At 39.5% G+C, this 125,000-nt stretch overlaps 6 protein-coding genes across 7 annotated transcripts in view; 1 reads left to right on the forward strand and 5 right to left on the reverse strand.

Annotated features, from left to right (window-relative positions):
* ch25hl3 (cholesterol 25-hydroxylase like 3) overlaps positions 1-2,222 on the forward strand; it is a 2,523-nt gene extending 301 nt beyond the window's left edge. Inside the window, 3 exon segments of the mRNA XM_046841804.1 lie at positions 1-288; positions 1,135-1,259; positions 1,262-2,222. The exon segment at positions 1-288 is cut by the window's left edge and continues 301 nt beyond it. Of these exon segments, the coding sequence (XP_046697760.1) occupies positions 1-288; positions 1,135-1,259; positions 1,262-1,488 (640 nt within the window). The 3' untranslated portion in view covers positions 1,489-2,222.
* A 29,994-nt stretch (positions 2,223-32,216) lies between these two features.
* On the reverse strand, positions 32,217-36,665 carry bmp10 (bone morphogenetic protein 10). The gene is made up of 2 exons (XM_046841214.1): positions 35,830-36,665; positions 32,217-35,528 (listed from the first exon to the last, which is right to left on the reverse strand). Exons 1-2 carry the CDS (start codon positions 36,212-36,214, stop codon positions 34,513-34,515), a joined length of 1,401 nt encoding a protein of 466 aa, XP_046697170.1. The 5' UTR covers positions 36,215-36,665; the 3' UTR covers positions 32,217-34,512.
* Positions 36,666-38,621: 1,956 nt separating this feature from the next.
* Positions 38,622-59,696, reverse strand: arhgap25 (Rho GTPase activating protein 25). Of its 2 annotated transcripts, none has more exons than XM_046841162.1 (11): positions 59,206-59,696; positions 54,018-54,217; positions 51,047-51,128; positions 49,263-49,376; positions 46,426-46,630; positions 43,948-44,080; positions 43,028-43,101; positions 42,736-42,857; positions 42,483-42,643; positions 40,028-40,590; positions 38,622-39,383 (listed from the first exon to the last, which is right to left on the reverse strand). In XM_046841162.1, exons 1-11 carry the CDS (start codon positions 59,264-59,266, stop codon positions 39,188-39,190), a joined length of 1,911 nt encoding a protein of 636 aa, XP_046697118.1. In that variant the 5' UTR covers positions 59,267-59,696; the 3' UTR covers positions 38,622-39,187. The 2 variants fall into 2 exon arrangements, with proteins under 2 accessions (XP_046697118.1, XP_046697117.1); XM_046841161.1 differs by having other exon boundaries at positions 40,028-40,593; positions 59,206-59,695.
* Positions 59,697-64,750: 5,054 nt separating this feature from the next.
* cds2 (CDP-diacylglycerol synthase (phosphatidate cytidylyltransferase) 2) lies at positions 64,751-84,954 on the reverse strand. The gene is made up of 13 exons (XM_046841163.1): positions 84,773-84,954; positions 77,118-77,263; positions 76,850-76,946; positions 76,494-76,591; positions 75,758-75,897; positions 72,358-72,416; positions 72,146-72,228; positions 71,508-71,595; positions 71,341-71,409; positions 70,901-71,053; positions 69,990-70,109; positions 69,783-69,886; positions 64,751-69,398 (listed from the first exon to the last, which is right to left on the reverse strand). Exons 1-13 carry the CDS (start codon positions 84,833-84,835, stop codon positions 69,266-69,268), a joined length of 1,353 nt encoding a protein of 450 aa, XP_046697119.1. The 5' UTR covers positions 84,836-84,954; the 3' UTR covers positions 64,751-69,265.
* Positions 84,955-89,325: 4,371 nt separating this feature from the next.
* zgc:65851 (uncharacterized protein LOC321113 homolog) lies at positions 89,326-98,059 on the reverse strand. Its single transcript, XM_046841164.1, has 7 exons — positions 97,242-98,059; positions 94,440-94,757; positions 93,309-93,433; positions 92,934-93,144; positions 92,764-92,835; positions 92,677-92,706; positions 89,326-92,390 (listed from the first exon to the last, which is right to left on the reverse strand). The coding sequence occupies exons 1-7, from the start codon at positions 97,932-97,934 to the stop codon at positions 92,187-92,189; spliced, it is 1,653 nt and encodes a 550-aa protein (XP_046697120.1). The 5' UTR covers positions 97,935-98,059; the 3' UTR covers positions 89,326-92,186.
* Positions 98,060-118,842: 20,783 nt separating this feature from the next.
* mxd1 (MAX dimerization protein 1) overlaps positions 118,843-125,000 on the reverse strand; it is a 28,631-nt gene continuing 22,473 nt past the window's right edge. The window contains exons 4-6 of the mRNA XM_046841764.1: positions 122,506-122,620; positions 121,105-121,270; positions 118,843-120,499 (exon numbers count right to left, since the gene is read on the reverse strand). Of these exons, the coding sequence (XP_046697720.1) occupies positions 120,309-120,499; positions 121,105-121,270; positions 122,506-122,620 (472 nt within the window). The 3' untranslated portion in view covers positions 118,843-120,308. The remainder of the gene's footprint in view (positions 120,500-121,104; positions 121,271-122,505; positions 122,621-125,000) is intronic.

Consider the following 125,000-nt stretch of genomic DNA (forward strand, 5'->3'; position numbering starts at 1 on the left):
GCTCGACGTGCTCGGCCCGCGCGTGCCGTGGATCAGCCGGTACCGGATGCACGGCAGACCCGTGATCCTGCGCGCCTGGTTCCGCTGCCTGTGGCGGATCTCGTGGAAGTACGTGCTGTGCGTCCTGCCGGCGAGCGCGTGCATCTGGTGCGCGCGGGTGCGCTTTGGCCTCACGGGGCACGAGCGCGTGGACGCTGCGCCGTCGTTGGTCATCGCGTGCGCCGAGTGCTTCTCGTGCCTGCTCGTGTTCGACACGCTTTTCTTCGTGACGCATTACACGGTGCACAGGTGAGACTCCCACTTCCACACACACTCAGACTCTAATCTCAGACTCAGACTCTACACACACACTCAGACTCTAATCCTAAACTTAATTCTGTTTGATTTGGGGGGAAAATAAAAAAGGGCTGCGTGTTGTTTCAGTTCAGATATAAACTAAATTATTATATTTATTACTTTTTATCATATGCATATTCGAAAGAAGAAGAAGACTTTTTATCATGTGCATTTTTTTGATCATTATTTTTTCTGCATGCTGAATATTTTTCATTTCTATAAATCCTGGGAAAAAAATATAATTTTTCAAAAATAGCATTTTCTTCACATCTTCATTTCCAACAGAAATTAATTTGCACAATTTTTACTTTCTTTAATTGCATTACAAAAAATGCAATACAGAGAATTTAATAAAGGCTTTTCATATTTAATACTTTATTATTGTGTATAATGAGATTATCTGATTCTCCAGATGGAATGATTAATGTAAAAAACAAATCCTTTATAAAAAATAATATTGAGGTTTGAGATACTGAGTATTGATGAGATGTAAAGATGCACTCCTAGAAGCTTTCCTTCAGACTCCTTCAGACTACAGGAGACTACAGGAGACTATAGGAGACTACAGGAGACTATAGTGGACTTCTAGAATTAATATAGACTTCTCTAAAGTTTCTGTTTAGCATAGACTACTTTATATTGCTATAATCACTATAGACTGTTATAATCACTATAGACTGTTACTCTACACTACTTTATGCAGTGATATTACGGACTGTCAGAACTGTTATTCTGTGACATTCACCAGCGCTGTGGTATAAACCTTTTTTAACCACCACTCCTGCTGTTGTTCCTCAGAAACTCCTGGTTCTTTAAGATCTTCCATCAGTCTCATCACATGAACAAGTACACTTTTGCACTCGCGGCTCAGGACTCCGGCATCGCGGAGCTCGTCTCTCAGCAGGTCTTGGCCATGTGTAGCACCATTTGGTGGGCTGCCACCCAATCAGCGAGATCCTCTTCTACCTGATGAACATCTGGCTGGCAGTGGAGGACCACTGCGGTTACAACTTCCCCTGGGGTCTACACAGGATCCTGCCCTTTTTTGGAGGAGCTCCTTTCCACCAGGCCCATCATCAGCACTTTACAGGGAACTACGCCCCGTATTTCACACACTGGGATCTCATATTTGGGACGGCAATAAACACGTGAACGGACTGTTTTGGGTTTGTACTGGAGAACTCTTAATAATAACTCAATAATCATATCTGTGTCCAGGTCACATTGTTTGGTCACTGACTGTATGGAAACTGATGTGAGCTCGTCGTACCTACAGCAGTAACATCATGCTGTTTGCCTGAAGAACAGATCAGTAAAAATCCTACGCTGTGGAATATAATCTGCTTTTGATATTTATGCTGATGTATAAATTAAAGCACCGTATTATCAGACTGCACATCTGGATGGATCTGAAAACAATATTTTGGTTTCGAAACGCTTTCTGTCTACACTGGAGTTAAAAATAAATGCTCTTCCTCACATAACATCACACCAAAATATAAAGATGACTTTGGTTAAAAACACTTCTTCAGTCTTCACATCTTCAGTCCACATTACATTGAAATGATGGTTTTCAAATGGATCCATTTGGGAGAGTGTATTTTATTTTCAGACCAAAACGCAGAGAAAATGTTGCGATTTTGGATGAAACCTCGAAGCTTCTTGTTTTTTTCCCACATTTCACTTCATCCTATCATTCATTCTAACGCCACCTAGTGTTTCTACATGATTTCTCAAAAAAATATATTCACCTGCATGTTTTACAGAAAAGGCTTTTATGTATATATTATTTGTATACACGCGATCGAGCCTCATTTTAACACCAGGATCATGTTCATAATCTGAACAATGTTCATGTCTTTGCAATAAAAACAGTTCACAATCCAGCAACTTTGTTTAATTTTCTTTTTCCCCCCCTCTGGTGATGATGCTTGCAAATTTTCAGAATTTGCCATGAAAAATGGAGATGATTTTTGATTGCTGCATGATGTGGTGGATTTTCCAGAATACTTCCTGCTGAATAGGTCTTTATAAATGAGGTGGAGCGTCTATGGATTGGACTTGTTTGTCCAACAGGCACTCTGTAAGATTGAGCTCTGAAGAATTAACACCTTTAGGTAGATGTTGCAGAACATCAAAGTAACATCCACATAAATGCACAGAACCCAAATAGAACATCACCTAGAGAGTCACACTGCCTCCACCAGCTTGCATTTCTCTCATACTGAGCAGGTGCTCCAGATGTTCCCCAGAAAACCCGTGTCCATACACCCAGCCATCTACATAAAAAAAATAGGACTCATCAGACCAGGCCTCCTTCTTGCATCGCTCCATGGTCCAGTTTTGATGCTCACGTGTCTATTGAATGTTCTTTAGGTGGTATACAGGGGTCACACTATGCTTTCAGATCTTTTTGCAGCTTCTGATTTGTTTGAATCTGATCCAGATTTCACTTTGTGCCAGAGTAGCTTTTCTGTTGGATTGAACAAGACTTCACTTCTCCTGTGCATCAACAAGCCTCGAGTGCCCATGACCCTCTCACTGGTTCACTTTTATTCCTTGTTATGTTTTTTTTGAAGGTTTCAGTAGGTCCTGACCAATGCACTCTGGGAAAACCACACAAAAGCTGCTGTTTGGTCCTTGTTAAGTGAAGTTGGATTAAATTATCTGCAAGTGGTTTTACTTTGTTTCTACTTGAGCAATGCGCTGGACTTTCTCGCTCCTCCCACGCTTTACTCAGCGATGAGACACTGAAACAGTTCGATGATTAAACCCATCTGTGTGTACGGTGTGTGAGCTTCAGCCTGAGGCTTCATCTGTGCACCAGTGTTCTGAGAGGGACGTTGACTTTCTGCAGAAGTGCCAGATAAAAGAATTCTCTTCTGCTTTTATTACAGGCGTTCCGATCCCCGGTCTCTGGAATCACCGCATCGATGCCGTTCTTTCTCATGTAGCATTATTTATTCCACTATATTTAACAACAGGGTGTCTTAAGTATTCAAATTAAGAGACGAGAGTAATATTAGCATACACAGTAATATTTCAGCAGTGAAATGAGGTTCATTGGATTAACAGGAAATATGCAATATGCATCAACGAATGTGCATAAATTTTGGCACCCCAATAGAAAAGTCACATCAATATTTAGTCGAGTCTCCTTTAGCAGAAATAACAGCCTCTAGATGCTTCCTGTAGCCTGTAATAAGTGTCTGGATTCTGGATGAATGTATTTTGGACCATTCCTCCTCACAAAACATCTCCAGTTGAGGTATGGTTTGATGGTTGCTGAGCATGGACAGCCCGCTTCAAATCACCCCACATATGTTCAATGACATTCAGGTCTGGGGCCTGGGATGGCCATTCCAGAACATTAGACTTGTTCCTCTGCATAAATGCCTGAGTAGGTTTTGAGCAGTGTTTTTGGCTGTTGTCTTGTTGAAATATCCAGCCCTGGTGTAACTTTAACTTTGTGACTGATTCCTCAACATTATTCTCAAGAATCTGCTGATATTAAGTGGAATCCATGTGACCCTCAACTTTAACCAGATTCCCAGTACCGCCACTGGCCACACAGCCCCAAAGCATGATGGAACCTCGCCCAGATTTTACTGTGGGTGGCAAGTGTTTTTCTTGGAATGCTTTTGCTGTTGATGTTGTAGGTCTTTGGAGGTGGTTTGTGGGCTGTTTTTGACCGGTTTCACCATCCTGTTTCTCCAATATTTTATGTGGCCTGACACTTCTGGCCTTAACAAGAACTGTGCCTGTGGTCTTCCATTTCCTCACTATGTTCCTCACAGTAGACAGCTTATATCTCTGCAAACTTTTTGTAGCCTTCCCCTAAACCATAACGTTGAACAATCAATTTTCAGGTCATTTGAGAGTTGTTTTGAGACCCCAATTTGGGGGTTCGGAGTCAAACAGAACAACAACTTGCAATTGGCCACCTTAAATACCTTTTTTCATGATGGAATGCGCCTGTCTATGAAGTTCAAGGCTTAATGAGCTCACCAAACCAATTGTGTGTTCCAATTAATCAGTGCTAAATCATTGCAGGTATTCAAATCAACAAAATGACAAGGGTGCCCAAATTTATGCACCTGTCTAATTTCGTTTTGATGCACATTACGCATTTTCTGTTTCTGAAATATTATTCAGTGATTTTATACATCAAAATGAAATTGCTGATCCAAACACAGAAATATTAATAAATGAAAATCATGGACATTGTCAGGGCTTCCTAAACGTTTTCATACAACTGTATACAGTACAGTATAGAAATACATAAGAAAAAACAACAATAATAGTAATTACACCATCGAACAAACACATTGCACAGTTTAGAATGTTGTTATTGCACAAAAATTGTAATATTTGTTAAAACATAGCAGCCTGCGCTTGGTTACGCGCTGACATAATGTAACGTGAATCCGAGTAACACGTGAACTCTTCGTCTTTCACAGTAGACAGCGGCTGAAGATGAAGGCTTTGGAATTCTTTTATTTTGTCTGATAATTCTTTATGCAGAAGGATTGCTGTTTGAGTGGCGTTCGAGTTGCTGCATCGTCCCGTGCTCTCTTAGCGCCAGCCAACTTGGAAAACTGCTCATATTCCTTTACGTGACTGAACTTTAAATATCTGATAAGGTTGGTGGTGTTGAGATGTTTTAGGTGCTTTCCGGCTCGTTGAATTTTTCAGGTTCACACGTTGCAAATTGCTAATGTATTGTCCTTTTCATGCAGCTTGTAGAATTGCCAGAACGGCGAAACCATTTTCGCGGCACGTGAAAAATTTGTCTTGTGAGTTTCGCATCATCTGATCGGTCCTTCTGGATCGGCCTTTTAGAGAACCCTTAGGTTTTACCCATCAAATGCTGAGGTTTGAGATTTGTTTTAGAGGTTTTTCCACCACACAAGGCAGTTAGCTCCTTACACTGGACCACTTTTCCTGTTCTTTTTTCCTCACCCCTCACCGGTTCCTCACCCTGAGAGAGTTGTGATTTCATCCAACATTCTATTGAGTCTAGTTTGTTTCTCTGAGGGAGCCAAATGTTCTACGTAGGATCCTACAACACATGAATTTTCTTGTACATTTGTAGAAAAAAACAGATAGGTTCCAAGCAGGGTCATTTTAAGAAGCAAAGAGCTATTAACATTCCAAAGAACCACAGAGGAACCCATGAAAACGAGGAGAGAACAACCTTAAATAGTTATTAGAACATTAGGCAATGATGATAAATAATACGTTAGTTATTTTGCCCTCTCTAAGAACCCATAAATGTTCTTTCTGGAACCTAAAACTGATGATTTTCCTTTCAGATCGGGTTCTGATTAAAGGATTGAGAGCTTTAATTTTATGTCTGATTGGTGTAGATATCACGCAATTTATACCACGTTCTGCCTGAAATGTTTCAGACCAGAATATTTTGATGAGGGTAATTTTATGAACTACTGAACAAAAGTCCACAGCAGATCAGCCTTCTTTCTTCCCACACTAGAACATCCAGGTGCACCAACAAACATGCAAATCTGGAGTTATTAATAGTCCTGTAGGTGTTTTGAGTTTTCTTTCAGAAGCCCGCCCCTTCCCGACAATGTTAATTAGTAAGTAGTTACTTGATATTCCCTTTCGTAAAAGTTGAAAGATGAGGCCTTCTTACTCCCTGTTACGATAAACAGAGACTTTGAGTTAAAGCATTTTTATTTAATTTAGTAAGATAAGTGTGAAATTATCAGGAAAATTCCTCAGAGCAGGAAGAGTGCATGCAGAAATACGGGTCTTTATCAGAGCTTTGGTGAGTCACAGTGAGAGGGAGACGTACAAAAATGTGTGCGATAAAGAACCTGCTGCTTGAACTTGTGATACAGTTGTGAACTTTAGAAACTAGTTTTCATCATTAATAAAACTATCCAGAAACTTATGAGGAACCATGGTGTCTTTCATAGTGTTAAAAAAACATGTAAGTGTTTCCATCTAAGTTGAATCTTTGGACACTTGAATGATGTTTGGAGAATTCCACAAGAGATGATCTTCAAACATAATAAATAACGAATCTAGTATTTGTTTCTCTAGTTCTAGTTCACTGATCCAACTCTTCTTTTTATACTGTGAATTAAATGTTTTACCAGAAACGCAGTGATGAATAAAGTGATCCATGCAGATATCTTATCTTTCTACCTTGAAGGTTCTATGTGGAATCCTATGTAGAATCAGATGTTTTGATGGTTTCTAAACAGTAGCATTTTATGAGGCAAAGAATTTCTAACAATCGAAGAAACCACAGAGGAACCATAACAACAATCTGAAAGCCTTAGAGCATTAACCAACACTCTTTTAAACTCTTTTTTTAATTATATCAGATTCTATTGACTCTATTGTTTCTTCCTGTTGGAGAACCTGTAAATGTTCTCTGTGAGTGTGGAATGCAGTTCTGTTCTTTTTTTTTTTTTTTGGAGGTTCCCGTTGATCCAATCTCTGGAGAACATTACTGTTGATGGTTTCAAGTTCAAGTGTATTTCTATAGTGCTTTTCACAATGGACATTGACTCAAAGCAGCTTTATAGAACATAAGAATTAAAGTTAACAATATGTATTTATCCCTGATGAACAGCCATGGCGACTGTGGTGAAGGAAAAACTCCTTTAGATGTTATGAGGGAGAAATCTTGAGAGGAACCAGACTCAAGAGGGAACCTCATCCTCATCTGGGTGGCACCGAATGTCCATTTATTACAGATAAATGATGTTGAGGTGCAGTGATGGAGATCAGAGCAAACTGTAGTCCTGAGTCAGTGTAGCAGACTGTTGATATTAACTACAGTCCAAATCCAAATCCTCAAAGCTCCTGTTTTTACTCCGGAATGTCATGGTTCTCTCAGAGTCAACTCAACTTGATATAATAACTGTGGGGTTTAAAAGAAACATCTGCCCCCTGCTGGAATCTTCATTATTTGAGGTACCAACAAATAGCCTGCACCTTTTGATCTAAGTAGGCGTGGAGGATCATACTGGTACAGAAGTTCACTCAGATACTGCAGCGTGAGAGCGTTAAGTGCTTTATACGTCAGTAGTAGTATTTTATAATCAGTGTGAGATGGAATTGGGAGCAGTGTAGATGATTAAAACAGGGCTGATGTGGTCATATTTTCTAGATCTAGTGAGGACTCTTGCTGCTGCATTCTGAACTAACTGAAGCTTATTTCTGCACTTACTCCAACACCCAGACAGTAAAGCGTTACTGTAGTCTAATCTAAATGTTACAAAAGCATCTACTAGTTTTACTGCATCCTGTAACATCATATTTCCAATTTTAGCGAAATTTCTAAGGTGAAAGAAGGAGATCCTGGTGATATTATTCACGTGAGACTCAAAGGAAAGACTCGGGTCAATAATCACACCAAGGTCTTTCACTGCTGTACACACTAAAACATAAACACCATCCAGAGATGCTACAGAATCGGAAAGTTTACTTCTAGCTGCATGTGGTCCTAGTAAAAGTGCTTCCGTCTTATCTGAGTTGAGCAGAAGAAAGTTATTAAGCATCCACTGTCTAATGTCCTTTACACACTCCTCAACATTTTTAAGCTGATTTCTCTCATCTGGCTTTGCATAAATATACAGCTGTGTGTCATCAGCATAGCAATGGAAGCGAATACCATGTTTACCAAACTTTACCTCAGAGAGTGTGGAGAACTTCCACAGAACTGTGGAGCATTTACATCAACAAACTGATAGCGATCAGTCAGAATAAGACCTGAGCCAGGAGAGAGCCGTTCCTTTTATTCCAACAACGTTCTCAAGTCCAGCAAGCAGAAGATTATAATCAATGGTGTGAAAAGCTGCACTGAGGTCGAGCAACACAAGTAAAGAGACAAAACCCTGATTAGAGACCAATAACAGTCATTTACCACCTTAACTAGCGCCGTCTCTGTGCTATGATGAAGCTGAAATCCTGACTGATACATTTCATAAATATTATTCCTTAGTAGATGTGAGCAGAACTGCTGTGCTACAACCTTTTCTAGAATCTTAGAGATAAAGAGGAGGTTCGATATTGGACTGTAGTTGGACAGCTGACAGGGTGAAGGTCAGGTTTCTTAATTAAAGAGTTGATAACTGCAGATTGAAGGGTTTAGGTTCATAACCAGTGCTGATGGAAACGTTTATTATTTTTAAAAACAGGTTCAGTTACTTCTGGAATGATCTGTTGAAACTTGTTGACTTTTTCTACCATTTTTCATTTATATCCTTTTGTTTTTCTTCATAAACACTGCATTGCCAAAAGTATTCGCTCGTCTGCTTTCACGTGCAAATGAGCTTGAGTAACATCTGATTCTTACTCCATAGAGATTAATATGATGTTATAGAACAGCTTCAACTCTTCTGTAAAGGCTTTCCATAAGCTTTAGGAGTGTGTTAATGGGAATTTTGACCATTCATCCAGAATTTTGGACGAGAAGACCTGGATCTCAGTCTTCGCTCTAATTCATCCCACAGATGTTTTCGGTGCTTTGCGTCGCACTTGGTGATGTAAAGCTTGGATGCAGATGCTCGACCATAGTAACCCATTCCATTAAGCTCTACACACTGTTCTTCAGCTGATCTAAAGGCCACATGAAGTTTGGAGGTCTATAGCTTTTGACTGTGCAAAAAGTTGGACTACGTGTCTCAGTATCCACTGACCCACTCTGTGGTTTTACGTGGTCCAACACTTCGTGGCTGAGTTGCTGTCGTTCCCAATCGCTTCCACTTTGTTATAAGACCACGGTTTACTGTGGAATATTTAGTAGGGAGGAAATTTTATGACTGGACTTATTATTTGTTATTCTGGTTAATAGAGCATTAAAATCTAAAGGATGGAAACACAGTCCCTGGATAAAACCTTTTGCACAATAAATACTGTATATTGAGCTTCCAAGGAAGGGGGTCTTAAACCAATAACCCTGTAACAAGCTAGTGGTGATGTCTAGGGGTAAAAACCACCTTCTCCACCATGGTGCTCAGGGTCCCCCAGTTCACCATCTTTACATGACAGAAAAGAAAATGTAAGTCACGTGTCTGACATATATGAAAAGAGCATATTATTATTAAGCTCATCTAACAATCTGCGGTTAAAACCAGCGAATATCCTCCAGCATTTTGAAATTGTAGACGGCATAAGCAGATTCAGATGATTGATATGTCTAGACTCAATTTTGATTGATCTTATTGATCTTGGATTCTTTATACTTTTTGGATGCGCCACTGACGACTTTTCTGAGCTTCTGCCTCCAAACTCCAATACAGAATGTGCTGGAGGTCTGGCTAGAATTGATCAAAATATCACTAACTGCAGATCTATAACTTTTGATAAATATGTGAGTTTTGAGCTCTTAGTTTCTTTTATTAATGTTTCTGGGTCTGTACTTTTTGCTCTTGTTTACCTCTGATTTTATTCAGGAGTTTGCTGATTTTCTATCTAATGTTACTATAAAATATGATAAACTGCTGATCTGAGAGGATTTTAATATTCATGTGTTGTCCACATAATAACTTCTCTGTTAATTTTATTAATTTACTAAACTCATTCAATCACACTCGGTCAGTTAAAGTGCACACATGTAATGGGACACATCCTGGACCTGGTGATCTCATTAGATTCTCAGGTTTCTCAGATCACTACCCAGTTCTGTTCGATGATTTTCTCATTCTTCACCCAGCATGTCAACTCTTCCTGCTCAATATGGCCATATTATTTCATCACAAACTCCAGGTGCTTTTTCAAACGCGTTGATGGACAACTTTCTGGCTCTCTACACTGACTCGGATTTGTATCTGAATCTAGATGACTTTATCTCATCATTTTACTCTACATGCTCTAATATCCTGGACAGAATTGCACCTATTACACTAAAGACAAAGAGTTCATCACAGGACCATGGATAAACCACAACATTTGTACTCTAAGGAGAGACTGCAGGAAAGCAGAACATAAATAAACAAAGGACATTCTTCACAACTCTCTGGAAATTATTCTAAACTCTCAGGTACAGAACCAGAAGCTGTAAAAATAGCAAAATCTGAGTATGTGTCAAAATTGATCAACCTTAACTGTCTCCACCCACAAGTGCTTTTTCATGCAATAATTTCTGTAATTCACCCTGAACTTACTCACCCTGCTATCTGTTCCAAAGATTGTTGTGAAAAATGTATGAATTATTTTGACAAAATCTCATCAGTGAGACAGGGCTTATAGGACCGGTCCCTGAGAGCACCGAGGCTCCTTCATGCTCGGCTGTTTTTGAATATTTAGATCCTGTTTCTCTCTCCATTTTTCAGACATTGTTTCTTCCTAAATGTAGCACCACCAGACCACTAAAAGATGTTTTCAGTTGCACGGGTCTCTGCCTTGTAGCCTTTTTTATGATTGTCTTAGGTTGGTGTATGTGCCAGATGTTTTAAACACTCTGTCATCACTCCAGTCATAAAAACCCAATCTCGACCCTTCTGTTTTAGCTCATTTCAGACCCATTTCACACTTCCCCCTTCCTCTCTAAAATACTAGAGAAACTTGTATTTTATCAATTATAACCATTTTAAATGAAAATTCAATTCTGGATAAATTTCAGTCTGGTTTCAGAACACGTCATAGCACTGAGTCTGCCCTATTAAAGATTCACAACGATATAACGCTCACAAGAGATAGTGGCTGCCCAGTTGTGTTGATCCTTTTGGATGTTACCGCAGCCTTTGACACCATAGATCATAAGATTCTCATCTCTCGGCTAAACAACCTGGTTTGGAATTTGAGGTACAGTGTTTGATTAGTTTATGTATTACATGTCAAATAGAAGTTTTTCTGTGATATGGGGTGGTATCTCATCCTTGAGCATCCCTCAACTCTATGGTGTACCACAGGGATCGACACTTGGCCCGGTCTTGTTCTCCCTATATAATGCTACCTCTGGGTAATATCATCAGAAAACACAATATCTAATTCCACTTCTATGCTGATGACATCCAATTATATGTTTCTTTTAAAACCAGATTCACTCAGTGCGCTCCAGTCCCTGTCCGGCTGTTTAACATTAAGCATTGGCTGGCTAGTAAATTAAAGTCTTAATGACAATAAGTGTGAATGTTTACTATTTAGTATGCAGGAGCTGCCTAATTTTAGCCTTAGGGGTCTCACACCAGAATTTAAAAAAAGATTTGCAACCTAGACGTCATATTTGACAGCAATTTGAATTTTGTGAAGCAAATAACCTCAGCTGTAAAAACAAACTTCTTTCAACTCCATTTAATATTAAAAGTGAAGCCTTTCATTTCGATGAAAGATATGGAAAAAGCATGCTTTATTAGTTCTAGATTGGATTACTGGAACGCTCTTTATTTAGGCATTACTCAGTCCTCTCTTCATCACCTACAGCTGGTTCAGAACGCTGCAGCACGGCTTTTAACTGGTACCAGTAAGTGTGCACACATCACCCCGGTCCTTTCCTCTCTTCACTGGCCTCCAGTACAGTACAGGATTCAATATAAAATCCTATTATTTGTCTTGTCCTTTAATCATGTAGAACAAGATATAAATTGCGGGGAGACCGTGCTCTCAGTGGCATCTCCTAAGCTTTGGAATTCCCTCCCTCCTGATCTCACGTCTGAAAGGGAATTCTCTACTTTTAAAGCTAAACTAAAGACCCACTTATTCACCAAAGTCTTTGTTGTGTAGTGGAGGGTGTTCTTAGTCTTCCGCTTCTTAACGTTTATTTTATTTCTTTTGTTTTAATGATAATTTTATATTTTGTTTAAAGTTCTAACGATGTATTTATTTTATAATATTGTATATTTTACTACTTTAATGTTAATTTAAATTGTATTAATATTTTGCACATTGCATGTTACACTTTTGCACTTTGTTCAGCACCTTGGTTCTACCTGGTAGATGTTAGGTGCTATAGAAATAAAGACTGATTGATTGATTGATTGATTTTTAGCACGAGACATGCGTTTGATTTGTTCCATGATTGATTCAGGCAGGGGGGTTTCATCACATGGAACTGTCTTCTCAGCAGATCCAGCGAGGCTTCTTCTGCTCTGTAATAGATGTGGGTCCCATTCTCATAGTACCCTCATGGTCTTGTGGGATATGGAGTCCGGATTCGAAACTTCTACTCTTTCAGCACTTTTTCTACCCCCGAGTTTTCCTTCCTTTTCTGAGGAACTGCAAAAAGGTAATCATGATCTAAGTAGATTTTTTTGTTGGACCACAAAGATATCTTTTTTCTTCCTTGTCTTTCAAATTACTATTACTTTCATTTTGTACCTGAGGAATTTCACTGTGATTAGGTTTTGGTCCCCGCTGGGCTCAGTGTCCGGAGGAAAACCCAAAGTGTCTCTCAGCAGTTGTTCAACGTAATCAGTCATGGAATTTCTCTCTGTGTCCTCGTCCTCCTTTTTTGCATTCTCTCATATACCTTTTTTCATAAACTTTTTTCACACGATCTTCTGCAGGACCGATTCTTCGGTTTGTATCGATTAATTTGATCTCGACTGAGGGACGGCGAACTGACCCTGAAACGCTGTGGGTGTTTTAATTGCAAAAAGTGAATTAAGAAAGTATTTAAAATGAATAGGAACAATTCAGTTTTCCATAAAAACAAGTGACTCTCTTGTGTCTCTGGTCATCTGTACCTTGCAATCCTAAGCCAACTGTGTGCTGCAGCAGTTTGGAGAAGAACCACATCTGGCTGGAAAAGTCCGGAGTCCTAGTACTTGGTGTACTTTCAACAGCAGATTTGATCAGTCAAGAACAAAATGTACGAAAATAAAGAACTTCTGATCTCATCCACCACATTAGATCATAAATTGGATTTGTTTTCTTTCGTTCATTTTTCTTTTTTTCCACTCTTTCAGTTTAGTTTTATTTGTAGAGCGGTTTTAAAAATGGACGTTGTCTCAAAGGTTATAAAGTGGTATAAAAGTGTTAGTGTTCCTTATACTTGTGATTTTATCCGTAATGATTGAGTCAGTGGTGACTGTGCTGCAGGAAAAACTCCCTGAGAAAAGGTGAGGAGAGGAACTTCATGGATCTTTGATCTTTCAATGCACTGATCAACTGTGTCTGTGGATCTGCCCGACACCCCACCTCTGGATGAGGTTCTGTTCAATAAAAGATCACTCTGTGATGGTTTGACATCAGAAACCTACAGATTTATGAACTTAATGAAATTAATATTAACAGTCTGCTACAATGTGCTCACTACCCACCAGACCAATCCTGATGGGTTTCTTTTGTGAATTGTAAATTGTTCCTCATCCAACTAATCATGCTTTCCCTTTTTTCTGGTTTATAAGAAACACTTTTGAGTTACAGGTAAATGCTTTACAGCAGCTTTTAGCTTTCAGTAGCAGTGTTCCTTTAGTGAAGGATCTGTTCTGTAAGGGTGAGACAGGGGTCTGTGATAGTGTCCAGATCTTCCTAGAAATGACCAAAGGTGTGTGAAATTAAGTACTTTAGGTAAGTGTTTTCAAAAGAAATTATTAGGCTCATTATATTTCAGAAATGCTATTAATAAATTAAAATCCTATTATTTGTCTTGTCCTTTAATCATGTAGAACAAGATATAAATTGCGGGGAGACCGTGCTCTCAGTGGCATCTCCTAAGCTTTGGAATTCCCTCCCTCCTGATCTCACATCTGAAAGGGAATTCTCTACTTTTAAAGCTAAACTAAAGACCCACTTATTCACCAAAGTCTTTGTTGTGTAGTGGAGGGTGTTCTTAGTCTTCCGCTTCTTAACGTTTATTTTATTTCTTTTGTTTTAATGATAATTTTATATTTTGTTTAAAGTTCTAACGATGTATTTATTTTATAATATTTTATATTTTACTACTTTAATGTTAATTTAAATTGTTACACTTTTGCACTTTGTTCAGCACCTTGGTTCTACCTGGTAGATGTTAGATGCTATATAAATAAAGACTGATTGATTGATTGATTGATTGATTGATTCTTAGCTTTTTTTGGGCAACGGTCTCCATGCATTCGAGACGTGCGTTTGATTTGTTCCATGATTGATTCAGGCAGGGGGGTTTCATCACATGGAACTGTCTTCTCAGCAGATCCAGCGAGGCTTCTTCTGCTCTGTAATAGATGTGGGTCCCATTCTCATAGTACCCTCATGGTCTTGTGGGATATGGAGTCCGGATTCGAAACTTCTACTCTTTCAGCACTTTTTCTACCCCCGAGTTTTCCTTCCTTTTCTGAGGAACTGCAAAAAGGTAATCATGATCTAAGTAGATTTTTTTGTTGGACCACAAAGATATCTTTTTTCTTCATTTTGTACCTGAGGAATTTCACTGTGATTAGGTTTTGGTCCCCGCTGGGCTCAGTGTCCGGAGGAAAATCCAAAGTGTCTCTCAGCAGTTGTTCAACGTAATCAGTCATGGAATTTCTCTCTGTGTCCTCGTCCTCCTTTTTGCATTCTCTCATATACCTTTTTCATTAGTGATTTACTTTCTTCCACACATTTAGTTTTTCATAAAAACAAGTGACTCTCTCGTGTCTCTGGTCATCTGTACCTTGCAATCCTAAGACAATTGTGTCTCCAACTGTGTGCTGCAGCAGTTTGGAGAAGAACCACATCTGGCTGGACAAGTCAGGAGTCCTAGTACTTGGTGTACTTTCAACAGCAGGAGAGTCGATCAGTCAAGAACAAAATGTACGAAAATATGAATCATTCATTTAAAAGACCTTTCTGTGCTCAGGTCATGTTCTCGCTACGGTGCCGTAATGCTCAGTGTCGTTATCATTAACCCCGGGGGGCACATGGGGTCCATCACTCAACAACTGATCATTCAAACTGATCAACAAATTAGATGCCATGGGAATTCCACTTTCAGGCTGTAAAATTTGTTTAGTGTGTGTGTGTGTGTGTGTCGCTCTGGTTACACCACGTACAGCTGCTATTACTGAGGGTGTACTTACTTTTGTTGGCAGTTATTTAGACCAATGGTCCCCAAACCCTGGGCCGTGGACCGGCACCAGTCTGTGGGTCAGTTGGTACTGGGCCGCACAGAAAGAATACATAACTGACATTATTTCTGTTTTTTTTATTATCTGATTCTGAACAATGTTTTATTATTGAAAATTACCAGATTCTCTCTGCCACATCTGTCTATGACTCACTCTTGATGGAGGTCATGATGCCTCGGTCACATCTTACCTCCATCCACTACCTTCTTAAAGGGTCTCCGGACGCTAACACATAATACATTACCGCTAAACTCAAACCCCCAAGCGAGCAAAATGAACAAAATACAACACAGTGGTTTTAGGTTTATTATTAGATTTAGGAAATACCAGTTTTTATGGTCGTATCATTTTATTTTGTTGTATTTATCCGCCACCCCTTAAAGGCCGGCCCGTGAAAATATTTTCTCACATTAAACTGGTCTGTGGTGCAAAAAAGGTTGGGGACCTCTAATTTAGAGAATAATGGCTGTATGTTGAGTTAATTTTAGAACCCCAGAGAAACATCTGTAAAGTATAATTTGGCATAATTTTAACCGAGAACACAAGAAGCCATGTGATGATCAGACACACATGCTGCAGGTGGAGCAGGCAGTGTTTTATAGTATGATGTAAAACATAAGAGTAAACATAACGTTAATGATACACAGCATGGTCTTTTCTTTTAGTTGAAATCCTGAATCAAAGCCCTGGGGTTTATAATCACCCCACCCACACCCCCCACACCCCTACAGGACCATTCTGGTTCCGATGGATCCTTTCAAGAGGTTCGAAACTGTTTTCCTTCATTCTAGCTGGAAAAACTACAAAGATTTTGAAGAAAACACCAAACCAAGTTGAAGAGATCTACATCTGTTTCTAATCATCTTTCTCACAGATCCTGGCATGAATGTCCTCAGAGGAGAAGTTTATGAGCATCTGTTTCGAATGTGTGTTCTGTTAAAACGTTTAACTAAACCACAGTAACGATGTAGTGTAGTTTTACTATTAGTGTAGTGGTGATTCTACTGTCTTTGCGCCATCACAAGGGGGCCTCATGTGGGGGTCAGGGTCTTGTCACTTCTCAGGAATTCCAGTGGATGTCATTGTGGTATCGTTTTTCTGTCCATTGCAAAACAACATAGAGGTTTGTGAACATACGACATGACCATGCTGTTTGAGGAACTCGTCTCTGCTCTGGAAATCATCTCTGGAGTTTCCTTTTTTAGTTTTTTTACTGAAGCTACAAGTGTTTGTGATTCTTTGCTTGTTTGTGTCATTTCTGATAGTGGTGTTAGTGGTGCTTGTATTGTTGATGGTGGTGGTGGTGTTAGTGGAGGTTGTATTCATTTCGGTAGTGATGGTGGTGGTGTTAGTGGTGCTTGTATTGTTTATTGGGGGTTGGTGGTGGTGGTGGTGGTGTTAGTGGTGCTTGTATTGTTGATGGTGGTGGTGTTAGTGGTGCTTGTATTGTGGATGGTGGTGGTGGTGTTAGTGAAGGTTGTATTCATTTCGCAGTGATGGTGGTGGTGTTTGCAGTGTTGCTTGTATCGCTGATGGTGGTGGTGGTGTTAGTGAAGGTTGTATTAATTCGCAGTGATGGTGGTGGTGTTTGTAGTGGTGCTTGTATTGTTGATGGTGGTGGTGGTGGTGTTAGTGGTGCTTGTATTGTTGATGGTGGTGGTGGTGTTAGTGGTGCTTGTATCGCTGATGGTGGTGGTGGTGTTGTTAGTGAAGGTTGTATTAATTCCGCAGTGATGGTGGTGGTGTTTGCAGTGTTGCTTGTATCGCTGATGGTGGTGGTGGTGTTGTTAGTGAAGGTTGTATTCATTTCGGTAGTGATGGTGGTGGTGTTTGCAGTGTTGCTTGTATTGTTGATGGTGGTGGTGGTGGTGTAAGTGGGGGTTGTGTTCATTTCAGCAGTGATGGTGGTGGTGTTTGCAGTGTTGCTTGTATTGTTGATGGTGGTGGTGGTGTTAGTGAAGGTTGTATTAATCCGCAGTGATGGTGGTGGTGTTTGCAGTGTTGCTTGTATCGCTGATGGTGGTGGTGGTGTTAGTGAAGGTTGTATTAATCCGGTAGTGATGGTGGTGGTGTTTGTAGTGGTGCTTGTATTGTTGATGGTGGTGGTGGTGGTGGTGTTAGTGGTGCTTGTATTGTTGATGGTGGTGGTGGTGGTGGTGGTGGTGGTGGTGTTTGCAGTGTTGCTTGTATCGTTGATGGTGGTGGTGTTAGTGAAGGTTGTATTAATTCGCAGTGATGGTGGTGGTGTTTGCAGTGTTGCTTGTATCGCTGATGGTGGTGGTGGTGTTAGTGAAGGTTGTATTAATTCGCAGTGATGGTGGTGGTGTTTGCAGTGTTGCTTGTATTGTTGATGGTGGTGGTGGTGGTGTTAGTGGAGTTTGTATTAATTTCTGCATGTTTTTTTCTTCTGTACTTCAGTCGTCATCTGTTTTTAATTTTCTCTTCATTCTCGGAGCAGGATAAATTCTCCTGAATTAGCAGTCTTTCCTGTTTCTCTAGTATTTTTTTTCCTGAAACTTGGCTGTTGTTGTTCTCAGGAGTTTTACTGGTTTGGATCAGAACCAGGAATTTCCCAGATTGTGCCATGTTGCTGAGGTGTTTGCTCAACTACTGACTGTTGTGACTTTGCCTCAGAGCTACATGTCACCCCTGTGTAGTGTCATTTCCTCTCAAATTCACTGAAATGACGTTAACATGCAGATCAAACCACACAAAATATCAAAATACACCCAAAGCTAAATTAGCAAACACTTAGATAGAACAAAGAAATCCCTTTGGTAGCTATAAAGCAGTAAGTCTATCTAACTTCATATTTCTCTACAATTAGCTATGATAGCCTGTTTTCTTTGCTATTATCTGGAACTAGCATTAATTACGATAGCTAAAATAAACTGGCTAGACCGGGAATTTACAATTTTTTTATGGCAAACATATAAAGGCTGTATGATGTTTTGATATAGTTGATATAGAAACAAAATACTTCACCAGTAATAAAAGCTATTTTTCACTTCAAAACATAACATTTGTAATAGTTTTTCATACTTTGAGAATTAGCATATTTTTGACTTAATTATTTTACTTTTAACAGAGTAAGATATTGCGGATAATAGCTGATTTGACGAGCAAGTGAACCTCTTGGTGTCTTCATGTCTCAAACATTATTTATTACCACAGAGTCCATGCTGTAGAAGTTTGGAGGTTGGGTCTTGAGGTTGGAACTTGATGTAGACCTCTCATCTTACCACGCGCTCCTGACCAAATTTTCTTTGGAGGTGACTTCTGCCAAAACTACCTTCTACAAGGAAAAGCTTGAGGCCTCTGCACAAGATCCTCGTAAGCTTCACAACATCTTCTCTTCTCTACTCAGCCACCTGCTCCATCCTCCCTGACTGCTAATGACTTTGCCTACTTCTATGATGAGAATGTAAGGGGCACTTATTATAATGTAGAGTGAAGTGCTGCCTTTCTAAGGAACTTTTCCCAAGAGGAGTAGACAAATGAAAGTACCAGGATAGTTTACTCAGAACATATAGCCGGCATTTATTGAACATCAGATATCAACCAGTATGACCTTGTTTATGTTTTCTTTGTTGTGAAATCAATATTCCTCTTTTTTTTCAATTTTTTCACACAAATTGGGAAAATATAAAATAAAATGACCTCAGAGCTCTGATGAAATAACTTCAAAATAATAAACCAAAGTCCATCTACCCGGGTAGTATGTTTTTTTTTTAGTGTGGTGGGATCTCGCGCTTATCTGTACAATGCAATGAAGAATTGGTAAGTAGAAGCAGTTCGTGTTGCAGGCCAAATGATCCTTCACACCCTCTGCTCTTCTGCCTCACGTGTCCGATGGTGAATTTGTCCAATGGAACTCTCTCTCTCTAATCCTTAGAAGTAGGTTTGGTGAGAAAAACCCGTTTAACTAGCTCTTAAATGTAATATTTTACTTTTTTTTTTTTACCATTTTCACTTATTTTCTGTCTTTGGTTTGAATTCCTGGGAATTCTGTAGAAGGAGTTGGAGTTGCAGTGTGTTTCCTGTTCATGCTGTAGATTGTACTTATGACTCAAACATAAGCGTTCATTTCCATTCAAAGAATGACTGTGGCGGTTCTGAAACATTGACCCGTAAATTGTGCTTGATGCAATGATATGTAGATGCTGTATAGTTATAATAATAAATAAAGCTATGTGCAGTCTTTGATTGTATTGATCAGAGTGTGTGTTATAGTATAGAGAAAAATCTGAGCGTATAGTGATCGGACCACAGCAGACCACAGTGGGCCCAGTGCTGAGCCTTGAGAAACTGCATGCTGCTCGGTCAGCCAAGCTGTCATCTGTACTTATCTTCCTGGACCTTTCAGCAGCATTTGACACAGTCAACCACAAGACACTTTTGTCAACCCTCAAGAGCCTTGGTATCTGCGGAACAGCATGGGAATGGTTTGCTTCCTACCTGGAAGGTCGCTCATACCAGGTAACATGGAGGGGATCCACATCTGCCCCGTGTCCCACAAGGCTCTGTACTTGGTCCCCTCCATTTCTCCCTCTATACCCACTCCATTGGTGAAGTCATATCCTCACATGGGTTTTCTTATCACTGCTATGCAGATGACACTCAACTCATCTTTTCTTTCCTCCATCAGATACCACAGCTTCCGCTCGGATCTCAGCATGCTTGTCAGACATATCTTTATGGATGAGTGCTCACCAACTAAAACTCAACCCCAGCAAAACAGAACTGCTGGTCATCCCAGGTGATTCATCTCCAGGTCAAGATCTCCAAATAACACTTCATGACTCTCTGCTCTCCCCTTCAGCCACTGCTCGTAACCTTGGGGTAACTATGGACAATGAACTGTCTTTTTCCCACATGTCGCTAATGTTGCTCGTTCTTGTCGATTTCTTCTCTATAACATCTGAAGGATTCAACCATTTCTGTCCATACAGGCTGCCCAGGTGCTTGTTCAGTCTCTTGTCATTTCAAGACTTGACTACTGCAACTCTCTGCTGGCAGGTCTTCCCCTGAACGCTATTCGTCCACTGCAAATTAACCAAAACGCAGCTGCGTAACTTGTGTAATCAGTTTTCCCACACCACGCCACTGCTGCGCTCCCTTCACTGGCTTCCAGTAGCTGCACGTATCAGATTCAAAACACTGATGCTTGCCTACAAGGCCATAAATGGAACAGCACCATCTTACCTCAGTGACCTCATCACATCTCGCACTGCACCACGCTGTCTGAGATCCTCCAGCACTGCTCGACTGGTACCTCCTTCTTTCAGAATGAGAGGTAAGTACACTTCAAGGCTCTTCTCTGTTCTGGCACCGAGGTGGTGGAATGAACGTCCCCTAGATGTGCGTACAGCAGAGTCCCTGACTATCTTCAAGCCACGACTGAAGACCTTCATCTTCCTGGAACACTTACATTAGCACTTTCCAAGTTTGTAGAATTTGAGTTATATTTATATTAAGTTTGTAATCTTGCATACCAGTGTAGATTTATTCATTACTAGAGATTTAAAGCAATTTTGTACGTCGCTCTGGATAAGGGCGTCTGCTAAATGGCAAATGTAAATGTAAATGGGTCAGTGCTTAGCCTGCCAGCTGCATGCTAATAGCTGCCTAATAATCATTTGCTGGATTTAAACTTCTTATAGCATTTAATCCTCAAAATCCAAAAACCTTTATAGATAGTGAAATTGTTTCCTTTAAGATGACAGCATCTCAGTAAAGCTAAAAAAAAAAGGGGCTGTAACATTTGACAAAAATATCATAGCACAATTCTGAATTCTACAGGTATACAATACGTGCACATAATAAATAACTATAAATGTGCTAACCATAACCCAAACCCTAACATCCCATTCCCAATTTAGTCCCGATTTTTTTGTAATAATAACCGCAACTCTTCTGGGAAGATGTTCCACTAGATTATATGGAGATTTGTGGAGAGTTATTTAGCTACAAGGGTGTTAGTAAAGTCAGGTAGTGATGTAGGTGAGAAGGTGAGGAGGCCTGGGGTGCAGTCAGCATTCACATTCATCCCAAAGGTGTTCAGTAGAGATGGAGCTCTATAGCAGGAGATCTTCCACAAACTTCTAATCCATGGGAAGCAGATCTTCTTGGAGCTGGCTTTGTGTGCAGGGTCATTGTCACGCTAGAACAGGTTTGGTTTTCAGAGTTCAATGTTCCCGCATCCAAAAACATTCTATATAATTTTGTGTCTCCAACTTGGTGAGGAAGAACTTCATATGCCTGGAGAAGTCAGCCATATGAAGTTCACAAGATTTATACATACAATATGGATATGTGTTAGTCTATTTACATACTATATGGACTAATACTTATGTCCATATAATATGTATAAATATATGTGAATGAATCTTGTATGACTACCTTTTTTTTTTTTTTTACCATTTTTCACTTATTTTCTGTCTTTGGTTTGAATTCCTGGGAATTCTGTAGAAGGAGTTGGAGTTGCAGTGTGTTTCCTGTTCATGCTGTAGATTGTACTTATGACTCAAACATAAACGTTCATTTCCATTCAAAGAATGACTGTGGCGGTTCTGAAACATTGACCCGTAAATTGTGCTTGATGCAATGATATGTAGATGCTGTATAGTTATAATAATAAATAAAGCTATGTGCAGTCTTTGATTGTATTGATCAGAGTGTGTGTTATAGTATAGAGAAAAATCTGAGCGTATAGTGATCGGACCACAGCAGACCACAGTGGGCCCAGTGCTGAGCCTTGAGAAACTGCATGCTGCTCGGTCAGCCAACCTGTCATCTGTACTTATCTTCCTGGACCTTTCAGCAGCATTTGACCCAGTCAACCACAAGACACTTTTGTCACCCCTCAAGAGCCTTGGTATCTGCGGAACAGCCTGGGGATGGTTTGCTTCCTACCTGGAAGGTCGCTCATACCAGGTAACATGGAGGGGATCCACATCTGCCCCGTGTCCCACAAGGCTCTGTACTTGGTCCCCTCCATTTCTCCCTCTATACCCACTCCATTGGTGAAGTCATATCCTCACATGGGTTTTCTTATCACTGCTATGCAAATGACACTTAACTCAACTTTTCTTTCCCTCCATCAGATACCACAGCTTCCGCTCGGATCTCAGCATGCTTGTCAGACATATCTTTATGGATGAGTGCTCACCAACTAAAACTCAACCCCAGCAAAACAGAACTGCTGGTCATCCCAGGTGATTCATCTCCAGGTCAAGATCTCCAAATAACACTTCATGACTTTCTGCTCTCCCCTTCAGTCACTGCTCGTAACCTTGGGGTAACTATGGACAATGAACTGTCTTTCTTCCCACATGTCGCTAATGTTGCTGGTTCTTGTCAATTTCTTCTCTATAACATCTGAAGGATTCAACCATTTCTGTCCATACAGGCTGCCCAGGTGCTTGTTCAGTCTCTTGTCATTTCAAGACTTGACTACTGCAACTCTCTGCTGGCAGGTCTTCCCCTGAACGCTATTCGTCCACTGCAAATTAACCAAAACGCAGCTGCGTAACTTGTGTAATCAGTTTTCCCACACCACGCCACTGCTGCGCTCCCTTCACTGGCTTCCAGTAGCTGCACGTATCAGATTCAAAACACTGATGCTTGCCTACAAGGCCATAAATGGAACAGCACCATCTTACCTCAGTGACCTCATCACATCTCGCACTGCACCACGCTGTCTGAGATCCTCCAGCACTGCTCGACTGGTACCTCCTTCTTTCAGAATGAGAGGTAAGTACACTTCAAGGCTCTTCTCTGTTCTGGCACCGAGGTGGTGGAATGAACGTCCCCTAGATGTGCGTACAGCAGAGTCCCTGACTATCTTCAAGCCACGACTGAAGACCTACCTCTTCCTGAAATACCTAAATTAGCACTTTCCAAGTTTGTAGAATTTGAGTTATATTTATATTAAGTTTGTAATCTTGCATACCAGTGTAGATTTATTCATTACTAGAGATTTAAAGCAATTTTGTACGTCGCTCTGGATAAGGACGTCTGCTAAATGGCGCAAATGTAAATGTAAATGTAAATGGGTCAGTGCTTAGCCTGCCAGCTGCATGCTAATAGCTGCCTAATAATCATTTGCTGGATTTAAACTTCTTATAGCATTTAATCCTCAAAATCCAAAAACCTTTATAGATAGTGAAATTGTTTCCTTTAAGATGACAGCATCTCAGTAAAGCTAAAAAAAAAAGGGGCTGTAACATTTGACAAAAATATCATAGCACAATTCTGAATTCTACAGGTATACAATACGTGCACATAATAAATAACTATAAATGTGCTAACCATAACCCAAACCCTAACATCCCATTCACAATTTAGTCCCGATTTTTTTGTAATAATAACCGCAACTCTTCTGGGAAGATGTTCCACTAGATTATATGGAGATTTGTGGAGAGTTATTTAGCTACAAGGGTGTTAGTAAAGTCAGGTAGTGATGTAGGTGAGAAGGTGAGGAGGCCTGGGGTGCAGTCAGCATTCACATTCATCCCAAAGGTGTTCAGTAGAGATGGAGCTCTATAGCAGGAGATCTTCCACAAACTTCTAATCCATGGGAAGCAGATCTTCTTGGAGCTGGCTTTGTGTGCAGGGTCATTGTCACGCTGGAACAGGTTTGGTTTTCAGAGTTCAATGTTCCCGCATCCAAAAACATTCTATATAATTTTGTGTCTCCAACTTGGTGAGGAAGAACTTCATATGCCTGGAGAAGTCAGCCATATGAAGTTCACAAGATTTATACATACAATATGGATATAAGTGTTAGTCCATTTACATACTATATGGACTAATACTTATGTCCATATAATATGCATAAATATATGTGAATGAATCTTGTATGACTACCATTTTTTTTTTTTTTACCATTTTTCACTTATTTTCTGTCTTTGGTTTGAATTCCTGGGAATTCTGTAGAAGGAGTTGGAGTTGCAGTGTGTTTCCTGTTCATGCTGTAGATTGTACTTATGACTCAAACATAAACGTTCATTTCCATTCAAAGAATGACTGTGGCCGGTTCTGAAACATTGACCCGTAAATTGTGCTTGATGCAATGATATGTAGATGCTGTATAGTTATAATAATAAATAAAGCTATGTGCAGTCTTTGATTGTATTGATCAGAGTGTGTGTTATAGTATAGAGAAAAATCTGAGCGTATAGTGATCGGACCACAGCAGACCACAGTGGGCCCAGTGCTGAGCCTTGAGAAACTGCATCTGATGTGATTTAACTTTTATAAGAAGTGAAACCATCTTAACCAGTGCCTACTGGTTACCTTGAAAGTTCCTAAAAAATATAGTTATCTGACTTTCACTATATATAGTCTAATGCTAGCTAAGTCAAAAACACTGCCAGATTATATTTAACCTTTAAGAACTCAAGACTTTCTCAAGGAAGTGCTAGTGCAGGAAAATGGATTACTGATGTCAGATAAGAGGGAGGGGTGGTGCTTAGTTAATAGTTTATTAACTACTTAATTAATAGTTTAGAACACATTCAGCTGTCAATCATTTCAGATTTATGCAGCTATTGACTCCTCTGCTGTTTTTTTTTAAACTGTGTAAAAGAAAACCAAAACGAAAAGACAGTATAGTACTTTAAACACTTTATGTACAATATAATGCTGTTGAAAAACAACCTACAGTATGTTATTGTTTAAATGCTAGGCTTGTAGTATGCTTCTGTAACAGTGCAGTTCTTACAGTATGGCACAAAAAAATACTAAACTGATAATACTGTTACTGTTGTAGTTTTATACTCATAGTACTCTGCTGTTATAACTGAATAAATGCTATATTTATAATATAGCACTGTTTAAACACTATTCTGAGAATTGTTCTGTTAAAATGTAATTAACATTTAATTTTAATTACATTTAAAATAATATGGTTAAATAAAAATGAAATAAAATAAAATAAAATGCTATATTCATCGAGTGACTGTTAAAATTCTATATTGCTTGTAGTATAGTACTATTGAAATGCTGTACTCGTAATATAGTACTTTTTACATTATATATATTCATATTATAGTATTAATCTTAAACCTCTATACCTTTAGTATCTTATTCTTATTCCTCTTCTTCTTCTTTCAGCTTCTCCCATTAGGGGGCGCCACAGCGGTTCCTCCGTCTCCATACCCCCCTGTCCTCAACAGCAGCCTATTTCAAACCAACTGTAGTATGGTAATGTTGAAACTCAATACTGGTAGTATAGTAAAGTAAAACTCTATACTGGTAGTATAGTAAAGTTAAAACTCTATACTGGTAATATAGTAAAGTTAAAACTCTATACTGGTAATATAGTAAAGTTAAAACCTATACTGGTAATAGTAAAGTAAAACTCTATACTGGTAATATAGTAAAGTTAAAACTCTATACTGGTAATATAGTAAAGTTAAAACTCTATACTGGTAGTAATAGTAAAGTTAAAACTCTATACTGGTAATATAGTAAAGTTAAAACTCTATACTGGTAGTATAGTAAAGTTAAAACTCTATACTGGTAGTATAGTAAAGTTAAAACTCTATACTGGTAGTAATAGTAAAGTTAAAACTCTATACTGGTAGTAATAGTAAAGTTAAAACTCTATACTGGTAATATAGTAAAGTTAAAACTCTGTACTGGTAATATAGTAAAGTTAAAAAAATGATGCTCTGCTCAATGTACAGTTCTGTCAAAATTCTAATCTTTAACTATATTAGTGTTAAAACATTATTCATGTGTCGACACAGAATGATAATCTCACAATGCCGTGTTCACTGATAAAACATTCTACTCATAATACATTTCACATGATATGATTTTATTTGGACTGATTTTACTTGATGGTGATCTGCTTTTCTCTCTTTGCTTCACTTTAACTGAAGTGTTTGTTTTATTTTCTTTCCTATAAAATATCTTCTTTTGCTGAATCATTTGGGTTTTTAGGATGTAATTATGAGATTCCTTGCATGTGAATGCGTGTGAAGGTGTGTCCGAGAGGTCAGGACAGCCTTCCTGCAGTCCCACACGTAGCCCACTGTACTCTCTGGTAATGACCGCGTGCCCTCGTGACGTCTCTGCCGACCGCCGTGTCTTCTATCGCTCTCCTCATCACGCCTTCCCTTTATCTCTCAGATCAGTGCATCCCGTGATGAGCTGAATGGGGTCAAACGACCTCGACCATCAGCCAGAAATCCCTCCTGCTTCATTAAAGGCAATTACAGCATTTCCGCCATATAAATAATCACGTTGCAGCAGCGGGGTCTCCGCCTCGCTGGGTTTTACTCGGTACAGCTTTCAAAATATTTAATTATCACAGTGTGGTGAGGATGGTGTAATAGTCACCAAGGTTTCTCACTAAAATTAAATGGCCGTTGACAAAAAAAAAATGAATCTCTCTCTCTGTTGGTGTAAAAGAGAGATTGGTTTTTGCTCTAGTGTTCCGGTGTTAGAAAGTCTGAATAAAACTAAATAAATTGTTATATAAAGACTTCTGTTTAGACTTAAACTGTGTAGTGAGTGAACAGGTTTTCACGTTGTAAGTAGGAGCTTCATCTCGAGCTGTAATCAACTCTGATTAATTCCTAGATTTCATAGATTTAAAGGTTAATGTAATTATAGAACTGATATTGCAGAAACAGTTGTGGATGTGAGCAGGATTGGCCCAGAGTCAGATTTACAGCAATATAGTGCAGGGCCCAAAAATTCAGATGCAGATGAGGAATTATTTTAGAAATGACAGTGTAAGCTGTACTCAAAATGTTTTGGAGAGATACATGTAGTCCCCAACTTACATCCTAATGACCCCATTGCAACTTGAAGTCGAGACATGGCCCAAGGAGTCTTATAGAATGCTATCACTGAAATTGGTTAACAATTTAATTAGCAAAACAGAGTGAGTTATAGTGTTGAACTGTGTAATCTATACCAGGGGTCTTCACATTTTTCAGGTCAAGGACCCCTTTAGGTGATAGGGACCCCCTGATCCAAAATGTGTCAAACATAGCTAATGATATTAATAGAATCCAATCATATTACGCTGGTCATATTATGTTAAGACAATTAGAACTATGTTGTCATTGTCTGTACATGCAACATCGTTTGTATTTTATATTTATAGATTTGCAGTTTCATACAGTTTTCCATTTACTATCAGGTGGACTATTATACATTTACACAAACTTAAGCTTTAAGTAAGTTTATTAGAATTGAATGTAATAATTATATTTTTTTATTACAAATTTTTATCTTTGATGTTTTTACCCATGTTTATTTTTTAACAAATAGTTTTGATTCAACATTAATTAGTGGAGCCCCTGCAGTACTGCCACACACCCCTAGGGGTCGCAGATCCCCGGTTGAAGACGATGAACTATAAAGTATATATGTATGTGGCAGCAGGAGCGTGGACGAGCGGCGGTTAATGAGTATAGGGGGCCACGAAACAAAACATATTTTTACAATTTTGTCGAATCGCTATAGTAAGATCAAGAAATCGCAAGTCGCACCATCGTAACTCGACATCTGTATACTGATAGATATGTTATATTTGGACAAAAGCATTGGTACATGTGACTTTTCCAGTCATACTGTATGTGCTTCCCCAAACTGTTCCAACAATGTTGGAGGCACACAATCGTATCGGACATCTTTGGATGCAAACTTCAAAAACTGAAATTTTCTCTTCACTTGAGGCCCCAAACTTGTTCCCGCATGACAATGCTCCATAAAGCCAACTCCATAAACATCTGCTTTCCATGGGTTGCAGTGGAAGATCTACTGCTATTGAACTCCAACATTATTCAACACCTTTGGGATGGATTTTTCATGCTTGACCTTCTCACCTCATCTACATCAGTACCAGACTTTACTAACACCTTTAGCACAAATCTCCACACAAATCTAGTGGAACATCTTCCCAGAAAAGGGGAGGTTTTTATAAAAGCAAATGGGAACTAAATGTGGAATGGGATGTTTAAAAGATATGAACACATGAATCTTATAGTTAGGTGTCCAACTTTGGGCCATATATTCCAGATAACAATTAATCCCAGAAGAAAAATGCATGATGGATGTGAAATGCTTGTCCAGTTTATGCAGAAGGAGCAATGAGGACAAAAATCTGTTAATATTTTAAGACACGAAGAACAACCAAATCATCTCAGACATGCTGTCATAAAATATCTTCGTCACTGTTCCACTCTCGCAGTAAACCTTCACCACTCTACAGCCAGACACTTCCATACCTGCCTTTTAAATTCAATTGAAAAAAATCCACAAGTTCTGTTCTGGTTAGTTCTGCTTCTCACTATATCACCAGGCAGGCAATCAAACTCATGTTGACTCATAACCACGACTCTTCTGACCTTCATGGACGTCATTACCGCACAATTGCTCTGTGAAACATGTTCTTTGACGCTGATTTTTTTTTTTTGCTAACCATAAAAACAAGTGTGCACATGATAAAATTCTTCATGGATATTTCCGGTTAGAACCGGCAGCTCCTGTAGGGAGATCAGATCTGTGGGTGGACGTGGTGTTGGGACTGATGGGCTGATAAACTGTAATGCCAAGAAGACGCAGTGAGCTTCATAAGACTCTCACGTCTCATAGCAGGACATAACACCGAGCCATGTGGCTTAATAATGTCTTATTTTAACCCCATCCACTTTTTATAAATACACCTGAACTGATACAACGAAAATATAACAAATAAGCATAAGTTTGTGGACACCTGCCCATTAGATTGGTACGTGCTTTCTGAACATCTTGTTCCTGATATAGTTTCCATTTGCTGTTTTTTAAAAGCTACACTGCTCTGGGAAGATGTGCCACCAGATTTTTGTGGCGATTCATTCAGCTACAATGGTGTTAGTAAAATCAAGTACTGATGTAGGTGAGAAGGTGAGGAGGTTCCTGGGGTGCAGTCAGTGTTCATATTCATCCCAAAGGTGTTCAATAGGGTTGTAACTCTATAGCAGGAGATCTTCCACTCCAACTCATAGAAGCTTCATGGAGCAGTTTTGAAGTTTATAAGAGTCTCAACCTCAAGACTGCCTTGCTCAGGGGCCCAACAATGGTGGCTTGATGGAGCTGGGATTTGAATTCACAACCCTCTAAACTGAAATCCAGCACATTAACCACTGAGCTTCCACTTTCTACATCTTCAGCACCTCCTTACGGAAAACTCTTCCCTGTATCAGCAGTTACACCTATTGTGGAGCATCCATCCACCCAACACCCCCCTGTGAACGAGCTCATGCTGGTTGTTGTTAGAAACCGTTCACTTGCTCCTTCTTCTTATTTCAGCAAAGCAGCAGGGGGTTTGGTCTGGAGTTACAGTAACACTGTCCAGATGTGATTTCATTTAGTAAATAGCTCATTAATTAAAAAAAGCTCCAAAGCTCTTCAGGGAAGCTCAGAGAAGGAGTTTGAGGATTTGTTCAGGGTTCTTGAACCCCAGAATGCTTTATTTAGCTTTTCACATGATTGCATGAAAACATCCTGAGCGCCGTCTGAGGAGTTGAGTGTTATATAATCCTGTGTGTGTCTGAGAATAGACCGGAGGAAAGCGGGTGAACATTGTCCAGACGTCAACCCATAATGCAGTCCACGACCCGTCCACGACCTGTCCATGACTCATCCCAAGCATAAGAAATCCTGTGAAATAATAGACATAGGAACTTCTACATCGCCGAAGCAGAAGTGTTTCCCTGATCATGAACAAACAATGCAATAATAATATTAATGGTGCTGAAATGATCCCTTTAATTTGAAGTTATATAACATCACGTCCCAATGGGTTCTGTTTCTCTCCAAACTTACTTACAGCTTTACTTCTGACTGTCACAAAGTGCTGGAGATTCAAATCCCAACCACACCATGCTGCCTTAACCCCATAACTGCTCAGTTGTATAACTGAGATAAATGTAATGCTCTGGATAAAGACGTCTTCCAAATGCCATAAATGTAAATGTTTTATTTATTTCATATATTTTGTATGATTATGTATTGACACTGGGCACCAAATTCAAATTCAAATTCTATTCTATTCTATTCTATTCTATTCTATTCTATTCTATTCTATTCTATTCTATTCTATTCTGTGTATGAGTAACCCTGCACCACAGTCATATATAGATCTGCTATAGAGCTCTAAACTCTATTGAACACCTTTGGGATGAATGTGAACACTGATGCACCTCAGGTTTCTTCACCTCATGGCTGAATGAGCACAAATCTCCACAAAATCTAATGGAACCTCCACTCTTCCCAGAAGAGTGGAGGTTATTATAACAGCAAACAGAGACTAAGTGAGGAATGAGAAGCACATACCGATCCTATGCTTAGGTGTCCACAAACTTTTGTTTGGCTAAGGCTAAGAATGCGGCTCTGGATGATTAGTGTATAATAATCAGGAATGCTGAGTTTAGAGAAATGAGCTGTTTTATGTAGTTTGAGGACAGATTTTGGTTAATCGTGTGGATTTTATGTGGTTTATTGAGTAAATTGATGTAAACTGTGGAATGAAAATCATCACTGGTTTAGTAGTAAACATCAGCCTTCTGGGAAACCAGGTCTTTTTAATGGTTTCACAATAAGCAATAAAAGCTGTGTATTTTATTCTTTTTTATCTGAAACTCTGCTAGATGTCATCCAGATGTTAGACCACAGTCTGATTCATACAATTCATGCGTACTTGCATTTATTTTTGTATAAATATTTTAGAAAGTTCGATGAGGCATAATTAACCAGCTAAATCCCTAAAGAATTTCATTTGCAAATTTTAAACATTTTGTTAGCTCATACATTTCCTGAGTTTGTCTACAGAATTAGTTGCTCTAACTTGCTCCCTACTTTAACGAATTAGTTCACAATATTTCACTTGCTTGCATTAAGCTTGCTTTTAGATCAATTCATCTACAGAATTTAGCTAGCTCGCTAATTCATTCATGTCCAGTATTTAGCTAGCTCACTTATTTAATGAATTAAGGATAATTTCAGATGTTTGTTTTTTTGTACCAAAGGAATATTAGTTTAAATTCCAAGACAATTTTAGAAGATTTTTAAAAAGCTTGCTAATTTAACAAAATAGTTTACAGAATGTAGCTAGCTCACTGATTTAATGAATTAACTTACAGAATAAGTAACGAGCTAATTACAATCCTTTACAATTTAACAAGCTAATGCACTGAATTTACGTCATTTGTCGAAACTAAAAGTTGGCTTATTATTACATTTTCCGGCAAATCTAAAGAACAATATTTATAGAAATGTGTATTATTTCAAATATTTTGTCTGTGATTTGTATTAAATACTATTAAAAAAGTACACTTAAAATGTCCTAAAGAGAAAACCGATTTTTTTTTCTTGATAATTCTAAAGTACAGAAACAAATTATTTCACATTATTTTTTGGCCAAGAGATAATCAGATAGCACTAATAAAATGACAGCATCTGTATATTTTCAGCCGTTGCAGCTACAACACTACTGATCCAATAACCATTTTCAAAGCTCACTGGACGTCCCAGAATCCAGAAGAAAACATTTACATGCTCAGGATATAACACGGTCATTAGCATCCTAGATTCCACATGGCTTTTTTGTGTATTAGTTTGACATGTAAATTCTGGCTCTGGACCAGAAACTGCTGTTTCTCTCAATGAAAGGCTAGAACGTCCCTTTGCAATCTGTATTTAACTAAAGAGCTGTCGCCATGTCATGTCTATAAATAGCTGTTTTGTGGAGTTTAGGTGGATCTGCACAGAATCGGCTTTGGAGAGAGCTTTATAACAAATCAAAGCTGTTACTGTTGTTGAGAATCAGTCAAGCAGAAAGAGTGGTGTAAATCTGATGAGGTTTATTCGGGACAAGTTCAAACGATTTTACATATATAATGTTTTTATTTACATAAAATGCTTTACATACCTACATACATGACACAATAGAAACAATAGAAATTAAATAAATAAATTTTTCAATAAATAGGCTATTTTTTTCTTTTCATAAAGCAGCAGTATGAAAGACCATGTCTTAGGAGTTGCATGATGTGGAGATGTTTGCAGAAATGTCAGCTTTTGCGCTCTCCATAGTCAGTCCTATGTAGGGGTGATGGAAATTGCCCATGTTCCTTACAGTGGGTTTGAAGAGATGCAGAATTGTGTGAAATCATCATCAGACTGAACAATAAGCAAAACTCTGAAGGGAAAAACACATTTCCATATTCATAAAATGTCAAACAGACGACTAGCAGTGAGTGGAACTGGTATTGATGGTTAGCATGGCATGAATAAATAGACATTAATGGTTTGTGTATGTGGTTTTTCTTCCACATACTGTCTCTGGGAGATTTTTCAGAAATGTATTCCCTTCTATACTTGATGATATAGATATGGACCTGGTTTTCTATAAGGATTTTCAGGAATAATATCTAGTCATTATAATAACAATATTTTTCTCACTAGTAAAAAATGTTGCCATTGCAAAAAATACATTAATGTTAACACGGATCGGCTAGCTGTTTTCAAACAATCATGCTTACCATTTTAATATACAGTTTTTCGAATTATCACCCTGAGTTGTGAAGAAATTTGAAGGGGGTAGCATGCAGTTTTACTACTGCTTGTCACTGTGGTGAAACCCACAAGACTGCATTTCTACATGCCTAATTCAGAATATGTTCAAATCCCATTTAAGATGTGCATATGGTCCTTGGGTAAAATTACACACCTTAAATAAGTGGAAGCCATGGTTTTAGTAAGAAAAAATATGTTTTTGGTTATTTAAGAAATATCATTCCAGGCAAAAAGTGCTAAGGAAGCTCACCACCTCAGTTACGAGCAGTCATAGAGTTTAGTAATTCTTTAAACTATAAAGGATAGAATGTGAACCAATTGTTCCTTCCCATCCTAGCAAATCAGGGTCAGGGAGTTGAAATTATGTTAAAGCCCAGTGTAATCTTGAAAGCCCTAATAGCTTGAAATGGTCACTTGCATGTTTCTTAGCCCCAACACCTTCTTATCATAGACCGCTCAAGGGCTGGGAGCTTAGCTCTCACGGCATGCAAGGCAATAGAATGCAGATAACCCCATAGCCTCTACCCCTCCACCCTTGTGATGCAGTCTGCCATCCCTTGGACATTGAAAAGAACGTTCAACTTCCTCAGTGTGCTCTTCCTCTCCGTTCTTGAGCTCCATAGTTAAGACAGTGATCCGAAGTTTCTTCGCAAATTATACAGGGTTGAGGTAAGACATGAGGATGCAAACTATTAAACTTGGTCTCAAAATAGGCATTGAAACTGAAATTGCTGTGTGATACCTGGACAAGGTCCATACACTTTGCATGTCCAGAAGGTCCAGAGGGTGTCCATGCAAAACAAAAAACAAAGCTGATATTGACTGGTTCCTCACTGAGCGGCAGACCATCTCACGCTAGACCATTCTGGTTAGTTTCACACAGTTAGTTTCCGCTTCTCATAGACTTCCCAGCCAACCATATTGCTTTGCCTTGGCCCATATCAAATGCTTTCAGCTACACAGGAAGCTGTATATTGACACAGGGCAGAGAAGGATGTTGATATTATGCAGCAGAGGCTGGATGCTGGAGCTTTCCACAAGCCTCGAGTTCACAGGCCCACCAAAACCAGTGTTCTTTGGGTATTTTGAGTCCTCTGATTAAAGAAAGGACTTTGTTGACTTATAATGGTTTGCCAGTAAAAAAGACCAGGCATGTGAGTTTGGTATGAGATGTTAAGATCATCTGTAACACCCAGAAAATGTCAGAGCACAATGCAACTTCGACAGCTTACTGAGTGCGGCTGTAGTGATCCTGAGGAAGTTTGAGTGGTTTGTTATATTGGTTTTCTCTTTGTCTTGAAATTATCCTCAAGCACACACTCAATGTACAGAGGCACGAAATCTAGTTCTCTTTTTTAGACTTCTTCCTTTTCTTTTTGACAAAGCTAAATATGAAAGCATCACAATATCCTAAAGGTCTTGAAAGTCCTTGATGTTAAGAAAGAACAGCCCTGTTACTGTGAGACTTGCTTTTGTCCTGATGACCTGGAACTACAGACTTTCTTTCTCCTTCAGGACAGAAACATCTTTATTTTTCAGTGTCTTTTACCAAACCTTACTCCTTCGTCACCAAATTCTTTGAGGACTATCTGCAACCACACTCTGCCACTACCATGCCTTCATACTTGTACTGGTAGGTGACCACACCTGCATCATCCAGGTAGAGAAGTGAGATGGGGTCAAGCTTTGTGGGGACACAGCAAGCCCTGGAAATGGTATTTGGACTTTTAAGGCTGACCAGAGTCTGTACGATGGCATGCTTGGTTGGAGTGACATGCTTAGTTAGGGGGTAAGTACAGACCCCTGTGCATTCATATGCCTCATAGCCTTGAGGTTCTAAGATCCAAGAGTCCCACCCAATGTCTTTAAAATCAACATATAGGGAACTCTTCTTGCACTGGTTGCTCTTTGCATTCCTACGAATCCTTGCCGATGTGTCATAAATGAGATTGGAGCGCATTTGCAGGAGAGCTTCTTCATCTGGTTCCTCTTCTTTGCTATCACCTACCTCCCCCCAAAGATCCATAAGTTCCATCCCCAGGTTGTCATCCAGACCTGTGCCAGGCATCTCATGTTTAATCATCTCATTTAACTCCTTTTTTTCTCCTCTGTGATCTATGCTTTGGTCATTGGAGAAAACAATTATCAGAGGTTTGTGCCTTTCTTCTGGACTGGTATCAATTTCCATCTTCCCCCCTGTCACAGGACCTTCAAACTCTGAACCATTCTGTGATATTAAACTTGCAATGTGAACCTCCAGTCTGTGGGTGTTGCCATAGTTGGACCTGCCCCAGTGTTGCATGGCAGCAGTCATGTCAAATGTTTCCCAGCCATTGTCCGTGCCGTAAACTTGCCGTGAAGCCAATTCCACTAGCTGCACTGGTTCATCTTCTCCATCTTCAGACCAACTGTCATTCCTTGGAATCACCTCATATATAGTCACTGTCCGGTCAACCCCAGCATACAGGTGCCTGTCAATCTGAACAAGAGTGTAGAGGCGAAGCTCAGCAGCCATAACCCGCTCATGGTTTGGGATGGAGATGTTAAACAGGAGGGGGTGTCGTCTCACACCACTGGGACCCACATTGCTTGGGGTGGACTCTGAGAAAATCAGTAATAAAAGCTTTAATGCATGAGCAAAACCAGCTTCAAGGAGTTGGTTTATGCATTGAACAAAACCAATAAAAATAAAGAATTACTTGAATTTCCCTCAGGGATGACAAGTGATCTATCTATCTATTTATTTCCTTTTGGGTGCGGTCAACATTCAGACACTGAAGTACATAACAATATGTAGATATAGACAGTGGCTACAACATATAAACTTTACATACATTGCCATTATATGAATTATTTCTGTAAAGGAATAATACAGTCAGGCAAAACAAATAAAACTTCTTACCTTCATTTTTGAAACTCCGTACAATGTTTGCAGAAGGCATGGATGTTCGGTCATTTGCAAAACGATTGTACAATTCCAGCATGTATTCTGGAGGCTGCACTCTTGGTACCCCAGGCTGCATAGGGGGTCCATGTCCTGACAGGTTGAAGGTCCGAAGGAACTGTCCCCGCAGGGTCTCCACCACGTTTTGCATATCAACCTCACTGTCCTGCTCCAGAAGAGACGGATCCACAACCCCTCCACGACCATCATCAAACCCAGGGGCAATCCGGTGCCTCTCTGGGGAACTAATTGGACTGGCATCCCCAGGGAAAAGCCCTAAAATGAGCAGGAGGAAAGCGAGGCGACATATAGAGGTGGTTGAACAACTTTCAATACCAGCCATGGTTAGGAGTGCAAGGGCTGAAACCACTCTCCAATATGCAGAAATTTTTGTGCAAAAGGGAATCAAATTGTTAGATTTCCTTGGTAGATCCTAGAAAGAAAAACAGTGAATCCAAGATTTTAATAGCTGGTAGGTATTATCCCTCTGGTCCAGATGGTTCCAGATGAGTTGAGTCCTGGATTTCCTAGGAGTTCAGAATTCCTGTCCACACAGTCCTGATCTGGATTATGTGTATGCACCTATTACTTATTTAAGGTATTTACTTGTCAACACACTCTTCGATGTGGCTCTGATGTCTGCAGAGTTTGGTTTGAAGGACTGCTTCATTGAGTTTTGCTGTGGCATCTCTTTTCTTCTTGTGTTTGCCTCTCTCACTCCCTATCTCTTGCTTTCTCTTGGTCTCTTATCTATAAGCTAGGAAGCTCTGCATTTTCACTGCCTATAGTCCCACTGTGTGTGTGTGTGTGTGTGTGTGTGTGTGTGTGTGTGTGTGTGTGTGTGTGTGTGTGTGTTTTGTTATCTACTTTCTTTCCTTAATGAGGACTTTGTAAACATCGTTCAGATACCAGCAGAAACTTGGTTTTTTGTTGTTTGGGTGGGTGAGCCAGGGAAGAAACTTGGGCCTACTGTTTATTTACTTTTCCCATTGGTGTGGTTCCAGTGATGAAGCATGATTTCATTGACCATTTCTTTCAGACAAACTTTTTTTTTCCTTACTTGGATAGGATAGAGCTGTGTTCACAACTCATCAAAACATGGGTCATTTAAATGAAATGAGGTGTGAGAAACAGCTGCTTTGATATCATTGTAAAGTTAATAAGTGCACAAAAGTCAGATGAAAATTAGACTGAAGACGTGAAAGCACAATTGGACAACCAAAAAGGGATTTCCATGTTAGCATATGATAATTGAATCCTTTTCTCAATTCTGACATGCATTAGCATAGACGTTCAGCCATACAAATGGACAAATTCCTCCATCCATTCATCACTGCTTGTTTCTTTGACAACATTGAGAGACCGTGACTCACGATCCCTGGGCATTATTTGTTGTTGGGTTCTAGTGTTGGTTTAGTTTCTTCCCAATCCTACAGTTACTTCCAAACATTTGAATGATTCATCACATTTTACAAGGTTTTCCTATAAAGCAACTTGTGCAATATATATGTTTAATTTACTGTCTAATGTCTTTAGTTCCCTATCAGTGCTTGTTCAAGCAGTGGCTCCCGAAGTATCAGTCCTTCAGCGATGAGTGTTGTTTTGCGCTTACACGTCAAACCAACAGCACTTTCGGAAGTGCTGGGAATCTCTTATCACACCCGTCCAGGGACCGACAAGTCCTTGTAGTCGAGAGAAACCTCTGGCAATGATGAGGGGATTGTGAAAAGCAGCCCCCATCCAACCAGGATGCTTTACGTAGTTTGAATTCTCTGAGGCAAAGAAGAATGGCCCATCACTTTCTGCTGATTTGGGAGCAGCTTTGGGATCACCTAGTCTAAGCTTGAGTATGTCGGAACCTATGACCGAGACCTTCTCAGATCAGCAGCGAATGTACAGAGCAAATCAGATATGCCGATTCTGCCTCATGTGAGAATGATTAGAAATGACGCACAAGGTCAGAAGTCACAACGATAGACTTTTAAGAGGGTGTGTAGGAGAAGTTTGACCTAGTGACCAATTGTTCCAACATTCTTCTTACCTACCCCCTCGACATTCTTGCTTTTCTTTGCCTGGTGACGCAGAAGACTACAGATTGTAGCTGTGATGTCGACCGAACCTCCCAGAAAGATCTCGTTCAAGCCTCAAGGCCACCAGAACAATCCAGACTGTATCATGGACAACCCTAACACAGACTGTCAACAGAGCAGTGGATGTTTTCTTATTGATCTCAAGAGGGACATCCTCTACACCTCTGGCTCTGGAGCTGTGTCTTTTGTTTTTCGATCTTCATGACAGTCCTCCTGAATCCCACTAACGTCCTTACTTACGTCATTTTTTCCCCATGTTTTTCATTGTTTGTTTCAAGTGGTCTGATAACCTTTAATACTCACTCGCTCGCTCACATGCAATCTCCAGCCAGGCTTCAAATCTCTTGCCATTAGATGCTTGTAAAACGATGAGCAGAAATGACAATGGTGTACAGCGAATACTTTGAGTTTGTCTTCGAAATCAACCTCTCTGAAAGGCTTTTGGAATCGCTTGTAACAATTCTACCTCTGACTAATATCTTTGCCTTTTATGTAGTTTGAAGAGTGTCAACAAGGGTTTCTAACGCTTTTGTAAATCTGGTGCGAATTTGGCACTTCACCCAAAATGAGTTGATTCTAGCTAAGTGGTCTATGTAAGAACAAATTGCATTAATTCCATGCTAGTTGTGGCATATGCAAGGAAAAATGTTCAAGCGCCTGTACATTTTATTAGACATTTATTCTTTTTTGCACAAACAATCCTCTATTTTAATCTCTCAAAAATAAACAAACACTTTAGAGAACTTGTTCTCGATGCATTTTGGTTTAAAATAAAATATAAAAAAAGCTCAAAAAGTCCAGTAATATTGTTTCTCACCACCAGCAGTCTCATTACAACGTTAATTATTATTGTTCAACTTGTTGTGCCGTTGCCTAGTGGAAAAAAAACGGAAATTTCTACAAACCAAACAGTCCAGAAAATGGCTGAAAATGTGAAAACATCGTGAACGTTGATTAATGGAAATTTATCGGTACCAGCCGATCATTAATCCACTGAGCAATTCAAGATCGAATGTTGCATCTCTGTGAGGATCTGATATTTATATAACACTAATGAAAAAAATACTATTGTTTCATATATTGTTGTCCATAATCTACGTTTAAATATAAAGCGTATAAAATGGAAATAAATAGCCCAGATATTTAGTAAACTCCATTAGAAATTCCGTATCGAATGTATCCGACATGGAGGAATCCCAGGCCTGGTCGTCTGTCTGAGTGTATGTTCACATTGGCTTGGGTTTTCCGATGAACTTCTGGATCTCTTGGTCCAGCAGCTTATTGCGTCTCAGAGCTTCATCCCTGCTGCGCTCGGCGTTGCGTAGCAAAATCTCCAGAGCTGCTTTACAGCGACGCTCTGCCTCCAGGGCTGACTGGAGCTCAGCGACGGTCACATTCAGCTCGTTGTTCCTCTGCTGGAGACTGAAAAACACATGCATGCATTAAAATAATGTTAAAGAATGATGCTCACATCCTATTCTGAAGATCTGAGAAAAACAAACACACACACACACACACACACACACACACACACACACACACACACACACACACACACACACACAGGTGATAGAGCTAATCAATAGCAACAGTTGCTTTATGATGCACCTGTGCATTTACATATACTGCACTATGAACACCTACACAGTTCCTAAAAAGAGTTCCTGGATTGGTTTGGTCTTCACAATGGTTGTGGCCTTTACGAGTCAGTTAACCAACATGAGTTTATAGACTCAAATATTGAGTAAAAACTTTATTTGTAAACTATAAAAACTTCATTTGTTTCATTTCACAAAAGAAACAAACTTGTTGGCTAATGCAGGTTTTTAAATGGCACTGAAGGTCATTGCTTATGCTACGAAGATTGTGGAAGCTTCAAACTCAGCAGCAGGAAGTAAAACTTTTCCTAAAGCTACAGCAAAGGGCCTTAAATTACTCGTTTTCTCTGGTGGGATTGTGATGTTATGTTCTCTGGTTCCTGTTTGGTTCAGAAGAACTCTCATGCATTGCTTAAGTTTGGCATTAGAAAACCTCCAAACTTTACACCTAAATAATTGAGGTCGAACCTGGTAATAAGTTGCTGTTGATCGCTCGTGCTGTCTGGTTGTTTCTGAGAAACGATTTGTGGCTGTTGCTTCACGATCTCCTCCCTGCTCGGAGACGGGGAACTTTGCTTTAAGTTCTCCTTCGGCTTGGCCTGTGGTTCCACTTTCTTTAGTGGGGGTTCCGCGAATTTAACCGCACCATTGCTGCTCCTCCTCTCCTGTGTGCCGTCTTTCTCTTCATCTTTACCATTGCTGTTCTGTTTTTCCGGAAACAGTGTCACCTTTTGAAGATCTAGAATCTTAAAGATGTCCTCAGAAAACGTCTTTTCATCCTTCTCCTCCAGACTCTCGTGCAGATAGCTCCAACGGTCCAACGATGCATCTCGGGATATTCTGAAACTCGGGGGACCACCCAGGCTAGGGAGAGTCTGCGTACGTTTCCTCGGGCTCGTGCTCAGGTCATCTGACAGAGGAGGGGATGTGAAGGACGAGGAGGATGAAGTGACCTTTAATGCTGACCTCTCAGTCTCAAACGTGTCTACTTCCTCTTCTTCTGGCGACTCAGACAACGAAGACATCTCACACTGCTTAAGAAGAGTTAGACAAGAATGGGACAGGGTAAATGAAGGAAGAGGAAGTGAAGGCAATAAGAACCAACTGAAAGTTGTTTGAAATGACAACATGGAGTGAACAAGCCTGGTTTCTGTCTCTACTCTCTACTGAGGGGTTTAATCCTCTTACCTTCATACCAATGTCTGTGAGTACTGGGTTGTGATTGGCTGTAAGTTCACGTGTGAATAGTGGATTGTGATTGGCTTTAAATTCAGGTGTGAGTACTGGATTGTGATTGGCTGTACATACAGTTCAGCATCAGTTCAACATCAAGCAGAACATTTAGAGAGGAAAAATACGAATAAACCTTTAACCAAATCTGTCTGCTCTCAAATTCTGTTATTTTAATTGGTTCTAATGGAAATTGTTTAGCTTTAAGGTTTTGGGTTCATGATCATTTAAATAGATATCAATCAGTGTTTGACTTATTTAGGGCTGAAACGGTTCCTCAAGTAACAATTAATTTGAATACAAAAAACCTAATTATTTGCCTCGTTGCTTTGTTTAGACCATTTAACTACACATGGAGCACTGTGGCATTGTGTTTCCCCACGGACCATTATTACTGACGCACAACCCACTAAACTCTGGAGCGCAGAATGAAAAAAGGAGAATAAATGAATAAATTTACATATTAAAAATTAAATGCGCTACAATCAGTAGAATCGCAGGGTATTAAACTGAGATTTTGATCCCTGGAGAGAACTCTGTCTAACAATCGGCTCTGGAGGAGATGGAGCACGACAGATGAAGCAGAGGAACCTCGTTCATACGCCTACAGCTTCACACTTTAGGCCCACAACATGGTTACTGGTGGATGCACCAGAAATGTTGGATGTTTTTACGAGAAATACAGTCAGAATTGTGAGAAAAAAGTCAGAATTACAAGAAATAAACTTGGAATTGCAAAAAAACCGTTGGAATTAGGCAAACTCTTTTTGTGGCAAGAAACAGGATTCCAAAAAGTTTCCAAAGTTTGCAATCATTTCAAGCTGAAACATAAAGAAAACCTTTGTTTTGTAGATGTTTCACAGCATGAAGTCAAACTACCAGTGGAGGACGAAAGCAAAAGTAAAGATTCACTCAGTAAAATGTGACTCCAGTAAAAGTGTCCCTTTAAACTTTTACTTCAGCAAAAGTACGAACGTTTTTGCCTTCAAATGAACTTAAGTTTCCAAAGTAGTGATTTATTATAACTTTAATGTTTTATTATTATTATTTAATCAGAAGATTCTTTATTTAATCACCTCAGTTTATGTGTAAAGACTCGACTGTGACTCTCAGCACACTGATCTATTAATAGAATGATATTAATGAGTCTGGAGCTGCTGCTATTGATTATTTCAGTAATCAAATATTCTAACGATTATTCCAACGATTAATTAAATAATCAGATAAATACTTTTTTCTTTATTAAAGAGCAACACTAAATATAGAAGAGAAAATCAGATCGTCTCTTAACATGAACAGGTCATTTGGTTCCTCTTTAGAAAAATAATTTTTATTGCTGAAATTTTATAGAAGAAAAAAAAGTGAACACACTGTACGGTGTTTTCGTCTTCTCGTTTATGTTGTAAGTACTTAAAAAGAGTCATGACTCTTGATTATGATTTTCTCAAGTCGCTAACACTGAAGACTCCTTCCATTAAAGTTAAATAAACAGTTTCACCACATGATCACGTCTGTGAGTGGAACATCCCTGTGAATGAGAATGGATCAACACTATCCGACCAATCAGAATCAAGAATTTAACAACACTGATATTAGAAATGTACTGAAGTAGAATTAATGACTGATTAACTGATTTGAGTGTCTGTGTCTGTGCTGTTGATTTTACAGTGAAGAATCTGTAACAGTGCCTCACCTCTGCAGACTCCCAGCCCACGAAGTTGCGTGGATTTGTTGTTTTTTTGCTCTTCAGCTTCTTGGCCGGAGCAGGAGACGGAGCGGCGTCTTTAGCAGCAGGAAAGAGCAGCTCATGGTGCCTGATCATTACCGTCATCACCTTCTGGATCATTGGGGTCCCTGTGAGAGGGTATGGTTGTGTTCAGCTTATTCATGCATCATCACTCTTTATATCAGCTGTTTCAGTGATGATCAAGTGTCTTGTTCCTCACCCTTCATCATGCTGAAAGCATCCTCCACCTGCGGTTTGAACAGGTTCACCCCCATCACTGTTGCCAGGTTCTCCACGCTCATCTTATTCACCTTGGAGTGCTGTTGCACCTCAAACAAGAACCTGCAGAAACCAAGACGTCCATCATCTCTCTCCATTAGCTTTCCATTGCAAACCATTACAGGGTTAAAGACAGCAAATAAAACAGCAACCTGTTGATGATGCGACCATGTAACGCCCCGAGTGTCAGACTGAAACACCACGTTTCTGCAGGGGTTTGCGTGTGAACTCACCTGCATGTGTAAGACAGGAGGTTGTAGTTAGCTTTAGGAAGCAGGCTGATCTGTTTCTCCAGTTTCTCCTTCCTCTGTGGAGGAAACACCTCACTATTAATTCCATTCCATTCATTCTGATTCGTCTAGAACTTTAACAGTGGACATTACTGACTAAAAGCTGCTCAACAGAAATATATACAGTAGTTCAGAAATGTTCATTTTATTCATAATGTGCAAAGCCAGAAGAGATGATATGAGAAAAGGCCTCATGTCCTAAATGTCTTTGGAGGCACTAATACTACATTTCCTCTTCACGTAAACTTGGAGACCCAAACCTGTCCCCAGCATGACATTTACCATGTGCACAAACCAGCTCCATGAAGATCTGATTTCCATGTAAATGCTGACTGCACCCCAGGAGCCTCCTCACCTCACTTACATCAGTACCTGACTTTACTAATACCCATGTGGATGAATGAATCTCCACAAATCTTCACAAATTCCAGTGGAACATCTCCCCAGAAGACTGGAGCGCATTATAACAGTGAATGGGAACTATATGTGGAATGGAAAGTTCAAAAAGCACATAAAAAACTCGGGTGTCCAAAAGCTTTTGTCCATATGGTGTATAAATGTGTTTGAAGTTTGAAATGTCTACGTGAGAAGAACCAGCCACAGTAATCTCATACATCTTTAGGTTCTTCATTTTGGAGAACATCCTCAGCAGCAGCGAGTAGTTTCTAAAAATGTGATGAGAACTTCATGTAGCTGTAGAACATCAGGATGGAGGAGGCAGGAGTCAGGACCACTATCTCTTTATTAAATGAAATAAAATATCTGGCCCACCATGGTGACGGGTTTAACGCCAGTTAGTCCTTGATTTCTTCTCCTGCAGGTGCTTAAATAGATATGTGATCAAATCTGTGTCTGATCCTCACCGCTGCGGTCGTGGGGTCCAGCGCCACACTGCTGTCCAGAAAGTCCTGATACTGAGTCCAGGGCACTACGGGTTCAGGCAGCTCACGCAGGTACAGCTTGAGCAATGACGCCACCGTGTGGACATCTGTGTCTCTGCGGGAAGGAAGCAGAAATGAGAAGGTTTATTGTTTTTGTTTGTTTGTTTGTCACATTGTAGCTGGGATCCATTTAACATTCTGTAAATAAATAGAATCTTCTGGCAATACTTTATCTGTGGGTGTGATTCAGAGCAGCAGAATTGTGCACGTAACGAGTCGTTTATAAACTGCGCAAGAAATCTGAAGCGTGATTTCAAACCGTTCGGTTTTTAGAAGCTCTGATTTAAAAATACTGCATTCTGCCAGAAAGGAACATTACCAGGACCTGGAAATTCTAAAGTGTGAGGCTTCTAGGTTTTTGACCGTACGACTTGCAGGACAAAGAAAGAGCATGTTTGTTAACAATAACGTACTTATCCGTGGCCCCAGACTGCTCATCAGGGATAGATACACAATTCACTTTCATTCTTAAGTTCTGTAAAGCTAATTTGAGACAAGGTCTTTCGTTCCTTCATCCTTAGTACCCGCCTGGTCAGGATCATACCAGTTTAAAATTCCTAACAGAGTCTCGAACTGAGAGCAGTTATGAACTTGTATGAGGTTGAGGAACTGTCAGGGGCAGAAATCACACATGCACACCCATAAATAAAAAAAAACACCACCGCCTAAATATATACGTTGAAGGGCCAAAGGTATTATGATTTTTACAACCATATACGGTTCCTCCCAAACTGTTAGCACTTCACTGAGTAAAAAATAACTCCAGCCTTGGCCACACCCACTCGAGGTTTAAAACTGAATACAGATACAAAGAGTATTTTTGCTTTTCAATATTAATGCACATGGGTGTGTGTGTGTGTGCGTGTGTGCTATATAAAGGCAGAGGCTTCTCCTCAGGTAGGACAGGATATGGTTTAACCACAGATCTGATGTGTAGGACATTTCTCTGAAAAAATCTTGCATTTGCATCTCTGACTCTGAGTAACAGAATTGTGCACGTAACGAGTCGTTTATAAACTGCGCAAGAAATCTGAAGCGTGATTTCAAACCGTTCGGTTTTTAGAAGCTCTGATTTAAAAATACTGCATTCTGCCAGAAAGGAACATTACCAGGACCTGGAAATTCTAAAGTGTGAGGCTTCTAGGTTTTTGACCGTACGACTTGCAGGACAAAGAAAGAGCATGTTTGTTAACAATAACGTACTTATCCGTGGCCCCAGACTGCTCATCAGGGATAAATACACAATTCACTTTCATTCTTAAGTTCTGTAAAGCTGTTTTGAGACAAGGTCTTTCGTTCCTTCATCCTTAGTACCCGCCTGGTCAGGATCATACCAGTTTAAAATTCCTAACAGAGTCTCGAACTGAGAGCAGTTATGAACTTGTATGAGGTTGAGGAACTGTCAGGGGCAGAAATCACACATGCACACCCATAAATAAAAAAAAAACACCACCGCCTAAATATATACGTTGAAGGGCCAAAGGTATTATGATTTTTACAACCATATACGGTTCCTCCCAAACTGTTAGCACTTCACTGAGTAAAAAATAACTCCAGCCTTGGCCACACCCACTCGAGGTTTAAAACTGAATACAGATACAAAGAGTATTTTTGCTTTTCAATATTAATGCACATGGGTGTGTGTGTGTGTGCGTGTGTGCTATATAAAGGCAGAGGCTTCTCCTCAGGTAGGACAGGATATGGTTTAACCACAGATCTGATGTGTAGGACATTTCTCTGAAAAAAATCTTGCATTTGCATCTCTGACTCTGAGTAACAGATAGTAAACAGTCTACAGTCGATTTTAATATTTTAACGTCAACATAACCTCAGATCCAAACCCGATTCATTTAAACAATGGCTTGATAAAAAAAATATATCAGATGAAACCAGACTGAATTTGCAGTAAGAGGATTTGAAAAACACTAGCGAGTTGCTAATTTCCTGGTTTTCAAACATCAAAGCCTTTCGGTGACGAAGAGCGAAAACGACACTCTCATCTCCAAACCAGGAAATGAACTTTTTAAAACCTTCAAAAGTTTGAAGCATCACAGGAAGCCATTAAAAAATCGTCATGTAAAAATGTTAGCGTTGAGACTTCAACATTAAGAGCTTTGTATTGACGTAACCCTTAAACACAGTGCCTTCCTGTTACTTCTCCTTTCAGTGGATTCCTAAAGAATCCCTGGAGAACCTGTTTCATGAACCACAAGCTACCATAAAGAAGCTGAGAGTCAGTGACTGATAGTGTGTTAAGTTTTTAAGGGATACTTGAAAGATTAAAGGTCCTTGATATTAAAATATATATCATGTTTTAATAGGAACACAATTTGGTGTTGGAATCTACATAGAACCTTGAAAGTTCAACCAAATAAAAAACAAAAAATCTGAAGGACTCACGGAGGAAACGATGGTCTTTCTCCTGCATCGAAAGCCTCTCTGAAGTGTTTGACTTGGTTCTCCTGCCCGGGTAGGCGAAATATTCCTTCCTCATCCAGGCCATGCTCCCTGATGAAGTCTGCACACTTCTCAATCAGCATGGGCACCGAACGAGCCCCAAACTTCTTCTCATAAACCAAGATGTCCGCCAGACTCTTCCCAAACACTGAAAGCATAAAAAAACACAAGAAGATGTAGATGACAGCATTAAACCTGACATTTATTTGATTTGAATCAGTGCTGTTGAATCCTGCGTTCTGATTGGTCAGAAGGTGACAGTAGATCAGGATTATGTGCTCATTAATACATCATATACGTTTTAATACAGTAGCAACAGTTCCAGTGTACACCAGACGTTCCACGTTTACACATTGCGCATTTGTTGATATGTGAGTCTACAGTGTCAAAGGCAAATCTTCTGGATCTTCAGCTACTTTAAGGATTCTCCTCCAAGAACATACACCTGACCCTGGTGAAGGAACGAGTGTTTTTAGCTGATCTTTTTTTGTTGAGCTGCACCAGTGATCCTGTCCTCATCTGCTCTCCAGACCTGCCTAATCCATCCTGATGTCCTACCTCTGGAAAGAGTTTTCTGTAATTAGAAACCAATCACTGCAGGTGTGGATGTTCTCCACATAAACTGTTCCATAAGGTTACTGTGGAGGGTTCATGATCCATGAAGATGGATTTAGACTGCAGTTAATATAAAGTTTCCTACAAGGACTACAATCACCATGAACATTTTCTATTTCATCAGTGAACAGTTGAGAACCTCTACAGCGATGGAACACTAATTAATGGATATTGGGTGTTGAGGATGAGGATGGGTTCTGAGTCTGGTTCCTTTTGAGGTTCCTTCTTAAGAATTCTTCATTGTCATTCCAATGCCCTACGTCTGGATGGAGTTCTGTTCAGTAGTAGACACTGTGCCTCTGGGGATGGATTCACATCAGCAGCCTAAACATTCATGAAGTTACTAAGTAACTCAAGAACTTTGAGGATGGTTTTGGACTGGAATTAATATCAACAGTCTGCTCCAATGGTTCAGGACCACAGTTTGCATGAACAGTTCTTCATTTAAGTGCCATTACTGAACATCTCAACAATGATGGAACTGTAATGAATGGACATTCGGTGTTGAGGATGAGGATGGGTTCCTTTGTGAGACTGGTTCCTCTGAAGATTTCCTCCTCATGCCATCTCAGGGAGTTTTTAGTTTCACCACAGATCACTTTTATAAAGAAAAGATTCGCTCTTTCCCGCTCTTTGGATTCTATTTGTATTGCGTTCAATACGAAAGTTATGTTTGAAGGTCTGTTGTTTTACCATTTAATGAGTAAAATACGTACGGTGCTGATGATCCAATGTTTCATGAACGTCTCTGCATCAAAATAACTCTGAATAACATGATTCATAGGAAGTGGCATTGCCACAGTGTGATGATTCAACATTGTTTTTTTCGTCCCTATTTCTGTTCTAAACTGGAATAAAAAAAGGATTAAGATGATGTATGTCCTGATCTCACCCCTATTTCATCAGATTTTCAGAGGGGGTTTTTTGCCCATAGGGAAGTGGGAGTTCAGTAAATAAGATGTTGTGCTTATGATCAGAAGGTCATGGGTTTAAATCCGAGCACCACCTCAGCTGGCTATTAGAGCAGAACAAACCCAACAGTGAAACCCGACACGGGTCACTTCACTCTTGTCCAAGTCATGATGTACGGTTTCGGTTACCAAGACTTCTGCAATGATGTTTCAATGCATTACTTTCATTATGATTTTCAGAGGAAGGAGGATCTCTCATGTCCATGTGATCATCTAGTGGAGTAGAATACAGGACTGAGACGCAGGAGGGTTCTCTATACACGTTATTTCTTATTATTTACCACTAAACAAACTTCACACGCTTCACAGCTTGGCACCTCTAAGAGGGGTTTTCGCATTACAATCATTAAGGGTGTGGTCTGAAAACTCAGAAGTTTTTGCAGGAACACAAGCAGACTTTCAGGGATTTGAATGTAGACATGGACGTGATGTAGACCGTATGTGTTCACAGGAGGTTCAGCGTGAGCAGATGGTAAATGAGTCATGGAATATGTTTCTATAGCAGGACTGTTTTTATGGTTACAGCAGCGACATCACCTCTTCAGTGTTTCCCGTGAATTCCCGCTCCCTCGTATATTTTATTAAATGTATTATATTGTAGGTTTTATATGAAATGTTAAACGTACATTACCTTCACGTTCTCGGGTGTTAGATATGCTCTCGTTTATTACAGTCAGGCTGTAGAAGGGACTGAATGCTGGATTGTGTTTGTGTGGAAGTTCAGGTGTGACATCAGAGCGTTGAACACACGAGTAATTTGCGTTTGTTTGTTGAATATAAATGATTGTGCTGCTTGTAAACACTTGTAACCATAGTAACCTCTAGTTTCAGTTGTATACAGAGTCAGACAGCGTTTGTGCGCATTTCCTAATGACCTCACTGAGATCCATGGTGGAGTTTTTTGTGGGTTGTGGTTTGATGAAATGGAGAAGAAAACGTTCATTATATGGCGCAGACGCACTGTAAACATAAAGGCCAAACCTGCAGCTGGTGGATGCTGGGATTTGAACCCCAGACCTTCTCTTTATTACCTTGAGGTACACATCTAAGACAGTTAACTGAAGAGCTGTATGACACTGAGCACCTGGTGAGGTGGTGGTGTTGTATTGTGTGTGATTGTGTGTGTGTGATTGTGTGTGTGTGTGTGTGTGTGTGTGTGTGTGTGTGTGTGTGTGTGTGTGTGTGTGTGTGTACCTCCATTGCTCTGTGCTCCGATGGCGCGGCGGATCATCCGTACCCAGTCCTCCATCTCACTCTGACTGCTTGCCATGAGAACACAACCATCACGCTCCCGATCCCCATTATTCCCTACAAACACACACACACACACACACACACACACACACACACACACACACACACACACACACACAATCTATGATGTTTGTTTTATCGAGCAGTCAGGAAGAGCATGTATATTCTGTAAGATATGTGTATTTTGCACTGCTTATCCACTACACATTTCTTTCCGCACCACCAATATTTATAGTGTATCATAAATACATTCACACTTGTACATAACTATATCATGTCATTGAGTATATTATCTTCTGACATGTTTATCCATGCATAATCTTTGCACCGTATATTGTATATTACTATATAAACTATATATTATTACCTAGTAATGTGTGTGAGTGATCAGAAAAACGACTCCATTATTGCAATCCTTTTGTGATCATTCATTGGAAGTAATAAATCTTTGTTCTCTGTAAATTACTGATCAGGTGTTTCATGGTAAAGAGATAGAAGGAGTGAGAAAGAAGGAATGAGAGATAGAAAGAGCGAGAGCGTGAGAGAGATAGACAAGAGGGAGAGCATGAGAGAAGAGAGGAATGAAAAAAGAGATAGAATGAGAATGAGAAAGAGAAAGAGCAAAATGGTAAGGGAGTGAGAGAGAAAATGAGAGAAAGAGAGTAAATGAAAGAATGAGAATTAAAGGTGAGATAATTAGACAGAATGAGAGAGATGGAGAGAGAGAGATAGAGAGAGAGAGAGAGCTACAGTACGAGGGACAGAATGAGAGTAAGAGCAAGAGAGAGAATTATATGAAAAGAGAAGGAGTGAGAGAGTAAATGGTTAAAAGGTCAAAAGAAAATAAGAGCATGAGAGAAGAGAGGAGAGAGAGAAAGAGAGAATGAGGTGGAGAAAGTGAGTGCGAAAGAAGAAGTGGAAGAAAATGAGAGAGAGGGCTGGGGTGAGAGAGAAAATGAGAGGGAGGGCTGGACATGACGGGACAGGGCTGGACGGGACAGGGCAGGGTTGGACAGGACAGGGCTGGACGGGACAGGAAAAGTCTGCACAGGGCAGGACAGATTAGGCCTGGACAGGGCAGGACAGGACTGAACAGGGCAGGACAGGACAGGGCTGGAGGGGACAGAAGAAGTCTGGACAGGGCAGGGCTGGACAGGGCAGGACAGGACAGGGCTGGACAGATTAGGCCTGGACAGGACATGGCAGGACAGGACATGGCACAGCTGGACAGGACAGGACAGGACAGATCAGGCCTGGACAGGGCTGTTCAGCAATGTGTGAAGATATTGTGTACAGTAAAACACAATAAGAGGAGGACATGTGTTCGACTCCCATTTCCTGTCTCTCTCTTGTTGCTTTTAAAAAGCATGTCCTGATTCATGTGAAGTTCTCAGAATGAAGCCTAAACATTGGTTGAAGCTGCTGTTAGATTCTGCTCTGATTGTTGATCATTTATTTGATATCTGTGCTGTTCGAGTCCCACAAACCCAACGTCAAAATAAATATGAGAAATTTTTGTTTTTTTCCAGTTTGTGATGAAAAAATCCCACTGCTGAACAAAGGGATCAATATGGAGTGTAGTGTTTTGGGGGGAAACATGTAAATACGCATGACGCTGACTGACAGATTGATGGTTTAATGCACTCCGAGTAATTGAGGTTAGTGGTTAATAAAAGATCCAGTTCAGTAAAAGGTGGTGGGAAAAAGAGAAAAAAAACTCTTACGTGGGATGATTTCGAAGATGAATTTGTCGTCTGTGTTTAACGGCAGCTCGTTCACTTGACAGGCCCACAGCGGTATCGTGCCCTGGGATGCGACATTTTCAAAAGTCCAAAACATTTAGATAATATCAATTGCATAACTGAAATAAATCTTCTACAGATGAAGATGATTTTTTTTTTGCGACTAAATTCATTCAGAAAAAATGCATGTAAAATGTTATAGACCTCCTCAGAACATGTTTTTTAAATATTTTCCTCATTAAGTAATTTGTGCATAATATAGATTACATTTAAATCAGATTAGAATGCATATTATTATCTAAATACTAATTAATCACAGGAAATCATGTTGCCTTGACTTTAAATCAATAGAGTGATTTTCAGTTTCACTCATGTCTCTGTTTTGACCACGGACGGTCTGTAGAATCGATGCTGTTTGTATGTGAGGTAAAGAAAGAGAAAGATCACAGTGTAATGTGTAGGCACTGGTGGCTCAGTGGTCTGAAGGTGAGGTCTGAGTGGTCACTGCGGATCGTACAGGACTGAGACTACCTACAGGTACTGTAACTATTATTACATTATTCTCTACAGGTTATGCTGTATTTTATTATTTCTACTCATACATACTGTTAGAACTGCATCATATACCATACTACTACACTGTGCTACACCACCATACTACTACACTGTGCTACACCACCATACTATTACACTGTGCTACACCATACTACTACACTGTGCTACACCTTACTACTACACTGTGCTACACCACCATACTACTACACTGTGCTACATCACCATACTATTACACTGTGCTACACCATACTACTACACTGTGCTACACCACCATACTACTACACTGTGCTACACCATACTACTACACTGTGCTACACCATACTACTACACTGTGCTACACCACCATACTACACTGTGCTACACCACCATACTACTACACTGTGCTACCACCATACTACTACACTGTGCCACACCATACTACTACACTGTGCTACACCATACCACTACACTGTGATACACCATACTACTACACTGTGCTACACCATACTACTACACTGTGCTACACCACCATACTACTACACTGTGCTACACCATACTACTACACTGTGCTACACCATACTACTACACTGTGCTACACCTTACTACTACACTGTGCTACACCATACTACTACACTGTGCTACACCATACTACTACACTGTGCTACACCATACCACTACACTGTGATACACCATACTACTACACTGTGCTACACCATACTACTACACTGTGCTACACCATACCACTACACTGTCCTACACCATACCACTACACTGTGCTACACCATACTACTACACTGTGCTACACCTTACTACTACACTGTGCTACACCATACTACTACACTGTGCTACACCATACTACTACACTGTGCTACACCATACTGCATTGCTGTTATTATTATTAACTCTTAACACTAATACTGTGGTATAGGGAAGTAAATATTACATTATACTAAACTCTTATTTAATGCATTAAATAAACTGTTTGATTTTGGGTGATTATAAGAATCACCACAACCACCAGGATGCACTTCTGGGCCTTTGAGCAAAAAAGCCTTGAAATTGGATTATAAATCAGACAATTATAACACACTCTGTATAACGGCATCTGACACATACTGTAAATGTTATTATCATTTCCTACTACAACACATAAGTCATTTACCACACAATACTATATAATATTATTCTGTTATTTACTTTACAATACTACATTATTAAATGTGAATTACCACATAATTCAACATTTTTCTATGTAATTTACTTCATAATATTATAATATATATATATATATATATATATTAAATTATTCAATGTCATTTTCTACACAATACTATATTATTAAATGTAATTTATCCACAGTGGCTCACATGTATCTAATTCATAACTCTGAGCAGCTATGAGTTTAAGGCCTTCCTTTGGGGTAAAGGAGTCACTTGGTGTGGTTTAAACTTGAACTCTTGACCTTCAGATCCAAAATCCAATGCCTTTACCACTAAGCGTCCACCTACACTATATCTCTATTATATATTATTATTATATATTATTATATATCTCTGTTATCTATCTATCTATCTATCTATCTATCTATCTATCTATCTATCTATCTATCTATCTATCTATCTATCTATCTATCTATCTATCTTTACAGTATAATATATATATAATGGAGCATATCAGACTTGGACTTATTTCTAATAGTTTTGTGGACTAAAGTATCACATGATACATTTAAGACCATATTGAAGTGTCATTTTGTTTTCTCATCCCTGGTTAAAAATCAGACTCTTATGAAATTCATGAGATGTTATATACCTGACGCAGGGCTGAGGTTTAGTGCTTATTTTGGAGAAAGTCATTCCACTACATAAGCAGGTGTCACTTTCATGTCATGGCTTCTTTCTCCTTCATTGACATGGTGTCTGGGTTATTTTTATTTGGCCTGAGCGAAGAGCCTTCTTGTTGTCTTGTGCATTGCTCCAGAAAGGTGTCAAAAATGTGCAGATGCTGTGAATAAGCGGTAAATATTGACACCTTTGTATTTTACTGGGTGACGGGGAACCCTGCACTTTCTCACAATACCCTTTAAAAGCTACTATAGAATACACACACACACACACACACACACACACACACACACACACACACACACACACACACACACACACACACACACACACACACACACACACATAATAACGGGTTCTTTTTCCTCTTGTTTTTAGGTTATATTGTGTATAATACATGGATGTTCTCCTGCTGATACCCTCTGGAGTTATTCTAATTCTTCTTCACTCTTAAAAGTCACGTCTCAGCCGGTGGATAGATTTACATTTAAGAGCTGCTGCAGTGCTGCAGAAAACTATCCTAAGAAAACTCTAGAAGAAATGTATAAAATAAGACCAACACGTTGATTTCTTACCTGTACAGCACTCTCTTTATCGTCTTTGTGATAGGTCAGAACGTTCCCTCTGAGCACAAAGTAGCACGGTTTCCAGTTCTTCACAATGGACCTCTGCTTCTTCAGCCACCCCTTCTTCAGAGGTTTCTCCATCGACCTCTTGATGTCAGAGCGGCCCTGGCCAGCACCTCCGTCTCCTGGTATCACACTTTTAGACCTCGCTGATTTAAATAGAAGAAAAAAAAAGGATAGCGAGCTGATCAGATGCTGTTGAAGTTCTGCATTGCTGTGTGGTAGTCAGACACAAACTCTGCACACCACAGGCAGAAAGTGGTGTTAACCAAAGGTATTTGTGTAAAAGCTCCACAGCAGTGTGGCCACGCAGCGTAGGAAACAGCCTGACCCGAGAAGCTTCCTGTTTAGCTTGTTCTACACCAAATATGATTGTTCTATAATTACATGACAGACTTCAGCTGAAAGAACGTTGTTCCAAAACAACACGTCGACGTTCTTTAAGATGTGAGTGATCGATGAAAGACTGGGGGAAAGGTCAGAATGTAGATGTAGGAACGGTCAGTGAAAAGTACAAACAACACAGAGACACTGAGACAATCACAGAAATATTTTAAACAGTCAGATGTTTGTGTGTGTTTTATATTTATTTATATAAAACAGTTTATAGAACAGAGGTATGGATTAAACACTACAGATATAACGGTGGACGTGATGGTGCAGACGCCTCGTTACTGATGTAAAAGTACAGAAGTGATATTACAGATGTGACTCTGTGGCGCTGGCATTATTAAAGTGACATTACGATTGGTTTACCAAGGTGACGAGATTACGATGGGAGATATTGGTTGGGACATTACAGAGGTGACATTATTGATGAGACTTTAGAACAATTACATTACAGTTGGGACATTAGGGAGATGACGTTATGAATGGGACACTACATGGAGATGATGTTAAAAATAGGACTTTACAGATGAGACATTACAGTTGGGACCATAAGGAAATTAAGTTATGGATGAGACAGTACAGACGGAACATTATAGAGATAATGGTACATCACGGTTGGGACATTACAGAGATGATGTTACAGATAGGACCTTATGAATAAGACATTAATTACATTAATTACATTATGTATGAATCACATTACGACGATGACATTGCAGTTAGGACATTATGGAGATGAAATTATAGATGAGACATTACAGTAGCATACAAGGGACATTGCAAGGGTTACATCATGGAGAGGACACGTTACCATTGTAATGTCCCAAATGTATATTGTCCCATCTGTATTGTCAAATATATTCTGCCACATATGTAATGTTACAGATAAGACTTTACAGAGGAGACGTTACTAAAGCTAACTTTACGGATAGGACATTACAGTGGTGACACTTATTGTAGGACAATACAGAGATGACAATACAAATGGGGCATTACAGTGGTGACATTTACAGTGGTGACGTCAGAAAGGTAAAATTGCAAAGGTTACTTGATAGAGGGGACAACTAAAGCGGTGATGATACAGAGGGGACATTACAGATGTGGCATTACAGAAGGTGACATTTAAGAGGTGACATTAAATGTGAAACTGGTAATAATACTGAATATGACAATACAGATGTGAAATCACATGACTGACATGACAAAGAAGTCAGGATGGAGATCATATGATTTCATAAGATCTTTATAAAAGTTTACTTCGAAAACCTGTGGTGTGTTTCTATTAATCCTGTGGTGAGAGCAATTATCACATGATAGTACATATTACAGTAAATCACATGATGACTCATGCTAAGAAAAATGCTAAGTTGATTAGCATATGACATTCACTGTTTTAATGTCAGCGTTACCTGCACAGATGTAGCTAGTTTCTGCTTTTGCTAATTGCTACTGTTGTATAGTCGTGTATGTATATGGCATTTCTTAAAACTTGCTGATCAGAACTTCATTCTCTGATTTTCAGCAGAAATCATTATTATAAGTTCTCTGATGTGTCCTTACTTGTGGACTGTTCGACACTGGACTGCACTGTAAAATAAACTGCTGCATTATAAAATTAAACCCTTTTTTACATTGAAAGTTAAAATAATAAAAACAAAAAAGAAAGTGAAAGTGGCACTTGAGGTACCAACAAAGGGAATACCAACCAACTGTGACCGAGCATCTCACACACACACACACACACACACACACACACACACACACACACACACACACACACACACACACATACATGTATAAAGTATAGAGGAAAGGCCAGATGCAGACAGAGATCACAGATAAACAGGAAATTGCTGCATCACACACCATGGAGGTCACAGTGTTCAGAAGTTTCACACCTACCAACAGTTAAACATGTAGAGTGGAAATTTCTCACATTACTCTCTGATACTCATCCTTCACTCAGTGCTGTTTCCCTCCAAAGACACAGTGAGGACACACCCAGAAAAAAATTTGAAGAAAGAAAAAAAGAATGGAGTGACTTTTCAGAGTGAACACCACCACTGACCTCCGCTACCATTACAACACCCTAACTCACCTCCGCTACCATCACAACACCCTAACTCACCTACGCTACCATCACAACACCCTAACTCACCTTAGCTACCTCCGCTACCATCACAACACCCTAACTCACCTCCGCTACCATCACAACACCCTAACTCACCTCCGCTACCATCACAACACCCTAACTCACCTCCGCTGCCATCACAACACCCTAACTCACCTCCGCTACCATCACAACACCCTAAATCAGCTCCGCTACCATCACAACACCCTAACTCACCTCCGCTACCATCACGACACCCTAACTCACCTCAGCTACCATCACAACACCCTAACTCACCTCCGCTACCATCACAACACCCTAACTCACCTCCGCTACCATCACAACACCCTAACTCATCTCCGCTACCATCACAACACCCTAACTCACCTCCGCTACCATCACAACACCCTAACTCATCTCCGCTACCATCACAACACCCTAACTGACTTCCGCTACCATCATAACACCCTAACTCACCTCCGCTACCATCACAACACCCTAACTCACCTCCGCTACCATCACAACACCCTAACTGACCTCCGCTACCATCACAACACCCTAACTCACCTCCGCTACCATCACAACACCCTAACTCACCTCTGCTACCATCACAACACCATAACTCATTATAACAATTTTGCAGAGATGAATGGAGTAAAATTCCTCCAAAACGCTGAAACAGACTCAGTGTAAGTTTTCACAAACGCTTGATTGCAGTTGTTCCTGCTATGAGCGGCCCAACCAGTTATTAGGTTTAGAGGGCAAACACTTTTTCACACAGGGTCATGTAGATTTTGTTTCTCCTCAATAATAAAAACCTTCATTTAGAAACTGCATGTTGTGTTTACTTGTGTTCTCTTTTACTAATATTTAAATTAGTTTGATCTAAAACATAAAAGTGTGAAAACATGCAAAGAAATAAGAAATCAGGAAGGGGGCAAACACTTTCACACCACTGTATGCGCAGGTGTGTGGATGTGTATGGGGAAGTGTGTGTGGACATGTGTGGGGAAGTGTGTGTGGACGTGTGTGTGGATGTGTGTGGACATGTGTGTGAAAGTGTGTGTGGACGTGTGTGTGGAAGTGTGTGGACGTGTGTGGAAGTGTGTGGACGTATGAGTGAAAGTGTGTGTGGGCGTGTGTGGAAGTGTGTGTGGAAGTGTGTGGACGTGTGTGTGGACGTGTGTGGGCGTGTGTGTGGAAGTGTGTTTGGAAGTGTGTGTGCAAGTGTGTGTGGAAGTGTGTGTGGATGTGTGTGGACATGTGTGTGAAGTGTGTGTGGAAGTGTGTGTGGGCGTGTGTGTGTGTGTGTGGAAGTGTGTGGAAGTGTGTGTGTGTGTGAAGTGTGTGTGTGGACGTGTGTGGAAGTGTGTGGAAGTGTGTGTGGGCGTGTGTGTGTGTGGAAGTGTGTGTGGACGTGTGTGTGTGTGGACGTGTGTGTGGACGTGTGTGTGGAAGTGTGTGTGTGTGGAAGTGTGTGGACGTGTGTGTGGAAGTGTGTGGACGTGTGTGGAAGTGTGTGGACGTGTGTGTGGACGTGTGTGGACGTGTGGACGTGTGTGATTTCTGTAAAGTATCTTCAGTAAACGTCTATGTTGTGAGTGAGGGGGCAGCAGCTCTGTTGAGTAAATGCACTGAGAGTAAAGTGACACTGAACAGAAGCATGTTTCTGCTACTATCGAGCATTTCATCAGCTTCCTGCTCTTCTAACCACATGCAGAGGAAATCAGAACGGCCTCGAATGTGTGTGTGTGTGTGTTCCAACACTATGCACTATTTACTTCTTTAAAACACACTTCAATTGAAGTTAGCAAAAAAACAGCAACAGCTGCAGACCCTCAGGGGTTATTTTCCTCACACAATTACAACACTTACAAATTATTTATAATGATTAATTAAAGAACAGAACATTGTAGTTTTTATCTGTTTATAGCTCCTTTAGTGTAAAATAGACTCCTGTGCTCTGAAAACTCACACCTTCAACCCTCACACTGGAGACTCCTTCCATATAAGGCGTTTATTAAAACCACTGAGAACGGTTTTATTTTGCAAGCCATGCTGTCAATCAACTGTTACCATAGAAACATATTAGAAATGCACAAGTGTCAGAGCTGCTGTTCAACACTTTCTGACCAATCACAGTCCAGAACCTCTCAGCGGTGACACCGTTCATGTTGGACCAAGTTTGTTCATAGGTTTCAGAAAGAAGGATTTTGATAACATCAATCACGCATGCATGTACACACACACACACACACACACACACACACACACACACACAGACAATGTTGCATTACACAGTTTTTTTGTGGAGCATACTGGTACAAATAGCATGACTATACACACACACACACACACACATACACACATGCAATTTTCATACTGATTCGGACAAATGAACATGACACAGAGTTTTACACTAATGCATGAAGGTACTTTTCTGCAACACGGATACACACACACACACACACACACACACACACACACACACACACACACCCTCACCAAAATCCATGCAGAGTAGGACAAATGACATCTGAATGGTGAGGGTGGTCTTAACTACACACACACACACACACACACACACACACACACACACACACACACACACACACACACACACACAGACACACTCACCTATTTTAGCTTCACCCCGGAGAGTGGTCAGGTCCCAGTTGCGAGGCAATTTCAGAGACATGTTCACTAATTATAAAAATGTCACTCTCTCTCTAACCACACACACACACACACACACACACACACACACACACTCTTGACTATACACCTTGTAAACTTTGTGTACATATTTTTAGCCCCTTATCGTAGCCTCTCTCATTCTGTCTCCCTCACTTCCTCCTTTTTTTTCAATCTTCTCCTTTTTTTCTTTTTTCTACCACTCAACACGTTGCCTCTTGCCCGCTCACTCCCCCTCCATCTATCACTTTTGCTTGGTATTTTCCTAATGTACTCCTGTCCTCCTATCTCCTCATTCTTCTCAGCTTTTCCTTTAAATGAAGCGTCTTTAAAGAAGAAGAGGTGTGAACGTTGAAGGCGAGCGAACTCAGCTTTTTTTCTTTTGTCTCAGGAGGAAGTCGGTGGTGAACGCAGACGCCACTGAATCCGAAGGCAGTGAATTCTTTAAATGAGAAAACGAGGTTATGCATGAGCAAAGAACACGTGTGCACTCATCCTGAGGTCTTTCACGTTACACTTTCATTCACTGTGAATTCTATTTATTTCATTTCTCTTTTTTATTGCCATCAGTTCCTTATTACGACACTTTACTACTCGTACAATGGGTTTTTTCCCCCATGTGTCTTTACAGTTTTTTAAAAACCAAAACCAAATTTAATAATCGAAGTACATGTGTGGTATTTGGCAGACATCCGTATCCAGAGCAGCCTTCTCCATGGCCCAGCTGCGACTTACTGGTGCTGGGAATTGATGTTGCGATCGTCCAAGTCCAATGCGTAAATAAATGTATATTTATTATATGTATGTACATGTATTCATTACGTGGTGTAGAGAATAATGAAGCTCTACAGTGTCTGCTATTTGTGTGTGTTTGAATGTTCTTTATATCGTGTTGTGATACAATATCACTACTGCTATATTAAAAGGTTGTTTAAACAAAATAAAGAATGGCTGGAGCAACAATGCTACCTGAGGGGAATTTTATACATATGAGGTGGAGTGTATTTAGAGGTTTAATATTTACCTCCAAATACAGTACCAGTTACTAAACATTTATTTATTCACAGGAATTGAATGGAATATGATCTCATAGCTAAGCTTTGAAGTGTGATCAAAGAAGCTCAAAGAACTTTTTGATTTTCTTTAAATGTACATGTTTATAAACCCACAATATACCCAGGTGTGTACTATGGGATTGATCACTATAATATCCATATTACACCACTATACATCATCACACCATTACTATGCCTCCATTATAATATTGCTATAGCATCACTATTCCATCACTCCTTTACAACAGTGTTATAACACAATCACTATACCATCACCGTCCCAGTACTGTACTATTACTAAGCATCACTATATCACTATATACCACTATATACCACTGTTATAGCATCACTACATCACTATACCACTGTTATAGCATCACTATATCACTACATTACTATTCCACAGTTATAGCATCACTATATCACTATACCACTGTTACAGCATCACTATATCACTACATCACTATACTACTGTTATAGCATCAATATATCACTACAACATCACTATACTACTGTTATAGCATCACTATATCACTACATCACTATACCAGTTATAGCATCACTATATCACTACATCACTATACCACTGTTATAGCATCACTATATCACTACATCACTATACCACTGTTATAGCATCACTATATCACTACATCACTATACCACTGTTATAGAATCACTATATCACAACATCACAATACCACTGTTATAGCATCACTATATCACTACATCACTATACCAGTTATAGCATCACTATATCACTACATCACTATACCAGTTATAGCATCACTATATCACTATATCACTACATCACTATTCCACAGTTATAGCATCACTATATCACTACAACATCACAATACCACTGTTATAGCATCACTATATCACTACAACATCACTATACTACTGTTATAGCATCACTATATCACTACATCACTATACTACTGTTATAGCATTACTATATCACTACAACATCACTATACTACTGTTATAGCATCACTATATCACTACATCACTATACCACTGTTATAGCATCACTATATCACTACAACATCACTATACTACTGTTATAGCATCACTATATCACTACATCACTATAGCACTGTTATAGCATCACTATATCACTACATCACTATACTACTGTTATAGCATCACTATATCACTACATCACTATACTACTGTTATAGCATCACTATATCACTACAACATCACAATACCACTGTTATAGCATCACTATATCACTACAACATCACTATACTACTGTTATAGCATCACTATATCACTACATCACAATACCACTGTTATAGCATCACTATATCACTACATCACTATATCACTACATCACAATACCACTGTTATAGCATCACTATATCACTACATCACTATACCACTGTTATAGCATCACTATATCACTACATCACAATACCACTGTTATAGCATCACTATATCACTATACCACTGTTATAGCATCACTATATTACTACATCACTATACCACTGTTATAGCATCACTATATCACTACAACATCACTATACTACTGTTATAGCATCACTATATCACTACATCACTATACCACTGTTATAGCATCACTATATCACTACAACATCACTATACTACTGTTATAGCATCACTATCACTACAACATCACTATACCACTGTTATAGCATCACTATATCACTACAACATCACTATACCACTGTTATAGCATTACTATATCACTACAACATCACTATACTACTGTTATAGCATCACTATATCACTACATCACTATACCACTGTTATAGCATCACTATATTACTACAACATCACTACATCACTATACCACTGTTATAGCATCACTATATCACTACAACATCACTATACTACTGTTATAGCATCACTATATCACTACAACATCACTATACCACTGTTATAGCATCACTATATCACTACATCACTATACCACTGTTATAGCATTACTATATCACTACAACATCACTATACTACTGTTATAGCATCACTATATCACTACATCACTATACCACTGTTATAGCATCACTATATCACTACATCATCACTATACCACTGTTATAACATCACTATATCACTACATCACTATACCACTGTTATAGCATTACTATATCACTACATCCCTATACCACTGTTATAGCATCACTATATTACTACAACATCACTATACTACTGTTATAGCATCACTATATCACTACACTATACCACTGTTATAGCATCACTATATCCCTACATCACTATACCACTGTTATAACATCACTATATCACTACATCACTATACCACTGTTATAGCATCACTATATCACTACATCATCACTATACCACTGTTATAACATCACTATATCACTACAACATCACTATACTACTCTTATAACATCACTATATCACTACATCACTATACCACTGTTATAGCATCACTATATCACTACATCATCACTATAGCACTGTTATAACATCACTATATCACTACATCACTATACCACTGTTATAGCATCACTATATCACTACATCACTATACCACTGTTATAACATCACTATATCACTACAACATCACTATACTACTCTTATAGCATCACTATATCACTACATCACTATACCACTGTTATAGCATCACTATATCACTATACCACTGTTATAGCATCACTATATCACTATACCACTGTTATAGCATCACTACAACATCACTATACCACTGTTATAGCATTACTATATCACTACATCACTATACCACTGTTATAGCATTACTATATCACTATACCACTGTTATAGCATCACTATATCACTATACCACTGTTATAGCATCACTATATCACTATACTACTGTTATAGCATCACTACAACATCACTATACCACTGTTATAGCATTACTATATCACTACATCACTATACCACTGTTATAGCATCACTATATCACTACATCACTATACCACTGTTATAGCATCACTACAACATCACTATACCACTGTTATAGCATCACTATATCACTACAACATCACTATACCACTGTTATAGCATTACTATATCACTATACTACTGTTATAGCATTACTTTATCACTACATCACTATACCACTGTTATAGCATCACTATATCACTACATCACTATACCACTGTTATAGCATCACTACAACATCACTATACCACTGTTATAGCATCACTATATCACTACATCACTATACCACTGTTATAGCATTACTATATCACTACATCACTATAACACTGTTATAGCATCACTATATCACTATACCACTGTTATAGCATCACTACAACATCACTATACCACTGTTATAGCATCACTATATCACTACAACATCACTATACCACTGTTATAGCATCACTATATCACTACATCACTATACCACTGTTATAGCATCACTATATCACTATACCACTGTTATAGCATCACTATATCACTACATAACTGTACCACTGTTATAGCATTACTATATCACTACATCACTATAACACTGTTATAGCATCACTATATCACTACAACATCACTATGACTTTCTTAGGTTCACCTGAACTTTAGTGTGTCATTATACCGTTATGTATCTTACATTTGGCTGTATATGTATGTCCCAGATCTCCATTTGGAGTTTGTTCAGGTGAAAAGTACAGCATTATGGCTATAACATGTCTGCACTATTACCACACCACATTCATTAAAAGTATCAAACTTTATAACTTTATTATAATAAGAATGTACCATCTTTATGATACCAAGACCCATTAAGTGCCCAAACGTTTGTAGACACCTGATCCTTAGCTTTGCTCTTCTTTTCTCGTGCTGTTATAAAAACCTCCACTCTTCTGGGAAGATGTTCCACTAGATTTTATGTGCTCATTCAGCTTTAGTAGAGTAGTGATGTAGGTGAGGTGAGGAGCTTCAGAGTGCAGTCAGTGTGAAGAATGAATCCCAATAGATTTGGATCTCTATAGAAGGAGATCTTCCACTCCATCCCATATAAAGCAGATCTTCTTGGAGCTGGATTTGTGCACAGGGGTATTTTCATGCTGGAACTGGTTTGGGAAAATTTTGTGGTGCAGCCAAAGACGTCCAAAACATCTGTGCCTCCAACGTTGTGGTTTAAAAAAATAGTTCTACTATTTGTACCATCACCATGATACAGCATATAATACCATCATACCTTCATCATTACCATAACATTCATATGTTACTGGATCATTGATACTGTATTGTATTTGAGCTCCGCTGCTGCAGCTGCAAACTGAAGAAGCTGAACTCAAATCTGAAGCGAACTGTGGTGAGAAAAACAGCAGAACTCACTGTAAATAGAACTCTAGTGCTAAATAGAGGAAATTGAAGCCTATGCCAGATCATGAGCAAGCACTCGAGGAGGGAAGTTCCAGAGCAGAGGAGGAAGAAACACACACACACACACACACACACACACACACACGACAGTACACATTTAGCTTTCTGTTTAATTAGCTGTAATACAAATGCACAGGAAAAAGGGGAAGAGCACATGTGCATCACTGCATTAAAAATAAATGATAAAAATAATATGCAACAGAAACAGAGCACAATAATAATAATAATAATAATAATAATAATAATAATAATCTGGTAAAGGAGTAACTGTTCTCGCAGACGTAAACAACCCAGGTTATTGCCCCACATCAGACCCTTCACACTGTCTAATCCACCTTCAGAGTCTAATCTTGCACCCTGCACCATGGACATATCAAACACAGTAGAGTAGTTACACTGGAGTAGTGAATAACGTGAAGATCTTGAATCACACATGAACCACCTACTGTACATGGAATGATGCATTGTGGGTATTCTGTTCCATTCACATGCAATGCTTTGCTGCTACAACCCTTAAATAAAAGGTACTGGTTTGTCCTGATCAAGAAACAGTTCAAGTGTCCAACAGGTTCTTCTCTGGAACCAGATCATATTTATTACACTGGCCATGAACTCCATGGTACATTTTTATTATCTATTCTGAACCACCAGGTTCCACCTAGTATCCGATATAAATGGTTTAGCTCTGTAGAGGAACCATTAAAGCCATTCATGTAAAACAATAGATGCTGAAGTGCTCTTCCAGGGTTCCTAAAGTGGTTCCAGTTCGAAATCTGTGTGAAACCTTTAAACATTCCCCAATAAAGTTATAAAAAAAACACCTAATAGGATCTACCTTTTTTTCTACACCTGTATGTTTTGAGGGAAAAAAAATCCTCAAGGGTTCTTCAGTGGTTCCTGGCTAGTCTCCTCCACGTGGATAATTCTGTGTGTGTGTGTGCTACTTTACTTTACTTGGTTTGTCTACACTTTTATAAATGTTCTTTGCTTCCCAAAAGGGTTTAGATTGAAATATTTCTGATTCTACGTAAAACACTCAAATGTTTCCTCAGAAACCCTTAAAGGTCCCAGACTGGACTACAAAAGGCAGTGCAGGTACTATAAATTTGTTCTCATGGTGAAACCAGGTCTGAAAGGTTTCCCAGTTGAGAAAGCGTTTCTCTGAAGGTCACTATGAAGTGAAAAGGGTGAATAAATAAAAGCCCAACGCTGGTGTAAAGTAAAGCATCTAGAGATAAATCAGTGCAGATCATGCGTCATGTCCCAAACTGAGATCCAGTGCACTATGCAGGGTGTGTTAAATTAAATGGCACCTGGTTAGAAAAAGGAAACGAACACAAATGGTCATCAGATTGTGATTCGATTGGTTTTGGGGTTTAGAAGATGGATGTCGGTGTCAGAATTAGAGGTGATTTATCGCCCTCTAGTGGACTCGTTTAAAATAATGAAAAAAATCACCTCTTGCTGTTATCTGGAAAAAATCAGTCGAGAGCCTGAGAACAGCTTTGATCACCACACACACTCTCTTTCTCTCTCTTCTTCTCTCACACACATGCATTCTATTCACAATTATGTATAGAATAATCAATTTCTACACAAATAAATATCTATATCTTTCTATAAACTGGATATTTCTACATTATAGAGCCTTAATAACCAGACGATAAAGATCCTGCGAGGTTACAGAGGCGGTAATGATTTAAAGTTGACGACGTGAAGCTTTTTTTTATATATATATATTATAAATATATGGCTTCGAAGCACAACATGAATTACAAATATTACATGAGAATTTCCACACGACCTTTAACCTTGTTTATGAAAAATAAAAAATGTCTACAGTGTAACAATTGCTTTTTATATCAATAAATAATAATTTTTGTTGAAACTTCACTGCGATGTAAAGAATCGAAAACGTATCAATTTCGCAGTAAATGTCAGTAGCTGCAGGTTTTATTTGGCAGTGAATTGTGGGTAAAGGACAGGAGTGAGAGACGTGATTCCTACGCCTATACGTGTAGTAAACGTGTACTCCATAAAGACGCTTGTTGAAGCTCGAGTTAAAGTTTCCTCTACTCCTGTTATATGGTCCATGATTCATAACAAAATATAATAAAAAAACAGTGCAGATAAACAGGGCGAGAAACCTGACCAGATACCAAATTACATTCCACCATCAAAGACAAACCTCTCGGCCAGTGATGTTTCACAATGACAAACATCTCAGCCAATCACGTTTCAGGATCAAATAAACATCTCTGTCAATGTTCCGCTTTCAGAATTAACGTTCAGCTCTTATTATAAACGTCTCCGCCTTCCTCATAAACGTCTCGTCCAATCACGCTCAGCTCTTATTATAAACGTCTTGTCCAATCACGTTAAGCTCTTATTATAAACGTCTCGTCCAATCACGCTCAGCTCTTATTATAAACGTCTCGTCCAATCACGTTCAGCTCTTATTATAAACGTCATGTCCAATCACGTTCAGCTCTTATTATAAACGTCTCGTCCAATCACGTTCAGCTCTTATTATAAACGTCTCGTCCAATCACGTTCAGCTCTTATTATAAACGTCTTGTCCAATCACGTTCAGCTCTTATTATAAACGTCTTGTCCAATCACGTTCAGCTCTTATTATAAACGTCTCCGCCTTCCTCATAAACGTCTCGGCCAATCACGTTCAGCTTTCATTATAAACGTCCCTGCGTCTTATTAACGTCTTATTATAAATGTCTCCGCCTTCCTCATAAACGTTTTGGCCAATCACGTTCAGCTCTTATTATAAACTTCTCAGGCAATCACGTTCAACTTTCATCATGAACATATCTCATGTCTAATCACGTTCTGCTTATATGATAAACGTCTCCTCCTTCATCATAAAGATCTCAGCCTACTGTGTTACACTTTCAGAATAAATGTCTCAGTCATGAACTGCTTTTATTATAAACACTGTTTATGACTGAGATCTGAGCAAATTACTTCCTTCAGACAGAAGTTTGTTTATAAGAATTTATTTTTACAGCAATCTATTTATCCGATCAGCTTCAATTTGTGGTGATTTGTTTAAAAAAAAGAGTCGAATCCGATCATGTGAGGCGTTTATGACACAGAGCTCAGCCAATAAGATAACACCGACACATTAATAAGCGTAACTGACGTGTTAAACTGTAACAGGAGTGAACGTGGCACGTGAGGTACAGATGTGAAGCTTCATTCACTGACGTGTTATTGCACTGCTGACCTGAACCTCTATTTTCTGCTTAGAAATGTAACAGGACATGAAAAAAAAAATATAAAAACAGTGTCGACGTGTCAAAGGACCTACTCGGCCGTGTCGAGCACGTCAGGGGTGACACGTGAAAGGGCACAACGGAGGGAGAAAAAAAAAGACATTCAGGTTCATGGCAAACTCTGTGATTATCAGAGCGCTAAGCTAATACTGAACACGTCCAGATGAAAAGCACAGCAGCACGAACAGTGCACTAAATATATCTAATATAGCTCAAATAAAATTAAATGACATTAAAAAGTGTTCATAAATTAATTTCCCAGGATATAATCGACTGCAAGACATGTTCGGTGTCTGACGTTCGACATTCTCTAAATAAAACGTAAAAAAATAAAAGAACATTCGTAATCTCTCTCCTCGGTCTAAAGATTGTGACGCCACACTGCCCCAGGAGGCGTGGCCTATTTTTTTAATTGTGAAAAACAAGAAAACGCGTCTATGTAACATTTACAGAGTCTCCAGTGTTGCAGCTTTGTAACAGTCCGATTGTTTTTTACTTGGTCACGTGATAAACCGTTCTGTTTATTTTTCTGCTTAACTTTAGAATAAAGAGAGAGAGAAGCTGCTGAGGGAAAGAACAGTTATAGCTGCTGTAAGGAAAAAAATATATATATCCTTTAAAGTGAGTAAATAAAAGCGTCTTGTTTATGAATAAATAAATACGCTGCGAAAGCGATGTCGAACGTTGTGGTGTAAGAGGAATAAAACACTATGTAAGACACCAGACGCGTGCTGACTTTTAAAAAATCCCACGTTTTGGGATGAAATGTCTGAAGGACATGATCCTGAACATGAAGCTAAAAGAAAACAAAAAACACAGCAACCGAACCCTAATTAGAAACGTGATCGCTATAAGAGGATAACAAATATAATATCATTATATAACATCGACCTTAAAAGATTCACAATACGGATGACTGACAGGGTTTACACACGTGTGTGACGTGAGTCACGATGGAAGAAAAGGTCGGATGTGTCACTCTGTGTACAATATTTATCTTATCGGGTAATAAAAGAAAACAAACGTACAGTATATCATTTGTGAATAATAATAATAAAAAAAAAAAACACGAATAATAATAAACACTAATGCTAACACACACACACGCTCTTCACACACACACACACACACACACACACACACACACAAAATGGAATGACCCAAGGCTTTAAATGTTTTCCTTTTTTTTCCCTGATCTGGATCTTCGTGGTCTCCCACCTCCACATAGCTCCGCCTCCAGGCCGATCCCGTGACCCCATGACCCCTGACTTTCTCACTCTCTTAGGGTTGTGTGTGTTTTCTGTGCAGGTTCGGGGTTTAGGCCGCCTCCTCCAGCGCCCCCAGCAGCCCTCTCTCAGTCAGGTGAGCTTTCAGAGAGTTGTAGATGTAGAGCTGTTGGTCCGGCCTCAGAGCCAACAGCTGCTGGATCACTTTGGTCGGGTTCGGACCTCTGCAGAGAGACGGGGAGGGGGGGGGGTGTTACAGACTTTTCGAATGGACAACTTCAACCCTTGGTCATGGAGCTGGAAGTTTACTGGATCACTAACAGCGTTTCTATAAAACTCTTACTTATTAATCAGCTCTAAGTGTAAATAAATGAGTGAAAATAAATCAATGGGGGAAAGAATGAAAAAACTATTTGAAAATGGGGAAGACAGAATGAGACAGACTGCAATTAGACGGGACAGTTTGCGAAAGAAAAACAGAGAAAAACAGAAAAGAAAGCTTTTTTTTTGTCTTTCTCTGTACTAAAAGAATCCCTGGACTGTGTGATCATAATGACGTGCTGCTCAGGGTCCTAAAGCCTGCCGCACTTCAGCACTGAAAGCCGAACCTGATAAAGCTGGCGATGTAAACGTTGACGAAGGTGGCCATGAGGTACTGGCAGTCAAAGCGGTCCATAATTCCTCCATGGCCCGGGATGGTGTTGGCAAAGTCCTGAGGCAGAGCAGAGGTCACGTGTAAGAACGGCAGATTATATTTTTTGAGGGATCAGAGAAGTGTGATATATACGTATAACATGAAGAGGTTTGTGCTGAACCTTAATCTTGAAGGCCCTCTTGAATCCACTAGCGAAGAATCCTCCGAATGGACCCATGATGGAGGCGAAGCTGGACAGAGCGATGCTGTGGATCTGGAAAGGGTACAGCTTCACCGTGGTCTGAAACAGACAACACACACTCACACCACTGCTGTATGTAAAGGGAAGATCACAGTTCCTACAAACAATACACTACTGTACCAAACTCAAATAATTAAATAGATGCATGTGTACGTGGCTGAAAGATTTATGGATAAATAGATATTCAAAAGAATAGATATTTAACTGAAAATATAAATATATTTAATAAAGTGGATGACTAAATATTTAAATAGATGGATTTATGATTGAACATTGTAAAGGATGGAAGGATGGATGGATGGATGGATGGATGGATATTTGGATGAAGACAGAGAGTAAATGGATGGAGGGATGAATAGACATTTAGATAAATAAATATTGAAATGAATGCGAGGCCTGAATGGTGAAATACGTGAATGTAGAGCTGTTCAGATGAATGTATATTTAAATGGATGAAGAGATTTAGACAGAGAAATATTTCAATATTGAGACAGACAGTTGGACGAATAGAGAGATATAATGAATAAAAGATTATTAACACGTAAAGCAGTGTGTGTGTGTGTGTGTGTGTGTAAGTTAGTGTGTGTCAGCAAATGTGTGTGTGTGAGAGAGTTAGTGTGTGTCTGTGTGTGTGTGTGTGTGTGTGAGTGAGTGTGTGTAAGTTAGTGTGTGTCAGCAAATGTGTGTGTGAGCGAGTGTGTGAGCGAGTGTGTGTGTGAGAGAGTTAGTGTGTATGTGTGTGTCAGTGAGTGTGTGTGAGCGAGTGTGTGTGAGTGAGAGTGTGTGTGTGCACATGTGCGTGTGAGAGAGTAAGTGAGTGTGTGTACTACCCAGCCAGTGAGGGACTTTAGGACAGAGGGCAGGATGTAGTCCTGAAGCTGGAAGAGCTCTGAAGGCTCACAGTCCACCGTGAAGCTGTTTGAGTCGTTATTAAACTCCACTGAACACACAAAGTAACGATAACCTGCCATCACATATGACAACTACAGAGAGAGAGAGAGAGAGAGAGAGAGAGAGAGAGACAGAGAGAGAGAGAGAGAGAGAGAGAAGAATGAAAGTTTTCTTGTGATACACTGGCTAATTGACAAATTCAATAATAAATAAATGGTAATAAAAGGTAAAAGAAAAAAAAGATATACACAATTTTTTGACTGAAATAATAATAAATAAAACAAAAAACACTAAAGATTGTACAATAAACGACAGGAAGTGCCAGCTACAGTGGAGCTTGGACTCTGGCTAAAACATCAATCGTTCCTCTGAACCTCACCAGGAGTCCAAACACTATGGTGGCGAAAAATCCACCAATGAATCCTTCCCACGTCTTCTTAGGAGACAGCTGAGGAGGAAAAGATAGACATAGTGTTGAAATAAAACGTTGTGGAAGCTACTTCACAGCGAATGAAGAGCATTTCAAAAGGAGAACAAAAAGATCACCTTGATGAGGGGAGTTCGACCGAAGAAGAAGCCGAACATGTAGGCCATGATGTCATTACAGATCACACAAGAGATGGGGACGATAAACCTGCAGGGAGGCAGCACACCTGTCTCAATTTTCCCCTTCTTAAAACACACACTGTGTGTGTGTGTGTGTGTGTGTGTGTGTGTGTGTGTGTGTGTGTGCACGCAATGAACAACACTGCATCTATATTGCTATTGTTTTTTTCCAGTAGGCTTTACACCCTGCTGTCTGCTCATAGCTGGTGCTGCCCTCTAGTGGACAGAAAAATAGGCTCCTTGGGAAGAAGAGGCATTCATTCTCTTTCTCCCTCTCTCTCTCTCTCTCTCCCTCTCTCTCCCTCTATCTTTCTTTCTCCCCTGCCAATCACAGTCACACTAGTCAATGATAAACAGGAAAAAAAGACCAAAGAAATTATATTTATATGGGACAAGTAGTGTGGGTGGAGAGAGAGAGAGAGAGAGAGAGAGAGTATGCACAAATATACATGGAGTAAAATTAAAAGGTATGTGGATGACGTGTCTCTTGGAGCACCTAAAAAAAGTTCAGGGTGAGAGTGTGTGTGTGTGTGTGTGTGTGTGTGTGTGTGTGTGTGTGTATGCGATTCAGTACTGACCAGATCATGCCTTCAAACAAGTTGTGGATAATGAGGTGGGACTGAGTGACCACGATCAGCAGGGTCACGTGGGTCCAGCCGAACTGCATGACACACACACACACACACACACACACACACACACACACACACACACACACACACAAACAACACAATTTCATTAAAAATTTTTATTTAGGGAGAAAATGACACTGAGAAATGATTATTTTTACCATGTAGAACTGCAGCCGGTAGTGCTTCTTCACCAAGCTCAATACAAACATACAGAACCCTGTCTCACACACACACACACACACACACACACACACACACACACACACAGAGAGAGAGAGAGAGAGAGAGAGCGATCAGTAAAAGAGATCTATTCATGTCATTCCCAGCTGGGAGATTAACTATATTTAGATCAGACACTTTTTTTTGAAAGGAGAATCTACGAGAGCCCTGCTGCTGAACTCACATTAACACTCAATACAATTATCAAGATAACGATTCGACTGTTAAAGTCAATCTTTTATATTTATGTGAGTGTTTAGTGTTTATATAAGTGTGGTGTAGGGTGTAGGTGTGAGGTGTAATAGTGCACATTGTGGATTATCACCTTCACCATAATTACTACCAGCACTGAATGGGTTTGAGCTGTAATTGATGTCTGCAGAGTAAAACTGACTCAAAACGGATCAAAATCACGCTTCATTTTCATTACGCAGTTTATTTATTCCATTTATTTACATGAGACTAATAATGAAGCTGTTTGAGTCTCCTCCTGCTGCTGTTTATCGTTCTGTTTCTCATTTCAAAGTTCTCTTCAGTTCATCTCCCAGTTTATCTTGTGCCTTTAAGCCGTTTATTAAAATTCCTGTATTCATCATAGAAGTTCCAGCACATGCAAAACTCCTCCATGGAGCTCAGTGAGGTCTTGAGGAAACGTCTACAATCGCTCTCACTCTGGATAGAACTGGAACTGGATGTTACTATGGTAACAGGTGTTTATAAGCAGCTCATTCATTTGGATTCAACTGACAAACACAAACTACCAACTCTGTGAACTCACATCTGAACTTCCAGCCAATCACAATCCACTATTTACACCTGAACTTCTTCCAGCCAATCACAAACCACTATTCACACCTGAACTTCTTCCAGCCAATCAAAATCCACTGTTCACACCTGAACTTCTTCCAGCCAATCAAAATCCACTATTCACACCTGAACTCCTTCCAGCCAATCACAATCCATTATTTACACCTGAACTTCTTCCAGCCAATCACAAACCACTATTCACACCTGAACTCCTTCCAGCCAATCACAATCCACTATTTACACCTGAACTTCTTCCAGCCAATCAAAATCCACTGTTCACACCTGAACTCCTTCCAGCCAATCACAATCCATTATTTACACCTGAACTCCTTCCAGCCAATCACAATCCACTATTCACACCTGAACTCCTTCCAGCCAATCACAATCCACTATTCACACCTGAACTCCTTCCAGCCAATCACAATCCACTATTCACACCTGAACTCCTTCCAGCCAATCAAAATCCACTATTCACACCTGAACTCCTTCCAGCCAATCACAAACCACTATTCACACCTGAACTTCTTCCAGCCAATCACTATCCACTATTCACACCTGAACTCCTTCAGCCAATCACAATCCACTATTTACACCTGAACTTCTTCCAGCCAATCACAATCCACTATTTACACCTGAACTCTTCCAGCCAATCACAATTCACTATTTACACCTGAACTCCTTCCAGCCAATCACAATCCACTATTTACACCTGAACTCCTTCCAGCCAATCACAATCCACTATTCACACCTGAACTCCTTCCAGCCAATCACAATCCACTATTTACACCTGAACTCCTTCCAGCCAATCACAATCCACTATTACACCTGAACTCCTTCCAGCCAATCAAAATCCACTATTCACACCTGAACTCCTTCCAGCCAATCACAATCCACTATTTACACCTGAACTTCTTCCAGCCAATCACAATTCACTATTTACACCTGAACTCCTTCCAGCCAATCACAATCCACTATTCACACCTGAACTCCTTCCAACCAATCACAATCCACTATTCACACCTGTACTCCTTCCAGCCAGTCACAATCCACTATTCACACCTGAACTCCTTCTAGCCAATCACAATCCACTATTCACACCTGAACTCCTTCCAGCCAATCACAATCCAGTATTCACACCTGAACTTCTTCCAGCCAATCACAAACCACTATTCACACCTGAACTTCTTCCAGCCAATCACAATCCACTATTCACACCTGTACTCCTTCCAGCCAATCACAATCCACTATTCACACCTGAACTTCTTCCAGCCAATCACAATCCACTATTCACACCTGAACTCAAATTTGTCTGCATATCAAACTGCATCAAATATAAATTGCTGATTTATTGGATTAATAAATTTTTATATATACACTGGAACCCGGTTATCTCGCCCTCGGTTACCTCGACAACCCTATTAAGTCGACGTTTTTGAAGTGGAGCGCTTTGGGAAGAAAAGCGCAGCCGATGAGAGAGTGCCGGTGGGAAGACACGTACCGGGATACGCATGCGATAACAACGACCGCCGTGAACCAACATATACCAACAATAACGGACAGTGAGAGTGTGGAAGTTTAAATAGGAGCTGGTGATGATGATAAACGAGCACCATATGTGCGCGATTGAAGCGGAGCTTCAGAGAAAGCGGCGAAAGCACCTGACACGCTGAAGGGGCGAAGGGGCGTGGCAGGTGGATTCCTGACAGATAAACATGTACTGTATGTATTTTTATAGCATGCCTTCATCAAACAAATCGCAGCAACGCTGTTGTGTAAAAAAAACCTTCAAAAACACGTGCATGCACATTCTCATTTATTAACACACATCATGTACATAAAGAAATTTTAAGCACGTTAATAAATTGCCGCCATTTTAATTTTTGTTTATCTCGAACATCGGTTACCTCGATGCTTTTTGGCGACCCCCTAGGACATCGACATAACCGGGTTCCACTGAATATATAAATATTTTTAAAAATCTGTTATTTGTTCTGTTAAAAGAGGAGGATGGACTAATGTTTGTGTTTTGGGTGTTTAACAGCAAACAATGTGTGTGTGTGCGTGTGTGTGTGTGCGGAAGACACAACTTCAGGCGTTGCCATATCCTGGTCGTTGTGCTTCCTGATGGTGAGCTTTCCTATCTCTCACTTTCTCACACACGGATGCACAGTAAATGAGCCGACATTCTGTTCAACATTATCTTAAAATATTAATTTTTTATTATAAATGAAATAATTTATAAAAAAATATATATATAATTTTTTATAAATTATTTCATTTATAATAAAAAATTAATATTTTGAGATAATTCATTTATTTATTTTACATTTTATTATTTATATATTTTTATTTATGGATATTATTGATCCATAAAGTGAGTTATTTATTTACTGCTTCATATTTAATGTATTATTTATTTATTTACCAAACGGTCTAAATCAACGTATTATTTATTTGTAGAATAAATGCATGTATATACAGGATATGTGTGTGTGTGTGTGTGTGTGTGTGTGTGTGTGTGTGTGTCCTCACCGGACAGATAGAGGGTGAAGGAGATGAAGCGATGGTATTTGCTGAGAATCCTCAGTGGCTCCTCCCTCTGCACCAGCGAGAAGAAGTAATCGGTCACCGTCTCGCCGTAGAAGAAGTAGTTTACGCACAACAGGAAGTACCTGGCACACACACACACACACACACACACACACACACACACACACACACAGTCTCAGGACAAACACTGCATATGTTTGCACATCTTTATTCAACAAGAGATTCAGTTTGGTGGTTTATAGAGACATATTTCCACACACTCCAGTGGATTAAGACACACTAGGACTTCATATTGTCTATAAACAGGAAGTTACCCAAACAGTGTAGATAATTATATAAACCAGGAGGCCATCTTGGATTAAAGAGTCCATCTTTCTCCACTTTAGCATGATTTAGCTGACCCCGCCCACCTCCTATAGGCCCCGCCCCTCTATCTTTAAGAGTGAAATTCTTTTTGTAATAATTTTTCGCTATTTTTTTCTATAGCTAATCTAATCTAATCTAATCTAATGTAATCAGACTGCACAGTTACCTTTGCTTTGCTGAAGGTAAAACAGAAAGCGAGTTAGACAGAAACAAGAAGATTAATGAGAAGATTAATAAACAGGTTAATTACATCACACCTGCACAGTATGAGAGAGAGGGAAAGATGGAGAGAACAGGTGTGTGAGTTAATAAAAAGGTGTGAAAGTAGGTGTGGAGCAGCGTAGCGTCTCACCAGCTGAGAGTCCTGAACCAGGGCAGGTCATAGGAGTGATACACGCTGTACCCGATGGTGATGATTTCGTGAAAACACTTGATCTGCACACACAGCACCTGAGAAAGAGAAGAGATAGAGAGAAAGAAGAAGTCTAATGAGTTTGAGAATTCTGATTGGTCGGAAGGCGTTAATATTTTTCTATACCCACAGGTTTATAATAACACAACATCTCATCCAGAAGATGAAAAGATTCAGGCTGGCAACAGTCACGCTGTGTGTGTGTGTGTGTGTGTGTGTGTGTGTGTGTGTGTGTGTGTGTGTGTGTGTGTGTGCGTGAAGAGGATGAGGATGAAGAGGATGATGAAGGCACTCACGATCATCATCAGCACCATCGGGCCGAGATAAATGATGAAGAAGAAGAAGGAGATCATGGCCAGGGTTAGAATTCCTCTCACCCACCAGTTCTTCCACCTGTGATAACACACATATATATACACACACACACACACACACACACACACACACACACACAGTGGCAGCATAAGCGAGGGCGGCACCTAATCAATAGATGCTCTTCGAGTGAGAGATGATGTCATGGTATTACACTGCTACGTTACAGTGCGTGTTGTGTAATGGCGTTACCGTGACGACAGGCCTGACAGGGCTTTGTTCAGCACCTCCGGAGTGTCGTCTGAGGTTGCAGGAACATCGGGTACTCCGGAGTCAGGCTTCGACTCGGCGTCTGACACTCCGCCATCTTTCTCCATCCTGTCCTCCGCCTCTGAACCCTGTACAGGGAGAAGGAGTGAAAGGGAAAAGAGAGAGAGAGAGAGAGAGAGAGAGAGAGAGAGAGAGAGAGAGAGAGAGAGAGAGTGAGAGAGAGAGAGTGAGAGAGAGAGATAAAGTGAAGGGGACAGAGAGACAGACGAGAAAAGAAAGAATGACAGAGTGTAAAGGGAAGGAAAAGAGACAGAGAAATACAGAAATCAAGTAAAGGATAAAGAGTAGGAGAGAGAGAGAGAGAGAGAGAGAGAGAGAGAGAGAGAGAGAGAGAATGATAGAGAGTGAAAGGGAAAGAGACAGAGCAGAAAATATGAAAAAGAAAGAGAGAGGAAGAGCGTGACAGAATGATAAAGTGAGTAGAAGAGAGAAACAGGGCAGGAATTAGAGAGACAGAGAAAGAGATATATAGAGAGAGACAAAATGAGAGAGTGAAGAGGATGGAGAGACAAACAAGGAGAGAAATAATAATAGTGTGTAAAGGGAAGGGAAGAGAGACAGTGTAAGAAAGATAGCAAAAGATAGAGAGAAGGAGATATAGAGAAATAGAGTGAGAAAGACAGAAATCAAGTGATACATAAAAAGTAGGAAAGAGAGAGAGAGAGAGAGAGAGAGAGAGAGAGAGAGAATGATAGAAAGTGAGGGAAGAGAGAAACAGAGCATGAAAATGGTAAAAAGAGAGTGAGAAACCGAATGAGAGAGACGGACAGAGGGAGAATGATAGAAAAATAGAAAAGAAGCGGAGACAGGAAGCAGAAAAGATAGTGAAAAGAAAGAGAGAGACAGAAAAGAGATTGTAATAAAAAAAGTGTGTGAGAGAGACAGAGAGAGAGAGAGAGAGAGAGAGAGAGAGAGAGAGAGAAATACAGAAAATGAGTGATAGAGGAAGAGTGGGCGAGATGGAGGGAGGGAAAGAGAGTGATGGAGAGATTATTATTTGGACACAGAGGTTATTCAGCATCAGTAGGAACTCTTCAGCATCTCTGCTGCTGCTGATTTCCCACCACAGTAATCTTCGTGTCGAGCAGCAGCCTGTTGCCGTGGTATTACACAACCACCAATCGACACCAGCCTTCCTTGTTGTTATGACAACAGCCCAGCTGTGTCTCAGCAATGACCAGCAGGACACCAGCAGGACCAGGTTTCCAGAAGCATACATGCCCCTAAAGTTAATTTTTTATATATAACCCATTAGGAAATGACAGTCGGCCATGTTCCAGCCGTCTCAGTCACGTCTCACCCCCGAGCCCCATCCGGCCCACACGGAAGAACCCGGGGTCGCCATGGAGACGAAGCACTTCCTGTCATTCAGAGTGCCGTGAGTTAAAAATATCCTCGCTCTGGCGGCTGTGTTGCAAAAAATAGCTGCTGTGAAAGCGAGGATACCAATTCGCTAGTGTGTGTGTGTGTGTGTGTGTGTGTGTGTGTGTCAGGGTTTAGGAAACTGTCCAACACCTTCTCTGCAAGTGTGTGTGTGTGAGTGTGTGTGTGACAGATTGTGAGTCATTCTGTAGCTCCATAGTATTTATGCAAATACATGATTAAATGATTCTAAACCTTTCTTTTCTTCACGTGTACCACACGAGTCCAGACCGAGATGCTGTTTCTGCATTTCTTCTGCATCTTGCAGAGTCTCTAACTCCATGTCTCAGATCAGAAGACCCTCCAACTGGGAATGAAAACAGACCTGGTGTCCATCCACCTTCCATCAAAGACTGCCTTTGCAAACGCATTATTACACAGGCTTAGAACGTCCTCTCACTCCATCCATGATCTGTCTGCTCCTCTACCACCCGGCACACGCTACAGGAACTCAAAGCTCATCCTGATCTCAGATGCAGAACTCTACATCTCCATTCTGACCCATGTTTATAATATATATACATATACATATATATGATGTGTATGTGCTTCTTTTTTTAATATCCAATTCCACATTTAGTCCTCATTTGCTCAGATATAAGCTCCACTCTACTGAGATGATGTTCTGAGAATTGTAATGCTGGAACAGGTTTGGGGTCTCCTAGTTCAAGCGAAGAACAAATTTAATGCTACTGCATCCAATGACGTTCCATACAATTGTGTAGCCTCGTTTAGGGAGGAAACACATACGACCGGAAAAATCCGGTGTCCCAATACTTCTGGCTCTTTAGATGTCTTTGTCCCTGACTGAGTGAACACGGATGCTGGTTTGTACAAAAACTGTAGTAACTGGTAACGCGTACGTACTTGAGTATATTTTACAAAAAAAAGGAGAAGAGAGAGAGAGAGAGAGAGAGAGAGAAATATATGTTTTTTCACAGGCCTTCTGGAAACCCACAGCACTTTCGCCCGGATGTTGTTGTTGTTATCAGCAGGCCAATTAGGCCCACAGAAGAAACTTTGTCTGAAAGGGGAAAATAAAACGAATAAATAGAATGATGAAGGACGACTAAAGAGAGAAAGAGAAAAAAAAAAGAGTCTCTGGGGCTCTCATTAGGACGAAACGCAGCGAAGGAGGAAACTGGGGCATTATCTTTAGCAGCACATGGAAACGTGTGGCAGGAAGACAAAGCAAATAAATACTATTAAAAATGATATTCATATAAATATAAATAATAACATGGATGGGAGGGGCGTCTCTCTCTCTCTCTCTCTCTCTCCTCCCTCCCTCCCTCTCTCTCTCACTATTAACCAGTCCTGACGCTTCAGTCACCTCGTGTCTTTGTAAGAGGGCAGATAGCACTTTGCTTTGAGGATCTTATGCAAGCTGTGGGTGATTAGCATGTCTTAGCCTTCAGCGTAGCTGGTTGCTAGCGGTTACAGTAAATGACTAGCTGATTGGGGAAGCTTTAAAAAAAAAACTAATTAGAAAAACGAATGGATGTTCAAATCCTCTTACGTCCTGGTCAGTATGGATGCTGGATGGTGATTGGCTGGGAGTTCAGGTGTGTTTTCAGAGCGTTGAACACACAGGTTAAGTCTGTGGAATCAGTGTTCTAAATGAATGTGCTGTTTATATGGTGGAACATGAACATATACGCTGAGTTTTTGATTTTCAAAAACAGGTCGAGGCACAAGATGAATTTGGAAACGAACTGGAGAAGAAAAAGCTCAAATAAGGATTAGGATGCTCGGTCTTACACCATTATAATGCTCTGTGCTTTACATCAGGCTCTTCTTCACCTCCACATGGTGTAACACCTCACACCTACACCTGGATTATCATGTCTTTGTACACACTAATTTACTGGTTGATTTATTGTGATATACATGCTATGTGCTTATAGTTTCACATCTATGTTGAAACTTGTTGTTTTGATGTGTCTTAAACATTTACAGTCTGTGATTATACACTTTCAAGTGGAGCTGCAATAACTAATCAATACTGCTGAAGTTAGGGTTTAGCGTGACGGTAAGAGGAACAGCCGCTTGTGAAATGGTGCAGAGTTCAGGGTCAACCGGCAGCAGGAAAAAGTGTGTGTCCCCCAAGTCATCTAAGGCATGAGAGCATTTTATATTAAACACAACAAAGAAAACTGTAGCTGGAAGTGATGTCAAGTGGAGTTTGTGTGGATTTACTGCGGCTTTACTACATTCAAATGCTTGTTTTTAATGTTTGTATATTTAATTTATGTATATATCTTTTAATTACCCTAGATTTTATTCAGTATATATTCTAGATGCTTTTATCTTTACAACTACACAAAATATAGTATAAATATTTATTTTTTCTTTTTACAAAAAATGTCAAAAAAAGTTTTATATATATTTTATATATTTTTTTAACCCTGGTTGTCAACTTTCCGTCTGCAAAATACAATGTAAATGTTGATGTGCATGAACGACTTCACCTTTTATACTCAAATACTGTTTTTATGTTGTTTTTTGACAGAAAGAAAAAACCCAGTGAGTGAATTTGTTGAAGGAGAAATCCCTCACACACTCAACACTTACCCACAATACGCTTTATAATGTCTAGATTAAAGATATTTCAACTCAAAATGTGGCTTTTGCATATTTTAAGTAAACTTTAATACAAATATCCTGAATTAAGGTTTTATAGTGTTTTTTAATCCGTTTAAAAGATTACCGTAATTTCTGGACTATTAAACGCACCCATATATAAGCCCCTAAATTTTACAAAGATTTTTATTTTGAACATAAATATGCCGTCTACACTAAAACTAATGAACTTTACACAGGCTTTAATGAAAGACAGTGTCTGTTACATGGTGTAACAGGTGAAATATGTTGCGTTTCCTTTAAGAGCAGAGCGGCATTTTGGGAATAGCCTGCCGCCGCATTTTCCCGGTATTACTGCGTGTGTGCAAGACCGAGGAATATGTCCTTATTATTTTCTGATGCTCATTTCTAAGTTTCTTTGACTAACCCATATCGCTGTTGCCAAGAAAAATAAAAAAACACGAGTTTTGGAAACCTGTCTGTGTTTATATGATTTCTGTTGTAACTGGAGTTAGCGAGCTCTCCCTTCACCCAGACTCAACGCGTTACAACGGCTTGTATCTAAACAGTAGCCGACCAAGAAAGTCATTGTTCACTGTCTTCCTCCTTCCTTTCACAACTATTTCTCTTGGGAGTTTATCTTTTGGCATCGTCGTGCGTTTAAAAAAAGGTTTTCTCCTGAAGCCGTGCAGCTCAGAACACAGGTGAGGTGCGTTTTTTCGTTTCCGTTCGGAAATTTCATTGGTCTAATGTTATGGGGTTCAGTTTTTTGGCTTGAAGTTTGTGAAACTGGGAAAAACCCAGAAAAAAATAATAAATAAGCCGCTTCGTTGTTTAAGCCGCGCGGTTCAAAACTAAAACATTAGTTTCAGCCCTACTTTTAAGTGAACACACTGTTACTGTTGAACCGATACATAAGACTGAATATATTACTATAAACAAGACCATAATAAAATATAAACGAATCACACATCTCACATCTTCTAACCTCTTTTATAAAGATGGGATTGAGGGGTCAAACCAACAGAAATGCAAATCATCAACGCTCCGGCAGGAGTTACACCACATCCACGTCGCCTCGGCCGCCATGCAAAGCTGAGGTTTAATGTGATCGTGTTAACCTCATACCTTCATTATTACTAATAATAATAATAATAATAATAATAATAATAATAATAATAAGTACTCTGACTTTAAAACTCACCATTAACACATTTCCTACGTCCTGCTTCATAATAAAAACCTTATACGGTGTTTATCCTCCTGTCGGGACAGACCCTCTCTCTCTCTCTCTCTCTCTCTCTCTCTCTCTCTTTATCGTCTTATGACAGTGAAACACAGAGAGAAGCTGTTCCAAGATAATTTCATTTGTGTGACTGGTTAATAAATAAGTGTTGCTTTGGGAAAGAATGCACAACACTGTCACACACACACAGGCGCACGCACGCACACACACACACACACAGACACACACTTCTTGTCTATAACTCACATACTTTAACCATTACCGTAACTTCACTGCAATTTACAAACATCAGCAAACTTATTATTGTTATTATTATTATTATTATTATTATTATTATATAGAAATTAGCACACTGTCGACAAACACAAGAGTGAAACATGAAAGGAGTAAATAGCAAAATAAAATTTTTGGGTTTTTTTTCTATTGTGTATAATAATAATTAATATTATGGTATATAATTAAATATATAAGGAGAAAAACAACACATTAATGATAAACTCAATAATATATATAAATGTTACGAGTATGAATGTACAATTGTTTAATTTGTTGCTATTGTCTGATAACAAATGATTTATAATCAATCCATCAATCAATAAGAATTAAAAAATCATTATAAAATAAATCAATAATAAAATTAAAAGAAAATGTAAAAATGAGTGGAAATCAATTCCAGTGTTTTTTTTTCTTTTTTCAACTTTTGCAAATTTATTTTACTTTAGTTTGAATTATAGTTTAAATTGTTTCAGGGTTTTTTACTATTAAGTTTATTGTCCTTTTATATCCCTTTATATTTTACATTTATAATAATAACAATAATAATAATAACAATAATAATAATAATAATAATAATAATAATAATAATTAATAATAATAACAACAACAACAACAACAATAATAATAATAATATGATGGAGAGCAAAATGTTTACTATTTAAAAATATTATTTAGTACATTTTAAAAACAACATACATTTAAATAGTAGCTTCTTACAAAAATCTGTTCTTTATAACAGAAGAAAAGAGAACAAACCGATAAACAGACAGACAGACAGTCAGACAGTAAAACAGACAGACAGACAAAAAAACAGATAGACAGACAGTAAAACAGACAGACAGACAGACAGTTAAGCAGACAGATAGACAAACAGACAGACAGACAGACAGACAGTTCAACAGACAGATAGACAGACAGACAGATATTTTAATAATCTGATCAGATTCACGTTCGTTCGTGTTGCCACCTGATCACCGTCACACATATAAACAGAACGAGAAAACCTCATTCCCCTTTTAATCGCTCTCTCCTCTCTCTCTCTCTCTCCCAATCTCTCTCTCTCTCCCTCTCTCTCTCTCCCAATCTCTCTCTCTCTCTCCTCTCTCTCTCTCTCCATCTCTCGCTCGCTCTCTCTCTCTCTCTCTCTCTCCCTATCTCTCTCTCCCCATCTCTCTCTCCTCTCTCTCCCCATCTCTCTCCCTCTCTCTCTCTCTCTCCCAATTTCTCTCTCCCTCTCTCTCCATCTCTCGCTCTCTCTCTCCCCATCTCTCCCATCTCTCTCCCCATCTCTCCCATCTCTCTCCCCATCTCTCTCTCTCTATACCCATCTCTCTCTCTCTCCCCATCTCTCTCTCCTCTCTCTCCCCATCTCCTCTCTCTCTCTCTCTCTCTCTCCCTCCCCCATCTCTCCCACCTCTCTCTCTCCCTCAACCCAAGTCATTCTTGAGCTATTACTGATTAATGATTATATACAATCTCTCACTCACTCACTCACTCACTCACACACACACACACACACACACACACACACACACACACACACAGGTGAGAAGTGATTCCCGACAGCAGGAAAATCCTCCTTATAATAAACCGTACAGCATGACGTCATTCAGCGGGTTAAAAAAACAATCTGAAATATCGCGATATCTGCGTATCGGATCGCTCCAGATACCGCGATAAGATATTCTCCTCCCTATCGCTCGCCTCTTTACCCGAGTTTAATTCCCTAACACTACTTTTAAAGCCGATATTCTGATTTTTATAGATTATAATCACAAAAACTGATAAAAACAGTTTCTATAATGAAAAATGAACTGAGTCTAAACAAACCCATTAAACAGCTCTGCTATGTTTTGACTAGCTGTCTAATCAGATATCTGAATTACAAAACCAAGAGTGAAATATATCAGATAAAATATCAATATATTCTCCATAAACATCCCCCGTGGTGCTTTTGATTCCACACACTGAGTTTCTGTGCTAACTCCTAGTCTGTGCTAGCACCGTTAGCATCTCAGCGCTCTACACATCAGGGGGGTTCTGCTTTTACCTTGTCCTCGGGCTGCTGCAGGTCGGGTTCGGCAGAACCACCGCGATGCCGAAGCTCCGTCATCTTCTCTACCGCGTGTTGAAGGAGGAGAAGAACTTGTTTAAAAACAGAGTGAGAGAGAGAGAGAGAGAGAGAGAAAGAGGGAGGTGTGTGTGTGTGTATGCTCTGAGGTACTGGCGTTTCTGTCACACAGTGACGTGCAGCAGGGTTTCGTGATAAAGAGCGCCCTCTGCTGGTGAAAAGTAATATTATATAAATGTATAGATTTAAAGAAAAAAGTGGTATTAAAGAAATCACGCGCTAAAGTGGTAAAAATCCACCTTGTGGTAAAAAAAGTAGTATTTAAAAATACAGATTAAAATATATATTAAAGACTGTAAAAAATGATTACAGATTAAAAACTTGCGGGAAATTGCAGAATAAAGTGCGCACTCTTCTGGTAAAAAGTGGTATTAGGCAAATTACAGGTTAAAGTGCGCCCTCTGCTGGTAAAAAAATCATATTGGAGAAATTGCAGATTGAAGTGCGTTTTTTTTATAAAAAGTGACATTGGAGAAATTACAGTATAAAGAGCGCCCCCTGTTGCTTCAAAAAGGTATTAGGCAAATTACAGGTTAAAGTACGCCCTCTGCTGGTAAAAAGTGATATTGCAGAAATTACAGATTAAAGAGCGCCCTCTGTTGGTTAAAAGTGCTGTTAAGAAATTAGCAAATTAAATTGCGCCCTCTTCTGGTTAAAGGTAGTATTGTAAAAACAACAGATTAACGAGCGCCCTCTGTTGGTTGAAAGTGGTATTAGGCAAATTATTATACCTTTATTTAACCAGGAGGTCCCATTGAGATTCAGAATCTCTTTTACAAGAGAGACCTGGCCAAGGTAGCAGCCAAATCACAACAAATGCATACATAACAAACACCAAAGTACATTTTCACAATAAAAGAAGTACAAAATATTAAATATAAAAATATAAAACACAATGAGACTCTTAAGAAAAACAAGAACATGTCTCCATCACAACACTCTTTATAGTAGTTTTAAATTCATTTAAGGACATAAGGGTTTCTAACTTTAGCTCTTTTTGTAGATTATTCCACCCCCAAGGTGCTAAATAAGAAAAGGCAGTTTTTCCCAATTCGGTTGTAACTCGTGGCACATTAAAAAGCAACCACTTTGAGGAGCGTAGCTGATAGGTACCAGAGCAAACAGAGAGGAGGTTACAGAGGTACAGTGGAAATTTGCCAAGTATAGCTTTATAAATAAAGATATACCAGTGGCAAATTAATTAGGCAAATTACAGCTTAAAGTGCGCCCTCTGCTGGTAAAAAAATTATATTGGAGAAATTGCAGATTTAAGTGTTTTTTTTGGGGTAAATAATGACATTGGAGAAATTACAGTATAAAGAGCGCCCCCTATTGGTGAAAAGTGGTTTTAGGCAAATTATAGGTTAAAGTGCGCCTCTGCCGGTAAAAAGTGATATTGCAGAAATTGCAAATTAAAGTGCGCTCTTTTTTGGTAAAAAGTGACATTGAAAAAAACGAAACCTTCTTTCGGTTTCTCCCATTAGGGGTCGCCACAGCAGATCATCCATATTCATGATCCGCATGTTCGATTTGGCACGTTTTACGCTGGATGCCCTTCCTAACGCAACCCCCATTTATCCGGGCTTGGGACCGGCACTAAGAGTGCACTGGCTTGTGCAACCCTAATGGCTGGGTTTAAATTACAGTTTAAAAGCGCCCTCTGTTGGTAAAAGTGAAATTGAGAAAATTGCTGTATAATTTTATTATATAATAGGTTCACTAGCACCATTTGTTGTTCAATGTTGGTTAAATAACACATTCACTATTGCTCTCTGTTGGGAAATGAAAAGATGGCAAAATGGTAGTTTATAAGCACTGTTGATAAATAATTGTGTTGCGACATTAAACGCTCAATAGCGCCCTTTACGGGTGAATAGTGGCGCTAGTACTATTACACATTTAATAGCGCCCTCTGTAGGTGATGGATGGTGTTGGTAAAATTACGTCTTTCATTAGTTTCCTCTGTTGGTGAAATTAAGTGTTCAATTGCGCCCTATGTAAACAAAAATGTTATCAAATAAAGAATTCAAATAGTGCCCTTTGTTGGTGAAAAACAAAACATTTTACCATTAGTGAACAATGAATTTGGTCCAATGATATGGTTTATAGCGCCCTCTGTTGGTGAAATAAAGAGTTCAATAGAGCTCTTAAGATAAGATAAAATAAACCTTTATTCGTCCCACAGTGGGGAAATTTCTATGTACAGCAGCATGAAAAAATAAAAATAAATGCAAATATATAAAAGAATAGACGAATAAGACATACTATAATATTACAAGTATATACACAACACAATGTATAAATACAGATGAGGGAAAAGTACGTATTGCAGGTTGTATTGCACACAGGTGGTATTGCACGTATTGCAGGTAAATAGAGCTGCTTTTCAAATAAAGCATTTAATAGCATCTTCTGCTGTTGCGTTGGGAATTCATTTGTTAGTAAAACTGATTTTGGTCAAATTAAGCATTCAGTAGCACTATCTGTGGTTTAATAATGCTTTTAAGAGCTGTATTAGTTGGTAAACAAAGCATTCAATTGTGTTTCATGTTGGTGAATCAATCATCATTAGCATCTTTGTGTTCGTGAAATAAAACATTCAGTCGTATCCTGTTTTTGAGACTGAGGAATAAAACTGTAAGAAAAATTAAGAATCAATTGCGCCCTCTGTAGGTGACTTAACATATTAAGTGTAAACAAGTGCATTTATACAACTATGTGTTTTGTAGTTGAAAAGAATGAATAAACAGTTAGACAGAAATGTATAATTAATATATTTGACATAAAACAGAATGACAGGTTATGACAAGACAAGACAAGATGCTTTTATTGTCCTTTTTCCTAAATATATCTGATGCAGTACACAGTGAAATGACACAACGTTCCTCCTGAACCCTGGTGCTACACACAACAACAATCACAGAAAACAGAAAACACATGGCTAAGGACTAGTAAGTGTCCTCACCACATAAAGTGCATTAAGCTAACATGTAGTTTATCATGCAGAACCTTTATGTCACATCTCTCTGCCACATCATCATTTGCAAACATTGATTTCAGTGTAAGTAAATCTGTCAGATAGCTGTCTCATAGCTCCTGATTCTTCACATGTGCATGCACACACACAGCTGATTCCAGGGATAAATCACTGCCCCCTGCAGGCTGCAGTGTTACTCCAGTTCCTTCTGCAGTGTTTCTGCTCACTACAGCATGCACTGCTGAATTTCCCAACACAGTGTAATCCAAATGTCCCCCTGTGACTCTTTAATTATCTATCAGTTATATAATGACCCTTAACTTTTACATAAAAGAACAATAATGTCACTCGGGTCCACATGTACACAGCAGCTCAAGTTTCCTTATAATAAAAAAACATAAATAAGATCATCAGTTTATGGTGTGTGTGTGTGTGTGTGTGTGTGTGTGTGTGTGTGTGTGTGTGTGTGTACCTTATTAGTGCATGTCATCCTGAATCAAGCTGTGTGTGTTGGCTTCAAAGACATCTGCAATGCAGACATCTATTTATAGCATACTTCTAGTGTGTGTGTGTGTGTGTGTGTGTGTGTGTGTGTGTGTGTGTGTGTGTGTGTGTGTGTGTGTGTGTGTGTGTGTGTGTGTGTGTGTGTGTGTGTGTGTTTTGGGACAAAATAAATACATTTCCTTAATAAAAACACACACTCTCCAAACACACTAGAGTCTGTACAGCATTCACACATTTATTTAATAACTCCAGTCACAACATTGTTTACAAAAACAAAACCCAACTGTAATAAATAATTCCATTACGCCGAGTCAGCATTAGATTTATGTTCTGTTTGGTGTGTTGGATTTAGAGTCAAATCAGAGACTAAAAATCTGATTATCTCAGTATCTGAAAGTCTAAGAATAAATGTCTAAAGTCCAGTTATCACGTCTACACCAGGGTCCATGTCTGTTATCAGGTCATGTCCGGGTCCGAATCAGAGTCCATGTATGTTCGTCTGTAAGCGAGTTTGAGATCATTTCCTAATGTAAGCTTCATACCTACATCTGAATGCAGGAGTCGGTCCTGCACACGTCACTGTCCTCCTACACGTAATACAAACTCCTCAAGTATTGAAATGATGTAAGGTCGTTTCCTATTATTGTTAATATTATTATTATTGTTATAATTATAATATTATATTTTCTAAACTCATCTATTTAATCAGTGGAAATGAACTACGGGTGTTTTATATTATAGTGAGAGCTGAAACATGACACAGCATCATTTAGAGTAATGGACAATAAACAGATTTCCTTATAAACACATTCGCTCATGCGATTACACACACACACACACACACACACACACACACACACACACACACACACACACACACTTTATTGCTTCTCAAAGTGTACAGCAGTGACTTGGCAATATGAAACAATCACACACACACACACACACACACACACACACACACACACGTCTACAATAATCACAGACAGAATGCTGGTTGATAAACAGCTTTATTTGGCTTGGAGTGAATTGAGCAGCACTAACGTTCTCAGTGGAAGACTGAAAGCACTTTTGATCCAGTGTGAAAGTGGAAAAGCATCTCATTCACCATTAAGGCATTTCCAGTACGTACTTTATCGCTTTATTTACACACACAGCAAGCAAAACTGACCTCTGTCGTCTTACAGCAAGCTCTAAAAGGCAGGCCATGCAGATAAACTGAACCTCCCATCGACTCGAACGTTTAAAGCAGATGATGAAATGTGACTCGATGCAGCTGCTTTAATGTAACATGAAGTGATTTATGCAAAGTGTTAAATAAGGCCACACCCCTTTTACTGTAGCTGACATGAACATAAAGGCCACACCTCCTCTATTGTCAGGGACAAAGAACAAAGTCCACACTTCCTTCACTTAAATTGGCAGAAACAGAAGCCACGCCTCTTGGTATTGGAAAAAAGAGAAACCACGCCTTCTTTTTTAGGACTGACATGTACAGAGGCCACACCTCCTTCACTGTGAATAGCAGAAATAAAAGGACACACCTTCTTTTCTAAAGCCAATGAAAAAGTCACACTTCCTAGAAATGTGATGCCTCCTTCAATGTGACTAAAAAAAGGTAAAGGCCACGCCTCCTTTACTGCCACTGACAGTATAGAGGCCATGCCTTCTCCTATGGGACAAATAGTAATAAAGGACATGTCTCCTTCCATGGGAATTATAGTAATAAAGTACATGCCTTTTTCTAGGGGACAAGTATTAAAAGAAGGACATCCCTCCTTTCATTAGACTGATATTAATAAAATAAATGCCTCCTTCGTGGCTATTAGTGTTTTTTAATGCTTTTGCTGGTGTGTTGAAAGTGTTAGTTAGCTCTGTGTGTGTGTGTGTGTGTGTGTGCGTGTGTGTGTTTATACAGTGATGTAATAATCCTTATCTATTGACCATAGCTAGTAGATTAGTCTCTGTGTCTGTCCATCATGTGCAGAGAGTGGGTGTTTTAAAGTCATCAGCTTTCAGCAGGTTGTTTTGTTAATTTGTAGCCTCACGGAAAGCGTCCTCGTGCTCATGTGATGCCGTGGCCATGTTTTTATATTTTGACATTTCTTTTCCAGGTTGTTCTTGACAAGCTGATGTTCAAGAAGGTTTATTATGAATGAACAAGTCAACAGGAGGTAAAGTTTCCACAAAGAAAAAGAAAAAAATAAATTAAAAAAAAAAATAAATAAATAAATAGCAGCAACTTCTTTGAAATCTTTAAAAGTTTCATTCCTGAACTGACGATGCATCAATGCAAGCTCTCGCATCTACACTTCAAATCCACATACATTCTCTTTAAAGCTCAAGTGTGTTTTATTATACTTTGCCATAAGCTGGAGCTATTGTGACTTTTTTTGTTCATCACAATAAAAACAGATATAATGTTTGTGATTAAATACATGACGGGGAGAAAAAGCATAAAATATATGATAAGCATTGGTTATATGGATGATTTAAATATAAATGTATACATAGTGAGAAAAATGTTAAGTCCTTCATCAGCTTTGTTTAAAATCTGAACTCTCAAATCGAAGGTAAAACGTATAAACATAAAGTATGCGACTTCTACAGTTATTGTGTAGGTTATTACTGTATAACATAACTGTTATTATCGCTAATGTTTAGGGGAATATTGTTGGGTTCTTGAAATTATTATGACAATTTAGCATTTCTATATGAAATCTTTAAATATATGTTTATGGCATATGCTCTTAACGCTAGCAAGTTATCTCACTTTTTTAGTTTAATTTTTCCTCACATTACCGCACTTTATTAATCTAAGCATTTTTTGATGGTGGCATCTTGGTAGTGGGATAAGAACTTCCAATCAGAAGTCTAACGTCTTATATATAAACAGCCTTCTTTTGCCACATAAACAATACATCAGTCACAGTGAAATTCTTTTTTTTCTTAACACAGGGTCAGCCATGATAAGCCATTCCAGAAGCAAAGAGGGTTAACGTTCTTGCTCAAAAGTCCAAGAGTGACAGCTTGATGGTGGTGGGGCTCAAACCTCCAAGCTTCTGATCAGTATCCCAAAACTTTAACTATTGTGTCATCACTGCCATCATTCAGATGACATGCTACTTAAAGCTAAGATAAAAAAAAAATAAGATGGAATACTAAACATTATTATAGTTATATCTGACGAAACATTGCTAATTACAGTAAAAGTTTTTGGGCTGCTCTGTTACTAACGTGCAACTCAGTAGGGCTGATGTGCTAACGCTAGCTAGCATTTTATGATGAGGGAGAAAAGTTTGCTTTTCGAAAAGATTTTAGGACCTGTTTTCAGGACATTTGTAATTATTGTTTGAATTTATAGCTAACATTAAGGGTCATAAATAGTATTACTTCTGTTTTTTGTTTGTAGGAAGATTTCAGAAACGTGAAGAAGATTAGCTAGATTAGCATTCTGGACTAACAATTTAGTAAGCTCAGTTACCGCCGGTTATAAATGACCTCGTGTTTTCACACGTTTAACTCAGATTTTTTCATTTAGTACCAAAGTCGAGTTTAAAGTTATTATTTTTATTTTTTGGCGTTTGATTTCAGAACCAACAGATGGGCTCTGCATTTCTAAAGGTGTATATCAGAAATTGTAGCTACATTAAGGCTCTTCTGAACATTCAGTGGTCAGTGCATGAAGAACGTACAGCTGCTGTGGAAATGTGTGAGATAACTATGTACGAGATGTAAAAGATGGATTGATAATAATAATGAAGATGAAGATGTGAAGATGGTGAATTGATTGACTTGTGAATAAATTAAAGTCCAGTTCTGTAATTGGATGTTTGGAGCAGGGGCATGTCTTTACTTGCTCTTCTCTTCTTTATTGCTTTCAGTTTTCTCCTCCTTGCTCTCGGTTTTGCTCTCGACCACTTTGTCTTCGCTCTTCTTGTCTTTCTCCTTCTCTTTCTCCATCTCCTTGTCCTTCTTCTTGTCTTCTTCCTGCTCCTTCATTTCACTCTTTTTGTCTTCTTCCTGTTCCTTTGTCTCCTTCCTTTTCTCTTCTTCCTGGCCCTTCACCTCCTTCTTTTTTTCTTCTTCTTGGCCCTTCACCTCCTTCTTCTTATCTTCTCCCTGCTCCTTTATCTCCTCCTTCTTCTCTTCTTCCTCTGCCTTCTTCTCTTTTCTCTTCCTTCTCCTCCTTTATCACTTCTTCTGCCTCAACCTGGTCATCTTCCTCTTTTCCTTCTCCTTCCTCTCCTCCTTCTTCTTCATCCCCTCCTTCCTTCTCTTCTTCTTCCTCCTCCTCCTCCTCCTCCTCCTCCTCCTTCTCCTTTTCTTCGCCCTTCTCCACCTCCTCCTCCTGCTCTTCCTCTTCCTGCTCCTCTACCTCCTCCTTCCTCCTCAGCTGCTTTTCCTTTTCTTCTTCTCCTTGTTCTACTTCTTCTTCTCCTCCTTCCTCTTCTTCTTCTTCCTCCTCCTCCTCCTCCTCCTCCTTCTCCTTTTCTTCGCCCTTCTCCACCTCCTCCTCCTGCTCTTCCTCTTCCTGCTCCTCTACCTCTCCTCCTTCCTCCTCAGCTGCTTTTCCTTTTCTTCTTCTCCTTGTTCTACTTCTTCTTCTCCTCCTTCCTCTTCTTCTTCTTCCTTTTCCTCTGCTTCCTTTTCCTCCTCTTCTTCCTCACTCTCAGGTTTGGCCATGCCCCTCATGTAAGCACCCAGGGTATAAGCACGTCCGGGCGAATAGGAAACAGCGGAGTAGGTGGGATGGATTGAGGTCACGCCCACATTGCCCAGACGGCACTCTTCACCCTCTAGTAACTTCCTGTGAAAATACAAATCCAATTGTTTGGAGTCAGGTGAGACATTTCCATCCAGATAAGCTGATCTGCTTCAAATGTTGTTGCTAGCGTAAAGCAGTTAATTTCTTCATACAGACATCTTAAAAGTGAAAAGAAAACTATGTGCTGCAGGTAATCAGAGTCTCACCTGTAGGCAGCGATCTCGATGTCTAGTGCCATCTTGACGTTCAACAGGTCCTGATACTCGCGCAGGTGACGGGACATTTCTCCTTTAGTGCTGTGCAGAGCATCATCTAGCTGAGCAATCGTCTCCTATCAAACCACACAGCACATTCCCCAATATTACAGTGCAGATTAAATCCATTTATTTATTCAATAATAATAATAATAATAACAACAATAATATTATAAATAATAATAGAGTAAAATATAAAATAATAATTTACAGTTACTGAAACCACTTTTTGTATATTGTGTGTAGACTTAAAACTATTTATTTATTTATTTATTTATTTGCATGTGTACACATTTACATTTTTTCACTCAATTTTATTGTTCAAATGTACTATACTTTTAACATTTTAAGCATTTAACAGATTTAAAAATCAATATTTTTATATAAAATCACACGCATGTTGCTTTTGTTTCTATGCAAAAAAAAACAAAAACAAAAATTGGACAGTGAATGACTGAAAGAAAGTTCTCTGGTGTCCACAGGATTTTTAAATGAAAAACTGAATTTGTTTTGTCAAAGTAAATTTTCATACCATTACATTACAGAGTTTTTAGCAAAAGAAACATGCACGTGTCGCTAAAAAAACATAAAATACTCGTCTCCACACTTCGAAGTTCAAAGTCACTGTACATGTTTTTATTTAACTTTAATTTAGGAAACCTTTTTCTATGTGTCTCTTTTGCCAGGGGTCTCCAACTGTTACTAAACAGTGGATGAAAGAGTCACGTGGCCTTGTTTTCTGCAGCTTCACTGTATATTTAACTGTAAATGATCTAGAAAAAATCTATTCTTCCTTAATAATGAACTGTTTCTGAGTTAGTGATATGGTCAGCATTTAAGTATGGATGCTCTCACCGCTGCTACGTTTGTATATGTTGTGGTTTACGGCTGTTTGTTCGCGGTTTTTGTTTTTTGAAAATAATTGAGTGGTTTGTCTCTTGTGACCTGGTGGTGAGGGATTTCTGCTATATGCTATTTGATTTAATTTAACATCAGATTTAAGTTGTATTTAGTTCTATATTTGTAGTTAAGCGTTATAAGCGTGTTAATAATATATTAAGTGCGTGTTTGTGTGTCTCTGACCTGCAGCTCTCCGATCTCCGTGCTGTGACGATCCTCCATCTCGGCCAGCTGCCTCTCCAGCGCTTCGTTGTGATTGCGTAGGGATTCGATCTCCAGCGTACGAGCCTGAACCTGACGCCGGCATGCACTCAGCTCGTCTCTGGTCTGTTTCATAAGGTCTGCATCGCGTGCTGTCGCACCGGTCACGCTGGTATACTTGGAGCGGTACCAATCTTCCGCCTGCTGCTGGTTCCTTGAAGACAGGACCTCGTACTGCGCCCGGATGTCCTTCAGGGCCACCGTGAGATCGGGTTTACCCACATCCATCTCCACACTTATCTGAAACAAAAATGTGTAAAGAGGCATTAAGTAATGTTCAGTGCCCTCTACTCTAATACTAACCATTCCTCCAGTCTATGTTTTTAGATTAATTCTGTGCACTTTAGAGATTTACGCAAAAGGCTCAGTGCCGATTTGTCTATTGGGTGGAGCAAATTTCTGGGCCGGAAAAATACTGGAAAAAAAATAAAAAATAAAATAAGGAAAATGACTGAGATCCAGTGTATTGTTCTGCATTGCCAGTATTGCTTTTTTCTACAGTATATAAAAATGAATGCAATCAATACATTTCTAAACATGCTTTATTTATAAACCAGTTCTTTCGAAAGACTTCCAACTGTATTGATTACCAATAATGACGATTAGATGATTAAAGTATTAGGGCGTATTTTTTTATGTGATGTTTCCACAAAAAAAAAACCATTGTAGCCCTCATAAAGAAATAAAGAAAATTATAACAATATTCCGAGCTAGGTATTTGCATATCAGTCCATGATTGGTTCATATAATTTATGATGTAACAACGCGTTCATGCCATGTGTCCAGCTTCTCTGTGATGTTTTCTCTGACTTTATGAAGTTATGTTGGATGGTAATTTTATGTTTGGATTGTTTTTATGTTCATAACACTGATTTAGGGGCTAAACAGGAGTTCTGTTTGTAGTCATTAAATAAGATCATGCTTTGTACCAATCGCATCCAATATGCAAATTAACAGAGGATGAATAAATTATAGCTGAAGCCACTGAAGTTTTGAATCCATGTTTTTCGAAAACTAGCTATCTAGCATTTAGCCCTGGCTATTAGTAGTGTTAAACAAATTGTGGTTGCCAAGGTGATGTTTTTACATCTTTGGATGCCATATAATATAATTCACAAGTATAATAAATAAATAAATATAAAAACTAAATAAATAGAGACTCTGTCACAAATGTTGTTGAGCTGGCTAATTCCCAATTTTCTTTATCAGTCCTGTATACAACTTATTTGGGGGCGTGGCTAAATTGTGTTGTCGCAACGTAAGAACATAATCACGATATGCAAATGCAATATGCAATTCAATAGAGGACAAAGAAGTACATCCTGAAGATTTCTGGAGCTGGGAATTCAAGTGCTAAACTAGCTAGCTAACTAGCTAATATTACCAGCGAGCATGCTGTGTTAGCTAAGATGATATTATAGTTGTTTACAGTTTTGGATGCTGTGTATGTGTTTGCATGTATATGTGTGTGTGTGTGTGTGTGTGTGTGTGTTTGGTATTGTGTGTAATAGATCACTGAGAAATATGAAGGTTATTATAAATAATGATACAAAAAACACAAGCTAGTTTACTAATGAAATAGTTGGCAAAGCTTTTGGCTCATGATACACCTAACAATTTTCCCTAATGAGTAGAAATGCATGCAGTCTCATATAAAAATCATTTTCTAGATTCATCAGGACGTACAATACTAACATTATCAATATTATAAATACTGTTAATCAGAAACTTGGTGCAGTGTGTATGTAGGTGTGTGTGTGCTGATGTTAGTTAGTTTAGTGTGGTGTGTGTGTGTGTGTGTGTGTGTGTGTGTGTGTGTGTGTGTGTGTGTGCTGCAGTAATGCTGCTGAGAGGTGAGATGTACGCTAGGACGTGCACTACAGAGTGCTGAATCAGGACCACACGCCCCACACGAGAGACGACGCTGCCAGCAAGCTTCAACACACGGCAAAATCCGCAGTGCTGAATCACTGCCTGCTGAATTAATGCCACACACACTTCACACACACCTAAACTCTGTCATCAACTTATACACACTCATACAATCTTTAAATACATCTTTAGGTGTATGTGTAGTGCCTCTTTAACTCTCTATTAACAGACAACTGCTATAATCACTATATTACATTTCCTGCTTCTTCTTCTTCTTCTAATTATTATTATTATTATTGTTTATATATGGTATAGGATAATATAAATACAAATTACTAGCAGAAGTAAACATTTAGACAAGTATTAGTATTATTGCAAGTTATTAGTATTAAAAGTATATAAGGTGTATGATTTTATTATTATTATTTGTAACAATATATCTATTAGTAATATAATTGCAAGGCAAATTATATTTTATATAATTATTTATGTAAAATAACTGTTTACTATGAATATTATTATATATAATAATAGTAAAATGTATTATTAAAAAAAGCTTTAACTGCTGTCATTATTATATAATGACAGCAAAAAGGTGAAACTAGTTGAACAATTAGGCTTTTATTATTATTATTATTATTATTATTAGTTGTAATAGATTTATTTCATCACTTTATTTACATTATAAGTGTTATTATATATTATGTGTATTATAAGTTTATAAGTATTTTATATGCATTAATAGAATGTTATTATATAGTTATATTGTGTTATTATATATTATGTGTATTATAAGTTAATAAGTATTATATATATCTATTACTATAATTTTTTTATGTGTTATTATCACACCTGAGATGCTTGCAGTGAAGCCTGCAGCTCGCGCACTTCCTCATCGTGCACTTTGCGCGCGAACTCGATCTCATGCAGCAGCGACTCCACCCTCTTCTGAAGCTCGTGCTGCTGCAGCGCCCGGTCCTCCGCCTCCCTGCGGCAGTGCTGCAGCTCGGTCTCGGCCTCGTCGCGCCGGCGGCCCTCGTCGCGCAGCTTCTCCTGGACGTTCGTGAGCGCCTCCCCGAGGCGCGCGTTCTCGAGCTGCGCGCGGCTGCGGTCGCGCTCCAGCTGGTCGGCGCGCTCGCGCATCTCGCGCAGCTCGCGCTCGTAGAGGTCGCGGAGGCGCGCGGGCTCGGAGCCCAGGCTGCGGCGCAGCGCATCAGCCTCGGCCTCGAGCGCGCGGTTCTGCTGCTCGAGCTCGCGCACGCGCTCGATGAAGGCGGCGAAACGGTCGTTGAGGCCCTGCAGCTGCTCCTTCTCGTTGGTGCGCACGATCTTCAGCTCGGTGGTCGACGCCGCAGAGTGCGCGAGATCCGCCGCGTCACGCGCCGAGGAGGCGGCGAGGAGACCCGAGGACGCCCGGCTCCGGTACGCGCCTCCATAAGCCCGGTGACCCGCCGAGGAGCGCAGCGGAGCCGCAGACACGCGTGAGGAGTCCCCGAAGAACTTCCGGTAGGAGCTCGTGGAGTAAACGTCGCTATGGCAACTCATGGTGGAGCGAAGGAGAGAGGGGGGAACCCGACGAAGAAGAAAACACGGAGGAAGAGAAGAGAGAGAGAGAGAAAGAGGAGAGAGACAATGAAGAGGAAAGACAGAGCAGCGTGCTTTATATACACAGAGAGAAAAAGGAGGAGGGAGGGGGTGGGATACAGGATGAGAGAGGATGAGAAAGTGATGAGCTTGAGAAAGAGAGAGAGAGAGAGGATATAAAAAACTGATGATGAAGAGGTGGATGACTGAAAAAAAGAGAAAGTGAATAAAGAGAAAAATGATGAGAGAGGAAATTATGGGGAAAAAGAAAGGAAATGAGAAAAGGGAAAGAAGCAAGACAGAGAGAAAGAATGAGCGAAAGAAAGAAAGGATAAAAAATGATAGAAGTTGCACTTCTTTATGTCAGTCATTCAGCAGAAAATCATAGGATGAGCAAAATATGAACCCCATTTACTTCTATCTGTTCTCTCATATAAAACCTGTACCTTTATCACTTCTCTACCAGGAGGAGAAACAGAAGAACAATAGAGTGTGTTAGATATGTGTGTGTGTGTGTGTGTGTGTGTGTGTGTGTGTGTGTGTGTGTGTGTGTGTGTGTGTGTGTTGTACTGATATTGTATTGTGTTAAAGTGATTATAGTTCTTATAGTATATCGGGTGGAGACTTCATCCACTGCTGCAGTCTCAGAGTGTGTGTGTGTGTGTGTGTGTGTGTGTGTGTGTGTGTGTGTGTGTGTGTGTGTGTGTGTCCGCGCAGTGCCTGAATATGGAATGAGGATGACGAGGTTCTCCACTCCTCGACCCCATATCTGTTCCAGGCTGGACGAAATATCGATCGAACACACCCACACACAACACACACACACACACACACACACACACACACACACACCTACACACACACACACACCCACACGCACGCACGCACGCACACACACAAACACACACACAGAAGAGTGAGATGTAAGATCCATATATCATTTTTAAGTTATTTGAAAGGGCAAATCAAAAGGGAGTGATCTGATTTACAGCCTGTGTGTGTGTGTGTGTGTGTGTGTGTGTGTAGTAACTAATGCTGTTGCATCAGCTGGTCAGCACTTTTTACAAATGCCTGAGAAAGGACAATTCAGCTCCTCCAGGCAGAAAGAGACAGCTCGAAGACCTGAATCAGGCTGTTTCAAGAGATGGAAAGTGTGTGTGTGTGTGTGTGTGTGTGTGTGTGTGTGTGTGTTTATCATTATTTTCCAAAGAGTAAAAAAAATGCCTCCTGAATAAACCATCATCCTACATTGAGGTGTTCCTCATTGCAACCTTCACCATCCAAGATGGCAGCGGCAGTTGCTCGCAGCGGCCTCTCAGATCCAAAAAATTGTGCTTTCACCATATTTAGCTCGACCTTCCACAATACATGGACACCAGAGTCAGCTGTGTTCATGTGTACGACCACCAGACACTGCTACAGTACAGGCATCATGCAACCAATAATCTGCATGATGATCTTATCAACAACCTTCGTGACCTCGGCTTGCTGCGACCTCCGCCACAAAGACAAGGCCCCCAGCCCTCGGTGTCACCTGATGCCAGTGGCCTGGAGAGGGGACGTTGAAGCGCTGCTCGAGGACACGGAGGCGGGCAAGCAGGCGGGTGTCCATGCTTGGCTAAATGCTAACCCTAGCTGGCCGGCTCTCCCGTCTATTTTTTCTTTTAAATGTCTGCTCCCTGGACAATAAACTGGATTACATGCGAACATGAACTCCTGCGAACCACACAGTTTAGAGACTGTTGCGTCTTTATTTTCACGAAGACGTGGCTCAGCGACAGAGTTCCGGACGCCGCCATCCAGCTAGACGGACTAACCGTGTTTTGAGCCGACAGAAATGAAGCTCTGTGCGGTAAGACTCGCGGTGGTGGCGTGTGTGTTTATATCAACACGGAATGGTGTAAGAACTCTGTGCTTGTTTCACACTACTGCTCATCGCTAGTGGAGTTTGTGACTGTTAGATGTAGACCATTTTATTTACCACGGAATTCACCAGTGTTTTCATTGTTGGAGTGTACATTCCTCCCAGTGCTAATGCTAAGGAGGCACTGTGTAAACTCTACGGCGCTTAGCGACCTGCAGAATGCTCACCCCGACGGATTGTTTATTATCGCTGGAGATTTCAACCATGTGAATCTAAGGACTGTGCTTCCTAAACTCCATCAGCATGTGGACTTTGCAACGAGAGGAGCGAACACGCTGGATCTTGTTTACACAAACATCCCCGGCGCATATCGTGCGGAGCCCCGCCCCCATCTCGGATACTCAGACCACAGCTCTGTTATGTAAATTCCAGCATACAGACCGCTCATCAGACGCTCTAAACTGGTTCTGAAACAGGTGAAAACCTGGCCAGAAGGAGCTACTTCTGCTCTTCAGGACTGTTTTGATTGCACTGACTGGGACATGTTTAGAGAGGCTGCAACCAACGGCGATTTCATCAACTTGGAGGAGTACACATCATCAGTGACCAGCTACATCAGCAAGTGCGTTGATGATGTGACCATCTCCAAGACCATCACTACACGCTCCAACCAGAAGCCGTGGATGACTGCAAATGTGCATGTGCTGCTGAAACAAAGAGACTCTGCCTTCAGAACAGGGGACAGGGCGGCCTTAAAAACAGTAAGGGCCAAACTGTCTCGTGCCATCAGAGAGGCGAAGCGCGCACACGCGAAGAAAATCCACAACCACTTCCAGGACAGTGAAGACACTCGGTGCATGTGGCAGGGCATCCAGGCGATCACGAATTACAAGTCCACATCACCTGCTTGTGACCGTGACGCCTCCCTCCCAGATGCACTGAACGACTTCTATGCCCGGTTTGAGGTACAGAACAACGTGAAGGCAAGGAAGAGCACCCCTCCTTCCACTGACCAGGTGCTCTGTCTAAACACAGCTGAAGTGAGAAAAACTTTATGCAGAGTTAACCCACGGAAGTCTGCTGGACCTGACAAAATTCCTGGCAGAGTGCTCAGGGAATGTGCAGAACAGCTAGCAGATGTCTTTACTGATATCTTCAACATCTCCCTGAGCAGCAACATTGTTCCCACGTGCTTTAAGACAACGACTATTGTTCCCGTGCCAAAGAAATGCCTCAATAACTATCGTCGCGCTCACACCCATCGTGATGAAGTGCTTCGAGAGGCTCGTCATGAGGCACACTAAGTCCCAGCTTCCACCCTGCCTGGACCCCATGCAGTTTGCGTATCGTCCGAACCGCTCCATGGATGATGCCATCTCCACAACCCTCCATCTGGCCCTCACCCACCTGGACAACAAGGACTCATATGTACGAATGCTGTTTATTGACTTCAGCTTAGCATTAAACACAATCATTCCTCAGCACCTGATCGAGAAGTTATCCTATTGGGCATGAACACCTCCCTCTGAAACTGGATCCTGGACTTCCTGACTGGGAGACTTTAGTCACTCCAGATCGGGAACAGCATCTCCACACTGAGCTGAGCACTGGGGCCCCTCAGGGCTGTGTGCTCAGCCCACTGCTGTTCACTTTGCTGACTCATGACCGTGTAGCAATGCACAGCTCCAACCACATCGTCAAGTTTGCCGATGACACGACCGTGGTGGGTCTAATTAGCAAGAACGACGAGTCAGCATACAGAGAGGAGGTGCAACGGTTAACTGCCTGGTGTGGAGCCAACAACCTGTCTCTGAACGTGGACAAAACCAAAGAGATGGTTGTGGACTTTAGGAGAGCACAGAGCGAGCAATCTCCACTGATTATTGGTGGATCCTCAATGGAGATCGTCAAGAGCACCAAATTCCTTCAGTGTTCATCTGGCAGACAACCTCACATGGTCACTCAACACCAGCTCCATCACGAAGAAAGCCCAGCAGCGTCTCTACTTCCTGAGAAGGCTGAGGAAAGCCCATCTCCCTTCCCCCATCCTGACCATGTTCTACAGAGGGACCATTGAGAGCATCTTGACCAGCTGCATCACTGCCTGGTTTGGGAACTGCACCATCTCGGATCTCAAGACCCTACAGAGGATAGTGAGAACAGCTGAGAAGATCATTGGAGTCTCTCTCCCCTCTATCATGGACATTAACACCACACGCTGCATCCGCAAAGCAAACAGCATTGTGGACGACCACACACACCCGTCACACACACTTTTTACTCTCCTGCCATCAGGAAAACGGTTCCGAAGCATTCGGGCCGTGACATCAAGACTGTGCAACAGTTTCTTTCCTCAAGCCATCAGGCTCCTCAATACACAGAACTGAAACGGAACTCACACACACTCACTCACACACACACTCACTCAAATGTGTGTTACAGAACTGTACAACCTGGACTGAACACTTAACACACACTCATCACTCATCTCAATCCATTCGACCACCATTTATTAATTTATTTATTGTTTATACTTGACCGTACCACTCTCTTACTGCTGTTTTTTGCACCTTTCACTTTATTATACTGTTTACATGCTGTTTTTAGCACCTTTGACTGCTGCTGTTTTTGCACTACATTGTTCTGGTTATACTCACTCCCGGGTATAGTTTTTAGGTTTACTGGTCGGCGCTATATTTGTTTTTTTGTCTTGTCTTGTGTTGTCTTGTGTTGTCTGTCTGTACTGTTTTTTTTGTCTGCACTGTTTGCACTAGGTTGCACTCGATGCACTTTATGTAGCTTTGTGTTGTGTTGTAGCTCTATGTTGTTGTTTAGTGTAGCACCAGGGTTCCGGAGGAACGTTGTCTCATTTTTACTGTGTACCGTGTACCACTGTGTATAGTAGAAATGACAATAAAAGCCTCTTGACTTCACTTGACCCCACAACCTGCTCATATGAACTGAACTCCAGATCAACTGATAACAATGAGGAGGGGGGATGGATGAATGAATGGATGGATCAATCGATAGATAGATAGATAGATAGATAGATAGATAGATAGATAGATAGATAGATAGATAGATAGATAGATAGATAGATAGACAGATAGACAGATAGTTGGATGTGGTTCATTCCCACACTGTTGGAGGCACACAAAAGCCTTTGGATACAGCATTAAATTTCCCATTCACTTGAACTAGGAGACCCCAACCTGTTCCAGCATGACAATGTTCCTGTGCACAAAGAGCTCTAAACTCTATTAAAGACCTTTGGGATGAAGTGAATGCTGACTGCACCCCAGGTCTCCTCACCTCACCTACACCAGTACCTGACTTTACTAACACCCTTGAGGGTAAATAAATCTCCACATAATAATGACGATTAGATGATTAAAGTATCAGGGTGTATTTTTTATCTGATATTTTTCCACAAAAACAAACAAAAAAACATTGTAGCCCCTCATAAAGAAATAAAGAAAATTATCACAATATTCTGAGCTAGGTATTTGCATATCAGTCCATGATTGGCTCATATAATTTATGATGTAACAACGCGTTCATGCCATGTGTCCAGCTTCTCTGTGATGTTTTCTCTGACATTAGAAGTTATATTGAATGTTAATTTTATGTCTAGATTGTTTTTATGTGCATAAAACTGATTTAGGGGCTAAACAGTAGTTCTGTTTGTAGTCATTAAATAAGATCATGCTTTGTACCAATCACATCCAATATCCAAATTAAAAGAGGATGAACCAATTATAGCTGAAGGCTTAAAGCCATTGAAGTTTTGAATCCATGTTTTGAAAACTATAAACACCTTTGGGATGAATGTGAATGCTGAGTGCCCCCCAGGCCTCCTCACCTCACCTACATCAGTATCTGACTTTATTACAGTTTTCCTCAGTTGCTTTGGAGCATTTCTTGAATCATCCTTAAGATTTGCAAATCAGTAAGTGCATTCTCAAAACAATGTGTACAAACAGCACAATACATTGGATTTCTTGCAAAAGCCTGTTTTTTGCTCAAAATCCTTAGTTCTTCACTCAAAAGTAGGTATTTGTGTCAATGAACATCTCATTACCATCAAAATAACAAGTCCTTTTATCATTGTTTACGAACAAGAGAGTCAAAATGCTTAGTAATTTTTTCAATATGACAATGCTTTATTTTGGTATTTTCTGTTGTAAACTATGTTTTGGATTACAAGTATTAAAAAAATGCACGAGGCTGAATTGGCAATTATAAATAAACGTACACATTACTGTATGTTGGATATTGATTGTAAGAGACTGGACAGGATTCACACTTTTTTATTTTTCTTTACTAGTGGACTGAATAAAAAATTACAATATAATGTCATTGTGATAGAAAATAAAAAGTCACAAATTAAAATGTCAAAAGGTAAACATAGGAAACACTTCTTAGGCAGAACTGCACATGCTGCACTATACAGTGTAATCAGTCTCTACCCCCTGACGTCCCAGTCTGTTGAACCATAGATTTTCATCCACATCACAACAGATATCATCCCCTTCAATACCATTGTGAGGTCATGATTGACAACATGGTCCACAATAGTGGCTCTAATTTTATCTGAAATGTGTCTCTGTCTCTGGCCTCTTCTTCCTCTATTTTGCCTCCTGACCCTTCCAGCTGCATCCTTATTCCTGGCTCTTGACCATGTTCGTTTCCTAGTTGTTCATCCATTTTCAACAATTGTTAATCTGTGTTTTGCTCTTTTTATAAACACTCGCCAATTACATTAAAGGTTTACGAGATTCAGCCTTGACCTATTTTAGAGAACTAGTTGATTATTGGTTGATCTGAAAGTAAACACGCCCCTTTATTAGTGACATTCAAGGTTCATCTGCACAATTCATCAATTCAAGACACATTTACCAAAAAAGTTTAATGGAACTGTGAAGAAGAAGAGCTTGAGAAATTTTGACAACTGGTTTAACCATTTTGCACTTAATGACTTATGCAATGAACTGATGCCTAAATGTTTTGGGGGTTAAAACCATTTAGGTGAAACCAGTATAATACATTTTGATCAACATGACATAAACACTGATACTGTAGGAAACAGCAGACACTCATACACAATGGATTAAATGATGTACAAAAGCATTCGCAATTTGATCAAAGCAATGAGAAATGTTCTTATGATAAGCACAAATGACTAAATGATGTGGAGGTTGAACAAGTAGTTTTGAGAATTTCATTTCTGATCTGAGAAACGCTCCAAAGCGACTGAGAAAAACTGTAACACCTTTAAGGATTAATAAATCTCAACATAATCCTGTAGAACATCTTCCCAGAGAGTGGAGCTCATTATAACAGCAAATGGGACTAAATGTGAAATAAGATGTTCGAAAAGTACATAGCAAAGTTATGGTCAGGTGTCCACAAACCACTGGACAGACAGACAGACAGACAGACAGACAGACAGACAGACAGACAGACAGACAGACAGACAGATAGATAGATAGATAGATAGATAGATAGATAGATAGATAGATAGATAGATACTTCAATCAGAGCTGATGAGCTAGAGAATCAATCAACCAACACTTTCTAGCCCAATTACTTTGATAACCTTTATATACCTTCTGTCATCTCTCTATTGAAAATATTCTCATTTCTTTTTTGACTATTTTAAATAAAATTTAATATTTTCGTATTGTAATATTAGCACGAGTCCACCACTAGAGGGCAACATGTGACAAAAAAACAAATTCTTTATTTCCAATAATAAACACCAGAGGGTTGTTGCACTACCTTTGGGGTAAAGGGGAATGTTGATCTTCCCAGAACAACAAAAAGTCTGTCCTGTCTGAAACCAATAAAACACCACACAAATTAGCTTAAATGCTGATAAAGCTATATGTGAGCTAAAGTAGTGGGACACCTGACTTTTCCATTTTCTTCCCCAAACTGTTACCATAAACTTGAAACTTGCATGTGGTTGTACAGGACATCTTTATAGTTTCCCTTCACTTGAACTAGGAGACCCAAAACCTGTTCCAGCATGTCAATGCCCCTGTGCACAAAGCCAGCTTATATATTAAGATATGCTCTGATATAGAAGAGTAGAGGTTAATCTAACAGCAAATGGGGACTGAATGTGGAATGGGATGTTTAAAAAGGACATACAATCTAATGCTCAGTTGTCCACAAATTTTTGACCATACAGTGTAACTAGTCTTGCTGTAAAACTAGCCAGTTTATAACTAGTTAGCTTTATGAAGACTATAATCAAATTGTGACCTCGATATAATTTATGTATCATAAAATATGGATAGAAAAATCTTCTGAAGCATTAGTTGCTTTTATATGATTACAGATTTGTATTGCTAATGGGAGCTGAACCTGACAGAAACAACTGTTCAGAATCACATTACATGCTACTTAAATCTGATCTTAAATCTCTATAATCTTCATTTCTCATCCTAGCCTGCTAGCCAACACGACACGATTTCTGAGAGAAATTAATCAGCCAGCTATAAAATACATTAACATTCTGTTTTTAAAATCCACAACTGCTAATAACAACTAACATTAACTAGCGATATATGAAATGTACAATTGTTTATGATACATCATTTATAAATTAGAAGTATTTTCAGCTCTAACACTAATGTGAGCAGAATAAATATGATGACAGGGTTATTGTTTATGTTTGTCAGTTATCTAAAAGAAGAGAATCTGAGAGGTGTTTTTTATGTTCAGAACAGAAGCTCACAATCTACACTGAGACTACGCTAATCTCATGTTTAAGAAATAATAACACCTTTGCAATTTTCACAGTTAATGCTACTTTGTTAGCTAACTTAGACTAGCAAAATCAGACCTTCTGAGTAAATGTATACACGATAATCAACTGTATGTTCATAATCATCTCTGGTAACATGTTAGCATGCTAGCTACCAAGAAGCTACCAAGATAACATGTTAGTATATTTTAGATTCCGTTTTTAGAAATCCTTATGAAGTTATAGTGCCATGCTAGTTAGTCAAAGATAAGCAGAGAATTAGGCTAACGAAGCTAGGGGGTTCTCTAGTAACACAAAAACACATACAATAAGAGTGTGCTGTCTGTGATTTGGCTTCTCTGTGGTGTGTCCTTTGCCATCGACACACTGATCCACATAAGCCTGTAATAATATTCCTGTCATCAACTCACACACACACACACACACACACACACACACACACACACACACACACACACACACACACATTCCTAGAAGAGGGCGGACATTCATGACTCAGAAAACCACTATTAAGCACGGGAAGGGCACTAAACCAGGTCAAAGTTATTATTATCACACACACACACACACACACACACACACACACACCTGGTTGCCTCTCCTAGGCCACTATTACACAGGTAAGGACAAGAAGAGAAACCAGTGGGTGGAGTTCTAATTAATCTACTATAACGTTGTTAAGTATCAATTTAGAATAATGCCGACTCATTGATAATAAAAAATTTCATTTTAGCTGTAGTCTTCGAATATAAAAATATTTTGTCACGTGACCTACGGTTCTAATGTTATTATTAAAGGTTGGAAAAATATTAGGGGTTAATAATAGGTAGCTAAGTATCTATCTAGTGCTAGCTAAATAACATTAACTATCTTTAATGATAGCTTAGTTACTGGTAGCAAAAGAAATGCTAATTCAGCTGTAGCTAATGTTGGTTAAGTTAGTCAGCATGCTGAGGTAGCAAACAGCAACGTTAAATAAAACTATTATAAAAAAAAAAAAAGAAATTGACTACATAATAGTTCATGAGGTCTCCATGGAAACAATGATCCTGTTTCGGAAAATGTTTGCTAATTAATATAATAAATGTAATAAACACACTGGTATTGTCGTTAGTGTGTTCTCTCTGCTCATGAGCGTTTTGCTCCATACAGGCCATGTTACAACTCCCATTCTTTTTCTTTCCCCATCTGCTCATCCATGGCCCCATGCTGGAGCCTCCATCTTGTTTCCTGTCAGGCAGAGAGCAGTGGAGGCAGGGAGCCTAGAGTTCACCATCTGATGGACAGCTTGGAGTTTGGCCATAAGTCTGTCACACTTTATACCTGTGTTCTGTTTACAGCTCTTGATTCGTTCCCTTCTGCTATGAATCCAGCAGTGTTACACAAGTGTGTTTGTGTGTGTGTGTGTGTGTGTGTGTGGTAAATGATTTGTAGTCCAGCTGAGTTCTTGATGCTCAATTTGTACAGAAAAACTATGAACTGCCACTAGGGGGCACATTTACTGGCCTCTATAAGCCTTAAATAAAAAAAAATGTCCTTGTTCAGAAGATCTTAAGAGACCCAGGCTGCCTTTATTTTTTTATTGATGTTATTCTGTCATTAACATGTTCTTTCTCTAAAACAAACTCCTGCATCGCAGGGCGGCATATAACTTTACAAGGAGGAAAGTGATGTCGGCCCTCTTTCACATACTCAAGTTCACAGACACATATGCTGGCTGTAATTAATCGGGAAGCTAAATGCTTCTAAAAGTTTGTGTACACCAGACCATAAGATTTTTAATGTGCTTTCTGAACATCTCATCACACATTTTGTCTCCACTTGCTGTTATAATAACCGCCACTCTTTTGGAAAGATGTTCAAATAGATTATGGAGTGTGGTGGTGGAGATTTGTGCTCATTCAGTTACAAGGCTTTTAGTAAAGTCAGGTACTGATGGAGGTGAGGTGAGGAGGCCTGAGTGCAGTCAGCGTTCACATTCATCCCAAAGGTGCTCAATAAGGTTTAGACCTGTGAGCTGTGAGTTCCTTTAAATCCTTTACATCAGGTTTTAGATGATTTCCAACACCTTCCCAGAATTTAAATATCAATTTAGCCATCAGACTTACTTTAGGGATGTTCTAAATATTTGAGCGAATTTAAGTTTCACCTCCTTGGGTTTGAGCATCTTCAGCATCTGAATGATTATTTGTGAAATATTCTTCTATAGATTTCTCCTTCTTTGTTGGCCAGCTGAGTTCCTGTGCACACATAAACCTTCTGAAACTTCAGAAGGTCTCTTTTCCATCTCCCGCAACATCATTCAGGATGCCGAATGTGATTCTGAAGCTAAAGCGCACAAGCTTTATGTGACCTGATGGAATTGTTCTTCTGAACTTGCACAGCACAGTGTCACTTTATACCACACCATGCTGCACATGGACACTTTAAACACAATCACACTAAATCATTTTCATTTGTACTGTGAATATCTGCCATACGCATCCATCCCCGTCTAAATTCATGTATATACATATATTTTCTATAGTTTATACTTTTTTTATTTATTCACTTTATATTTTAGCCTTATACTCTATTCCTTTTTCATGCCTAAATGCTGGACAGTCATATAAAACATTCGACTGCATGTCGTACTCTTTATGTGATAAATAAAATTTGAACTTGAACTTGAACTTGATTATTCTTTACACTTCCAAGAATCAAACATTTCTGGTTTGGTAAGATGTCAGAAAGTGTGTTTGTACAGTAGGTATGTGTGTGTGTGTGTGTGTGTGTGTGTGTGTGTGTGTGTGTGTGTGTGTGTTTGTACAGTAAATATGTATGTGGTTTTGTGTCTATCTGATTGTCTTCCACTCAGTTCATAATCCACATGAGTATCTGTAGGTGTGTTTTTCCAGCCTGACCTGAATTGCGTTCATTGAGTGATACAGGTCTAACCTGATTAGTGTATGCTAACTTGTGTGTGTGTGTGTGTGTGTGTGTGTGTGTGTGTGTGTGTGTGTGTGCGTGCGGGAGTTTGATGAAGGCCAGAAAGGTGAAGGTCTCTGCAACAGGATAAGCTTCCTGGATTTCACTAATCTGAAAGCCAGGGAAGAGAGATAGGTCAAACAGACACTGACCTCCACACACACACACACACACACACACACACACACACACACTGACACCTGCAACTCATCCTGAAATTTTTGATACACTTCAAACCTAAAACAGGTCTATCTGGTCTTGTGTGCCCTCATTTGACCCGTCTATCCCGGACAAATAAGATGCTTTCTGACTATACCTTTCGTATCATGCCACATTCTGCCACAAAAAAATCCGGCTTGATATAATGAACATTCTTCTACTTGAAATAAAGCTAACAATTAAACAAGCTAGCACTTAGCCATTACAGAAACCAAGAAAAGGCACAGTGTCTATAAGAAAGGGCTAAAATTGAAATATTTACCTCAGCTGTGTAGCTAAAATACAGAGAAAAGACTAAATGTGACTTAAATTATACTGTAATTATACTTAGCATTGAGTGCTAAGCAAACTCATAGTTTCTGAAGTTCTATATTATAAAAGATAACTGGGTCACAAATCATGAGTTTAGAGCTTCTGCACACTCTCTGGTGATTTAAAATGAACACTAAAGTCCTCTTTGTGTTATTAGACTGAAAATAAATCTATCGATTTACCAAACTAGGCTGAATGACGGTAAAAACACAGCTAAAACCTATACATTTACCTCAGATGTGTTGCTAAACTACACAAAAAATAAACACGACTAAAATTACACTCTAATTATAGGAGTTTGTTTAGCATTAGCCACAAAGCAAACTTATAGGTTTTCAAGGTTCATATAATGAAACACCAACACTGTTACATTTATAAACATTCTGGTATGTTAAATGAAACACAGAAAATAAGCATATTGATAATATCTGACTGAATAAATGGTAATGACTTTTCAAGTTATTCAACTTTCATTAATTTATTTGTGACGGTTTAAATAAGATCAAAACGTCAACATTTACTTACAGATGTGTGGCTAAATTACTAAGAAAAGACTTGGTGTGACTAAATTGACACTGTGTTTATAAGTAGCACAGACTGCTAAGCAAACATTTCAAATTATGGGACAACCACTTGCTGTTTTTCACTGAAAATCAGCCTTTTTAGATGAAAAAGTGAAGCTTTTCAGCATATACCCAGATGTGATGCTGAAATCATAAAAAAAAGAAAAGACATAATACTAACTAAATTACTCTAATTATTACTTAGCTTTGGCCACTAAGTTTTATATATATATATATATATATATATATATATATATATATATATATATATATATATATATATATATATATATATATATATATATAGCTTTCTTATAAATATCCAAGACCTCTTTATATTATTAGGCTATTTTTAAGCTAACTATTTACCAAACTACCACAGGGTCTTTATACAAACCTAGAAAAGCCTGAATGACGGTGAAAACAGGGCTAAAACCTAAACATTTACCTCAGGTGTGTTGCTAAAATACTAAGAAAAGACACAATGTGACTCACATTACACTCTAATTTTACTTAGCACTGACTGCTAAGCAAACTTTATTATTATTATTATTACTAAAACAATCCGATTTATAACCACTAGCAGTAATTTCGCTGAAAATTAGACTAATGACATAGCTTTTCAGCACTTATATTAGATATTTGAATAAAATACTGAAATTGCTCCATATTACAAATATCACAGTGTAATTCTACTTAACATTGACTGCTTAGCAAATTCATAAGTTGTAAAGATCGGCATTATAAAACATTATCATTACGGCATTAGATGAGTTTTTCTTTCTTTTTGACTAGTGATTGAGAGAGTTATTAAATGGTCCTTAAATCATTTATAGAAATATGCTGAGATGTTCGTTGGGAGTGACGACAATGGACAGGATAAAAATTACTTTATTAGAGGGACAGCGCATGTCGGACGTTTTGGGGACAAAGTGAGGGAGGCCCGATTGAGATGGTTTGGACATGTGCAGAGGAGGGACATGGGGTATATCTGTAGAAGAATTCTGATGATGGAGCCTCGAGAAATATGGAAAAGCTTCCAAGAAGCAGGTTTATGGATGTGGTGAGGGAAGACATTCATACCATTCATACCATGTGGTGGAATGAACTTCCCCTAGATGTCCGTACAGCGGAGCCCCTGGCTATCTTTAAGCGAACACTTAAATTAGCACTTTCCAAGTTTGATTTGTTAAAAATCAAGAGTTATAGTCTTACTTATATTAAATTTGTAATCTATGTGTAGATTTGTACCAGTGTAGATTTATTCATTGATAGTGACTCAAAGCACTTTTGTACTTTTGTAGGGAGTCTGCTAAATGCCTCAAATGTAAATGTAAATGTAAGACATGCAGGTAGTTGCGTTGAAAGAGGCAGATGTAGAGGACAAAGTAGTATGGATACGTATGGTCCGCAGTGGCGACCACTAATGGGAGCAGCTGAAAGAAGAAGAAGATAAATAATTGATATTAAATCATAATATCAATATTTACCTCAGATATGCAGGCTAAATAAATAAAAAACCTCAATATGACTCAAATAAAAAAAAAAAAACTCAAAAGGACTGAAATTCGACTGTAATTACACTTACGCTGACTGAAATGCACAGAAACACCAACTTTGAAACAAACCCATGAGCTCATCATTAGCAGAAAACCCCATTAGCCATAAAAGGTGGAGAGAAAAGAAATAAATAAATAATAAGAATGTGATGCCAGACAACATATTTTCTTCCTTTTAACTGTTTACAGTTCACTAACAAAGAATCAATGTTAGATTGCCAGTTCCCTCCATCTTGGATCTTGTATGTAGTGGAATGAAAAGTAGTTAGCAACACTACTAGATGACGTTATTACAGACCGTATGCTAACAGGTTATTAATTAGTTAGCAGATGCTCAACAATGGTGCAAACAAGGTCCTTACTCTTGATACTCATGGTTTTCTTTCTGAAATCACACACGTGACAATTTCAAAACATTTACATTCATTTACATTTGAATGTTTTATTCAAATAAATCTTTCTTCTAATCCAAACCACGACCTTGATACGACCTTGACCTCTCCACTGAAGAAGCAACTGAACAGAGGGGAACACTTCTAGGTTTTTAGAAATGCGACCTTCATTTTCTAAAGCCTGCTAATTAGCCAGCTAGTCTGCAAGCTGTCTAGCAAGCTGTCAGCAAGGAACATTCAAAGACTAGAACTACTGTTGTTATGTTCTTTTTTCCAGTGAAACACCACTGCTTGATTTTGAGAGCTCCAAGATGTAGTTAGATGTAACATTTTATGAGCGCAGTCTGCAAAAAAGAAATAGGCAAAACCCTCGGCCTATATGTTCTGCACGTTTAAATACATTTACATGTTTAGTTTTTTATTCAAATTGGTTTCTTTGGGCCATGAAGCAACGACAAAGCCCAGATAAAGAAGAACACCTAAACCATATTAGAAGTAAAGAGATCATCACTATAAGGTTCCTCTGTGACAATTTACATATAGTTTAAAAGTCTGAACAATAAAATTAATATGTGTCAAATTCTACCAAGAAAGCTAGCTAAAAGATTAGCATTACATGCTCCAGGTAGCTAAATGCTGCCTTTCCATTAATGTTGCTGGTATAATTACCTACAGAAGGGATTCCCAAACTACACTGCAAGAGAAAGTATGTTAAAATATAAATGTTTAAACAAGCAAACAAGCAAATAATTAAATAATTACATTTCCACATCCATCAATCAATGCTTACACACTCATGCAGTATTTTAAATGCTAACTGATGTACTGGGTTTGAGCGCAATGATCAGGGTTTTATTAGATTGTAGATATGGATTATGACCACAGTCATGATAAAGGCAGAGCTCGTCAGTGTGTCTGACGCAAATGAGAATGAATTTGTTGAACATTGTTGTAATGTAGTGACGTTTTCTAATGTAGTCAATCCAGATGTGCACAAGACATGCAGTGAACACTGCTAATTCTAAATGAGGTTTACCACCAATGGTCTCCGCCATTTTCCACAGCTCTGCTTCCTCTTTTCAGTCTTCATGTTCCTTTATCCGTTTCCCAGACTCATTTGAAACATTTGACCAGAAACATATATTAAGTCCTGCAGGCTAGTGAGAAGAGGATGTCTGAGGTTTTTGGGGAAGTTGTGCACTCTGAAATCTGACATTTTCATGAACTTTTGTGTGGTCTTTCAGGCGGTTCCCTCAAATCAGTTCTGTTTCTACAACTCTGTACAGACAGAGGTGAACTGTACAGATGAGAAAAGTGCCAAGCACATCTCAACTCAGCAGGATAGGTTTCAGATAATAATTCTTCATATTGGAGAGAGAAGGAAAATTAGGAAAGATAAGAGATCTGGATAGGTTTGTGAAGCTCAAACAGAAAGAGTGGTCTTAGCAATCGTTCCATCCTTCCTCTCTCTTTCTGTTTTCTGTCAGGTAATTAATTGCTAGCAGAGAACATTCCCTTTCTTCAGTCAGACCCATTAAGGGTTACAGCTATAGGTTTAAGCTCCTTCTCTTTCTCTCTTTTTCTCTATCCTCTCATCTGCTTGCTCTCCATCTGTCCCGCTCCAGATTGCAGTGACGAGGCCCTGGTGGAGAGACGCCATCTTTTCTCCAGCGTGAGACCAAAAAGGAGAGGAGCTCATTGTCCAAACAGCTCTGGGATCTAAACGCTTTGGGTAGTATCAAACCGAACCATCCAAATGTTTAGTAACCATGACAACTGCTGTCAGGATACTGTATAGGATACTGTATAGGACAAAATATAGGTATCATGTATAACACTAATACACAGCATAAAGAGAGCACTTTATTCCTTCTACACCACAGCAATTAATCCAATTAGAGTTAATTAATAAAAAAAAATGACATGTAACGCATTCTAATTAGATGTAGCATTTACACCAGTTACTGCATTTGCAGGTACATTTGTTGCTGTGGAACGTCTGTGAGACTGTTTAGCTCCTGTTCTCACATATCAGCTATAAACGCTTGTTCCCTCAACAGCACCTCCTTATTCTCTCTTCAGGATCATAGAAAAAATTACTGTCATGACAAATAAAAATATAAATAAAAAAATGTAAGAAATTACCTCTGGAACAGGAGGCTCCTTCCTTAAACATTAATCATCTACTACAGAAAACTCAACAATTGAACTGTTACTATAGAAACGCATTATGTAAAAATCAGGTAAAATTTGTGTGTTTATGAAAAAACCTGCAGGCAGTAAAAAAAGATTTTTGTTTCTATATCCTTTCATTTGTACGTGTTAGTTAAACACTTTCTACGCTCGTAGTGTAGCTTAACAAAAAACAAATTAGCGTAACGCTATATAAATTATACCAGCACAAATATATATATATATAAACTTAATAATCAGTGTGTTTGAAAAAAGCGGAACTGAAATTATGTGACGTTTTTTGTATTGCGCTTTTAACAATGAACATTGTCTGAAAGCAGCTTTACACAGATAATGTGGTGATAAAGAATGAATACGATTGTTCTTTATAAGTGTAAGTTTGTTTCAAGTCGTAACTATCCCACAACTCCTGCAGACCACCGAAGAGAGTTTCCTTTGATAATTCGACGATTTTACACGTCTGCTTGTGACATCACAATCTTAAAAACAGTCTCCCTTCTACCTGTAAATAACTGACATTTATATTGGAAATTTAATTTATCTACAGCAGCTTACAGGCATCTAATTTATACAACTCAGCAGTCGAGGGGTTAAGGGCCTTGCTCAGGGGCCCAACAATGGCAGATTAGTGATGCTGGGATTTTTTCTTTTCCAGAGATATTTATAACTGTAACTATCTAGATGTGCGTTGCTAGGCAACCGATCACCTACAATTATGGAATTTTGCTACAAAAACAAACAAGCAAACATTTTTAAATTTTTTTTATTTCAGATGTTACTAGCAAAGAGTAACAAAGTTCGTTAATGTGTACATATCGTTGCTGATGGTTTTTTCTTTTAGTCTCCGTTTATTTTTTCTTTTGGGAATAGGCGACATCCAAACAGCCGGCGTTTTCCGATTTCTCATGTTCTCGTTTCAAACGAAGTAGCGGCATAAAAACGTATCTGTTTGTTAATTCCGACTGAATGGCAAAAAAACAAACAAACGAACAAACAAACAAAACAGACATGGAGACATGTAGCTGTCCTGGAGGCAGTAGCTTTGTTGTTTTTTTGTTTGTTTAACGTGTGCCTGGTTAGCGGGAGAACACACCTGAGACACGGTCACAATCTGTGGTGGGAATGACGTTTCGCCATGGGGTTTGCTTTTCCAAAACAGATAGTACATACGCTGCTGCTGTTTCTTTGTTTGTTTGTTTTTTGGTAACGTCTGTAACGTCGTTAAGGCTTCAGCCGTTTTGGTATCAAGAGCTCACACAATGAAGGAGTGCAAACGTCCGTCACTTCACGTCATGGCCCCTGGATGTTCGCTAGCTGCAGGGTTGAAGGTGGCACAGGGTTTCAAACCCTCCCTTCAAAAAAATAAACAAAACAAAAAAGGGGCAGAGTTTTTTTGGGGGGACGGGGTTCGTCAGCGCCCGGGGCGCAGGGCGTTTGTGCAAATCCTGTGAGCTTCAGCTGATGATTGTACAATTCGCCAATCTGCACAGATGGGTGTAAAATCCTGCGTTAGTCAAACGTGCCCTGTATTTTTTCCTCCACAGAATGTTCCAGAGGTTTCTTTCGTTTTTTTTCTCTGCGCTGGTGTTAAAGGAGGGCAGAGAGACAAAAAAAAACAAAAAAAACAAAAAACACTTTCTCTCACACACCACAAATAAAGAAGTACAATAAAGAATTTCTGGGTGGATTTACATGTATGTGTATGTATGTATGTATGTATGTATGTATGTATGTTTGTTATGTATGTGTGTGTGTGTGTGTGTGTGTGTGTGTGTGTGTGTGTGTGTGGGCTGAACCACCATTAGTTGGCCAGCTTCTTAGACACACATTGGGAACGAAATTAGATTTTTTGTACAGTTTACTGATAAACAAAAAAAACAAAGACGATAGCAACTCAAATACAAACAGTTTCCCAAGAACCCCGACGCCAAAACCAAATCCTCGTCCGAAACCCTTTCTCTCCGTCTGTAGACAGTGACCCGAACACACACCCTGACATATACACACACACACACACACACACACACACACACACAGACAGACACACACACACACACACACACACACACACACACACCTTTCCCATTCTAATAATCTCATCTCATCTTGGCGCTGCTTCTCATTCTTGCTACATTTTTTTTTTTTGGAAGTGTGTGTGTGTTGTGGGGGGTGCGGGGGGTGGGGCTACCTTTGTCATAAAATGGGGGCATGTTTTTTTTTTTTTTTAAAGGTGATTAAAATTTCCACATATTAAAACAATCCTATATATATATATATATTTATATAATTATTTATTAAAGTTTAAAAAAAAAATATTTTAAAGTTTTTTTAGTTTGTTTTTGGTGCATTTCTTGCAAAGATTTTTTTTGCGCTAATAAAAAATAGATAAAATCTACCTCTACATTCGGAGGACTTTTTTTTTACACGTTAGTTTCTCGCCGTGCGTGCGTCACAATCCATTCCCGTGTCACGTGACATGCTTTCACTTTTTTTCCCCCCCGACTACCATCTCTACAACTTCACCAAACATTCTACATTCCCTAGTACTCATTTTCACGTTTTCTTTTCTTTTGCTCAATATAAAGATCTCTCTCTCTCTCTAGCTATATATATAGATAGATCTCAACATATACAATAATCCCCCGTTTTACCGCAGTTCGAATCTCACGCCCCGGTTTATCGCAGAATTGCATTTGCCCCATAACTAATTTGTTTGGCTTACCGTAATTTCCGGACTATAAAGTGCACCCATATATAAGCCGCACCCACTGAATTTTACAAATATTTTTATTTTTAACATAAATAAGCCGCACCTGTCTATAAGCCGTCTACACTAATGAACTTTACACAGGCTTTAATGAAAGACAGTGTCTGTTACACACGGTGTAACAGGTGAAATATGTTGCGCTTCCTTTTTGGGAAAAGACCGGCACAGTATTTTTCCAGTATTACTGCATGTGTGCAAGACCGAGGAATATGTCCTTATTATTTTCTGATGCTCATTTCTAAGTTTCTTTGACTAACCCGTAACGCTGTTGCCAAGAAAAATAAAAAAGCACGAGTTTTGGAAACCTGTCTGTGTTTATATGATTTCTGTTGTAACTGGAGTTAGCGAGCTCTCCCTTTACCCAGACTCAACACGTTACAACGGCTTGTATCTAAACAGTAGCCGACCAAGAAAGTCATTGTTCACTGTCTTCCTCCTTCCTTTCACAACTATTTCTCTCGGGAGTTTATCTTTTGGCATCGTCGTGCGTTAAAAAAAAAAACGTTTTTTCTCGCGAAGCCGTGCAGCTCAGAACACAGGTGAGGTGCGTTTTTTCATTTCTGTTCAGAAATTTCATTGGTCTAATGTTATGGGGTTCAATTTTTTTGGCTTGAAGTTTGTGAAACCGGGAAAAACCCAGGAAAAAAATCATAAATAGGCCGCTTCGTTGTTTAAGCCCCGGGGTTCAAAACGTAGGAAAAAAGTAGCGGCTTATAGTCCGAAAAATACTGTATTTTCCCGGACTCTCGCGGAGAGCACCATAGACCAAAAAACGTATAGGGAATTTTTTTATGGAGTTTTATGCTAATAGAATGAAATGTATTAATAAAAATATAATTATTAAATATGAAATGAAGTAAAATGTTAATACAGTACAGTACTGTATATTTCTAAAATATATGGAACATAACCACTGCGATAAATGGGGGATTACTGATTTAAAAAAACAAATAAAATTAAAATTTTCAAACGAAAAAGAAGAATTGAAAATTACACACATTTCCACAGCCATAACAGCACAAAAGATCATCACAAATATTAGGCTAAAACACTAAATTGCTCTAAATCCACATCCGTATACACTGGAGATTCGTCTCGTCTGTGCAAATGAAACCACACACTCAGAACGAGAAAGGAAATAAACAAAAGAATAAAAAATGAAACCCTAACTCAAGCCATTAAGGAAAATACTACTTTAAATAGACTCTTTTTTGTTGTTTTATATATATATATATATATATATATATATATATATATATATATATATATATATATATATATATATTTATCTGACATAGTATTTGTATTAAATAAATACTTTGTTATACATATAGATGTATATAGAGATATACTTCTGTAAACTATATACATCAAATGCGAAAAATAAACAGTTTCAAAACTGGAAAGGGGAGGAGAATGACGACAGGGTGTGTTAATACACACACACCTACTTACTCAAACACATACACACACACACACACACACACACACACAACAACAACCATGCTCAGAAAGAAGGTAAGCCCTTTTTGTTTGCCTTCCCATGATTCCAAGCACCTTATTATTATTTATTAAAATTCTAACTGACTTCCTGTTCAGTATTGGAATGTGCTTAACTTCCTTATTTCCGCTATATTTTTGGAAAAAGTAAGAACGAAAAAAAAGACACACTTGGCCCACTGCCCCCAGCCCAGAGAGAAAGAGATGGAACGACCCGGAGATGTTCAAATTTCCCGTTTCGCCCGTCCCCGGCCCACCCGTCAGTCCGTCAGTCAGTCAGTCCCACGACAATCTCATGCTGCGATGCATTACGTTCCTCACGTCGACAGTTTATGTTTAAAAGAAAAAAAAAGTCAGGTGCCATGTCATCAGCAGCACCAAAAATCCAGATGATGGTGATGTTGATAGCTCTTAGATGAGGAAGTCTATATATTTTTAAACGGTGTGTCTCTGCTTGACAGTCGGATTTTGATCTAGAGGGGTGGACACGTGGACAGTGGACACGTGGACTGTGTAGGGAAGATTATTATCTCAATTTAAGACTAGCTTAAAGACTACACCCGATACTGGAACTAGAGTAGCTGCGATCCCTCTTAGAGAGCAGAGGAGCGAAAAGTCGATCGATGATGCCGGTATGTTGTTGTTGTATGTGCTTTGTTAAAAAAAATTCCTGCTGTGTGATCTTTGGTAGAAGCCGACCTTTTGGCGCTGATCTCGCAGAAGAAGAAAAAACGTCGCTCTCGGATCTGCGGCAAAGGGGTTCGGCTTACACCCAGAGGCTGCTTTTAAGTGCAAAATTCCATGCTGTGATAGGTCAGCTGACCGGTCAGGTGACCTAGCCCTGTGTCTGGAACATCCTGATCTGATTGGTGGATGATGGATGATGGGAAGTGGAGCAGGGTTAGCGTAGGCAGTGGGCGTGGTTATGAGAAACATCTGTATTACAAGAATGCACTTGGTCGGAGAGGGGAGGACGGATGCGAGGGAGGGAGGATCTGATTGGATGGTGAAGGTATAAGAAGGTGTGGACACGTGAGACTGCATTGAATTCATCTTTCTCGAGAGGGTTTGGTCTGGTTTGTATACAAGTCATGGCAGAGCAAGAGCATGGGTGAGCCCTCCTGTTCTGAAACATTAAGCGGGTTGTGTAGCGGTTCACGTTGTCACGCTGAGTGAGTGTTGAAGGTGTTGGAGATGAAGGTTCAGGTAGGAGCAGGCATGCTCTTATAGACTTAAAGTTTTCTCCTGAGTGGTGGCAAGGTGGCGCAGGCTGGCGTGGCTGGAGTAGCCCTCATCACTGCAGCTGCTTCTCAGGCTGCCTCGCTCGTCCGAGTCGCTCACGCTGCTGGTGCTCCACTCCAGATCACCCAGCAGGTAGTCCGTTCCCTCAACGTCTACGTCCACATCCAGCTCTTCTGTAACGCAAACACACACCATTCAGAGATGGATTGTGTACATTTACATTTGTGGCATTTAGCAGACGCCCTTGTCCAGAGCAACGTACAAAAGTGCTTTGAGTCTCTAGTAATTAATATATATATATATATATATATATATATATATAAAATAATAAACACATATAGAACACTGTGTGCAGCCTGATGTGTGTGTGTGTGTGTGTGTGTGTGTGTGTGTGTGTGTGTGTGTGTGTGTATATTTTTATGTTTGAATACAGCACAGTGTGTGTGTACTTGTGATGTGTGTGTGTGCATTAATGTATGCACATAGGACAATGTAGTGTGGTAAAATTGAGTGTGTGCATAGTGTGTAATTTGTGACGTGTGCAGTATGATGAGAGTGTGTACTAATGTGTGCGTGTGTGTGCAGTGTGTAATTTGTTACTGTGTGTATGGAGTCAGTTTGTGTGTGTAGAGTGTGTGTGTGTGTGTGTGTGTGTGTGTGTGTGTGTGTGTATGTTGAGTGATGGTGTAATGTGATTTGTGCATGTATAGTGTAAAATTATGTAGTAGTGTGTATGTGTAGTGTGTGTGTGTGTGTGTGTGTGTGTGTGTTTAGGCACCTTGGTCAGGGTCAGAGTCAGATTTGTCCGATGAGAAGGTGGACCCCAAACTGTCCATGCGTGTGCGCTCCACCCCCAGCTGTTCCAGCCGTCTGTGCAGGTGTCTCTGCTCCCGCTGCAGTTGGTCTAGCGTGTGCTGTGCCTTCCTCTCGCTATCCTCCAACCTCTACACACACACACACACACACACACACACACACACACACACACACACACACACACACACACACACACACACACAATTTTTTCCTTCAATCGCAGCTTTGCAGGCTTATATTAACACACCCATCCTAATAACCGTCATCGTCTCCATGGTAACAGCCCATGCACGATTGACGCTCCAAGTTTTCCAAAATCAGTTAAATATTAAAAAACAATTACAAGTAATTGGTCTGGGTCGATCATGTTCTAAAAGCTGACTGGGTAAGATGTGGAGTGAGAAATATCTGGTTTGCTCGACTCCATCGTTACTCCGGAGTTCAGGTTCTGCTGAAGCTCCAGAGACACAGGAGACGTGGGACTAAGGGGCGGAGGTGCTCCGAGGCATAAACATAATGAACATGTACAATGCAGCGAAATGCAAACAAAACAAAAAACTCATCAGTTAGTACAGATTACTGTGAAATCTGTCAAAAAGAGTTTGCGTTATATGACCAAAAGTATTGGGACACGTGACTTACCCCACCAAGATGTGGTTCTTCCTCAAATAATTGTGTAGGACTTCTTTAGATGTGGTAGAATGAAATTTCCCCTTCACGTGAACTAGGAGAGCCAAACCTGTTTCAGCATGACAGTGCCTCTGTGCACAAAGCCAGCTTTATGAAGATCTGCTTTACACAGGTTACATTGGAAGATCTCCTGCTGTAGAGCTATTGAACATTACATGTGAATGCTGACTGCATCCCAGAGCCTCCTTACCTCACCTACATTAGTACCTGACTTTACAGAAACCTTTACATCTGAATGAGCAGAAATCTCCATAAAAATCTAGTAGAACATCTTCCCAGAGGAGTGGAGCTTATTATAACAGCGAAAGGGGACCACATTTGGAAAAAGATGTTCAAAAAGCACATATGATCAGGTGTCCACAAACTTTTGTCCACATGGTGTATGACTTCTGTACATTCCCAGGTCTCTTCTCACATCTCTTCACTCTGATGACTCCAGAGAGGAATTTTAGAATGAGCGAGTTAGAGTAGAAGCTTTTGCCAAAGGTCACGATGAGGAGCATGTCCTTCTAATGAATGCTCGACTAGGGGGACGTTCAATATAGTTGTTTCTTGGTTGTTTAGAAAATATTTGTGGTTACTGTGACACACACACACACACACACACACACACACACACACACACACACACACACAAACAGCCTCTCTTTCTCTCTCTCTCTCACACACACACCTTAATGTGATCCTTGGCCTTCATTAGTAGGCTGAGGGTGGTGTGCCGGTTGGAGTCTGGTCCCAGAGGCACCAGGGACTTCAGGCGTTCCAAACATAACCGTAAATGTGCCCGCCTGGGAGAGAAGAGAAAGAGAGAGGGAGAGACGGCAAGAAAGAGAGAGAGAGAGACAGAGAGATAATCATATTTCAAGTACACACTCATGAGAAACACCTGTTCCGGGTTGTGTAAAACATGACCACTGTAATGGGGGGTGGGGGGTTGAGATCTGTTAGACATGCTAATTCTCGTTCCATCATTCTCAGAAATACATGTTCTGTCTCCAGAAGAAAGGTTTGAGACCTGATGCATCATATATATATATAAATGTGTGTGTGTGTGTGTGTGTTAAAGAAAGATGACCTCAGCATCTGGGACTGCTGAAATTAAAATAATGTAGCTTCAGTGAACAGTGCTGTGTGAGTGGGTGTGGTCTCTGTATGTCAGTCTCGGTGAAGTGGGTGTGGTCTCTGTATGTCAGTTTTAGTGAAGTGGGCGTGGTCTCTGTATGGCAGTCTCAGCGAAGTGGGCGTGGTCTCTGTATGGCAGTCTCAGTGAAGTGGGCGTGGTCTCTGTATGTCCTCAGGTAAAGACTGTTTAAACCACGTTTGCTTCTCGACACACTGCTCTCGCAGTACTTATAAGGGGATTAAACACGACAATCACAGCATTCGCACGTGCTTCTGAGGGTGTGGCTTGTGTCCACGCCACGTGACCTCTTATGCAACCACAAGGCACTCACTAACTATAACTGCACACACACAGATACGTACAGTACATACATACTTGGTGTTTTGGCAACAGGTTATTTAGTTCATCCACTTTAAACACTGTACTTTCCACAAACTGGTATAAACCTTTAATAACCTGTCATGTGACCCTCATCGACCAATACTCATCTATCCCAAACCTAGACACAGATGGATTTATAGATGGAGAGATAGGCATCAACAGGTTGCTACAGAACAGCAGCACAGGTTAAAGTTCACGTGTTAAAGCTAAAATCGGTCGTTCTGATACATATTCGTTTCTATAGCAACCGCTTGTTCACTAACGTGGAAACGTTGAAGCGGTGGCGTTTGTGGAAGGAGTCTCCAGTGTCATTAAGCTATTAGGAGAAAGGAGTTTTTTACTCCATCGTACACATGACAAGCTGTCTCGGAGAACAAAAAAAAGAGGGAAGGACTGTTTATAGCTGCTATGACGTAAGGAAGACTTTACAGTGTACCAATAAACGGATAAAAATCAATCCATGGTGTTTATTTATTTTTTATTAAATGAGATTAAATCTCAGCGAGTTCTCTTTCCTCTGTTGTTTTCGTAATGTTTAATCTGGGTTCTTAGTGAAGGACACGAATCAGGACTTCGATCCAATCGGTGTAAAACAAACATGATGTCTAAGTTTTACACCAAACTAATTTTTGTTTTATCTTCATTTTGCAGATCACTCATGCAATCGTGGAATAAAAACGTCAGATCTTCACCAATCACTCATTCTTCCTAACAGAATACAAACACACCAACCCTGGCGTGTGGAGCCTCATCCACATTATTTTCCTTTCTATTTATTTTTGGCAGTCTCCATCCCCTGATTACGGGAAGTCACATGTTTATTGTGCAAAGTTTGGTTTCGGTTCATCCAACAAGCGACAAGATGTTAGTGTGTGATCTAAAGGGCATCCAACAACAACAACATTGGAATCCACTGGTGGTTGACTGGACATGATTTGAAAGGTTCACCTGTCTCTATAAGGTCTAACATCTAATAGTGTCTCTGAGAAGGTCAGAGAAGCTGAGGGATTTTCAGAGACAGGAAAATGAGCTTGGCGAGTGGATAAGGAAAGCATGTGACCGAGAACCCGATCGTCACTCGGATCCAGCTCTGGTGTGGAGAACCTGCAGAAGGTCAACCATCTTTGTGAAACTTCACTGATCTGAGCTTTATTGCAGACAGGAACATCTCCTATTCGGTGCAGGACGCATGAAAAACACCATGAGCACACATTCACTAATGAAACTCTTATGGTTAGCACATCAACCCAGATTAACTCCAAACGCCATTCACGTTGTTGCGTGATATTTTTTTTATCCCTTTAGAGCTACATCTTATTTTCTTCTGTTGCTTTACTTCTGACTTGCACTGGAGACTCCTTCTGTAAATAAACGCCAAATAAACGTCTATGAACTCCAGCATTTCAACATCCTGTTTGTTAAAAAATAATGCAGCTTTTGAATTTGTTGATTAGGTGTCACTGGTGTAGAGCGTTGCCATAACAACGATCACACCCTTTTTTTTATTGTCACATTTCACCAGCCGGTTCGGTTACAACGGTGGACGTCGGCTTTTCAGAACTACAGATGTAGACTTAAATGGTTAGTTCTCTTGTAAATGGGTCGTTGCTATGGAAACCACGCGAGCCGATTACAGTCAATGATGTAAACCTAGTGCTTGCTGT

Source organism: Silurus meridionalis, chromosome 27, assembly GCF_014805685.1.
Source record: "Silurus meridionalis isolate SWU-2019-XX chromosome 27, ASM1480568v1, whole genome shotgun sequence".
Lineage (NCBI taxonomy): Eukaryota > Metazoa > Chordata > Actinopteri > Siluriformes > Siluridae > Silurus > Silurus meridionalis.

Coding starts and splice junctions, on each gene's coding strand:
- bmp10 (XM_046841214.1), bottom strand. CDS start 36,214: ATGGCTGGTATTGAAAGTTGTTCAACCACCTCTATATGTCGCCTCGCT. Junction 35,529..35,829: donor ACGGAGTTTCAAAAATGAAG/GTAAGAAGTTTT, acceptor TGATTTTCTCAG/AGTCCACCCCAAGCAATGTG.
- arhgap25 (XM_046841161.1), bottom strand. CDS start 59,266: ATGTCTCTGAAATTGCCTCGCAACTGGGACCTGACCACTCTCCGGGGT. Junction 54,218..59,205: donor CCGGGGTGAAGCTAAAATAG/GTGAGTGTGTCT, acceptor TATTTAAATCAG/CGAGGTCTAAAAGTGTGATA. Junction 42,858..43,027: donor CTCCTGTCTTACACATGCAG/GTGAGTTCACAC, acceptor TGGTTTCTGCAG/GTTCTTGTTTGAGGTGCAAC.
- cds2 (XM_046841163.1), bottom strand. CDS start 84,835: ATGACGGAGCTTCGGCATCGCGGTGGTTCTGCCGAACCCGACCTGCAG. Junction 75,898..76,493: donor TGGTTCAGGACTCTCAGCTG/GTGAGACGCTAC, acceptor TGTGTGTGCCAG/GTACTTCCTGTTGTGCGTAA. Junction 71,410..71,507: donor GTCGAACTCCCCTCATCAAG/GTGATCTTTTTG, acceptor TTTCCTCCTCAG/CTGTCTCCTAAGAAGACGTG.
- zgc:65851 (XM_046841164.1), bottom strand. CDS start 97,934: ATGAGTTGCCATAGCGACGTTTACTCCACGAGCTCCTACCGGAAGTTC. Junction 92,836..92,933: donor AGGAAGGAGGAGAAGAAGAA/GTAGAACAAGGA, acceptor GAGGTGGAGAAG/GGCGAAGAAAAGGAGAAGGA. Junction 92,391..92,676: donor AGGAAGAGCAGGAGGAGGAG/GTGGAGAAGGGC, acceptor GTGAAGGGCCAG/GAAGAAGAGAAAAGGAAGGA.